The 143,859-nt window shown below is 33.0% G+C and overlaps 1 long non-coding RNA gene and 1 pseudogene across 2 annotated transcripts; one reads left to right on the top strand and one right to left on the bottom strand.

Moving 5' to 3' along the window:
* Positions 1–18,327: 18,327 nt before the first annotated feature.
* LOC143242776 (uncharacterized) lies at positions 18,328–22,056 on the top strand. The gene is made up of 2 exons (XR_013023227.1): positions 18,328–18,608; positions 21,576–22,056. It is a non-coding gene; the product is annotated as an uncharacterized LOC143242776 (long non-coding RNA).
* Positions 22,057–69,716: 47,660 nt separating this feature from the next.
* LOC143242283 (WASH complex subunit 5-like) lies at positions 69,717–141,719 on the bottom strand (annotated as a pseudogene). The gene is made up of 24 exons (XR_013022577.1): positions 141,686–141,719; positions 139,702–139,976; positions 138,424–138,530; positions 138,009–138,093; positions 129,754–129,854; positions 127,926–128,045; positions 126,214–126,286; positions 125,598–125,750; positions 122,866–122,979; positions 121,189–121,366; positions 119,305–119,427; positions 109,269–109,398; positions 108,887–109,021; positions 101,901–102,150; positions 99,510–99,585; positions 98,897–99,148; positions 96,756–96,938; positions 94,437–94,616; positions 93,980–94,107; positions 90,303–90,393; positions 89,032–89,206; positions 87,759–87,838; positions 83,933–84,036; positions 69,717–70,712 (listed from the first exon to the last, which is right to left on the bottom strand). The product of XR_013022577.1 is annotated as a WASH complex subunit 5-like (transcript).
* Positions 141,720–143,859: the final 2,140 nt, after the last annotated feature.

The following is a 143,859-nucleotide window of genomic DNA, read 5'->3' as shown; positions in this document are numbered from 1 at the left end:
GTAACATTTACACGTTTCCACCTTTTCATTTGTACATTGAGTAACATTTACATGTTTCCACCCTTTTCCATTTGTACATTGAGTAACATTTATACTTTCTCCAATATTTCACTTTTAGTCGATATTAGCTGAGTAGCAAGCTACCACTTTTACTTCTTAACTATCCTCATAGATACAATAATCCTTAGTATATATATATATGTGTTCTTTATTCATTTCTAATGGCAACAAAATTAATCATATGTATTTTGCTCGTGGTTATACTTAATAACACAACACTTTCTATAACAGTTAGCCACAAACAACACAATCATAGTGACCACAATAATATATTTATTTTCAAAGATACCTCATACAGTGAACGATAAAGTTAACATCACTATCTCACAACTAAGTGGATATCACTAACTGTATATCAAATTGTATAAAATCACTTTCTGTCTTTACTTCATTCATCAGATTTTATGGCTACTCTTTCTTCTTTTCAGGTTCTTATCTGGTGGAAGAAATGAAACACTGATTCATGACTATTGACAGAACACAATCCTTCCATTTCATAGACTGTTCAAACGGCTGAACACGATAATCAGGTATAATAGAATTATCATGAGTGGGTTGACAACTGACAAAGCTCTCAAGGTTCACACACATCACACCAGTTTAGCACGATAATCTGGTATAATAGAATTATCATAAGTGAGTTGTCTTTACAACTGACAAAGCTCTCAAGGTTCACACACATCATCAGTTTAGCACGATAATCAGGTATAATAGAATTATCATGAGTGAGTTGTCTTTACAACTGACAAAGCTCTCAAGTTCACACATCACACCAGTTTAGCACGATAATCAGGTATAATAGAATTATCGTGAGTGAGTTGTCTTTACAACTGACAAAGCTCTCAAGGTTCACACACATCACACCAGTTTAGCACGATAATCAGGTATAATAGAATTATCATGAGTGAGTTGTCTTTACAACTGACAAAGCTCTCAAGGTTCACACACATCACTTTCAAAGAGAGTTTAATGTAAGTTTGGTTTATGTCACGACAGCTGTAAATTAAATGTGAGAAGTCATATTATCTCTTTCCACTCTAAGTTGTGTATATATGTCGTACACCACTCTGTGTGTCTTTTATCTTCACAGCATAACATTTCCCTTTAAAAGGTGCTTTGAAACGATAGGTATCGGTGCATCATGTTTAGGTATCCTTGATGGCCAACTCCACAACATAAACGTCTGCTACTCAGAGTCTTTCATCTTCTATTTTAGTGGCTTTATTTTTTTTTCTAATAATCATATTGTTCTAGGTGAGGTGAAACCTAAACATGGTTAACCTAACAGTATTTCCTATTACGATCTTGTTCGTTATCGATGCGATAAATCACAACAACTCCTAAGTATTTGGATTTCTCGTCACGAGCTGAAGATGTAGTAACAAACTCGCACACCCACTATCTTATGCACAGTTTCACTCTTTACACGCATTTTGACTCATTGCCAAACACACTTCCACTGGGTTGTCTTCCATAACAATAGCATTTTCTTTACTACTATAGTGTCGTCTCTGTTCCCTGTTGGCTAAGTCTTGTCTAGAGTGTCAATTCATAACGTTTCTCTCGTCATCTCCAGTTAACTTTCTCTTAACGTTTGGTTCTCAAACGTTTTGTCATCATCAATTTACTAATTCTCGTTCTAGTTATAAATGTCTTCTCAACTGTTCACATCTTGATTCCCGACATTCAATGGTTTTTTCTCTAATCCCAATAATTTTGCCAAATAAAGTTCATTTTATAATTAGCTAACCTCATCATTGGTTAAACTAGTTGGAATTTTGTCATCAGTTTACAAGAAACCGGCCTACGTCCTATTTAGATGGGTTATTGTCATCTAATTCAACCACTTCAGAGGTCTTTGAATAAAACAACCTTATATTGCTGCCTAGTCCTGTTCGAGTTGATTACTAAATCTTTTGATAACTTAGATTGTATAAATTAGAATAATGAAACCTAACACAAACAGAACTACATTATCCTTATTAAAATATGACAGAATGTAACCTTGAAAAGAGTTTTGTTTGATTAAGTGTTGTCTGTAAAGACTGACAAAATGAATTGAATGACTACTCATGACTAATTCTTGCCATTTTTTTCTTATGACGCAGTTAAAATTGACTTGTAGAAGTGGTAAGCACTAATATTTAATCTACTTATAATTAGCGTGTTGAAGATTTTTTATTATGTAGGAATGAGGAAAACGAATATTTGAGAAGTTACCTTTGAAAATATGTAAACAACTAAATAAACAGGCAGATAATAAAATGAGGAACTCTCCTTTCTATTGTGATAAACATGAGTTACTTTTATCAACCCCTTATAATTTCATTTTATGACAAGTTTCTATATTAATTGTAATTATATTATTTAAACTACATCTTATCTCTGCTACCAGTTGTTAATTAATTAACCTTAGAACTTTCGTTCAAAAGAAGTGGGCGCCAGAAAGAAAAGAATATAAAATCTAGTTTGGCTCAAACAAACAGAACAGTTTACAAGTGTGTTCATTAGGATAAACTCGTGTCCTCCTCTTACTGAAAAAAATAAATGTTTTCAAAAATTGTTTTCTCGAAAAATTTAAATCGACTGGTGGATTTTTCCTTTCTTTTAATTTTTAATACTGAACATTGAATAATCTCTTTTACTTCACATAACTGTCCACGTAATCTGTATTTTTAGACTAACATTTATCTATTTCACAAGTTCAGCTGTTAAACCTGTTTAAACTGCATGACCGTCAGTGGTTCCAAGGTTCGCTCCAATTTACCACTAGTCCTCCCATCTCCAAGAAAACACGCTCTACTTTTATGGTGATGATAAACCCACTTGAAATAAAATTTATTCTAAGGACGACTGGTATCAAAACTTTAATAATTGTTAACATGGAGATGATCTAAGCATTGCTATCTACGTTATTTCAGTTAAAGTTTTAATACCCATGCTAGCCGTTTCTGGAATACTCTACCTTTTTGTGGACTGTTACTTGAGAGAGGACGAGGTCTCGCTAATTGGTTGTGAGAGGAGTGGATGATTAGCTGTCTTTCCTTTCGGGTCGGCTCGCGCAGATTTCCTCGGATCTCTTTAAGCAGTAATCAACAAATATCATCAATAAAACTTGGTAAATCTCGAAAGATTAGTTACACTACTTTCAATATCACTATGTGATATTCCAATAGAGTATTAAAGTGACTGTGTGTAATGATAAGGCATGACTAGTGTTAACCTTCTGAACCATGTTTGTTGTGTATTCAATAAGTGGCCCTGATGGTTCTATGATTAGGGGTGCTCGAAGCGTAGTCTGCGGATTACGGGTTCAAATCCACGTCATATCTAGCATATTCGCTCTTTTAGTCGTGGGGTGTAAAAATGTGATAGTCAATCCCACTAATCGTTGGTAAAAAACGAGCATCTTATAAGCAAACTTAATAATTATGTAAGGTGGTATGACTAATAAAGCCTTCGATTTTCTACTTTTTATCCAACTATAGATCTTTCAGGAAATTTTATCTATAATGATTAAATTTAGAAATTTGAAAAGGATAAGGGAAGATTTCATATTCGAGTGTAAATTATGGTATGTTTAAAATTATTTTACTTTTATACTATTCAACATCTACATCAGAAATTCAAGGATAGGCGCCAATAGCCATACTAAAGAATTTTATGTATTATTTAGCAAAATAATGTGTCCAACTACAAGCTTAGGAAAGTCACTGTGCAGTTTTGTCTATTAATAAATATATAAGTGCACAATGACTTTCCGAACACACTGTATATAACAAATAAACAAATAGTCAGGTTGTTCATCAACTTACCACATGCGTCGCCCCCAATGGCTAGCAGTATGTCTTCGGACTTACAACACTAAAACCGTGGTGGGCAAAGCACAGATAGTCATTGTGTAACTTCGTGCTTATTTCAAAACAACAACAACACGTGCGCCGAGTTATACTGTTTCAGTATATTGCAGCTCTGGTTATTAATCTCAGAGAATATGTACGATTTATATTTATGTATATTAAAATACACACTTACTGTCATATCCTTTTATTTAGATATTGTCTTAGAGCCAGTTTTTGTTTAACTTTCTATAATTTTTTTAAATTGTCTTTGATAAGTTGACTTTGAGTTGGTTTTAAAATGGTTTAGCATTATAAAAACAATTCTGTTGACATTCCAGTTTATTGTAGCATTTTATTGTTTTATTGTTAATGAGAGCAGATGGCGTTAGAAAGGTGGTGAGAAACGTGGAGAATAGGAGGGTTATTATTGTTTGAAGGGAAGTCACCTTCCATAAAACGTTAGGTAACTCTCCTCTGGGGTTCTTTCTCTTTTCTGTCTCTTGCCCGCTACAACCTGCTTGAGACTCACTGGACCAATTTCTCACGAAAAACTTGTCTAATGAGATTTGTTTTTGCCTAGCACTCTCCCCATGTCTCACCACACCATGTATGCCACTTCTCTTCCTAAATTTTTCAAACCACCCTACTAGCCTTAAAGGCATCACTTGTATCAGCACTCGTTCCAGGGGTGTTTTTCAAGAGATCAGCATGCAGTTGCTTTGCTTTCTCACAAATGATGGTCTCATAAATGCTATCACCAGCTAACCCAAATCAAAAACAGTTTTTCTACCTCTTCTACTGTTTGTTTCGTAAGCACTGTCACTCCTTTGCAACATCAACTCCTTTGATAACCTCTTTATTTTTCAGTATGGTGCAGACTGTATACTTCACCATACCAAACTGTGTAACAAGGTCAGACACACGAACATCACTCTCATACTTCGCTATGAGATCTTTTTTCACCTCTATTGTGGCTCTAACAACTTTGCTTTTTGATTTGCTGCTTTCATTATCCATCTTTGACCCGCTGGTGGCTTATTTAATCAGAATATTTTAAAAAAAAAGAAAAACAAGAACGTTCACAGCAGATTTTAGCGGGTGTGGAATGAGCGACAGATGCGGCTAAAATGTTTTGGGTGAGCTTGGTGTGGGCCGAAAAGGGTCAAAGAGTCGTTCGGGTCATTTCATGGGTTCGGGCCACGACAGCTTGGTTCGGGAACCGAGTTTATGTTCGACAACCGAGACATTTTTTTTTCAAACAATATGTTCGAAAACCGAATTGTTCGAGAACCGAGGTACCACTGTATTTATATAGGAGACCAGACATTACAGTAAAAGTCGGACTTTGAGAAGAACAAAATTTTATAGCAAAAAATTTCTCACCTTACATTGCACGGGCATTGAATTTGTAGGTGTAAAGTTTGTATAAATATTTTCACTGTATATTCACATAAGATCATTCTATAAACCTGAATTAAATTCTTGAAATATGAAACAAAAGTCAGACAACTAGTAAATCACTTTATTTAGCAATTAGGGCTAGCAAATACTGGGCTGTTTTAGATAGCGTCGTACTGAAAAATTAAGAAAAGTAACCATTTTCTGAGACAAAAAATATTATTTTTCACAATAATTAATGTAGTGGAAAACTGTTTTGCTTGTGTTAAGTAAACTTTATTTTTTATATTAAGTATGATACCGTTCATTTAAAAATTTACCGTGTTTAAACAGAATTGGAATATTGTTAACTCTATTATTGATGTTAAAAAAAAATAATAAGAAATTTTGTAATTTTGGTACTACTGATTTATCTGATTTGAATTATTTTTTTGTTAATGTTGCTAAATCTACTTGCTCCAATCCTAAATTTTGTTCTCAGGGCATGCCTCCTGCTCCTTCTTCTTCTTGTTACCTATATCCTGTTACTGTATCTGAAACTATGAATAATATTTTCTCCTTATCAAATTCAGCTTCTAATGGTGTAGATGGTGTTTCGGTTAAGATTTTGAAAGCTAATGCTAATCTTTTTGCACCAATTTTGACTTTTTAATTAATTTATCTTTTACTCAAGGGAAGTTTCCTAATGCTTTAAAGTTATCATTGGTCATTCCTATTTATAAATCTGGTAATATTTCTGATTTTACGAATTATAGACCTATTTCCTTATTAATACATTTCTCTAAACTATTTGAAAAATCTATGAAGATTAGAATTTTATCATTTCTTGATAGACATTCAGTTTTGTCTCCTTCTCAATTTGGCTTTCGGCCTGGGCTTGGAACGGAGGTTGCTGTTGCTAAACTTGTGGGAAGTATTACAGAAGCTTTGGATTCTGATCTTCATCCAATTGCTGTTTTTCTTGACTTAGCCAAAGCTTTTGATTCTGTTAATCATAAAATATTGTTAAATAAATTATCTTATTATGGTTTTAGAGGCATTGTTTTGATTGGTTTTTTTTCTTACTTTCACAATAGAAAGCAATCAGTTTGTATCCATAATAATTATAGTGATTGGCTTACAATTAATGTTGGAGTACCACAAGGTTCTGTTCTGGGCCCTTTATTATTTCTCATTTATATAAATGATATTCTTTACCAACAGTTTTTTGAGATATCCAAGCCTATGCCGATGATATTGCTGTTGTTTATAGTAAGCCAAATCTAATTAATGAAGCCATTATTTCTAGTGATCTTAATAAAATTAAAAATTGGCTTTTCTGTAATGACTTATCCTTAAATATATCTAAATCTTTTCTTCTTCAGTTTAACCTTTATGGTGTCATTCCAGCTTTTCCTTCTATTTTTATCATTCTAGTGATTGTTATACTTACCCTAATTGTAAGTGTCCCAAATTGACTCAAGTTTCCTCTGTTAAATATTTAGGAATTATTTTAGATCGAAAATTAAATTGGCAATTTCATATTAATTCTTTAGTTAATAAATTAAAATATAGTTCTATGCTAATTTTTGAACTTAGTCATTGTGCTCCTTATCATATTTTGTTAAGTGTATATTATGCTCTCTTTCAATCTTTCTTACAATATTGTATTTCAATTTGGGGTGGCACATATAAGACTTTTTTAATTCCTATTCACAAGTTGCAAAAAAGTGTTTTCTCTCTTATTTTTACTCATAGGCTTGATACCGATTTCAGTAAATTTAACTCCCTCTTTCATATGATAAACTTTATTTATATTTTTTAGCTTTATCTACATTGCATGTTTCTTTTAATAGGCCTTTTAAAGTCACTTCATATTTTACACGACTTCAATCTTTTTTTTCCATTAATGTACCCACACCACGTAAAACAGTTACACTTCATCAATATCTTTATTTGGCACCTCGTATTCATAATTTTATTCCTTATAGTATAAGATCTTCTATTAATCGTGTTAATCAAAAGAAATACTTAAAACAATGGATCTTAAATACTGATGATAATATTCTGGGAACTTTACATTGATTTTGTAAGTTTTGATTTTACATTTTATGTGTTTAACCATCACAGGACGAGTTAACTCTTTGTTGATGGTTTTATAATGATATTTGATTTTTGTGTCTAATTTATTGCTTAATAAATTTATTATTATTATTATTATTATTATTATTTATTTTGAACTCCTTTCCTTAAAACTATATTTATAAATTACATCAATAAAGATACAATCAAACCTTCAGATTTATTCCCAGGAAAAGTCCCGTTCTTGATACAAGGAAAGTATTTTAAAATTCTGTTCTTTGATAAATAAAGGTTTGTCGTGCGTATCATAGTTACTTTTATAATTGTCTGAATTTAGGATACCAAGGTGGGAATTTTCAATATATTTTGGTGTAGTGTCATTTAGTAGATAGTGACACAATGTATTTATTATTCTGGTCACATACATACAAATATACACGCCATGTCCTTTAGAGAATAGTGAGATTGGAAAATATAATGTAATTCTTTGTATTGGATTTGCTAAAATATATATCTTTAACATTACATAATGTTTCAATGGTTAATAGATAGCCTATACCATGTTATTGTATTATTAATTAACTTTGCTTTTAGTTCGTGGTTTTAGTAAATTTAGGATAATTATATCTATATAACCCACAACAGTAACTTAATAACTGTGATAGTTTACCCGGTGTCGTCTCAGGTATCTTTGAAATGTTTCGTTACGTTGGATGATAATGAATTAATAGGTATTAATAAGGATTTTAAATGTGCTTTTGTTGTAAAGAATAACCACCATTTTGATCAAGTAATTATTTTAGTTGAGAATAACATTGTTATTGTCGGACGATGTAACATAAATATTTTATTTAACGACAGTTCTTTAAAATATTTCTTCAGGGCTTAAACGGTAAGGACGAACATTAGGGATAAAATCATAAGTAGAAAAGGCAGAGTTCTTTATTTTCGTCATAAAAATGTTACTCAATCGATAAAGAGTTATTTTATCTTTCATAAGAAGGTCCTTCAGGTGTCTGTATTGTGATTTGAAAGTGTAAACTAAATTAGGTACGTAGAGTCTACGTGATGGAAGAGAGAACTGAAGACCTTTAGCTAGCACTGATTTACACTAATTATTTATGTTATAATTACATAGGTTAACAACCTGGTCGTCAGAATGAAACAAGGAATGAATGTTGTTAGTCAGTCAATTAAGCTTCAAATTTTGGACATGTTCACACTGAACAATTTTTCTTCATTCCATTGGTTCCACTTGTTTAGTACATCGGTGTAATCAACAGTAGTATCAACAATTCTGGCCCGGCATGGCCAGGTGGGTCAAGGCGTGCGACTCATAATACTGAGGATTGCGGGTTCGTATCCCCGTCGCACCAAACATGCTCGCCTTTACAACCGTGGGGGCATTGTAATGTTACGATCAATCCTACTATTCGTTGGTAAAAGAGTAGTCCAAGAGTTGGTGGTGGGTGGTGATGACTAGCTGCTTTCCCTCTAGTCTTACACTACTAATTTAGGGACGGCTAGTGCAGATAACCCTCGACTAGCTTTGCGCGAAATTAAAAAACAAACAAATCAACAATTCCAAGGTTAGTAGAGTACACATTGAACATTTTTTCTCACTAAGTTGTCTGTTCTGTTGATATTTTGTTCGAAATGCTTGATCCAAAGTTTGCTGCACCAAACATGTTCACCCTTTATGACGTGTGTGGTGGGAGGGGGGAATATTGTTGCGGTTAATCTCAGTGTTCGTTTCTAAACGAGTGGTTAGTGGATGGTGATTACTAGGTACCTCTATTTTTTCACTGCTAAATTACGGACGACTGGCGTTGATAGTCCTCGTGTAGCTTTGAGCGAAAGTTAAAACAAATCAAGTCTCTTTATACCCGTGGTTCTTAACCTTGTTGGAGGTACTGAAACCCGGAAGTTTCGTACTTGCATTCACTGAACCCTTCATAATTGGAAAAATAAAATATGATTTTTTTTTCAAATTCAAAACATAAGTAGATATTTTATTGGTGCACAAAATGAACCATGCATCAGTTGCATACAATATCACTGTGTTCAAAGAACAAAACCAACAAAATATGAATTTCAAATAAAAACAAAAACATAACTCAATATGTACTGCAAATCAATGTGACTTTTGCTGTTGCCTTTCAGAGACAAGTTCAGAAATGCGAGGCTTCACTTTGGCAAGTGCCACTCTCATATCATTTTCACAACAAAGTCTGTTCCTTTTCTTCGATTTTATGTCTACCATCCTCGAAAATATTGCTCACAAAGATACGTTGTAACAAACGGTATGAGTATCTCAAGGGCTTTTTTAGCAATAATAGGGTAAGCTATGATTTGGTGACACCAAAACTTTGAGAGCGTTGTTGTTCTGAAAAGTTGCTGTTGAGCCTGGCTCTGCTGAAGTTCAATGATTTCGTTGAGGTATTCATCATTGACATCTATTTTCACAACACTAAACGTGAACGGCTGTCTCTCCCATGCTGGATATGACTCTCTGGTGTGGAAATATCCATCAAGAGACTTTGCGAGCTCATCTAAGTGCATGGCAATTGCTTGCTTCAGTTCCCTGAGTACAGAAATGTCTCCGATTTCAGACACATCTTCGATCTTACTTACACAGTCGTCCAGTAGGGGAAAGTTTGCGAAGTTATCATTTTCTGTTCGTCGTTTCCATAACGGTAGCTTTTTCCAAAAAGCCTTCAGGTTTTCTTCTGCTTCGATGATGTTGACTCCACCGCCCTGCATTTGTTGATTGAGGACATTGAAGATATCGGCCATGTACGTCAAAATGAAAATGAACTCAGATCTTTTGAAGCAATCTGCATGACAATATTGGTGCTCTCGCAAAAACAGGGCTAATTCCACACGCATGGCAAAAACACGATTCAGCACCTTTCCCCCGGATAACCACCAAACGGTAGAATGGAACAGAAGTACATAGTTAGTATGAAGGGATTGAAAGATTAGGAAAAACATCACAAATGACACACAATTACTACAATCACAAGTCGACTGCTAAGCGCAAAAAGTTCCCTGCAGCACAGATATTAAGGACGAGTGATGTGACGTGACCAGCTGCAACCAATGATGGCCAAGTGGAGCATGACGTCACGAATCATACGAGTGGGTGAACGGAACAAACACACACACAGTGTATGTGTCTTGACCTCCACCGAACCCCTGAGACTGGCTTACCGAACCCCTGGGGTTCAATTAAACCCATGTTAAGAATCACTGCTTTTGACAAATCTGAAAATCTAACGATTTTTGGACATTTCGATTTGGCTCTTTGAAGTGGAGAAACTTTGGAATGATGTGTCGAAGTTATAGATATAGTTCTAGTTATAGAATATAGATGTTAGAGAGTTTATGTATTCTGACTGTAAGTACTTTTGTTGATTGATTTGGTGTTTTATGGCACAAAGCAGCTAGGTTATCTGCGTCCAGAAGTACTTTTGTAATATCTGGAGGCAAGTTTAATGAACCAGTCTTGTAGAGGGTGTGGTTCTGTTAGTGATTTGAGCTAGATTGGTGGTGTGTGTCTTTGTAGTCTCTATATGAATTTAATAGATTTGTTCTGTAGCCTTGAGTATATGTGGCTGGCCATGTTACAAGTAGAGGCGTTGCCGAATTCGAACAGAGGTCTGATGTAAACTTTATAAATCGTTAGAATGGTTTTGGATGAGTAACCTGTTTTCGGTCCACTGATGCATTTCAGGAAATTGATTCTGATGCTGGTTTTACTGATAATATTATGGAAGTGTTGCTTTCGTGATACGTTCTGGGAGAATGTGAGGCCTAAACATTTGATTGTACTGGGAAAGTTGATTTTGGTACTGTTGAGGTGTGGGTTGGTGTTCTTCAATGTTTTCCTGTATTTATTTACTTTCTGATGGAACACTGTAGCTTGGGGTTTAGGGAGACGCCCCACTTGTCACACCATAGTGATATAGTGTTGAGCGTCGTTTGCACTCTGGCTGCAGCAGGGTGTGGGTTACTTGAGCTGTTCATTATGGCTATATCGTCAGCATACTGTGATGTTAATGCGTAGTTGAGGGGGAGAATGGTATATCGTTGATATAAATGTTGTACAGGACTGTACTAAGTACTGAACCTTGGGACAGTTGAATTAATAAGGTTGGAACTTGATTCGTGAATTCTGACCTTAGCTCTACGATTCGTGATAAAACTAGATATCCATCAGAAAATCTGGGGTGGTAAACCTACGGTGTGTGTTTTAAACCTGAGGCTGTTGTGCCAGAATGAATCAGGCTTTCTGAATGTCGAGGAAAGTGGCTGCTGTGGATTGTTTGCGAATCAAACTGCGGTAAACGGATTCAGTAAGTCTAACAAGGTAGTCTATTGTTTGCCTGGTTGTTCTACCAGCGTTTTGGTTGTTACTTATTATTTTATTGGATTTCAAGTAGCAATTAATTCTGTTGATTATTACTTTTCCCATCAGTTTACCGAGGACGTTGATTAGACTGATTGGTCTATAATTACTGGAGTTAATAAGGTCGTTAACTGTTTTCTGTACTGTCTTAATAATAGCTGCCTTCCAGGCTCTGTAGTAGTATCCTGATAAGAATGAGAGATAATAATACCTTCCTTGATACTTCCTCTTTAAATATCACTCATTCATGAGACTCAGTTTCAGATGTATCACCACTCTCTGGTTTCAAACGTGGCTTATGGACTAACTGCACATGTAGGTTCCTTCCTTTTCATTTCCATATATCATTTTTTCTTTGTGGTATACCAGAGAACGTTATAACTGGTAGGTACTCTCCATCCTACAAAATGCTGTTGGTTACGTCATTGAAGAACTAGTTTTAAAAAGGTATTGAACCAATAAAATAATATTAGTTGGTTAAGAAACCCCTGTCATATCTTTTTCAAAAGGTTGATTCCCAGATGGTCTGGTGTAGAAAGGAGACAGACTAGTCTAGATGTACTGTGTTGGCTAGGATATCACACATTACCATGGGAAAGGTGGACCAACCATGACATCTACAATAAAGGATATTATCCTCTTTTAAACACCCAGTTTAATGAAACATACTTTCAAAATGGGCGAAGACTGTATCTGGTTATAAGCTTTCTCCCACATGTGTCTTCTTCTAAGTTGTGATGTCACACTCCATAGAGATGAATTTGGACACTTTCCGAAGGGTGCTCATCTTGGTAAATTATGCACTGTTTCCTCAACCAAGTCAATGTGAGTTCAGGTAAGATATCGTAATAATTTCTTACACTGATATCTCGACTCACACTTCTGGTACTTCTTTTCTTGGAAACAGTTGCGACAGAGGAATTAGTCTCGCTTGTGTTGGTGGAGTGTTGTCAAATGTCATAACCTTCTTGAAACATGGGATAGGTGGGAGTTTCAAGACTAGTCGCGGGAAAAAAAATATTTTTGTGAATGTAGAGTATCACTGAACGATATAGTCATCATATGAGAAGAGGTATCTATCGGAATAATACTTAAGATGTACGAAAGTGTTAAGTTTTCATCAATAAATCATCAACCTAGAACAGCCTTTTGTTTAAAACTCATAGACAATATAGATAGATGTAAGTCAATGCTAAAAATTGACGTTACTAAAACTATTCAAAATTTATGTATAAACTTGTATACTGGTCCTTCTGTTTGTAAGTTCCAAAGTAGAATTATTTGGCTTTAACATTTACCATCATTACCTATCTGTATGCTTTGTAACGGCAGATCATAGATTAGTGATGACGAGAAACCCACTTGTTGAGAAATTTATATGCAAAAACGGCTCGTTTGGGTTGAGAAAATATTTTACATAGAAGAGCGAACATCGTTTCGACCTTCTATGTAAAATATTTTCTCAACCCAAACGAGCCGTTTTTGCATATAAAGATCATAGATTAATGATACATTTAAATGATATCACAGTAATATTTGATTTCATGTACTTTTTGGTTTAAAATATTCTAACAAACAAGCTTTTAAATCTTCACAATACTTCATCAAAGCTACACTTCAACATTATTTGATTTCACTAACATTATGGCATTGTTATATCTTTATTAACCCTATATTACAACAGCATGGCCAGATGAATAGGGCGCTCAAGTACCAATTTGAGAGTAGCGGTTTCGAATCCCTGTCACACCAAATATGTTTATCTTTTGGGGCGTTGTAAAGTGACGGTCATACTCACTATTCGTTAGTAAAAGAGTAGCCAAAGAGTTGGCAGTGGGTGGTGATGACCAGTTACCTTTTTTCTAGCATTACATTGCTAAATTAGGAACGGCTAGCGAAAATAGCCTTATATTGGTTGGCCGAAATTCAAAACAAATAAACTTGCTTAACAGTATTTCATGTGTGTAGACAATTTACGTCATTTTAAAACTTAAAGGAAATCGACCTGTTTCTTAGGGTTTTTTTTGTTAACGTTTATCAAATTTATTATTATCAGGTCTAGATTGTTTGTTGTTTGGCTTTTCGTTTTTGTAAATTTCGCCAAAAGCTACACCAGGATTAACCACGCTAGCCGTCCATAATTTACAGAGGGAAGACAGACAGCCATCACCACCCAAGGCCAAATCGTGGGATACAATTAGTGTACCAACGTATACTGGGATTAACAGAAATTATAACGTCCCACGGCCGAAAGAGAGTGTAGTTTTGATGTGATAGGGGGATTAGAGCCCGTGATACTCAGGTTTTAAAAAGTCAAGTAACCTAACCACCTGGCTATTCGACTTCGATTCTAGATTTAATTGTTTATCCATACAACGCTTGTATTCTAATGTTACGCCGCATGTACATTTGTATTTTATAGACCATATATTAGTAAAGTTTTTAATGTATGATTTTATATAAATATTCACATTTCTCATTAAATAAATTCCACCTACAGGCTGCTAAATATGCTTACAGTTTCTGAGATAATGTATTGATGATATATGTGTAATTAATTTATTAAAATGATTCAACACTTACAAGTTATAACAAAAGTTCTATCTTCATATTGGTGAACTACTAATTCTGTTTGACAATAAAATAGTAAAAACATTAGGACCAACACTAACTTACCAGTAGTTCACATATGAACAAAAGTTTATATATTAAGGGTGTATTTCACATGCTACCCTATATATGTAATCATAACTGTGGGCTAGGATGGAGTATTGTTTTAGTTGGGCTTGGTTGGGTTTGTATCAAAAAATGTTTCTTGTTCTTGTAGCTTTTGTGGTTTTAATATTTGTGATGTTCTTCGAAAGACAGTGGTACATCTTCAAATGTACATGTCTAAAATTCATGGTTCGATTCCTCTCGATAGACGCAGGAGATAGCCCAATATTTATTATGATTTCATTCTCCAAAAGAAAACACTTTAAATACGTTACGAATATGTTTGTAACTACGTCAGTCACAACCACTGTCCTACAGTTGTTTGTATGGGTTGTAGTTTAACTAGAGGGTCAGGACTTGACTGTACGTAGCACGTGCATAACAGGAATATGATGGTGTTACTCACGTGCAGCAGCCACATTATTCTACATGGAGACACCAACAAAGATAACCAAAGGTCGACCCTGTATTTTTTCAACCAACTAGTATTATTATACGATTCAGTTCTAAGTATTTAATTGAAAACAGGGTCATCGTTATTTCACTAATTTGTTATTAGGTCAAAGATGGCAGAATAAACAAAGCCGGCCAGGTGCATGACCTTTATAACGGTCTGGTACACGTTACTCTGACACCTACATACAAACTCAAGACAGTCATAACGGTTTCTTTTTCTTACAGCAAAGCCACATCGGGCTATCTGCCGAGCCCACCGAGGGGAATTGAACCACTGATTTTTGCATTGTAAATCCGGAGACTTACTGCTGTACTAGCGGGGGGCCCATTCATAACGGTCTCACACTAGCCATTGTCACCTATAAAAATAGTCAAATTAGTCACAGAGACGAATATAACAGTATCAGTTACACCGACGAATATAACAGTTTCTCAACTGTAACTCTGACACCCAAAATGTTTCACACCAGTTATACTGACATAAATAATATAATCAACCTAGATGCACTGATTCTTATTATAGTCTCACACACACAAACAGGATATTTTGTTGTCATATTACTATTAATTATAGTGAGTAAAAAATGTCCAAAATACTATATGAAATTAGTTTGTGAAAAAGAAATGTTACATTCTAAGATAAACTGTTCGTAACATTAAGTATTCGGAAGTATCTAGTATAGTTTATTAGTCACGCCTAAGCCTTATTCTAATTAAACTATATTAAATGACGTATTTCAATGCTCGCTGGAGTATCCCTCCCTTGGATGGAAATGATGTAAATTCATGGTTAATGAAAGGAGTCCTTAGGAGATAAAAAGTTGCTTTTCTTATATGCAATTTTAAAAGCAACGCCCATAAAAACTGCAAAATACAAAATGTGAAACCGTAAAATTCTGTATATCTCCGTATGCACCCATTAAATATACATGCCAAATTTGGTGAAAATCCATCATTAAAGGGAGAAGTAGTGGTAAAAAATATCACCCAAAAATTGCAAAACCAAAACTTTGCACATATCCTCCACACCAGTTTTGGTGAGGATTCATATCCACCTTGCAAAGTAGTGACATGGTCATACAACACTTTTATATTTATACAGATTCTATTTTGACTCGTAAACAATTACAGCTCTTCAATAGACATTGTTGAAAGATTTTTATGCGTAGTAAACAAAGTCGTTTTGTAGAACAAACAACATGTTACCTTTAAAAAAAACCAGCATAATGTTAATGTGTGTTTGTGTTGTTTTTAATTGCAAAGCATGAAAATCAAACGAAAGATTTTAATGTTGGAAGTCTATAAACTTACCACTGGACCCATCTAGGAACACACATATTACGTTTCTGTGGGTTACATTTGGTGGAAGCCCCCATAAATTCCAGTTTTTCTAGCAAGTTTATTCTTTGTTGGTTCATGACCTACTGTTGTTAAGAAAACAAAATAATAATTATGTTTTCTAGGGTAACATTTAACTCTTTCTGCATCAAATCTTCTCTCGCCTCTTTACCTCGGAGATTTTCTTTGTTCCCAATGTTGTGTTTTTATAAAGACTTGTATTTCTCATCTTATTTCTTTAGATAGGGCGTTTGATATGAAAATAAGCGGGACTTCCTTGTCTCTGAACACTTCCTATCTTCTGTTATTGTTGTTTTTGCGTTGACACCAGAAGTTGCCAAACCTAGTCAAACTACAACATCAATGGAAACTATCCAATTTGAGGTAACTTAATGCAATTCCTAGTATTATTAACATGATTTGAATAAGGGCAAGTGAGGTATTAGTTCTAAAACTTCCACATTGCCGTTAAAGTCTAAAAACTTACAATAATTAATCCACGTACAATCATTTTGACGAAACTACAGATTACTAAATGTATGAACAAAGATGTCATTACCAGAATGACAATTTTCTTTGTGATAAAAAACATTCTAAAACCACTGGACAGTTCAGTTGCAGTACCAATTTTCAATCGCCAAATTAGAGACCTTGTCCTCACGTCTGTAAGATAGCTATAATTATTCTTTATTACCTTTGTTCTTACAATGCATATAATACACTTCAAAACTATTATTGTTTTCAGGTTTCAATTGTTCCACGCTGGAAAATATTTACTTTCCACGGGCTAAGATTTATGTAAATTAAAAACTTGTGTAGAAAAAGAAAAATCAAAAGACAGTAAAATATTTATTTTTAAACATCAGCATTACAAATTGCACTATTTATTTTCACAGGCAGATGCTGATGATGGGAATAAAAGTTTTGTATCTGTCATCCAATCATCTTCTCTGAAGGATATAAAAGAAACTGATAAACGTTCAAGCTCGTTTTCAGGCCTCAGATGTTAAAACACATCATACTAACAGTAAAAAAACGAGACCATTTTTATCTTAAGGGGGCAGGAACTTGATGAAAATACGAGAAATGACGTTTTCAGCTTAAGGAGAAAGAAAATACAAGAGTTTGATGAAGAAAGAACTATTCTGTTTTGTAGCTTGAAAGGAGAGAGGATTTTGATTAAAAAAGAGCAGGCCTGTTTTTCGGCTTAAGAGGGAAAAAAGAGAATTATCATCAATAAAGAACAACTCCATTTCTTGGCTTAAGAGACAAAAAATGATTTCCATGAAAAAAAGCAAGTTTGTCTTCCGTCCTCAGAGGTAAAAACATTATATTGACGGTAAAGAGTGAAAACATCTTTCGACTTAAGAAGTAAAAAAAAAGGGATTTAGATGAAAAAAGAGCAAATTCATTTTCCAGCCTCATTACACTTCTTGTGTGACCATATTTCTAGAATTGGAGAAGTGTTGTCAGATCTGAGATAATGTATCATCTTAATAACAGAGACAGTTGTTGATGTTTATTCCTTTAAATATGTTTATAAATTCACCTTCTCCACGAAATCTGTAATATTCTTTAAGTGTTTCTCAAGTTAAAATTACATTTAAATGCGTTCTAAGTCCTTTCACGAGTTGTATATTTCTTTGTTTTTAAAATTATATTAATAATTACACCCGTAATTAATAAAAGTAAGAGCTACACGGTCTGATAATGGCGAAATTTTACTTTTGTTCATAGTAATTAGGTTTTTAGATTGTGTGAAATGTATATAAATTTGTATAGATCTGCGCCAAAAATTATTTAATGTAACGTTAATACGGTCGAACAATAAAATCTTCATTGTAGTATAATATGGACAAGTATGAGGACTTGTTCACAAACATTGTATTGTTGTTATGCATGTTATCTATTAATATGTATACACACATATATGATACAATTTTCTCAAATAAATTTTGATATCAATGCTACACCTGGTGTCCAAATGAAGCATAATTATTATGTGCTGTATCTTAAGACAGCCGGTATGGGTATTAAAACAAAGTAGAGAACGTTTTGACCTTCTTAAGTTATCTTCATGTTAGTATGAGATACATTGTTACTTAAAGTGGATTTCTCGTCATCATGAATTATTAACAGCTATCACTACTTTCTGATTATTTTCGTTGTGCAAAGCTACAGAATTTTACCTGGAGTAAGGTACCTTAACTTGCACAAACACAATGAGATGAGTGTTACTTGTTGAATTTCTCTCCAAGATGCACGTGATATATCTGTGAAAATCATTCTTTACAAGTGATAGTCTAGACGGAACGCCATTAAAAAGGGCAAGTTACTGTAATCAACGTTACTCTTATAACGCACTCACTGCAACCAATGCAGGGACTACTATTTATTTTACTTTATATCTTTGTACTAACGGGACAAGAAACAGGAATTCTTGGATCCCTCGTACTAAACATGCACTCGGCCCATTTAAAATAAATTAATTCAACGTCTTTGAACTTCAAGATCCTTTGTGTCACTGAAACAGTATTTAAATAGACACGAACGAAGCTATTTTATAAAATAAAAATAATTCACCAACCACACTTAAAAGTTGTTCATAAAATTATTAAAAACGTAGAGAAGGTTTTTAAATTAATGTAACAATCTACTATCAAATTTTAAATTGATAAGTATTATTATAATCGTTTGTTTATGTAGAGGAAAGCCACATCAGGCTGCTTGCTGTGTGCCCATGGTGAAATCGAACCCGATATTAATAGGTAATATGAGACTTCATACTTTTCACTTTAACTAAAGTATGAGCTTAAAATTAAAGTGTTTTCAAATATTTCTTGTTTTTCAGTATTATTGCTTGCTTTTGACTCATACCTAAGCCTACATCAGTCTGTAAACCACTTTCTTACAGAGTAAAGACGAATCTGAAAATCTTTATCATGTTAACTGTATATAATGATCCTAGAATTGTATTTAATGTATGTAATGATCCTAGAATTAATGTATCAAATGTTATATCTTTAAGTGTAAATCAAATACTCTGTGTCATCATCAAAATTTAACATACCTGCTAACCTCAGTGTTAAATGATCTTGTGATAAATTTGAAATAGATCATTTTTACCTTTAATTGTTATTACAATACACTATTGTACTTGGCAGAAGAAGAGTTATAACTACCAGTATCAAGAACTGTCTTCTTTAATATGTATCATCTAAACATGATTTTGTTTCAAATTTTTACCTAAGAAAGGTTTTTAAGAAGCTGATTTGAACATTTTATTCTTTTGTTAGTTAAGATGTTTTTTGTAATTCATTCAGTATAAAAGTTTCATTAATGAGTTAAAATAATTCTGAGTATTTACAGAAGTTTTGTGAAGAACTTAATCTAGCTGGGTTATAAGTTGATGAGGATCTCCTGAAGTTTCAAACTTTTTTTAGGATGTTAGTAAGTTTAGTATTCATAACAAATAGTTGTGAACAACATACATCTAAATTTAAAAACTTGTAACATTAACTGGGTAACATCTTATAATTTAGCTACTAGACTCAATGGTATTTTTCCAACTCAAATCTTTCACTTACAGTAACAAACTTTTGCAATACTGGTACCTGAAAAAACAAAACAGTGTTTGAAGCTAGAAGATTGATACCACATCTAATGATTATAACAGTACAGTTTTATTTAATATAACTTAATTTCTCTTGGAAAACAGACAATTTGATGACCTTTGTAACTGCTTCATTTCACTTCTCTGTCAAAGTTCTGAACTTAGACAAGTAAGCACATTATGATACTACATTAATCAGTGGACAAACAATGATATGTGGACAATGATATAGATTTATATGTATTAAGAGTATTAACTTAATTAGGAACTGAATAAGTTTAATGAAGTTGTATATAACATGTAAGAATATGAAAGAATCAGTAAAAGAAATGCTATTGGAATTATTGTTTTAAACATCTTTGCTTTAACAATAAAGCCTCGAGTTAGTGCCCATGTGCTCCATTCACCTAAAAATAAATAAATCTTGTAACGACAGGTAGTATTAGTCGAATCTCCAACAGCTAAGCAGAACTAACCTTTCTGCCTAGTGAAGCCGCTCACTCCGATTCCATTACAAGTATTTTCAAGTCTGAGATGTTTAGTGAAAAGAATACCTGCAATACCTGTAAGTCCAAGCAGTCATTTCCACTATGTGGGATCAACATTACCCTCTCCACGTTAGATGATAAATATATTTTTTGTTTATTTCTGGAATTTATCACGGTTTAGAGCAAACTGCTACTTTTCCACAAAGCTTTCCATTTTATGGATTTTCAGTATTTGCTAATAAAGACACCAATCATAGGTTGCGGATGCAGGTGGGTGAGTGGAGTGTTAAAAGAGGACGTTTTCTTCCACCCCTATCTTTCCTCTGTGATCACCAACGGTTCCAAGATTCTGGTCACAATATTAAAAGATGTATAAATTAATCCAATTATTAACATTGGTGTGTATAGTGTTCTGATTTATTTCACTAACTGATAAGTAATGTTTAAAATATCATACAACATACGTACTTACCCCTCTCAAGACCGACACCATTTCTAGGACTGTCTTGGTAACATTCAATGTTACAAAAGAAGACTATTGTACAAAGTTTGTAGATAATCTGTGTGAAGCTATTCAAGAGGTGGAAATTTTTCATTTCAAAATTCTACACAATGAATTTTGAAAGTTTGTAGGATCAAATTAAAATTAATGTAATATGTTTAGAACCATTCAGTCTTAAGTTACTATTTTCATCCTTTGATATTCTTGTTAGTGTTAGTTTGAACATTTCCTAACTGGTAGATAAAGTAACGTGTAACTTGGTCTAAATATTTCCTTACTATTAACGTAACTTCCTAAACTATTCTTTTAACAAACTGGTCCTCAAGTTAGAAAGCCTGGATAATACAAAACAAAGAAAACTTGTATATCTGTGTATTTCTTAGCAAGATGAAAATAATAGAAATGTAGTTTGACCTGATATTCAGCCTGACTGATATCACAATATTCATTTAAATTCTCCTTTTGTTTTATTTGAGTTTTCAAATTGTATAACACAGAATGTAAAACTAGTTCTGAAGTTTTGTGTAACAACTTGTGAGATTCTCAGGATTCTTTTAAAAGATAAACTGGATAATCTGTCCATGGATGACTGAGTTAACTATAGCTAACTATAGGATGATTGAGTTAACTATAGTAAAAAGATAACACTTAACAATATTGACATCTCTCTTTCTTTCTTGTTTGTCTGTAGGACACTCAGGTGAAAACCCCTTCCACTTCTTTCTCTGCTCATGAACATCTGAAACTGTCTGTGGTCTGTCATCTTGTGGATCAACTATATTCAAGCCTTAGAACAGTGGAAACAACCTTATTGTAAGGTCAAACGACAGTAATATATATACATAAAAGTTATAAGCTGGTAACTTTTATATAAAAAAGTAGAATAAATGTTGTAAAATGCAACAAAAAAATAAAGAATGTGCATTATATAACTTTCTATAGATAATAACATCATATGTTTTATGTGTCAGAAAACAGTGTATCTTGGAATGTTTTTAATGTATTACTCCCCCCCTGGAAACACATCACTCATATTTTGTCTTCATATTTGATTACTTAATGTTCTGGTGATCTTTATTTTTTTGTTGTTTACCTTTAATTGTATGACAGAGTTAAGTATTGCTGGTATTGATTAAAATAAATTGGGTTACTATAGTGCTTCAAACAGTAAATTTTCATCTTTATTTATGAAACACTTGTATGATACATCATTTGTTAATACAAAAGATTCATAACACAAAATATACCAGAAAGTAATTGATCTCTTCAGTCTGGTTTCATATAAGATGAGTCATTCAGATGACTGTGTCTCCCTCTGGATTATTTATGGAGAAGGTTAGACTACAATAATAGTAAGTGTATAAAACGTTTTTATATTCTGTACTTCTGATTACACTTTCCAGTTTGTTTGAGGTGATGTCATTTGCTATAAATATTGTTAGTTTTGTGAGGTGTACAGAAACTTGTTTGAACAAATAAAGGACTGCAATATTGTATGCTAGAATGAACAAACACTAGAACATTGTTCAAAATGTATATAAACAAACATAATGTTACAAATTAACTTGAGAGTCCATTGTCACTAAATAATTTAAAACAACAATTATTAGTACACATATTGTTTTTATATTATTTATAAAAAAGCTGATTGCTTCTTTTTATTGTTCATTCTTTGTTTGGCCTTGTTTTATTTAGACTGAATATCCTTACAATAATTGGGTAATGAAGTTTGTCACATTGACATGTAATTTGTTTTGTAAACATCAATGATTTATGTTGATTTAAATGTTTGACAAAACAGTAGTTAACAAAGGAAGTTTAAAACAATAAAGTGTTGAAATTACATCTTCAGATAATACCACATGTCTACTGACTGATATAGGTATCATGATAGTCATGTCAGTTTATATAAATTACATCTTCAGATACCACATGTCTACTGACTGATATAGGTATCATGACAGTCAGTCATGTGTCAGACTGATTATATAAATTACATCTTCAGACACCACATGTCTACTGACTGATATAGGTATCATGATAGTCATGTCAGTTTATATAAATTACATCTTCAGATACCACATGTCTACTGACTGATATAGGTATCATGATAGTCATGTCAGTTTATATAAATTACATCTTCAGATACCACATGTCTACTGACTGATATAGGTATCATGACAGTCATGTCAGTTTATATAAATTACATCTTCAGATAATACCACATGTCTACTAACTGATATAGGTATCATGATAGTCATGTCAGTTTATATAAATTACATCTTCAGACACCACATGTCTACTGACTGATATAGGTATCATGATAGTCATGTCAGTTTATATAAATTACATCTTCAGATACCACATGTCTACTGACTGATATAGGTATCATGATAGTCATGTCAGTTTATATAAATTACATCTTCAGATAATACCACATGTCTACTGACTGATATAGGTATCATGATAGTCATGTCAGTTTATATAAATTACATCTTCAGATACCACATGTCTACTGACTGATATAGGTATCATGATAGTCATGTCAGTTTATATAAATTACATCTTCAGATACCACATGTCTACTGACTGATATAGGTATCATGACAGTCATGTCAGTTTATATAAATTACATCTTCAGATAATACCACATGTCTACTAACTGATATAGGTATCATGATAGTCATGTCAGTTTATATAAATTACATCTTCAGATACCACATGTCTACTGACTGATATAGGTATCATGACAGTCATGTCAGTTTATATAAATTACATCTTCAGATACCACATGTCTACTGACTGATATAGGTATCATGATAGTCATGTCAGTTTATATAAATTACATCTTCAGATAATACCACATGTCTACTGACTGATATAGGTATCATGATAGTCATGTCAGTTTATATAAATTACATCTTCAGATACCACATGTCTACTGACTGACATAGGTATCATGATAGTCATGTCAGTTTATATAAATTACATCTTCAGATAATACCACATGTCTACTGACTGATATAGGTATCATGACAGTCATGTCAGTTTATATAAATTACATCTTCAGATACCACATGTCTACTGACTGATATAGGTATCATATTGTCATGTCAGTTTATATAAATTACATCTTCAGATACCACATGTCTACTGACTGACATAGGTATCATGACAGTCATGTCAGTTTCTATAACTCAACAATAAAAATTTACTTATCACACAGTTTGTTGTTAAGGCTTTTTTTTTAAGTGCATTTGTATCAGGTCATCTCATAAGTAATGCCTGAAAAGTTAATGCAGAAAGTGCATCATCATTTCTCTCTCTGTAGAATGCTTTAATGACTAAGATATGTAGTATATACAAGTTATCAGAAAATATGTACATGAGTGTATTCTCAATATGTAGTGGGGAGCACTTGCTCTAATCTGGAAAATGAGAAACTTGTTTTTTTATTCATTCAGCATATCTAAATGATTGGTTGGTTTGGTGTTTTATGGCACAAAGCAGCTAGATTATCTGTGCTACACATCCAGTAAAAAGTTTAAAATTTAAGTAAAATTATTAAAATTTGTAAAAGGAAATTAAGGTAAAATGAAACAAAGTTTAATTTTTGAACAAAAATATAAATAACATTAAATACAAATTTTACATCTAGTTTACAGCAGTGAGAGGAAATACAAGTTGTAAAGGACTTTCTGTAGTGTGACTGTAATTATCATAACTCACCAGGAAGACTATCATGTAAGTACAAAAACCACAGTTAGTCACCTGAAGTTGGCCTTTCCAGTCCTGGTGTCGAGTTATTTGACTTTACGGCCATTTTCTAATTTCAAATCAAACCAGATGGACTTTGATTCTTAAAAGCAAATCACATTAAAAAAGGTCTAATGTATAAATTAAAAAACCTAAATAGCATTAAGAATACTAATGGCCTTTAAAAAACTAAAAACATTTCCAAGGTGGACAGTGTCACCATCACCAATAACACTGTCTGACGTTATGGACAGAACATGTTTAGAATAGTGCTGTCATTGAGTCATAATGGCAGCAAGACAGTAACATGTGGCTTACTGTGACCTGAGTATTACACATACAACACAATGTATGGCTGTACTCTGCAATTAAGATAACCTGCTTTGATGGTGGGAGGTGGACGTGGTGATGTAAATATCAGAATGAGGACACTGGTTGGTATCATAATTCCATCTCTGTGAGTGGAGATACGCCTCACTGCAGAAACTCCTTGATAGAAGAATCCAGCAAGAATCCTTGACTCAAGAATGATCTTTAAATCCCTCTCTACAATAACTCCTTATGATGAATTCAAAGTAGCATGAGGTGTAACCTCAACAGGTATATCTCCAGTTGCCTTTGAATGCAACAGGAGTTCACTGTATTGAGATGTGGATGTTTCCACCAATATGTCAAGAGACTGATGCTTTACTGTCTTTGGAGAGCTAGCAAGTCCCTCTAGTCCTTTCTGAATGAAAAAGGGAGATTTTTGCCCTAAAATTTTGTCTGAAAGAGAATGTAGTATAAGAAAATGAGGTACAAAAGGTGTTACAGATATTGAAGATTGCTGCTCAGAATCTTCAAGATATGGTTGTTTACCTATGGACTGTTTTTCACTATTTTATTGAAGTTTTTATGTGGAGGATCTATAATAATAAAAAAAGGACTATCTCGGTGCCCACTGTCCTCACGCACCATAAAGCCCTACAAGGGGATGCACTACTATGATAAACAAGCACACCGCAGCATCGCCAGGGTTTTGTGGGCACTATACCCAAACACCACCATCAGATACAATGTCCACAACACCTATTGAGAACATCCAACACTGGTACTTGGTTGACCCTAGCCCAAGTGGACATGCCAATTGATCCAAGGGGGGCCACCCCAAGGCTGCCCATCTACAGGAATTGAAGAACAAAGTGGTGTGTTAGGGTTGGATCCCTCAACTACCAAGGATCCTCTCCTCACCTTCACGGGTCATTATGCATCCCAAACATGTGGGTGGATGTTTATACCCCAGAGGAGATAAACTGAAAGAACATTCCCTGGGAGGTTCCCTCACCATGTACAGGAGTTAAACTGAAGGTATATCTATATCAATTTATATTCAATTCATAATCTTACACCACTCTGTCCCCCTATCCAAAACATTTCTTGGGATCCTCACATCAATATTACACTTAATTCCACTAATTATTGCTGTGGTGCTTCTGTAATTTATATAGAAATTATATAGTTTTGCCCAGCGTTATGGCTAGTTCTCTATAATTGAGTGTTGTAAAATACAAGTTTTACATTGCAGTATTGTGACCTTCCAGGCAGTAAACAGTGTGGAAAGAAATCAGTAAATTTTCAATTAATCTTGTCTTAAGAAACTTCCAATAGGATAACATCAATCTGATTATAATTCTTTCTTAACAGGTGTTATTTCTTCAGAAATCTATGAACAATGGGTAAACTCGAAGAGGAAATGACCATGTTGTTTAACTTTATAGAATTATTGTTTCAGTTACATTTAGATTGAGATTAACAAATACAAGAAATATATTTATCACTTTATTACTTACCATAATAGTATAATTTAAGCAAGTTTTTTATTACTATATAGTACATATAAATATTTTCTTAGCATAAATGGTTATTTTTTGTTTGAAATTAAGTTTTTATACAACTGGGGGTATATTTTTGAAAAGATATTTTCATTAATCTTAGAGATGGATGATATGGAAAACCTTTGAAAATAAACAGAAAGAGAAAAGCACAAATCTCTGAGAAACAGTGTTCCAGAGAACATAAAATGTGGTGTAGCAGATACAGAGATTTCCCCAACACCCCTCTAATACAAAAAGAGACTCTCTCCTGTTGAACAAGGTTTAAACATAAAACATTCTGCTTTGTTAAATTATATGTTTGATCTGCATAATTAACATAAGTTTAATTTGTTACATTAATTGTTCTTCACCTTCCTATAATTATTATCCCTTTCACTGCATGTTGAGTGGAATATGGAGTTTGTTTCAGTGGACTAGTAGTTTGTAGAATACAATCACATTTCAGTTATAATACATTAATACTATTTACAGATAAGATTTTAAACTTATTTTTCTTAAAACATAGAAATATAAATAAAGAAGTAAAGCATACAATTATATCTTCTAGTTACAACTTGTGTACCAGTTTGCTGGTACCAACCTTCTTCAAGCCTTTAGAAATACACTAAACAGCTGCCTGGATAATACAGTCAATCACTGCTGCCACGCAGCCATCTACTGATGGTTTACAGATGATGGCAGGATCAATTTCTGTGAGAGCATTGAAAGAGGGCCAGTGTGCTTAATCCAGCTTTCACTGTGGCACGCTGGGTCGCATGGCATCGATCATGACCAGTCTCTCTCAAAACGATAGGAAAATGATCAATGCCTCGTGGGTTGTCAATCCTCCATGAAAAGTGAGAGAATAGTAACTGGGAGCAAACTGAGAGATCAGTAGAAGAAAAGGACTGACTAGGTGCATGAAAATAAGTAGAAGAACCAGTATTGAAAAGAGAGGTTGTGATCAGAGAGCATACACTCTACGGAGTGACCCCTCCCATCAATATCAGTACCTTCCCAGAGGGGATGATGTCCATTAAAGTTCCCCAGGTTAAAAAGGTAGATGGCAACTATTCAAGGAGAGCACCAAGGTCTGATTGATCATAAATCTCTAAAGCCTCAAAGGTGTGTCCAATGGCATAAACAAAGTGGGCACATGCTGATCAACCAACAGTGCTACCAGCAGTATAAGGAGTAACCTCAATGGGTATATCCTCCAGTCACCTTCAAATGCTTGAGTAATTCACTGTATTTAGGAGTGGAAGTTTCCATGAATATGTCACCAGAGCAAAGCTTTTGAACTGACCTTGGTGAGGCAGGAAGTTCTTCTACTCCCTTCCAAATAAAAAAGGAGAGTTTGCCCTAAAAGTTTGTCTCAAAGAGAATGTAGTATAAGAAAATGAGGTACAGGCGTTAGTTACAGAGGATGAAGGTTGTTGCTCAGAATCTTCGAAACCTGGCCATATACCTATGGACTGTTTTCTTCACAATTTTAATTAAATTTTTTATTTGGGGATCCGTAATAAAGAATTTTCAGTGCCCACTGACCCTACCCACCATGATGCCCTACAAGGGAACACACTACACTAACAAACAAAGAATACACAAGAAGCACAATACCCAAACACCAGCATCGGACACAATGTCCAAAACACCTATTGAGAACATCCAACACTGGTTCTCGGTAGACCCTAATCCAAGTGAACCAGCTGATTGATCTTGGTGGGGGCCACCCATATACAGGAATTCAATGCCAAAGTGGTGTGTCAAGGTTGGAACCCTCAACCACCAGGATCCTCTCCTCCCATTCACGGGTCACCACACACGTCAAATACATGGGTGGATGTTTAGATACCAGAGGAGATAAACCAAAATAACAGAATCTTCTCTGGGTAATCCTCTCACACCAAGGGGCAGACAGAATGATGGAAGGTTTTTTCATCAAGTTGTGTAGATGTGTTGGAGTGAATTAACGTGAGCTTATCTTCACTTTTCACTATAAGTTTGTGCTTCTCTCTGATACAGACTGGATGAGCACAGTAGTATGAACTATTATTTATTGTTGAATAAAAGTTGTATTTGATTTGTATGGGTGTTTTGTGAGGAAGAAAACAGATTTATAAGATGAACAAATAGATATTTCTGGTATTTTATCTCTTGGACAAGGTTTTCTTTCCAAAAGTTTCATGGTCTCTCTTTTTTAAAACATGACATACTCTCCTCATGCAACAATCCTCTACCAACAGGAGTGTGACATACTCTCCTCATGCAACAATCCTCTACCAACAGGAGTGTGACATTACTCAATCCTCTATGCAACTGTGACTTACTCTCCAACTACCTCTTCCAACAGGAGTGTGACATACCTCAATCAACAATCCTCACCAACAGGGTGTGACATACTCTCCTCATGCAATCCTCTACCAACAGGAGCGTGACATACTCTCCTCATGGAGGAGTGTGACATACTCTCCTCGTGCAACATCCTCTACCAACAGGAGTGTGACATACTCTCCTCATGCAACTACCTCTACCAACAGGAGTGTGACATACTCTCCTCATGCAACAATCCTCTACCAACAGGAGTGTGACTTACTCTCCTCATGCAACTACCTCTTCCAACAGGAGTGTGACATACTCTCCTCAATCAACAATCCTCTACCAACAGGAGTGTGACATACTCTCCTCATGCAACAATCCTCTACCAACAGGAGCGTGACATACTCTCCTCATGCAACTACCTCTACCAACAGGAGTGTGACATACTCTCCTCGTGCAACATTCCTCTACCAACAGGAGCATGACTTACTCTCCTCATGCAACTACCTCTACCTGATGTATAGTCTAACCTCACTTGGAGATTAGATGCCAGAAACAAAAACACTAAATGGGAAAGAAGGATGTAAAGTGTGAAAAGTATCAATCAGTAATACATTTTATTGGTAAGTAAATTATATGTTCCAATATGATTCATCACCTTTACTAAAAGCTACAATCCTACACATTGACTTGGTGAAGGGAGTGGTGCTACATTACTAAGATTATCCCTTTTCAAAATACATCTAATAAAAGCCCATGGAGTTTATCAACATCTCTGTTTAGTAAACACACTAGAGGGAGACTGGACCACATCGGAATCAGTTTTACTCTTCACTCTTGATGAAAATCATCACTGAATGGACAACAAAGAGGAACATATGATAAACAGCAGAAAGTTAGTGTCTGAGACTTTTAAAAGATGGGGCAGGTCCACTCAAAGCTGTGTTAACATTTCCATCCTAAAACCATTGGAACTGTGAATAATATATCTAGTTCACAAAAGAAGGTCACTGACCAACTGTTGCTTGACCTGCCATTGATATAGTGTGGTTGAGGCATGTCAGACCATAACTGAGAGATGAACTATAGCTTCATACTATCTGAAGCAATGTTGATACTTCTAGTCCGAGAAGAATGATGTCCTCAACCATCAGATTAAGATGCACACCTAATATAACATGATGAGGAAGCTCCAGACTACAATCAGAAAATCCACTCAATTCTCAGAACCACTGGGATTCAATTGTTTCACCATTGGAAAACCAGAGCTCCTCAACCAGTGTGTGAAATTAACTCTACCTAATGCCAGTTATACCACAAATGGCTCATTTGTCTTGCATTATTTCTACCATACATACTAAGGTTTATAATACACAACACCAAGATGGTATGTTCTACAGGACTGCTTGTAGATTCAACTTTGTGAAGTACTGCACCATAATTATATTCATCCCAACTATACACTCATGGACTAGTATGAACAAAACAGAAAAGGATCACTGTCCATTTTAACCAATATTTTCTGTATATTTTACAAACTTTGTGCATTTAAAAACATGCAACTGAAAAATCTGTAGAATAAGTTTCTTTCCTACATTAAATCTAATTATTTCTAAACAAATACATCATTTAATTTCATTAGACACTAACATAATAACCCTCCATACCTTGACGTTTTTAAGATACTAATAATTTTCCTTTATTAATACTGCTGCTTAGGATGCCTGCATCTTTTGCAATATTGCTATAGAATACACTTTACTTAGTTCTGAAGTTAAACTATTCATCACAGATGGTTCTCATTTTGTTGACGTCCAAAATAAGCAAAAATGCTTCAGTGCAGACACTAACGTTTGAAAACAGTCATCTTGTTTACAAACATTAAACCATGAATTTAGGTTTACAGTTTATCACTTCTTTTGTAAATATAATATTGTAAATGTTGTTACTTTCAGATGAATTACCTTTCCAGAAATTAGGACAGTGTTTGAAACCACTTGATCATAACTTATATAAGATACTCAGTGTTTTATAGGCTCTCTAGTTAATTTTTTACTAAATTTACTAGTAATGTAGTTATAAGCAACTTAAACCATGAAAGTAATATAAATTTATTACTAGTGCTAGTATACGTCTAGTTGTAACCTTACAACATCTTGAATCTATCTCTGTTCTGAGTAACATTTTCTCAAAGTATGGATCTTGTTGTTGCTGTTTTGAATTAAGCACAAACCCACACAATGGGCTACCTGTGCTCTGCCCACCACGGGTATCGAAACCCGTTTTTTAGTGTTGTAAGTCTGCAGACATACTGTTGAGTCACTGGGGGGGTAAGTGTGAATCTATAACTTTTAACATAATTCGAAATATTCATATGTTTGAAAATGTTTAACGTAAGTTCTCCAGTGATGTGTTTTTGAGTGAGTAATGAACATTATAATCAGTGATGTCGAGAAACCCACTTGTTGAGAAATTTATATGCAAAACGGCTCGTTTGGGTTGAGAAAATATTTTACATAGAAGAGCGAACAACGTTTCGTTTTGCATATAAAGTAATGAACATAATCCATTCTGATATAGCACTGTTTTTCCATAACAGATACATACATCTACAATATGCACTTAACAATCATGACACATAAAAAATATTTGTGTGTGTGTGTGTGACTGGCAATTCCATATACATACATCTTAATAACAGGTTAGTTGTGATCATTGAAAAACAACAAATAAGTTGTTGGCACAGTGTTTAACGCACAGTACAGACTTCATAATTTATAATTATAGGTGCAGTGTTAGTACAAGTTTATGAAACTTATAAACTACAGCATCAAATAAACTGATAAAGTTCTGTGAGGTTTAATTCAATCTTATAAAAGACTGAGATAGGTCTAACAAATATCTGTTGATATAACATGAAATCCTGTTTATCATTAACAACTGATATGGTAACTGTAAGATTCCCTACGTAGACAAAACTTCCCATCACTTATTAATACATATCTTGAAACATATGAAAGTTTCCAACAGAACTGTAATTAATATTCTAACTACACTTAACTTTCCTATATATTCTACAATGAAACGTCATCATCACAACCCATTTCTTCAAACAAATTTTTAGTACTAATGGATGTAATGATCACAAACTGTTGTTAAAATAAAGTTTGCATACTATAAATGAAAGTTCAAGTCTAAAGAGATATTCAGATTAATCCCCCCTTGCATTTCCTTCTTTCTATTTTGAAAGATTGATGACACTGTTTATTGTGCATTTACATTAACATTCATAACACTGTTTATTGTGTGCTTACATTGACATTCATAACACTGTTTATTGTGTGCTTACATTAACATTCATAACACTATTTATTGTGCATTTGCACTGATATTCATAACACTGTTTATTGTGCATTTACACTGACATTCATAACACTGTTTATTGTGCATTTACACTGATATTCATAACACTGTTTATTGTGCATTTACACTGATATTCATAACACTGTTTATTGTGCGTTTACATTGATATTCATGACACTATTTATTGTGCATTTACACTGATATTCATAACATTGTTTATTGTGCATTTACACTGATATTCATAACTGTTTATTGTGCGTTTACATTGATATTCATAACACTGTTTATTGTGTGTTTACATTGATATTCATAACACTGTTTATTGTGTGTTTACATTGATATTCATAACACTGTTTATTGTGCATTTACATTAATATTCATAACACTGTTTATTGTTGTTTACATTGATATTCATAACACTGTTTATTGTGCATTTACATTGATATTCATAACACTGTTTATTGTGCATTTACATTAATATTCATAACACTGTTTATTGTGCATTTACATTAATATTCATAACACTGTTTATTGTGCATTAACATTAATATTCATAACACCGTTTATTATATGCTTACATTGATATTTATAACACTGAAGATGAAATATGTGTAATTCAAAACATTCATTACAGATGTTTACATATGTTGCCATGGCTCTACTGTTTAGTATATGTTTTGTTAATATGTTCTGATATGTTCTGACAAAAAGTAATTTTATGTAAGATGAAAATGAGCAAAAATTCAACAGGCATCATCATGTTAAGTCACAATGAAGGCTTCCTAATTACATAAACCAACAAGTTCCAAATTCTCAGCTCATACTAACCCCTCAACTTGAGTGTCTTGCACCACATGTACTGATAATATCAGGTCATCCTTTAAGTAATATACTAGAGACAAATTATCAGCTCATACTAACCCATCAACTTGAGTGTCTTGCACTACATGTACTGATAATATCAGGTCATCCTTTAAGTAATATACTAGAGACAAATTCTCAGCTCATACTAACCCATCAACTTGAGTGTCTTGCACTACATGTACTGATAATATCAGGTCATCCTTTAAGTAATATACTAGACAAATTATCAGCTCATACTAACCCCTAAACTTGAGTGTCTTGCACCACATGTACTGATAATATCAGGTCATCCTTTAAGTAATATACTAGACAAATTATCAGCTCATACTAACCCCTTTGAGTGTCTTGCACCACATGTACTGATAATATCAGGTCATCCTTTAAGTAATATACTAAGAGACAAATTATCAGCTCATACTAACCCCTAAACTTGAGTGTCTTGCACTACATGTACTGATAATATCAGGTCATCCTTTAAGTAATATACTAGAGACAAATTATCAGCTCATACTAACCCCTCAACTTGAGTGTCTTGCACTACATGTACTGGTAATATCAGGTCATCCTTTAAGTAATATACTAAAGACAAATTATCAGCTCATACTAACCCCTAAACTTGAGTGTCTTGCACTACATGTACTGATAATATCAGGTCATCCTTTAAGTAATATACTAGAGACAAATTATCAGCTCATACTAACCCCTAAACTTGAGTGTCTTGCACCACATGTACTGATAATATCAGGTCATCCTTTAAGTAATATACTAGAGACAAATTATCAGCTCATACTAACCCCTAAACTTGAGTGTCTTGCACTACATGTACTGATAATATCAGGTCATCCTTTAAGTAATATACTAGAGACAAATTATCAGCTCATACTAACCCCTTGCACTACATGTACTGATAATATCAGGTCATCCTTTAAGAACTTGAGTGTCTTGCACTACATGTACTGATAATATCAGGTCATCCTTTAAGTAATATACTAAGAGACAAATTATCAGCTCATACTAACCCCTCAACTTGAGTGTCTTGCACTACATGTACTGATAATATCAGGTCATCCTTTAAGTAATATACAAGACAAATTATCAGCTCATACTAACCCCTCAACTTGAGTGTCTTGCACCACATGTACTGATAATATCAGGTCATCCTTTAAGTAATATACTAGAGGTCATCCTTTAAGTAATATACTAGAGACAAGTTATCAGCTCATACTAACCCCTAAACTTGAGTGTCTTGCACTACATGCTGATAATATCAGGTCATCTTTAAGTAATATACTAGAGACAAATTATCAGCTCATACTAACCCCTCAACTTGAGTGTCTTGCACTACATGTACTGATAATATCAGGTCATCCTTTAAGTAATATACTAAACTTGAGACAAATTATCAGCTCATACTAACCCCTAAACTTGAGTGTCTTGCACTACATGTACTGATAATTTAAGTAATATACTAGAGACAAATTATCAGCTCATACTAACCCCTCAACTTGAGTGTCTTGCACTACATGTACTGATAATATCAGGTCATCCTTTAAGTAATATACTAAGAGACAAATTATCAGCTCATACTAACCCTTCAACTTGAGTGTCTTGCACTACATGTACTGATAATATCAGGTCATCCTTTAAGTAATATACTAGAGACAAGATCAGCTCATACTAACCCCTTTGTGTCTTGCATGTACTGAGCATCAAGTACTAAGAGACAAATTATTAGCTCATACTAACCCCTCAACTTGAGTGTCTTGCACTACATGTACTGATAATATCAGGTCATCATTTAAGTAACATCTGATTTTATGTTCAGAAAAAGAGAAAGAATTTTAAATGCTTTTAACATTACTTAATGTATGTTCCATTATTATTAATTACTTCCTCCCAACGATTCACAAGCTTCTGAATGTCACGTCTATAAAATTCTTGGGGTTTGGAGGAAAAGATTATAGAGAGGGTAATTTTAACATATTCATGTGTTCCAAACTCTTTTCCATCAAGATAGTTCTGCAAACTTCAAAACAGATGATAATCAGATGGAACAAGATCTGGTGAATAAGGAGGATGTGGAAGTTTCTCTCAGTCTGCCTATTCAATTTATACAGACGTGATCCTTGCTGTATGGGGCCATGCATTATTCTATTGTAACACTTTACCTATGACCAAAACAGGCCGTGCATTATTCTATTGTAACACTATACCTATGACCAAAACAGGCCATGCATTATTCTATTGTAACACTATACCTATGACCAAAACAGGCCGTGCATTATTTTATTGTAACACTATGCCTATGACCAAAACAGGCTGTGCATTATTCTATTGTAACACTATACCTATGACCAAAACAGGCCGTGCATTATTCTATTGTAACACTATACCTATGACCAAAACAGGCCATGCATTATTCTATTGTAACACTATACCTATGACCAAAACAGGCCGTGCATTATTTTATTGTAACACTATACCTATGACCAAAACAACATTATTCTATTGTACACTATACCTATGACCAAAACAGGCCGTGCATTATTTTATTGTAACACTATACCTATGACCAAAACAGGCTGTGCATTATTCTATTGTAACACTATACCTATGACCAAAACAGGCCGTGCATTATTCTATTGTAACACTATACCTATGACCAAAACAGGCCATGCATTATTCTATTGTAACACTATACCTATGACCAAAACAGGCCGTGCATTATTTTATTGTAACACTATACCTATGACCAAAACAGGCCATGCATTATTCTATTGTAACACTATACCTATGACCAAAACAGGCCGTGCATTATTTTATTGTAACACTATACCTATGACCAAAACAGGCTGTGCATTATTCTATTGTAACACTATACCTATGAACAAAACAGGCCGTGCATTATTCTATTGTAACACTATACCTATGACCAAAGCAGGCCTCTTTTTTTTTCAGTGCAACATTCAAATGCTCTAATTGTTGACAATATAAGTCTGATGTAATCTATACATTGAGTGGCAACAACTCAAAGTGGATCACTCCAACAACATCCCACCAAAAGCTTAACAAGACTTTCCCGAGGTGAAGGTACATTATAGGCTGTGCTTTAGCCAGTTTACCTGCACTCAGCTATTGTCTGCTGCACTTAACATTTTTATAATATATCCAAAAAAAAAGCAAGTTATGTTCATGGAGAGAAGTGCAAATGTCCACTCTTGCTCTAAGGTTGGCTACTGTCAAATAATGGGGAACCTATTTTCCATATTTTGACATCTTTCCAAGATGTTGCAGATGATGGTGAACTATCAAATGGTTTGAATTAAACTTCTGTTCTAGTTCTTCAACTGTTACAGCACAATCTTCATCAGTTGCTGCCCACAGTAAGTCATCATTAAACTCAACAGGATGACTTGAACGTGGAGCATCACTTAATTCACCTGATCTGATCTTCTAAAACCACCGACATTTTCTTTCATTGGGAGACTCCACACCATAAACACCTTGAATGTTTTGTGAAGTTTCTACTGCACTATTGCCTTTTTAAAACTCATGAAACATTATATGCTTAATGTGCTCCTCAGACACATCCATCTTCATAAAGGTTTATTTGATTAATGCTCTGAAAAGTGTAGCTGAGTTACCGTATTTTCCGGTTAATAAGCCGAGGCCATTTTTAAGAAGTGACAAGTTTCTTCAAAATGATTTCTTAGTCTCGTTTCAGCGTCAGCATGCATGTTGTGTGTGATCATTGGCGTTCTGTAGTAAAGCAGAACGTGTCGTATTGAGACAGAGATGGAATCAATATGTCATTCGTTATTGGCTTCACTCACTGTAATTAGGTAACCAATGAAATTCCAGAATTTTTACTCAGTAATTAAAATCACTAACCCAGGGTATAAATACCAGGGGTATGTAGTGGGAGTTTATCATTGTACCGTCAAAAGCCAAAGATGTCTACACCTGCAAAAAAAAAAAATGCGTTATGATGCTGCTTTTAACTGAAAGTTGTAGAGCTAGCCTTAAAAACCTCAAATATGAATGCCGCTCGCCATTATTATTTCTATGAATACATGTCATTCGTAATGTATAGACCTTTTTCTATTAATAAATAAAGTTTATTCAACTGAAATAACTCTGCCGTAACTGTGAGATCAAAGGTATGATTTTGGGGCCGATTTTGGTCTTCGGTATTTTTTGGTCCAAAGCTGGTGATCAGCCAATAAGCCGACCCCCAAAAATCAGGTCCAAAATTTAGGGCCAGAAATTCGGCTTATTAGGCGGAAAATACGGTGAAACAAAAGGAGAATTTAAATGAATATTGTGAAATCTGTCAGGCTGTATATCAGGTCAAACTACATTTCTATTATTTTCATCTTGCTAAGAAACACAGATATACAAGTTTTCTTTGTTTTGTATTATCCAGGATCCCTTATAGAGATAAGATATATATATGTATACATATATAACAGAGAATTTTAATTACAAAAATTTAAATGTTTATCATTAACTGTATTTTTATATAAATCACCTTACTATTAATAAGGACAGTCTTTGAAATCACTTGATCATAACTCACATGAACTACTCAAAATAATTCTCTAGCCTATTTAATTCATTTTCTTACAAAAGTTACTAGCAGTGTAGTTACAGGTAAATTAAACAATGAAAATAATATAATACAAGATGTTAAGTAGTTTAACTGATTATAAGTTTCCAACTAAGTTAAACATCCAATGTATAATAATACAAAGTGTTGAGTAGTTTAACGTATTATAAGTTTACAACTAACTTAATTGGGGTCAATCTCTATACAGATGATCCGCACTTAAACACAAATTACACACTTTCATTTGATGGTCATGTTTTACCTTAAGCATTACAACCTTTCCCAGGGGATCAATAACCTTCACGACATAAGATGTTCACACTGAACAATTTGTCTTCATTCCATTGGTTCCACTTGTTTAATACATCGGTGTAATCAACACTGGTATCAACAATTCTGGCTCGGCATGGCCAGGTGGGTCAAGGCGTGCGACTCATAATACTGAGGATTGCGGGTTCGCATCCCCGTCGCACCAAACATGCTCACCCTTTCAGCCGTGGAGGCGTTATAATGTGACGGTCACTCCCACTATTCGTTGATAAAAGAGTTGGCGTGGTGATGACTAGCTACCTTCCCTCTAGTCTTACCCTACTAAATTAGGGACGGCTAGCGCAGATAGCCCTCGAATAGCTTTGCGCGAAATTCAAAAACAAACAAAATTTTTCTCATGAGTAACGACCATTGTAAATGTTAGGTATGAGTAAATTGTTGTAGAACTGTAAGACAATTACAAGAAAGGCCGCAGGCCTAATAGCTCTCTGCAGCAACTTGTAGTTATATCTGTACGGAGGGCGTTTATTTCTACTAGTAATAATAGTGTTATTGTTTGTTCTCTTTTATAATTTGAGGTATATATTGGAAGAATTAACACATTTTAATCAAGGTTTACAAAAACGCATTTTGCTCACCAAATAAGTACAAAAGAATTATTGTTTTTTTTTTTAATTCCAACCAACGTTTTGCCTTTGCAGCTCTATGTTTAATATTAGAATATTCTCTAAATTATAAAAGAATTGTATATATTAACTCTGATGAAGCCACAAAGGACAAACGTTTGTTGAAATAAAAATATTCTTGATTTATCTTGAGTGTAAAGGTCTTTTCTCTATACTTTTAACAATAATGACAATGTCAACATATGTGTTTCTCGGTTAATAATATCACCATAATGAGAAACAAAAATGTTAAGTTGTAAATGAGATATTTTATTTCATATTCCTTTTAGATTGTTCGTTCACAATGTTTATCTCAAACTTTACACCTAATAATTTTTGCATCGTTAACTTTCGTCACGTGAACCATAATATAGATTGAATGATCACATAATGAATTAAAAAATAAATTTTAATATCATCTTTCAGATCAACAAAAAAACATGCGCTTGAAAATGGAAAATCACAGCTACGAGTTGTGTCTTAAAAATTTAATTGGTGGTAAAGCGTCCTACAGTGCAACAGCAGTAAATGTCTTCGAAATTAAAATGCTAGATTCATGGATATTGTTCCTTTCAGTGTGGCCCTCCATGGCCAAGTGAATTAAGGAGTTCGACTCGTAATCGAAGTGTCGCAGGTTCGAATCCACGTCGCACCAAGCATAATCGCCCTTTCAGCCGTGGGAGCGTCATACGGTAAATTCCGTTATCGTTGGTAAAAGCCAGCCCAAGAGTTGGCGGTGGGTGGTGATAACTAGCTACCTTCTCTCAAGTCTTACACTGCTAAATTAGGAACGGCTAGCACACATAGCCCTCGTGTATCTTTGCGCGAAATTCTAAAAACAAACTTTTTGGTGAACACAGCACATACCCCAATGTGGCCTAATTATTAGAAAACACACTCTTACCACGAAACTTGTATTCAGTCCTACTTAATTTCTAATGTTACACATGTATGTCATAAACCACTGAGCCAAAAAAACCAGCAATGATAATCTGAATCAAATTTGAATTGATAAACTAATCAAATTGATACTGGATAAACCGACTGCCCCCTCAGTGGCTCAGCGGTATTTTTGCGGATTTACAACGCTAAAAACCGGAGTTCGATACCCATGATGGGAAGAGTATGGCAAGCCCAGTGTGTAGCTTTTTGCTTAATTCAAAATAGCAACAAATCATAAACCTAAATTGAAAAAAAATCGAATAAAAAAACTTAAACTGCAAAATGAACTCGAATTTTAATTGGAGAGGATTACTTTCTGCACGTGTTATTTACCCGATAAAACCAAATCCTCAGGTCAGACTGAGCCATTTATTTGTGTCCGGTACCCATTATATTGTCCACCTTTCTTTTAACCTACGTTCTCATTGACCTTCACAATTAATCTGTTCTGCCGTATTAAACCTCTTAAAGGAACGGTATTCTAACAAAAATCTGTTTGGCTTCCATTGTTGTAAGTTCATAATTCCTTAATCAGGCTGCTATATCTGGATAGTGACTGTTGATTGTATTTGTAGATGTGGTGACACTAAAAGAATCGAGCAGAAAGCGGTGCCTTTGAACCTATCTAAGGAATTATAAAATGACCTTGTTGAGAGAATGACCAGCCGCTTACCTTTCCACATCATAAATCAATATATAATTAAAATTTGACCACATTAAGCCTAAAATCTGCTTCCTTAGATGTCGACATGATTAAAGAGTCTTAGAGGAAGTTTGCTAATTACAAACAGGAAGAAGGCCTATTATGTTTTCCAATAAATGAATATTCAGCTACTTTCGTTTTGACTAAATTCAAATAGCTCTGAATCTGGTAAAAGTTTCTGATTCAGTAATGTCATTCCAGATTGTTTTTATTACTATTTGCTGTCTTTGGTATCTTAAATTAATTAACTTATTATTAATGTCGATATTACTTATAAACATTTAAAGAACAAGATGAAATATTATGTGGAGAAAAAAGAAAATATTTTGTTAAGAATTAAGCACAAAGCTACTCAATGGGCTATCTGTGCTCTGCCCACCACGGGTATCGAAACCCGGTTTTTAGTGTGTAAGTCCGCAGACATACCACTGGGGGGCAAAAGAAAACATAATAATAATGTAACTGGTTGCACTATAGTTTTAAAGAATCCTTGTCTTATTAATCTAATATAACACATGGAGAGACACTATAAAGCAGAATTTGAAAATCTGGTAAGAAGACGCGAAGCTTCAACTGTGAAAAGATCACTCCTGCAAGGACCCGGCATGGCCAGGTGAGTTAAGATGTAATCCGAGGGTCGCAGGTTCGAATTCCAGTCGCACCAAACATGCTCGCCTTTTCAGCCGTGGAGGCGTTATAATGTGACGGTCAATCCCACTATTCGTTGGTAAAAGAGTAGCCCAAGAGTTGGCGGTGGGTGATGATGACTAGCTGCCTTCCCTCTACTCTTACACTGTTAAATTAGGAACGGATAGCGCAGATAGCCCTCGACTAGCTTTATGCGAAATTCAAAACACTACTGCAATATGAGAAGACTCAAGACCACAGCGACACCAAGCGTAGAAAAACTATTCACGAGTTGTTTTTTTCAACGATAAATATTGCAATGGACATAAAAAGGTTTCATAATGCTATGTTAGAGTTGGTGACTCTAAATTTGAGACCTTTTCCTACAGTAGAGGAGAGTGTGTTTTCAAAGTGATCGATCCAATTAAAAATGTTCTTGACACAATAGTAGATTTATATGATAAAAAGCTATAGAAATTGTAAAGCAAATAAGTGAAGAGCTGCAAAACAGATGTTTTCATTGAACATTAACATCTCATCTTGACTGGATAGGTCTGTGCTAGTCATTAATGTCTAAGTCATTGATAGCGACTTTCTTCAAATAAAAACGTTAGCTGTTACAAACTTATATACATTCTGGTAAAAAAAAACATCATTGAAATAGTTATAAATATCGAAATATAACTTGAGTGTATTCTATTACTACTGATAATGTTAGAAATATAGTTAAAGTTGTGGAATTAATTCCGATGAAGGAAATGAGACTGTTAGTGATGAAAGTGATATAAGTGAACTATATTAAACTAGACAGTGTTATTTCTGTTAAATGTGCTGCTTACACTTTCCAACTTGCAGTAAAAGAACTGTGTGCAATTACTGTTTCTCAGGCGTAAAAGCTGCGAACTCCAGCTATAAAGAATATTTCAAAGACAAAGAAATATCATATGCTTATTGTGGACGGGAGATGCGATGGTGCTCAACATGTGATGTGATCTCACGTTTAGTGGAACTTGGTGCTCAACATGTGATGTGGTCTCCCATTTAGTAAAACTTGGTGCTCAACATGTGATGTGATCTCACGTTTAGTGGAACTTCCACCGTTTATTGAAATAATTGAAAACATTCTCTTCAATCCTGAAATAAATTACAATAAATTAAACTCGTATTAGAACCGGCTAAAAAGCTACAGTACAGTTACAAGAAGAAAATTTAACTCCTGGAGACTTCTATAAAGTGTGGCTTGTTTGTAAAAGTGAAATATCCATAATCAAACGTCTGCTGACTCACAACATCACAGAATTAATGAAAGTTAGGAAAAACTTCTTAAAATGAAGTAATACTGGCATCGTTATATCTAGATCATAGATTTAGTGTTTTGATATGTGAAGCAGAACAGGAACAAGCCGTAAATCATTTGATCAAACTTAACGTCATATTGTGTGCAATGAATCCTAAACTTGAACTTCAAGTAACTTGGAAATGTGAAGAGCAGATGGCATCCAGTACATCAGTTGGAAAAGATGTTTAGATTGGCTGTAAAAGCAATGAAAACTCGAGTACTCTAAAAATGGCATTACTAAAGAGTTTAAATAAAATATGAAAATTAAATAAAACAGTATGGGAAAGAATGAGTGGTTTTCTGTTAAATATGTTGATTTTATTAATACTTGTCTTAAATGTGTATAAAAAGATTGTAACTGAACAGAAGCAAAAATGATAATGAATAGGAGGAGACAAACTCGGTGCTTCATCCTTCAGAAAGAGAAAAGAAACAGGAGAGTAGAAGGAAAAATAGATAAAGTTACTAAGTGTGGAATTTATAAAGGTTAACTATAAAACTTATACATGGAGATGAAAAGATATCTTCTTTCAAAAAAGGTGTGAATGTAATGTATAATAAGGTCACAAGTTACAAAAAGAGTGCACAATGGTGCAGTAGAAAGTAATAACCATTTTAAAAAATATGAAAAACTGGAATTAAAATCAAAACTGAATTGAACTGGAAAATTGAAATCGAAGAAAACAACTTGAATCGAAGCTGAAATCGAACAAACATAACAGCTCAACTTTTCTTGATTTTTATAGAAAACCATAAAATAAACAGAGTTTAAAAGGTTATTTCATACAAACATACATGATTTTAAATTATGTTTTCAATGTTTTAATTTAGGTGTTAGCTGGAGGGAACATAAAGTTAAGTTTCAGTAAACTACACTAAGATATATTTAGGCACATCGATATACATACAGTTAAACAATTAGTTCATTAATTTACAGTGAAGTATTCATTTGAATAGAAATGAATTAGAATTCAGAGAAGTCATACACTAGGTGATTGTAGATATTCAGTGTTTGTAGTTTGTTATGTTGACCTTCAGACCAGTGTATAAATTCTGTTTAAAGTGAAAACTATACGGTATAATATAGTAGCCCAAGAACATGGGTGGGTGATGATGACTAGTTGACTTCCTACAGTCTTATACTGATAACTTAGGGTTTATTTATTTGTTTTGGAATTTCGCACATAGCTACTCGAGGGCTACCTGTGCTAGCCGTCCCTGATTTAGCAGTGTAAGACTAGAGGGAAGGCAGCTAGTCATCACCACCCACCGCCAACTCTTTTACCAACGAATAGTGGGATTGACCGTCACATTATACACCCCCACGGCTGGTTAACTTAGGGACCACTAGCTTTGCGCGAAATTCAGAAACAAACAAGCCAAATATTTGAACGTAATGCGTATTCTATTATAGGTCTAATGTATGTTTTGTAGATTTTATTATATTATCAGGTGCCTTTATTTTTACCTGAAAAACTTCTTGCATCATTTGATCTTTTCCAGATTCCAGTCAGGATATTGTTAGTATGCTGTATCCACGTTTATTTGGTGACCTAAGTTAATCCTAAAAATTTAGCCGAAGTAGCAGTCTGTAAAATGATCCTTTCGTGTATATTTTAAGTGTATTTAATCTGGTGAATAATATTACTTGGGTTTTCGGAATATTTATTTTTATTCTATATTTCTGGCAGTATTCTTCTAAATTATTCAAGACTGGCTGGAGGTTTGTTGCTGCTATTGAAGGAGTGGAGGCAGTTTTCCATTGTCAGCAAATTGTGATGCAAAACCTAAGTTTAGGTCCGACTGTTCCATAATACTGACATACATGATACATAAGATAGGGCTAACTATCCCTTCCTGTAAGACTCCTGTCTCAGGTGAAAAGGACCCTGAGTGGGCCCCATTCACATCTACTTTACACGTTTTATTGTCCCAGAAATTTAAATAGCCAGCGAATCCTGGGGTAAATCCATTTACGTTAACCGGAACGTAATCCGTTATGCCACACCGTGTCGAATTCTTTCTCAATGTAGAGAAAGCAAGCTACAGTGCATTCGTTTTTTGTTAAAGCTGTCTGCAATTGTTTCAGTTAATCTGATTAGGTTGTTTGTCTGTATTTTCTAAATCCGTTTTGAATTTCAGGTAATTTTGAATTTATTTCTAAGTATATAGATAGTCGGTTACTAATTATTCTTTATAATATTTTTCCTATGCAGCCAGTTAGACTAATCAGGCGGTAACTGTTTGGTTTATTTGCTGGCTTTCCTTCTTTCTGGAACATTAAAATTACTGCTGCCTTCCCAGAAACAGTGATGCTGAAAATGATAAGTTGAATAGAGCTGTTAGGTGTTCATATAATTTCTCAAGTACCATTGATGTCGAGAAAAACCACTTGTAGAGAAATATATATGTAAAAACGGCTCGTTTGGGTTGAGAAAATATTTTACATAGAAGAGCGAACAACGTTTCGACCATCTTCGGTCATCGTCAAGTTCACAAAGAAAGAGGTAACTGACCACATGTTTGGAAGGGGTTGTGTGACTGAGTGTCGGAATGCAGAGGGTGGTGTTATATGTTTGAATATATAATTTTAAATTAGTCTGCAGTTATTGTTGCAAGGTTGGAATAGCATTTCTCAAAGTTACACGAGGGTTATCTCCGCTAGCCGTTCCTAATTTAGCAGTAAAAAAGCTGCCAACTCTTCAGCTAGTCATGAATAGTGGGATTGATCGTCACTTGGCTGAAAGAACAAGCATGTCTGGTGGGATATGGATTCGAACCCGTCACCCTCAAATTGGGAGTCAAGCGACTACTCATCTGGCCCTACAGGACTAATATAGTGTTAATTAAGTTATACCAATAATATAGTGTAAGTGAAAGATATTTAAATGTTGATGTATGTTGCCTTGTTTCTTAATTCAACTAAGTTTAAGGACTATCTCCATCTTGAAAACTCCTTCATGTGAACACATCTTCACAATCCATGTGCATGATTATTTTTCATGACCATCACATACTTTCCCAAATGTGACAAAGTCTAAGTTACAACTTAATTACAAATAATGTTACTACTGTACCACTGGAACCTTATATTCAAGATGTTGATTTGGTTATTATAACATTCTGAACGCTGTGTATACTACTAAACATATAAAATGTGATCGTGTTAAATCATCATACACGAACAATTTTAATATTTCAGTAAATATAGAAATGTTTTCTTGATCAGTTTCTGTTAAATAATAATTTAGTATTGAATGAATCAGGTAGGATCGAACATGTTATGAAGATTTAAAAACTTGTTTGTTAGAATCTTTCAGACAAGCCTATCTAATAATAGTAGCACTCTAAAAGATACGATAAAATGTAAATTAGTTAGTACTTTGTATTTTCAGTACATACTCGTATTGAAATTAACAAATGTAAAGGCATTCCTCATGTTGGTCAAGAACCAATGCAATAAAAATATGTCAAACTGTATGTTCACTGTTTAAATAATTCAGACTTTAGTTCTTGTTTTTATAATTTTATTTATACAACATACCAACAGTTTTGATAAAATTTTGTTGCAAAAAACATATACATGATTTAAATTATTCGTATCAATAAATAATCTGAACATGTGAACATAGTCTCTTTGAATCTCTTCTGAATAACATGTTTCAACAATATCCTTACCATAATTGATGTTTTGGACTACATAGAATCAGATATTACTGTTATTTCATTTAAATGTGTCATTATATCTGCGATCTGCCTTTACAGGTTAAACACTCTGATAAGTTATGAGGGTAAGTATTTTGTATAAAGAAAACCAAATAATTCTACATTTGAACTTACAAACAGAAGGACCAATAAATACGTTTATCTATAGTTATTTATATATACACTAGAATACACACATAAAATTTGAATACAGTTTTGGTAATGTCAATTTTCAGCTTTGCTTTTCATCTGTAGTGTCTATATTTCTTTAAAAAAAGTTATTGTACGTTGATTGTGAATTTATGAAAACTTAATATTTCTTATACACCCTAAATATATTTCCGATAGATACCACTTCTCATAAGATGGCTTTACTGTTCAGTTTCTGCCTACACTAGTTCCACCTACCCAAGATTTCAACAGGAACGTGACTACTTCTACTGTCGCAGCCGCTTCCCAGAAAAGAAGTACCAGAAGTGTGAGTCGATATCTTACCTAAACTCACACTGACTTGGTTGAGGAAACAGTGATGAGCACCCTTCGGAAAGTGTCCAAATGCATCTCTATTGGGTGCAACATCCCAACCCAGAGGAAAACACATGTGGGACAACGCTCATAACCAGATAAAGTCTTCGCCCACGTTGACAGTACGTTTCACTAAACTGGGTGTCAAAAGAGGATGGCATCCTTAGTTGTAGATATGATGGTTGGTCCACCTTTCCCATGGCCTAGCCAAAACAGTGCATCTAGACCAGTCTGTCTCCTTTCTATACCAGACCACCTTGGAATCAACCTTTTGAAAAGATATGACAGGGTGTCTTAACCAACTAATACTATTTGGTTGGTCCAGTACTTTTCTAAAACCAGTTTTACCACAAACTAACCAGCAGGAGATTGTACAGTTATAACATTCTCTAGTGTAGTATAGTATAGGAAAAATGATATATAGAAATGAAAAGTAAATAAGCTACATGTACAGTTAATCCAAAAGCCACGTTTGAAACCGGAGAGTGGTGATAGTGGAATGATAATTTGACACCGAGTCTGATGAATGAGTGATATTTAAGGGGAAGTACTAAGAGGGGGTATTTTGTGAAGGATAAGGACTGGAAATTAAGTTTGAGCTGGCCATAAATGTGTTATCAAAAGGACAGATGCAGGTGTGGACTGAGTGACGTATAAAACCTTGAGAAGGAAACATATATAAGTAACTTGGTCTAACTAAATAGAATTAATTTACTATCTAAGCAAAACGATGTGGTATTGGAGACCAAAAAAGTTATGACTGTTCTTTCTGAGATGGGTGGTAAATGTGTACAGAGGTTGAGTATTTCACTGATTAGATAACTATCAGAACACTTGGGTATTGAAAGAACACACTGTACAAAGGATCTTATAGGTATTGAGTAATGGATACCAGGTTCCATTGATTCTGTTATACTCAGTAACAGATGTGAAAGTGAGTGTGACTCAAAGGTATAAGGACTTCAATTACAGCTATTACCTCTAGTAAAGAAATTACTTCACTAGTAGACAGATTAAGACTGCATCAATCTAAACGAAAAGAAAGAAAATTCAGACCGATTGAGAAATGTGTTGAAAAATATCCCAGGTGAAAAGTGTATGAACAGTAACACGAAATTTAAGATTCGTGTTTAAATGGAGTGAATTTTGAAACTGCAATTACTTAATAACTGTACAAAATAAACAGTAATAAACAGCATGAAAAACGTTAAAGTAAAAACAAGAAGGAAAAATTTTAACACATCATAAAACTATTGTGTCAAATGTAGAGATGAAGATCGAAACCCCCATTTTATTATTTCCAACTGGTTAGTTCAGAAGACATCTGGTTTTGGAAAAAGTTAACATTTTCTTACATGAAAATGTGTTTCCATTAGACACTTACCATTTCACACAGAGATTATATCTTCTGTGAACATATGTCTTGAGTATCTGCGTGACACTAGTTTTTTAGGAAACTTCAATCTGAACTCACGTGATTCTTATTAATGAATAATGATGTTATTGTTTAATAGCTCCCTCTATACTGCTCAACTCATGAAATTTCATTATTAAAGAGAAAATGGACTTCTACGTTAATAAATAGAAAAAAAAATGTAATTCGAGAAACAAAGCAAATCTCTGTTATTAAAAACGAGTAAATCTACAAAACAAATTTTAAATACCACAGAGAGAACGAGAAAATAGGAAGTTAGTTTTTCTAAGATTGTTGGAAGACGCATGCTGAACTATGAGAAATCTCATGAGCCAAGATGGCAATTGTTTAAAGACAAAAACTCTAAGGTAAACGAACAGAGAAGACATCTTAACTGTGTTAAAAGGTTTATCTTGTTTCAGAAGGAGCTGTAGCAGCCAATGAATATACCAGTCGGCCGAGAAACTTCATTCATACCATCTCCTGCAGGCTGGTTCTTTGGAGATCTGGTATGGAAAGGAGGTGGACCAGTTTAGATGTATTGTGTTGGCTAGGATGCCCCCCACCCAATCATGAGAAAGAGGGTGGACCACTTTAGATGTAATGTTTTAGCTCGGATGTTTCCCACCCTATCATAGTAAAAGAGGTGAACCCGTTTAGATGTATCGCGTTGAGAAGAATGCTCCCCACCCAATCATGGGAAAGAAGGTGGACTAATTTATATATATTGTGTTTACTAAGATGCTCCCCACTCTACCATGGGAAAGAAGGTGGACTAATTTATATGTATTGTGTTTACTAAGATGCTCCCCACTCTACCATGGGAAAGAAAGTGGACTAATTTATATGTATTGTGTTTACTAAGATGCTCCCCACTCTACCATGGGAAAGAAGGTGGACTACTTTATATGAATTGTAATATATATGCAAAAACGGCTCGTTTGGGTTGAGAAAATATTTTACATAGAAGAGCGAACAACGTTTCGACCTTCTTCTGTCATCGTCAGGTTCATGAAGAAAGAGGTAACTGACAGAAAGCTGACCACATCTTTGAAAGGGGTTGTGTAACTGGGTGTCGGAATGTAGTGGGCGGTGTTAGATGTTTGAATATATAATATAATTTTATTTTATTACATTTAATATAGGTATAAAGGCGTTCCTTTATATTGGTTTATTTTGGGTTTACGTTGTTGTATAAGTAAGGCTTCTTTAATTTTGCGTTTGTTTATGTTTGTTTCTTTATTTAGTATTTGTGTGTTTTCTATGGTTATGTTGTGTTTATTTGACTTGCAGTGTTCGAAAACGAGTGAAGGTGACTTTTTATGTTCTTTTAATCTGATTTCCATTTTTCTAATTGCTTCTCCAATATAGAAGTCGTGGCAGTTATCACATTGTATTTTATAAATAACGTTTTTGTGGTGTTTGTCAATGTAGTTTTTACATAGTATAGACAGGAAGAACGCAATGAACAGGAAGAAAGCAATCAAATATCATTTCTTAACCTCAAAATTACAAGAACCGACACACAATTCCAAACAGAAATCTACCGAAAAATCAACCATACTGGACTATACATTCCTTGGGACTCAGCACATGAAACAAAATAAAAACTCAACATACTAAAAAACCAAATAAACTCAGCCAAAAACCGATGATCACCAGATAAAATTAACGATGAATCAGACAAAATAAAACAATATTTCATAAACATCAATAAGTTTCCTCCACAAACCGTAGAAAACATTATACGCAAACACCTAGACAGAAAGCAAAATCAACCAACTAAAGTAAACACATCTCAAGAATCAAAAAATCACGAAACCATATACTGCTGTATACCATATATTCCTGACATCAGCAAACAAATAACCAACATTTGGCAAAAACTAGTAACAAAATACGACATTCTAGTTAATACCAAATTTATTCAAAACAACGCACAAAACTGAGGTCTATACTATGTAAAACTACACTGACAAACACCACACCAACATTATTTATAAAATACAATGTGATAACTGCCACGACTTCTATATTGAGAAACAAGTAGAAAAATGGAAACCAGATTCAAAGAACATAAAAGTCACCTTCACACGTTTTCGAACACTGCAAGTCAAATAAACACAACATAACGATAGAAAACACTCAAATACTAAATAAAGAAACAAACATAAACAAACGCAAAATTAAAAAAGCCTTACTTATACAACAACTAAAACTCAAAATAAACGAATATAAAGGAACGCCTTTATACCTATATTAATATAATAAAATAAATAAAATTATATATTCAAACATCTAACACCGCCCTCTACATTCCAACTTTCAGTTACACAATTCCTTTGAAACATGTGGTCAGCTTCCGGTCAGTTACCTCTTTCTTTGTGAACCTGACGATGACCGAAGAAGGTCGAAACGTTGTTCGCTCTTTTATGTAAAATATCTTCTCAACCCAAACGAGCCGTTTTTGCATATATATTTCTCTACAAGTGGGTTTCTCGACAACACTGATTATATGTATTGTGTTTACTGAGATGCTCCCCACTCTACCATGAGAAGGAAGGTGTTCTAATTTATATGTATTGTGTTTACTATGATGTTCCCCACTCTACCATGGGAAGGAAGGTGGACTAATTTATATGTATTGTGTTTACTAAGATACTCCCCACTCTACCGTGGGAAAGAAGGTGGACTAATTTATATGTATTGTGTTTACTATGATGCTCTCCACCCTATCATGGGAAGGAAGGTGGACTAATTTATATGTAATGCGATTACTATGATGCTCCCCACTCTGTCATGGGAAAGAAGGTGGACTAATTTATATGTATTGTGTTTACTAAGATACTCCCCACTCTACCATGGGAAAGAAGGTGGACTAATTTATATGTATTGTGTTTACTATGATGCTCTCCACTCTACCATGGGAAGGAAGGTGGACTAATTTATATGTATTGTGTTTACTATGATGCTCCCCACTCTACCATGGGAAAGAAGGTGGACTAATTTATATGTATTGTGTTTACTAAGATGCTCCCCACTCTACCATGGGAAGGAAGGTGGACTAATTTATATGTATTGTGTTTACTATGATGTTCCCCACTCTACCATGGGAAGGAAGGTGGACTAATTTATATGTATTGTGTTTACTAAGATACTCCCCACTCTACCATGGGAAAGAAGGTGGACTAATTTATATGTATTGTGTTTACTATGATGCTCTCCACCCTATCATGGGAAAGAAGGTGGACTAATTTATATGTATTGCGATTACTATGATGCTCCCCACTCTGTCATGGGAAAGAAGGTGGACTAATTTATATGTATTGTGTTTACTAAGATGCTCCCCACTCTACCATGGGAAAGAAGGTGGACTAATTTATATGTATTGTGTTTACTAAGATGCTCCCCACTCTACCATGGGAAAGAAGGTGGACTAATTTATATGTATTGTGTTTACTATGATGTTCCCCACTCTACCATGGGAAAGAAGGTGGACTAATTTATATGTATTGTGTTTACTAAGATGCTCCCCACTCTACCATGGGAAAGAAGGTGGACTAATTTATATGTATTGTGTTTACTAAGATACTCTCCACTCTACCATGGGAAAGAAGGTGGACTAATTTATATCTATTGTGTTTATTAAGATGCTCCCCACTCTACCATGGGAAAGAAGGTGGACTAATTTATATATATTGTGTTTACTAAGATGCTCCCCACTCTACCATGGGAAAGAAGGTGGACTAATTTATATGTATTGTGTTTACTAAGATGTTCCCCACTCTACCATGGGAAAAAAAGATGGACAACTTTATATGTACTGTATCTGCTAAGATGTCCCTCCCCCCAACATGGGAAAGAAGGTGGATCAGCCCGGATATCTACAGTTTAAAATGTCATTTTACACCCAGCGTCGTGACCCGTACTTTCAAGATAGGAAAAATAGTGTACCTAATTATTTACACGTTATCCCACAAGTGCGTTCCTCCAAGAAGAGAAGTCACACTCCGAGGGCATCTTAGCAGATACAGTACATATAAAGTTGTCCATCTTTTTTTCCACTCTACCATGGGAAAGAAGGTGGACTAATTTATATGTATTGTGTTTACTAAGATGTTCCCCACTCTACCATGGGAAAAAAAGATGGACAACTTTATATGTACTGTATCTGCTAAGATGTCCCTCCCCCCAACATGGGAAAGAAGGTGGATCAGCCCGGATATCTACAGTTTAAAATGTCATTTTACACCCAGCGTCGTGACCCGTACTTTCAAGATAGGAAAAATAGTGTACCTAATTATTTACACGTTATCCCACAAGTGCGTTCCTCCAAGAAGAGAAGTCACACTCCGAGGGCATCTTGTGGACACTTTCCGAGGACTGCTCATCTAGGTTCCTCCACCAAGTCAATATGAGCTTCTCAATGTGATTCCTGTTATTTTTAGGTAAGATATCGAGTCAAAGTTGATGTTTTCTTACAGTGAAAATATATTTCCCATTGATACTTTACTCTCCTCACACTTCTGGTACTTCTTTTCTGTCAACTTTGAAGACTGTGTTCTACAGTAAATAGGAAGCCAGCTTCCAGCTTTGATAGTAGAGTATGTTTCAGTGAAGCGTTGTGCTTGTTTATTTACATGCTACAACGCAGACGAACCATTGTTGAAACGTGCGGTAGATGAGATTTTCAAGGCTAGTGGAACCAAAAATATTTTCGCATATTGAAGGCTGCACTGAACAATAATAGCTGTTATGTGAGAACAAAAAGATATTTTATCCAAAATAGTATGAAACTAGATATTTTAGACTATGTACAATAATCTGGTATAATCTTCTATGAGTATATAGTTTTAAATATTTTTCAAAATGATGCCTAACAAAACATTTTGCGAATCTTATTACATTGTCCTTCCAAAATAAAGTTTGTGTCTGCCAATCAAACATTTCTAATACTCTGAATTCAACCAATTAATGTGGCAGACAAACAGAAATATCTTTTCTCCTTCGTTTCTTCTTATAGTTTCCATTAACACTTGAACCAGTAATTTCAAGTTATCTCAGATAATTATGCTGCAGTATATTCGGTAGAATTCTGTAAATCAAAACAAACCATTAACTATGAATACAACTATGTAAACAAAACTCAACCTTTTACATGACAAATAATAATGTAATAATATCTGAAATCAATATTTAAATAAAATCACGACTATTAACTTTATATCGAGTACAAAATATCTGAATAAAAATATTAGTCAATAATTTGTTGAAAAATATATTGTGAAATAAACATTTTTCCAAGTATAACATTAAATAAAATTAAATTATATGATGTGTGTCTTATTTCTGTAGTAAAGCCATATCTGGCTATCTGTTAACTGATAATAATTTAAACCATGATTTTTACGTTGTAACTCTGTACAATAAGTGCTGTACCATATGGGGAATGAATTATATTAAAATATATAAAGCATAGTATTTGTTATATAATGGTAACGAAATGCTAGGATTAAATGTGTTCAAATTATCTGTATGTAACTGGAACCTAAAGTTGGTAAACATCTCAGATAGAATACGAAACAGAATTTTTCAAACAATCCGTTTTAAAGTTATCTTTATCTCTTTGTGTATAGTGTTTCAACAAATGACTTTAATGTCCTTTAACATAAAATTAATTGTTCATTAGATAAAATTCTATATTAATTGGAATTATTGGTATATTTTGTTGTTATTAATCAAACTTTTTAAACCTATATTCCTTATACCAGGGGTGTGCAACAGGCGGCCCGCGGGCCACAACCCGGCCCGCCAAGCCATTTAGTGTGGCCCTAGTTGTTGTAATCTAACCATGTGGCCTGATCTGTAATCCAACGCAAATGGAATATTTTTAAAAGCATCGATCCTACGGGATTCCCAGGCTTCGACTCGACAAACTTCTAAAATTATCTTTGCTAGAGAGGAGCAGGCCGAATTCGATTGGTCGGCCTCCTTAGGGCATGAATAGGTGACGTGCACTAGCACTATTGTCTACGACTCAACGTTATGTCCTGAACCTCGCCTTCGCCCGCTGGCGACAATTTTCCCTAACCTCTGCTGTCCGTCATTCATTATTGGTGAAAATTTTTTATTACCTTTTACAGTTACTACAAGAGATTGAAGGTAAATTGATTATTATTTAGCATATTGTTGTGACTTTACTGAATTTATTAAAATTTTTGCTTTCAGATGCATCTGATTCTATGTACAGTGTGACCTCGTTATTCGCGGGGGTTACGTTCTTTACCCTCCCGCGAATAGCGAAAAACCGCGAATATTGGACGCAGTTTTAAAACGTATATGTATGCGATTATATACTATATGAAATGCTTCCCAAACACTAATGATACTTATACTCATTGATGCAGTAATAATGTAGCAATATTGCATACTGTTATGTATTTCACTAAATTGTACCGTGCGTTACCGGGCTGTGCTTTGCCGTTTGCGTTGTTGGGGAAGCTGAGGCAGTCAGCCAATAGCAGTCCAATCTTGTTTGGTGAAGACGACAATTGATAAAACGGCTTGATTGAGTAAATACAACAGAAATCTCCTCGAAAAGCCCTTTCAGTCTCTGTGACCTACAAAAACGCAGTTCGCGCATAACCCGCGAATATGCGGGGCCGCGAATGGCGAACCGCGAATAGGCGAGGTCACACTGTATTTTGCTATTCTCAATTAATTTAAGTACCGGAAGGCTATGATCGGGATGCCAATTTAGAAACATGTGTTTCTGTCCATAAGAGGTTCCATGTGTAAATAAATTCTATGTTTTTTTCTACTTTGCTATTTTCGTGAGAATAATTTTTGTTTTGATTTCAGGGCTAGTAAAATGTCAGCAGTTAAGAAACGAAAAATTGATGATGAGGGAAGGTTATTCAACAGTGAATGGTGCACAAAATATCTTGTTGTCCCACATAATCAAGGTGTTGTCTGCCTCGTCTGTCAAACTACAATTGCAGTCATGAAAGAGTACAATATTAAGCGACATTACGCAACTAAGCACTCCTCCCAGTTTGATGAAATTGTTGGTCAGGCACGAAAGGACAAAATTGAACATTTAAAAACATCCGTTGAAAAGCAACAAGGTGTTTTTACCACTTTCAAGAAAAATTCAGAACTGGTGACAAAACTGAGTTTTAAGCTTTGTGAATGTATGGCAGAAAAGGGAAAGCCTTTCAGTGATGGAGAATTTATTAAAATTGTTTAACAATATTCCCAGAATATGCATGTCCAGAGAAAAATATTTGGTGGAGCAAACTAGCCTTTCCCGCTTTATTGTCTCACGCAGGACAAAAGATCTTTCAGAGGACATCAAAGAAACTTTGAAAGAGAGATTGAATTCGTGTGAAGCTTTCAGTCTGGCTTTGGATGAAAGCACTGATATCAATGACACATCCCAACTTGTCATTTTCATCAGAGCTGTTACTGCAGGCTTTGATGTTTTCGAAGAGTTTTTAGATATGGCAAGCCTTTCCTCCACAACCACAGGACAGGATATTTGTGAACAAGTGCTTAAGGTTGTAGAAAAGTTTGAACTGAATCCTTATAAATTATGTGGTGTTACAACAGATGGTGCTCCTTCCATGACAGGTAGGACAAATGGATTCACCAAGAAATTTCTAACTGCAATTGGAGCACAAGACGTAGTTGTAAGCCATTGCATTATTCACCAAGAGAGCTTGTGCACCAAAGTTCTGGATTTTGCAGAAGTCATGAAAATGTCGTCCAATGCGTAAATTATATTCGAACACGAGGATTAAATCATCGACAATTTAAAACTTTTTTAGATGAGCTGGACAGTGAGTATTCAGATGTTTTGTACTTCTCTGCTGTACGTTGGCTTAGTAGAGCTGCTACTTTGAAGAGATTCTGGAATCTGCGAGAGGAGATTAAGTTCTTCATGGAGAGCAAACGTCAGAATGTGGACTTCTTGAGCAATGAGAACTGGCTGAATGACTTAGCATTCCTCACAGACATTACACAGCATCTGTCTGATTTAAACTTAAAACTACAAGGAAAAAGTCAACTTGTGAATAAGTTGTTTGAGCATATTTGTGCTTTTGAGAAGAAATTGGAACTTTTCCAGGTTCAGTTGAGAAGAGCCATATTGACCCATTTTACATGTCTTGCAACCAGGAAACTGGAATTTCCTAATCTGGATTGCACCAAATATGGAACCAGTGTACAAAAGCTGCGTGATGAGTTTGCAAACAGATTTCCAGATTTCAGACAAACTGAAATTAGATTGAAATTGTTCGCTCAACCTTTTGATTTGGCAGTGGAAGACAGTCCTGATGATTGCCAAATGGAACTCATTGAACTGCAGGCTGACATGGACACTAAAAGGAAATTCTCTGAAAACAGTTTGCTACACTTTTACAAACTCTGTGTACGTGAAAAGTTTCCCAATTTGTCCCGTCATGCACAAAGAATTGCCTCCCTTTTTGGTAGCACCTACTGCTGTGAGCAATTTTTCTCCAAAATGAAGCTCATCAAAACCAAATGTAGAAGTCAGCTGACTGATGAACATTTGACCAGTCAGTTAAGAGTGGCAACCACTTCTGTCAAAGCTGATATTGACAAGCTCTGCAAGGACTCTAAATTTCAAGTGTCGCACTAAAATGATCACTCATGCAAAAATATAAAATATTATTGCTTGCATTTTGAGAAGTTTTTTTAATTTATTGTGCATGTACACGAATAAGCTTGTTTTTTAAGTGGCCCCGCTTGATTGATGAAGCTGGTTATATGGCCCACCGACGAAAAATGTTGCACACCCCTGCCTTATACCAACAACTACAAGAAGTAATGACTGAGTATTTCAGTCATGTTAAGAACCACTCAACAATAACATACCGTTACGTCACATGTTGATGTGTGAATCAGTGTTATTAATTCATAACACGTTGGTGTAGCTTTTCATTCTCAACATAAACAGGAGACAGATGAACGGACACCACGGTTCACAGTATGTTGTATAAAACGTAGTAAATAACGTTCTCTGTCCAATCTGGATTGGATTTCCTTTTTTCTTTGTGACTTAACACTCAATGGATGTCACAAAATTATAAATTACAAAGTATTTCTGAGTAAAACTGTTCATACAGACTTAGAATTATTTCTTGCTTACAGTTTAATATTTAATATAAACGTGTGCACTCTACATCTGAAAGTTACTCACAAGTCGTGGTCGTTGTTCAGGTCAAATTCTGTAATATCATAAAAGGTAAGATAAAAAAGATTGCAGAAAGTAAACCACTAAGAAAATTGTACGAAAAACAAGACATGAGTAATTAGTATGTGAAGAAATGATAATTAGTTAACAACTACAATCATAGGATTTGGAGTCAAAAATCAATAGGTAGGTTGTCTACTGGAGAAACTCGTTCACATTTAAACAAACATGAAAGTCTGGATTGGTTTTAATTCTTGACATACACTGAATGAATGATTCATAATTATAAAGTCTAAAGTATTTATGAATAAAACTGTTAGTATACATTTATAATTATGTTTTACTTAAAGTTTAAAATATGATATGTGGGTGTGCACTCAACATGTGAAAGGTGCTTACAAGTTGGTGTTGGATAAAAAAAAACAGTTAAGTTAAAAATAGGATAAAAAATACAGATGAATATGGTGATAAATAACCGCTTTTTATAACTCACAAATTATGTTTTAGTTCCAGATTAGGTTTAACCCCATATCATACAGAAGGGGATTCTTCTGACTAAAGACATCCAAATTTATCTTTGTTCAAGGCTTGTCCATATAATCACCCAAGAAAACTGCATGGCCTGATGTACTGAGAAAGCCGAACGCCATCTAGTAGTAAGAACTAATAAAATACGGGATTGTTCATGAAAACACACAGAAATGTTCGGTGACACATGGTTTTCGTTTATACGCTAACATAGTGAAAAAACAGGACACGAACGATAAAATATAAATATTCTTTGTAGGGATGATACTGATCTGGAATTTATACTTAAAGAAACCATCTACATCAAACAACTTTAACCAACACCAAATATCATGTGGTCTTCATTAAAATCGTTCCATTTAATATATGAAGATTTTTTTTTTTTTTTTAGTAATTAACTTTCGATATATTTTAGTTTTGATTAAATAATTGTTATTTCAGCAATGTATTTTAGTTATTTAGGTAGAAATAATGTATTATTTTTGTTTTGCTTTAAATAGTGAATGTGGAATATGTAAGATATTTTACGCTACATATTAACAATTGCAGCATTATATAACATTCAGGATATATATTTTAGGTAAATCCAATATAAAAAATTAATTAAGTTATATTTTCTAATCTCACTATTACATAAACGACATGACGTGCATATCTGTGTCTATTTGACTGAAATAATAAATACAGTGTGTCACTATTCATGAAATGTCTCTATAAAGAAAAATCTATAAAAAATTCTCACTTTAACATTCTAAATTCGGATAATTTTAAAAGTAACTATGATACGAACAACAAGCGTTTGTTTTTCCATAGAAATGAATATTAAGTACTCTTCGTATAACAAGAGCCCTACTTTCACTAGGACTACACCTGAAGATTTGATTATATCTTTTTTTATTGATATAATTTATAGATACAGTTTTAAGAAATGGAGTTTAAAACTTATTTTTTCAATAAACGGTACCACATTTAACAGATAATAAAATATAGTGTATATTAGAACAGTCCGAAAACCTTTCCCATGCAGTACGTGTCGTAAAAAGATTCTCTCTTTATAGAAAATGTTCAATTTTTCTAAACTTTTCAACACGACGTTATTGAAAACAGACCAGTATTTGCTAACATTAATTACTAGGCTTCTCACTGGTTGTGGAGTAAAGTGAATGTTACTTACTAATTGTCTAACTTTTGTTTCTTATTTTAAGAATTTAATTCAGATGTATAAAATGTTTCCATGGGAATATACAATTAAAATATTTATAGAAAACGTTATACCTACAAATTGTGCTGGACAAAGTACCCATGAACAGCAGTGTGAGAAACTTTCTTCCATAAGATTTTGTTTTTTTTTCGCACAGTTCGGTTCTCATTTTAATATCTTGTCTCCTTAGTTACTATACGTGGCCGCTCTTTCAGCCGTTGAGGTGTCATTATGTGACCTTCAATAACACTATTCGTAAGTAAAGGAGTAGCCCAAGATTAGGCAGTGGTTGGTGATGACCAGTTCAGATGTTACACTGAGTTAGTTTGTCGGTAAATAATTTGACTTAAGTTTAAGTAATGATAATTTCCCACTGTTGTTCTTTTAGCTAGTTCAGGAGGCTTAAGAATTATAGCCAGATAGTTGTGATTATACATACATTGACATATTAGAGAAATGATTAATAAATATTCTGTCAGACAGTTTTCAAACTCCCCCGCTGGTACAGCGGAAAGTCTAGGATTTACAACGCTAAATTCATGGATTCTATTCCCCTCAGCGGGCTCAGCAGACAGCCCGATGTGGCTTTGCTGTAAGAAAACACACACACAAACTTACGAACTGTGTAAGATTTTTTGTTTGTTTGTTTTGGAATTTCGCACAAAGCTACTCGAGGGCTATCTGTGCTAGCCGTCCCTAATTTAGCAGTGTAAGACTAGAGGGAAGGCAGCTAGTCATCACCACCCACCGCCAACACTTGGGCTACTCTTTTACCAACGAATAGTGGGATTAACCGTCACATTATAACGCCCCCACGGCTGGGAGGGCGAGCATGTTTGGCGCGACCCCGCGACCCTCAGATTACGAAGCACACGCCTTAACGCGCTAGGCCATGCCATTCCTAACTGTGTAAGATACAGAAATAATAGTAACTGGACGGACCGTAAGGTTTAATATCCAGCACTGTCAAGGACTTGGAAGCGATGTGAAAATAACAGATTTATGGCCAGTAAGAACCACACCCACATTTTTCTGTTTTCCCCGTTCATATAAAATCAGACTTGAAATACTTACTTGGAGGACTACAACAAGGCGTTAGTTACCATGTACTCCCTCTCTTGGTGAGTATCGTCATGAGGACTGATGCAGAAGATAAGTGATTCCGAGTAAACGGAAAAGAAGCGCAGTAGCTTTGATGACTTTCCTATAAAAACAGTTATTTATTCTCTTCTGACATTTATTTTCCTTTGGAAAGCTGTTTACATTTCTTTCCAATAAAATCCCTAATACGTTTCGTGGACTTTTATTTTTAGTGATTCTACGACTAATTTTTATTTTATAGATTTTGAAAACTCCGGTAAATCCTTTAAGCTCTATCTATTTATTTTAATATTTAATCTTGTATAACAGTCACAGCCTGATATAAATTTTATTGTAATGAGTTAATGTGTTTTTTAAGAATACACAGTTCTATAAATCACTCAACATCTGGGAATTCTGATGTATAGAAGTACATTAAAAGGTTAAGCTATTGATTAAAAGAAAACAAAACAAACCTGAAACTGTTTACAGTTTTATCATCAATGTTCAGGTGTGAAATATGTTGAGAAGTGGTAATTGAAGTAATCAATAAAAATCTAAACAATTTCAAACAGGACAAACACCAGAACATTTTTGAATTTCTATGTTACTACTTTTAAAAGATAGAATTACTTATAAAGTAAAAAATACAACAAATACTTCACTAAATATACTGATATTTTCCCATAGTTTTCTAGATACTCATATGCTTATTTTTCTTCAAATTTTAAAATAGTTTTTACCATCGCTGAGCTTGTTATTAAATCAGACAACCACTAATATCTACCTGACATGCGCAGTTTCTGTGGAATTGTCCATACGTAGCTTCGTCATCAACATTCGTACAACGTTGACTGAGAAGACAGTGTTACCCTAAAAAAATAACAATCAACATTTCTATTTAAATTCTCGTCCGTCTACATCTATGTACATACATATATATATGTGTATATATAAATACAGTTATCATAGTAAATTAAGCGAGAATATGTATGAGAACCTACGTAAATTATTTATATATACATCAACTTGTAGTGATTTGAGTCGAGGAACCTAATGGTGATCCATCTTTGTATATGATGAGTTATACACCAGCAAATAGTACAAAATAGTAGACCAAGACTTGGTGGTTGGTAGCGATGACTACTTGACTTCCATCTGGTCTTTCTGCTACATTATGGCCGACTAGCGCAAATAGCCCTCGTGTAGCAGTGACAAAAGACTAATTGTAAGATTGTGTGATACTCTAGACTCTAGAGTAAGGGTGTTACATGAGTTTTGGTTTTCTATGTTTGTATAGTAAGTGTTCTGCTAAGAACAATTTAACAATAACAAACCGTTATGTCACATTCTGATACATAGTGTTATTAATTCATAACAAGTTAGTGTAGAATATCCTGTTTGTTGTTAACATTATTCATACCTGTTCTACTGATATTTAAAAAAGTTAATGTTGTACTTTGACTTCATCCATAGCTCTTCACACTCAACATGAGAAGTGAAGCCGTTATAAACAGGAGACAGATGAACTGACGGACAGACACCACGGTTCACAGTTTGTATAAAACAAGTAGTACATAATGTTCTCTGTCCAATCACATTCAGATATTGTCCACAGCTGTTTCAAAGTCAGTCTTCACTGATTGGTGTTGATATCGAATTCTGTAACATCATAAAAGGGTGAGATAAAAAGTCTGTAAAAAAGTAAACCTCTAAGAAAATTGTACGAAAAACGAGGCTTGAGTATTTACTATGTCAAGAAATGAGAATTAGATAATAAGATACAATTAAGATAAGAATTAGATACAATAATAGGATTTGGGATAAGAAGTTAAAAAACAATAGGTAAATTGTATACTGGGGAATCTCGTCAGACTTTGGTTTCTCATATCTTTGTGACTTACACTAAATAAATATTAGAAAATTATAAAGTCCAAAGAAAATCTGAGTAAAATTATTCGTACAGATTTATAATTGTTATTTAATGTTGTATGTTGTTCAGATATACCAGTGAAGTAGTCAACTGGGCATGTATGATGTTCAGTTTTACAAGGTAATTTAGTGAACCAGGTATCTGTTTTGTTCAGTTGTACAGGGTAATTTAGTGACCCAGGTATCTGTTTTGTTCAGTTGTACAGGGTAATTTAGTGAACCAGGTATCTATGTTGTTCAGTTGTACAGGGTAATTTAGTGAACCAGGCATGCATGTTGTTGAGCGGTATCAGTAAATAAATCAACACGATATGTATGTTTTACAGATGTACCAGGGGCGGAGACCTTCTCGTGGTTTATGACGCTTCCATACACGACACTGCAGATAGCAGTTTGCCCTTGTTTTGACAGTAAAATAAGCATGTTTTGTTTCATCAATGGTTGAATAGCTTTCCTTGTCTGTTTCTGTATTTAATTAATTCAAACACTAAATATTAAAAATGTGTTGGTAAAAGAGTAACATACGAGTACTTACCATGAAGAACTCGAGAGGACTGTATCGATACGACTCGTGTATCTGTATGAAATTTGGCAAACTTTCAGTGTACATAATATATATTTGTGCTGACATTTAGTGATTCAATAAAGAGGTGCACTGAGTAGTACATGTTGTCTTCATTTGTTTGGTAAACATGTTACCTGCAAAGTAAAACTTACTTTGTATGTAATACTATTAAACAACATAACAAATTAACAATGACAGAATGGACAGACAAATATTACGACTGTGGTTTTGAAGCGTGTGTCGCGGACACCTGTGAACATCGATCAAGCAAGCTGCTTTTGGCTGTGATCTGTCCAGCAGTGTCTTGTAAGTACAAACAATGCATTCCCGATGCTTAGTCACAGGGTTGAGTGCCCCAAGTAAAAATTTCAGTCTGCCCGCGAGGGCAGTTCAGTGTCTAAATTAGGCTTTTCTGCTAGCTATGGGTTAACTAAAATTGGGGGAAGACCTTATCGTGGTTTATGTTGTTTCTATACACGACACTGCAGATAGCAGTTTACCCTTGTTTTGACAGTAAAATAACCACGTTCTATTACACCAATGGTTGAATAACTTTCCGTATCTGTTACTCCCGTATACGTTTATACCCTCGTCCCTAAGACATGTGTCCGACAACGGCCACTTGCAAACTCTCTCTTTCTTAACCTGAGGATGACCTAGGAAGGTCGAATCGTTTTTCTCTCCTCAATAAAAGTGTCAGTACCCATAGCAGCCATTGTGATACACAATACATGTGTTAGTACCCATACCAGACATTCACATATACAAGTGTTAGTACCCATACCAGACATTCTGATACACAATACATGTGTTAATACCCATACCAGCCATTCTGATACACAATACATGTGTTAGTACCCATACCAGCCATTCTGATACACAATACATGTGTTAGTACCCATACCAGCCATTCTGATAAACATTTTTATCTGGAGTAGGTTTCTCATCATCAAGATTTTTTTACTTTAAATACTGAATCTGCAAAATATTGAAAACTTTGTCTCTGTTCCCTTCTGTTGTATGAATCTATTTCTTCATCTTCAATATAGTTATAATATTAATCATCAACCTTGAAATTTGCTTTCGTTCAGAAACATTGTTCGAAACGTGAATCCAAAGTTTCTCCACTTTAAAGAACCAAACCGAAATGTTCAAAAGTCGTTAGATTATCAGATTTGTCTGAAGAGACTATTGCTTTGTTTTACATTGGGCTGAAGCTACACGAGGGCTATCTTCGCTAGTCGTCCGAAATTTAGCAGTGAAAGAATAGAGGTACCTAGTCATCACCATCCACTAACCACTCTTTCACAAACGAATAGTGAGACTGACCCTAACAATGTTCTCCCTCCCCCCACACATATCATAAAGGGTGAGCATGTTTTGTGGAGTTGGATCAAGAATTTCAAACAAAGCATCAACAGAACATAAATTTCACTGAAAAAGTTCAAAGTGTTCTGTACTAACCATAGAATCGTTGATACCAGTGTTGATTACACCGATGTACTAAACAAGTGGAACTAATAGAACGAAGACAAATTGTTGAGCGTGAACATGTCCAAAATTTGAGGATGAATTGACTGACTAACAACATTCATTCCTAGCTTCATCCTGACGACCAGATTGTTAACCTGTGTAATTATAACATAAATAATCAGTGTAAATCAGTGCTAGCTAAAGGTCTTCAGTTCTCTCTTCCACCACGTAGACTCTACGTACCTAATTTAGTTTACACTTTCAAATCACAATACAGACACCTGAAGGACCTTCTTATGAAGGATAAAATAACTCTTTATCGATTGAGTAACATTTTTATGACGAAAATAAAGAACTTTGCCTTTTCTACTTCTTATGATTTTATCCCTAATGTTCGTCCTTACCGTTTAAGCTCTGAAGAAATATTTTAAAAGAACTGTCGTTAAATAAAAATATTTATGTTACATCGTCCGACAATAACATTATTATTCTTAACTAAAATAATTACTTGATTAAAATGGTGGTTATTCTTTACAACAAAAGCACATTTAAAATCCTTATTAATACCTATTAATTCATTATCATCCAACGTAACGAAACATTTCAAAGATACCTGAGAGAACTTAGAAAGAAAAATGTCGTAGACATTTGACTGATAATGAGACGACACCAAGTAAACCATCACAGTGTATTAAGTCGCTATTGTGGGTTATATAGATATAATTATCCTAAATTTACTAAAATCACGAACTAAAAGCACAGCTAATTAATAATACAGCAACATGGTACAGGCTATCTATTAACCATTGCAGAATTATCGACCCCCAGGGGCTCAGCGGTATGTCTGCGGACTTACTCGCTAAAATCCGGGTTTCGATATCCGTGGTGGGCAGAGCACAGATAGCCCATTGTGTAGCTTTGTGCTTAATTCAAAACAAAACAAAAAGCAGCATTATCTTATACTGAAAAAATATATTTTAGTAAATCCAATATAAAGTATTAATTACGTTATATTTTCTAATTTAACTATTATCTAAAGGACATGGCGTGCATATTTGTATCTATGTAACCGAAACAACAAATACATTGTTTCACTATCTACTAAATGGCACCACACAAAACAATCTATAAAAATTCCCACTTTGGTATTCTAAATTCGGACAATTATAAAAATAACTACGATACGTACGACAAACCTATATTTATCAAAGAACAGAATTTTAAAGTACTGTCCTCATAACAAGAACCCGACTTTCACTAGAACTAAATCTGAAGGTTTTATTATATCTTTATTGATGTAATATCTAAATATAGTTTTAAGGAAAGGAATTAAAAACTGTTAATTTTTAAATAAACGATAACACACTTAATAGACGAAAAATAATGTTTGCTTCGCACAATGAGAACAGTTTTCCACTGCATTAATTACTGTAAAAATATTTTTATCTTAAAAAATGACCAATTTTTCGAAATTTTTCAGTACGACATTGTCGAAAACAGCCCAGTACTTGTTAAGCCTAATTGCTGAGCCTCACAGGTTGCTGAGTAAAGTGAATGTTACTTGTCTGACTTTTGCTTCTTATTTCAAGAAGTTGATTGAGATTTTTAGAATCATCTTATGTAAATATACAATAAAAGTATTCATACAAAACCTTAAACCAACAAATTGTACTGGTCGAAATATCCGTGGAATGTGAGGTTGGTAATGTTTTGCTATAAAATTTTGTTATTTCTTCTCAAAGTCGGCTTTTATTTTAATGTCTGGTCTCCATAGTTACTATATGCAAATACTCAGTAATTTTGTGGTTTAACTTTATTGTTGCCTTTCTTCACAGTTTGTATTGGTTTCAAGTGTAACTATACTCTTGAATCAATTGTTGTTATGAAATGACGTACGCCAAAGAGAAGGAAATGATACAAAAATAAAACTGATAAGTAAGCGGTAGCAATGGGAAAACTCAGAAGATATTCAAAGTTGAGTGATGAAAACGAAATTTTATCCTTTAAATCTAATAAAGAAATTGTTCCTAGATTATAAATAAAAGGTTTTTTTCGCGATCACGTGTATAATGATTTGTCGGTGTAGATCTTAAATGTGACAACTTTTTTTATCGTCTGTAGATTTATTCTGTACATACGACTTTAACCTTTTATATATATTTATTTATATTCACTATATGCGTGTATTATATAAAATATAAAAATAGAGAGAACCACAAATATTTTAAGATTATATTAAAGTAAACAAATAGATTCTGCTAAGAAACAAGCATTTAAAGTTTAAAGATATACACGTTTACTAACAGTGATAAAAACAAAGTGTAAGATTGGGTGATACTCGTGGTTTTTTAACACTCCTACGAAAAAAATATTTACATCCACTAAAGTGATTTTGGGGCCTATCAGGCCCCATATATTTTTCCAATAGAAACACAGTGATTTAGCAACATTCATTACAAACAACTTGTCAGAGCGTTTAGTACGAGAAATATTCCATTATATAACAAAACTAGCTTCAGTCGTTGTATCAACTTCCTTACTGAACATTGTAAACAGTGTCTGCTGGCTATTTATTGATGATTTTAACACAGTTAACTTGTTTTATCTTTAATTATGATTTAGGTGGATAATCAGACGATACGTTTTTGTGATTTTTTTCACAGTGTTGTTTCAAGTTACTGGCTTTGTAATGACTGAGTAACACGTTGCAGGTAATATATAAAGATTTACCTCCTTTAACGGTGAATGTAAAATATTCCGCCCACTCTAGCTTAAAATTTCTGTTTTCATCTACACACAAATAAGAAATTTGTTTGCTCTTTTGTATTTCGCACAAAGTTACTCGAGGGCTATCAGTGCTAGCCGTCCCTAATTTAGTAGTGTAAGATTAGAGGGAAGGCTGCTAGTCATCGCGGGTTCGCATCCTCGTTGCGCCAAACATGCTCACCCTTTCAGCCATGGGGGCGTTATAATGTTACGATCAATCCCACTATTCGTTGGTAAAAAGAGTAGCCCAAGAGTTGGCGGTGAGTGATGACGACTAGCTGCCTTCCCTCTGGTCTTACACTACAAAATTAGGGACGGCTAGCACAGATAGTCCTCGGGTAGCTTTGTGCGAAATTCTAAAACAAACAAACATCATTACAATTTATGATAATGGTTGTTGCAAATAAATGATTTATTTATATAAATTTTACAAACTCACAAATAATTTAGTCTCTCTTTGGTTCAGAATTGAATATTGTATCGATGATCCAGGTCCACGATTAGCGAATTAATTCTGACTTGATGTTGTTATATCTTGCTCAAGTTAACTTGCCCTTTATTCTTAGCTGTCCTTGCACCACTTACAAGGCAACTTTTACCGACGAAGATATTTAATGTCCTCTAAGAAATACTAACGTCATAAGTTAATTCACTTATGTTAAATGGATTGTAATGTTCGAAATCTATAAATATTCCTGGTACAATTCTGTGATTTTACGACGTTGATCCCATTACAACTTACGAAACTTATAGTGTACTGACTCTAGCGACCAAACAACATACTATTTTTTCCCGCGTTTTTGCGATAGCTTTTATAGCTCATAGTTTCTAGAAAGTTCGGTAGACAACAATTGTTGATTTATGCTCCACCAATCAACATACTATTTTTCCCGCGTTTTGCGATAGCTTTTTATAGCTCATAGTTTCTAGAAAGTTCGGTAGACAACAATACTGTCAATCACTGATTATTACACACGTCATACATTGTTGATTCTTATGCTCGAAAATCTTCTAAATATTTAGAAACAGTTGGGACATGCGCAATACACATTTACAAATGTACGTTACGTTTATTAAACTTAAATAAATGTATAATATAAATCCGTAACGTGATGGATAAATTTTAATGTCAGAGAAAAGGAGAGCTGGTGAGTAAAAGTGGCTCACAGAACTGTTATTGCAGTGGTTCTCAACCTTTTTGTATGTTTCAAGAAATCATTCTCTTCTTTAACGTCGATTCTTGACTGTGTTTCGAACTCTTTGGCTGACATGTTGTAGATAACTAGTTTTTCTTCGTGGTCAATGTGGAGCCCAAGACGTTACCAAAGATGTGGGAAATGGCTTGTGTCCATAAAAACTTTAAACACAATACAATAATACTACGAAATACTTGACAACTATAGTTACCTAATAAACGGTAAGATTAATCTTTCACTGAATATCAAAATCAATACTCATGAATAAACTAACTTTCATTTAAACAAAACTATTTCTTAAATAAATTTGTCCCGACGAAAGTTTCGAAATTATTCAACTGAAACTTAGGTTTAACGTTGAAAATATGCCTCTTTTTAGAGTAAATTGGTAGACATCACGAAAAACCATGAGGTTTTAAAAGTCTCGTTGTAAAAAAGGGTTTCATATGCTCAATAATTACAATGGTCAACACATTCAACAAACATTGATATTTTTTGTTACAGAATTCATTTGACTGACGTACAATAACGTTCTCCATTTTTAAACTGTTTTGACCACTTTTGTATTTACATGTTTTAACTCTCTCTTGTAGTATTTATCTATTATTTACAAATGAAAATGTTCTAAATGTCTGTTCATAGATCCTACACAGTCTCCTGTATATATATGTTTCTACTTAACAAACAAATCAACTAACTACTCACAGGACCAATGGTTAACAATTTTGTTGGAAGAAAGTCTTCTTTTATGAGCTAGAAACATCAAACAAGACCAGCACCAATGAAAATAGGTATAACAGATGAAAGATAAAGACCACTATCGACACATAGTTGTGCTGCGTATTGACACTGCTAGAACCCTGGTTTTGATACCTGTGGTGAGCAGAACACACATATAGATCTTTATGCTTAAATATAAAACAAAAGATAAAAGTGAAACGCAATTGAATCCATTCTTGGAAATTTTGCTTCAGTTCATATTAAACAGTCAACGTACCAACAAAGTTTTGAATTCCTCAAAATCTATTATAAATAGGTAACCAGGAACAGGGCTCATAAACCGTGGAAGATAACGATATTTACTTTCTGATCTTATATTTCTCAGACAGTTCATAATCTAGAACTCTCAACTATTTTACATCAACATAGAATGAGGAATAGCAGGATAACATTTACGTAACTTTCAAAATAATGTAATTACATTTTTTTAAAGTAAATGTTTCTGTGAAAAAAACCTAAAATTTGTGTCAGAAAGAATTTACCTAAAATAGTTATTGTTTATTTAAATACAAGGGTTTTATTTCCATAGTGTGCTTCGACTTTGGAAGCAGTATTTTTAACATAAGAAAACAGAGTACCTGCTAACATTTCATGGCTTTAAAGTTTCACTTAACTAAAACTAGAATCTCCAATCATCTCTTAAATAACACTTTGACTTTATATTTGTATTTGATATGGCTGTTTAGTAGGCATTTAAATGTGCTATGCTGATAAAAAGAAAATAATGTGTACATTCGATACGACAGAAAAGTAATTTCTAACGCTAAGAATAACTAAGAAATAATTTAAATAAACGTACCCACTAAACTGTGGTGTTTCCATGTAAGATCGTTACTATTACTATTTGTAAAGCGATACTGTAGATCAAATGAAAAGAAATAATCTGTGTAAGTTTCAATGTGTATTATTGTACTTATTTTAAATTATACTTTCACAATCTAAAACTGAATCATCTATTAAAACATACCTTTTCAGTACGTCACTATATTACTGAAAAAAGACAAGGGTTCGATTCCCCTGGGTGGGCTCAGCAGATAGCCGATGTGGCTTTACTATAAGAAACACACACACACACGTGTGTTTTTTCAAAAGAATCTTTATTTGAGCTACAGATACAAAAAAGACATTACACCAACATAGAATGAGGAATAGCAGAATTACGTAACTGTTTCTTTATTTAAATTTTACATAATTTTGTTTTTAAACGTTTATTCAATTAGTGATTTTAATATCAAAATAAATTTTCCACACAAAGCTATGAACTTCAAGGAAGTAGTCATGGAAATTGTACTGTTCTCAAATAACATGAGCAAAAACTATTAATTTGGTTAATATTAGTACACATAAAGTTGAAAGTAGTAACTACTAAGTCTAATTCAAATTAAAAATATACTTCTTATGTTTTCCAAAATTTCAATCTCTTTATGATACGATGAACTGCATTTTAAATTGTAGTCATGTTTGGCCTTGGTTGTTCTTCTCGGATGATGCGTTCGTTGTCTATGAAGTGACCATTGGGTAGTGAGATTTTCAGTTGATTTATTGCGCCACTCAGAAGAGCACGTGATGGTGTATCCTAGTTTTGACACAGATTGAAACAGAAGGCAATTATATATTGTCTTTACAAACTTATACTTTTTTAAAACACGTGGACACCTTCCATCCAAGATGTTTAAAGTGTTTGTCAGCCTTTGGTTTCACTTTTGGTAAAGTTTCCATCAAACTTTTCTTTGAGCCGTGAATCGTCATTAAATATCCACGATCAGTAAATTCCGTCTGAAACACTAATGTTTTATCAATGCAGCTGATGAAATCATCCTCACGCTCTTTTTGATCTTGAAGAAGCTTTGGTGATAAAAGAACTTCTGCTGGTTCAGTTTCATAACATGTAATTCCTTGTATGAATGTATTAATACTCTGATCGTCTTCAGGAATAATGAAATGTCTTTATATAATGAATAAAGAAAGGGAATATGGTCCCACATCCTTGAAACTGATATTTCTTATCTTCAGGAAGATACCAATGTTGTTCACGTGCTGGAGTGGTAAGTGAACTGCCTAGTTTACATTTGGAGAGCGTTTCAACTGGAATCCTGTGTCTGATTCCACCAATACTCAAACGTATAGTCTTTATTCCTTCAGGAAACATGGAAAAATATCAAGCTCTACTTATTTTACCTGAGATTTTTATTTCTCAAAATCTCATTATTTTACTTGCTATCGTTCATTAACTTGTCATGTAGTAACTATATTTCATAAATGTGTACATATTTTCATATCTAAGCATTACTTTTTAATTATTGCTACGTAATACATTGTTTTATCAATAAACGACAATAACTATCATTGAATAACTTTTCTTTCCACGTTTCCTCATTTCGTAACCAATCAACAAAATACTTGACAGAGTGACGTACGATGGCTTGAGGAGTGAGTTGGAACCTTCATCTTCTATTTAAATAAACGTCACTATACGTGTGCATCTGTTCATTAAACGTTTCCACATTTATTGATAAAAGAGCACCAAACTTGACATAGTGATTCAGTAAGACATGGGCTTCTCTTTTACCAACGAACAGCGAGATTGACCGTAACCTTATAACGCCCCCACGGCTAAATGGGCATGTTTGGTGCGACGGGGATTCGATACCGCGACCCTCAGATTACGAGTCGAAATGCCTAAACCGACCTGGCCATGCAAGGTCACCAAGACTTAAGATAATTTTAATTAGGTTGGTGAAGAATCCCAGTGGTGGTGATACTATATTAACGATAAAATGAGTAAATGAATAACGTTAATACGTAATATTAATAGTAATTCAGTGGCATGGTGATTTGACGAGCTGTGAAGTGTGATAGATACAAATACAATTAATTGGATACTTTATCATGATAGTAGTTTCATACTTTTGACTCAGAAGTTCCAAACTTATAAAAAGCAATTGTGCAAAGTCAAGTAACAAAATCTTTCATTATAACACCCATTTAATGTTGTGGAATTGTTTGGTATCCTAATAACTTTAAGTTTCAAGCAAAGTAGTTTAACTGTATAGTACTGATAATAGTGTCTCACAAATAATCAGTTAATATTAGATTCACACAAAACAATTTATGGAATAAATATACCCTCCAAGACCAACATATATTGTCTATAATATTTACAGAGCCATTTTTCTATAGTTTTATAATTTGAATTTTGTTAGTTTAGTACTTGTAATTAAACCATGAATTATGATGTTCTTGCTTCATGCCTGAGGTCTAACAAATAGCTTAATATTTAGTATTAAATATTTATACTGTTGATGTTCATCATTTTAATATTTTTGTATCATTGTGCATAAAACTTAATTATTGTATTAGTTTTTGTAATATTAGTTGGAAGAGTTCCAGAAGTGAATAAAAATTTAATTTGTAAGAAGAGTATGGTATAAAGTATACATTATTTGATTAGAATAACCATTATAATTTAAGTTTATCAGTGTCTTATTTTGATACCTATGATATTTATATGTATCAAAAGCTTGTTTATGTACTTCAGGGGAACTGTATGGGTTTAAATGGGGAAACCTTGATAGTTATGCAAGTTATACCATTTTCTTTCACTAACGATACATAAGTAAAGGCAGAAATGGAATATCAGTAATCATAGAAATGACGCATGTGTTAGTTTGTTATAACTTGAAAACAAATTAAATAAAAAATGCTGCATTGACTGAAAATGTGGGATGTGTTTTCCTTCCTTAGTGGGCCATACTTTTTCAGAGCACATGATCTGCCATTGCTCTTTTTGGTCTTCATACCCAGGGGCAATTGGATGAATTGGGTCTGTCCTTGGATAACATTACAGAATCCATTGGTCAGCCCATCCCACCGTGGCTCATTACAGTCCCCAAATGTGACCTTTCTTTAAGTCATCTGAAAAAGGCAGATACTCCCAATTGGAATTACCGTCTTTTGTTTACTGAACATCTTTAGAACAATCTTTCTATTCCAATTTATACAGATGTCTTTTAACACTTTTATAACTTTACCTTTTGGTACTGGCCATAATGACACATAACCCGGAACCAGGACTGGAAAGACCAACTTCAGGTAACGGGTAGTGGTTCTTGTACTTACCTGTTGGTCTTCCTTTTGGGTTATGATCATCAGCATTATGCTACAGAAAGTCCTTTACAACTTTGTAGACTGGATGTCAACATTGGTTTTATGCCATTTTATGTTTTTAATTGCTGTTTTGGTTTTACCTTCATTTCCTTTTATGTATTTTACTTCATTTACTTTATGTTTACCTTTTTACTAGACATTTGGCTAATTATTATTACGATTTTGCTACGTGTCTTTTAAAACTTTTATTTTACTTTACCTTTTGATAATGGCTCTTATGACACATAACTCGGAACCAGGACTGGAAAGGCCAACTGCAGGTGACTGATCGTGGTTCTTGTACTTACCAGTTAGTCTTCCTGGTGGGTTATGATCATTACTATTATACTAAAGAAAGTCCTTTACAACTTCTTTTACTCTGCTTTCTCTCTTAACATTGTAAACTAGGTGTCAAGACTTGTTTTATGTTTTTTCTATTTTTCAATGCTGTTTTGTTTTACCTTCATTTCCTTTTATGCATTTTACTACATTTAATTTATTTTTACCTGTTTACCGGACATTTGGCACAGATAGTCTAGCTGCTTTGTGCCATAAAACATGAAATCAACCAACGAACCAACCAACCATCTTGGACCACCTGATTGGACTTGAAACATTGACGATCACAGAAGACTTCAACAATGAGAGAACACCTTGTTTCTGTCTTCTTTGATCTTGAGCTCCCTCTTGGTGATGTTGTTCTTCCCATGGTCCTTAAGGCAAAATTCTTGGGGTTTATTTTTCACCGTAAGCTTTCTTTCATTCATCACATCAAACAGCTATGTATCAAGTGTGTGAGGGCACTAAACATCTTTCGTGTCTTCTCTACCACCTCTAAGCGAGTGGATCAATATTCTGTGCTCAAGGTGCTTGCATTTGATCCAAATTGGACAGTGAGTTTATGATTCTGCCAGGACCTCACCTTTGAAGATGCTGTACCCCATTCACCATCTGGGGCTTTGGCTCTGCATGGGGGTTTTCTCACTTATTCAGTCCAAGGCTTGTACACCAAATCCTACGAACCTGTTCTTAACCTCCACCATTTGCTCTTTCTGAATAGATGGTCTGTCATTTTTCCTTTAGGCTTTTGTATGCAGGGACAGTTGGTTGAATTGGGCATGTCATTGGATGATATTGCTATCTCCACTGATCAGCATTATCCCACCATGGCTTATTACCATCCACACCTGTGACCTTTCTTTGAGCCATCTGAGGATGGTAGATACTCCTGATTAGAAGGTACTGTCTTCTATTTGCTGACCATGTTTTGAACCATTCTTCTATTTCTATTTACACAAATGGTTCAAAAATTAGGCAACTCTGTGGACTGTGCCAGAGTTTGTTGTGACTCGGTGTTTGCTTTGTTATTTGCTGCCAAGTTGCATGCCATTTACCTTGCCCTGGATGACATAGTACAATAGTACAATGATTGTACTATTTGCAGTGATTCTAGCTCTGGAATCACATTAAATTCCATCCTGTTCTTGTCAATATTAAACAGCAACAACTGGCCCATCTTCTTCATCTTCCACTAACATACAGTTTTGTTTGGATAACTGGCCATGACAGTACTTGTGGGAATGAGCTCATTGACACCTCAGCCAAGTCCACGTGCTTTGGTGCTGTCACAGCTGTGCCTGTTCCATATATGGACTAAAAGGTCTTGTATTCAAGACTTGGCTTCCTACCAGTTGTCTTAGAATAAACCTTCTTTGGCCATCTTGTTTCCATAAGGATTGGAAGGAGGAAGTTGCATGCAAATCTCATAGACAGACTTACAAACAACATAGTGTGTGTAGATATGAGTATCTTTGTGGAATACATTTTAAGAAAATATTAACTAGTTTATTGTATCTGAACACCAGATAATTAGTACTTGCATTAACATTTACACATTCACACTTGTTATGTTAAAATAAGCTTTGAGATTTGAAGCTGGGTTCCAATTGTTGTTAGAACTTTATATTAAATCATTTAACAACCATCATAATAGATGTTCAGCTTGAAAACAACCTCAAAGTGACATTTTTAGTGTTAAACAACTTACATTATTGATACATTTACATTATTCTGAAATTTAGGACTGTGTTTGTAAGGAAGCATATGAATTTTTCAGCACATTTTTGTATAAAACTGAGTTAAAATACAAAGATCTGATACTTAAGATTAAAAATATGTTTTTGATATCTTATCAAACAAATAGTAGCAACGTAGCTTCTCCTAATTAATAGGTTTTATTGTTTTAAAACTCATGTATACCTACTTAAAGTTCACCTAAATATGACAACTTTAGTTTGCTACTTTCACATTAATTTCTTCATACATTAACTTTATTACTTGCCTCCAATAGACTTTTGCGATATTATTTTGTAATTTTTGACCAAATTATATTGAATAGAAGTCCATAATTGTGTTAATATACATTTTGATACCTTTCATCCCTTAAATTCTCGGCTAATTTAGGATTTCTAGTTATTACCATAACTATTTGAAAACGCTACAAGCAGGTGTGAAGTTTTTGTTTATTTTGAATTTTGCGCAAAGCTACACGAGGGTTATGTGTCCTTAATTTAATAGTGTTAGAGTAGACGGAAGACAGATAGTAATCACTACCTTGGGCTACTCTTACCAGCGAATAATGGGATTGACTGCCTCATTATAATGGCTGAAAGGGCAAACGTTTGGTGTGACGGGGATTTGAGCCCAAGACCCTCGGATTATGAGTCGAGTGCCTTAACCACATGGCCATGCCCGAGCATTGTAAAAAGTTGGATTTATACTAGTGAACATATCCAAAGGTACTATCACATTTATGATAAGATAAGAGGTAAGATGCAGTGTTAAGTTTGAGGTAACTAGATACAGTTCAAATACACGAAAACTTATTGAGGAGGACTCCAGAAACTGGATTTAACTAGTCTGTGTAAAAATGGATCTTTAAAACTTTAAAATTGATTTTGAGATAAGGAATCTCACAGTATTACTGAAAAAAATGTTACAGGAGGAAATAGAAAGTGTAACAAACAAAACAAATGTTGGACGTATCGCTTTTCATTTATTTTTATGATAATTTATGGTAATTTGTTTCACTAATTCGTCACCTAACAATCAGTATTAGAGACATGACAGAGGTTTGGTGAATTCAACATGAAACTTTTTGAAAAGTCTTACAATGACCTAAGTCTTTTACTATCAGTTAAAGTAAGTAATTGCGTGTTTTAATGTACAAGGTAACAGTAGTAAAACTGTATTAAGTTTACTAACAGTAGAGTTAGTACTGTATTTACTTGGGAGTGCTAATGCCAAATTATATCTTATCAGACGAAACATGACTTACAACATGTTTGACTGAACATCAATAAACTGTGAATCTTGAAAACATCAAAATCACTTTTCAAAAAAAAACTACAGCACAGTTCTTATGTCTCAAAATGAGCCAACTGTCATAGAAAATGTTCTTACATAAAATTATTACAATAAATATCTATTTTAACTAAAAAACTTACGGAACACCCATTTCCACCACGGTGTTAACGAACTGGTTCCCTACCACAATTATAGCTAACTGTAAAGAGAATTCAAACAAACACCCTCCTGTTCTACACTAGAAGGAAATGTAGAAAAACACTTTCAAAATTACTGTCATATCACTTTATAAAATATCTCAGAAAGGACACAAGACTGAAAAGTACAATAAGGTATAAGTTAGTGAGCGAGAACACTAATAACTTGTCCAGGACCAAATGGTCCAAAAAAATAATGTTTCAAACCTAAAACGTTAAAGAATGTGTGTGACTGACATGAAAAACTTTGATTGATTCTTCATAGTTTAACTTTCTCATGACAGGCTCAATCCCAGGAACTGACCTAACAATTATTCTGTGCTTGTTATAGTATTACAATGTGTTCATAATTATTCTGTGCTTATTATAGTATTACAATGTATTCATAATTATTCTGTGCTTGTTATAGTATTACAATGTATTCATAATTATTCTGTGCTTGTTATAGTATTACAATGTGTTCATAATTATTCTGTGCTTGTGAAAGTATTACAATGTGTTCATAATTATTCTGTGCTTGTTATAGTATTACAATGTATTCATAATTATTCTGTGCTTGTTATAGTACTACAATGTATTCATAATTATTCTGTGCTTGTTATAGTATTACAATGTATTCATAATTATTCTGTGCTTGTTATAGTATTACAATGTATTCATAATTATTCTGTGCTTGTTATAGTATTACAATGTGTTCATAATTATTCTGTGCTTGTAATTATTCTGTGCTTGTTCTGTGCTTGTTATAGTATTACAACAATGTGTTCATAATTATTCTGTGCTTGTTATAGTACTATAATGTATTCATAATTATTCTGTGCTTGTTATAGTATTACAATGTATTCATAATTATTCTGTGCTTGTTATAGTATTACAATGTGTTCATAATTATTCTGTGCTTGTTATAGTACTACAATGTATTCATAATTATTCTGTGCTTGTTATAGTATTACAATGTATTCATAATTATTCTGTGCTTGTTATAGTATTACAATGTATTCATAATTATTCTGTGCTTGTTATAGTATTACAATGTATTCATAATTATTCTGTACTTGTTATAGTACTACAATGTGTTCATAATTATTCTGTGCTTGTTATAGTATTACAATGTATTCATAATTATTCTGTGCTTGTTATAGTATTACAATGTATTCATAATTATTCTGTGCTTGTTATAGTATTACAATGTATTCATATCATTTTGACAGGCTTTAAGTAAACACAAGTTTTTTGCACACCAAAGATAATATTTTTAATGGAGTATTTTTACTAAAAATTTATCTATGAATACTTACATATGTATAAATATATAAATAGAGAATTTCTGCATACTAGTCTGAGTGTTCATTTCCATGTTTAGATTAAAAATACTTTTTCTTTAGTCTCAAAAATCACAAACTTTTTTGTGTAATATCTGAACCTGAAGCCTTGTTACTGGTGTAACCCCTGAAGCCTGTAAAGAAATAGGACTTCAAATTGTGATATTAAACTACTTATATTTATACTAAATAGTTTTATGATCATAATAGTATGTGAATGTACATACATTGTTAAATTTTATTGTTTTATTGCCTTTATAACCCCTGACTAATTACTATTCATGCCTTAATAAGTGGTAAATCATGTGACAAATATGCAGCTCTTGTTATGCTTTTGAATTCCATTATGCACGAGCTACTCATGGACATTTTTTAAAATATTATTAGTATTTTGTTTGTTTGTGTGTTTTTGGTATTTTTTAAAATTTGGTTTACAGTATTATTTCAGTTCTTGGCATCACAATACGACCTTTTTTATGTTTATTTTTGTTTAGAATTTCGTGCATAGCTATACAAGGGCTATCTGCACTAGCTGTTCCTAATTTAGCAGTGCAAGACAAGAGGGAAGGCAGCTAGTTATCACCATCCACTGCCAACTCTTGGGCTACTCTTTTACCAACGAATAGTGAGATTGACCATCACGTTATGACGTTCCAATAGCTGAAAGGGCAAGCATGTTTTTTGTGACAGGGATTCAAACTCGCAACCCTCAGATTACGAGTCGAACGCTTTAATCCACCTGGCCATACCAGGCCTATTATTATTAGTAGTAACAGTGTTACTTATTTTACTTAATTTAACCTAACTAAACTAAAGATATTCTTATTTTACACATTGCATTTCCCATGGCAATCAAGGTTGAATTGAAAGTAAAATATGGAATTATATTTACAGGAAACATTGCAATACGATAAATCACTTGACAGATAAAAACCATGGCTTTCTATTGGTTTTTAAGTAATACTGAACTGAGTGGCTCAAACACTTATTGGTAATTTCTAATAAAGAGGACTTCACAGGTGAGTGTGGCAAGATGGATTTGATTTCATGTCTTTGGAATCAAGTAATATCAAAGACTATGAAAAATTATAGTATGCCTAAGCGAAATTATATCATAATAAGTAATTTACATTAAATTTCATTTTTTACTTCTTGGAGAGGTGGTAAATAAATTAAAGAAGAAAAGGCTTTGAGAGAAAATGTTGAAATTCTTACACAAGAAAATTCTAGTTTTTCTATTTTAAATATTGCCTTCTGAAAGTAAAATATTTAAACTTGTATTCTATTAAAATATGGATTATGAGCTATGTCTGTTTATGAGTATATCATAAAAATAAAATAGTTTAATCAACTTTTAAATGTAACTCACTAAAACCTTGAGTTACATGCACAGAAAAAGATGTCTATGGAGAAAGGGTTAATAATGCTATTTTTTCCAAGAGGAAGTGTACTTTGAATAAAAATCAAGATTTCATGTTTTGTTACCATGACTACAGGTCCCAAATACCAGTGTAAATACAGGACTTCTTATAGTTATTTGGTTGATTACTATTATGTTATTGAACAAAACATTGATCATCACAATTATTATAACTGACCTGGACTTTGGGCCTTCTACCTTTACTGGATGAATTTGATGACATGGTGTGATCATCACAATTATTATAACTGACACGGACTCTGGGCCTGCTACCTTTACTGGATGAATCTGATGACATGGTGTGATCATCAAAATCATTGTAACTCACCTGGACTCTGGGCCTGCTACCTTTACTGGATGAATTTATTGAAATGGTGTGATTATCACAATTATTATAACTGACCTGGACTCTGGGCCTGCTACCTTTACTGGTTGAATTTGATGACATGGTGTGATCATCACAATTATTATAACTGATCTGGACTCTGGGCCTGATACCTTTACTGGATGAATTTTATGGCATGGTGTGATCATCACAATTATTATAACTGACCTGGACTCTGGGCCTGCTACCTTTACTGGATGAATTTCATGACATGGTGTGATCATCACAATACTATAACTGACCTGGATTCTGGGCCTGCTACCTTAACTGGATGAATTTGATGACATGGTGTGGCCATCACAATTACTATAACTGACATGGACTCTGGGCCTTCTACCTTTACTGGATGAATTTTATGACATGGTGTGATCATCACAATTATTATAACTGACCTGGACTCTGGGCCTGCTACCTTTACTGGATGAATTTGATGACATGGTGTGATCATCACAATTACTATAACTGACCTGGACTCTGGGCCTGCTACCTTTACTGGATGAATCTGATGAAATGGTGTGATCATCACAATTATTATAACTAACCTGGACTCTGGGCCTGCTACCTTTACTGGATGTATCTGATGACATGGTGTGACCATCACAATTATTATAACTGACCTGGACTCTGGGCCTGCTACCTTTACTGGATGAATTTGATGACATGGTGTGATCATCACAATTATTATAACTGACATGGACTATGGGCCTGGTACTTTTGCTGGATGAATTTGATGACATGGTGTGATCATCACAATTACTATAACTGACCTGGACTCTGGGCCTGCTACCTTTACTGGATGAATCTGATGACATGGTGTGGCCATCAGAATTATTATAACTGACCTGGACTCTGGGCCTGCTACCTTTACTGGATGAATTTGATGACATGGTGTGATCATCACAATTATTATAACTGATCTGGACTCTGGGCCTGCTACCTTTACTGGATGTATCTGATGACATGGTGTGGCCATTACAATTATTATAACTGACCTGGACTCTGGGCCTGCTACCTTTACTGGATGTATCTGATGACATGGTGTGATCATCACAATTATTATAACTGACCTGGACTCTGGGCCTGCTACCTTTACTGGATGAATTTGATGACATGGTGTGATCATCACAATTATTATAACTGACCTGGACTCTGGGCCTGCTACCTTTACTGGATGAATTTGATGACATGGTGTGATCATCACAATTATTATAACTGACCTGGACTCTGGGCCTGCTACCTTTACTGGATGAATCTGATGACATGGTGTGGCCATCAGAATTATTATAACTGATCTGGACTCTGGGCCTGCTACCTTTACTGGATGAATCTGATGACATGGTGTGGCCATCAGAATTATTATAACTGACCTGGACTCTGGGCCTACTATCTTTACTGGATAAATTTTATGGCATGGTGTGATCATCACAATTACACTCTGTAACAAAACTAAGCTTCTCTGTGCTTAGTTTCACATAGAGATAATTTTTAATTTTCTAAGATGTTTTATGCTATATTATGTATAATCAGTAGAAAATCAAACTCTTTAATCTGTCAAGTGACATTGTTTTCTGTATGGAGAGTTGTCTATTTCATCATTAATTTCAAATTTATTGTTGTCGGAATCACACCAACAAGCTTAATAAATTTTTTTAAGGTTCTTATGACAGTTAGAAACCCAGAAAAATTATGATAGTTATATATGTGTTTTCATTTTGCATGTTATTAGGTGTAATATTTAATTCAAAAAAAAGATGTAATGTAGTAGTACCATAAATATAAAAAGTAGGTTTAAGTTTCACTGACAGTCAACAAAAAACGTGGTCCAAGTAACAATTATTATTTTTCATATGTATTCTTTATTATAAAAATAACTAAAATGTAAAAATTAAAAAGTTATGAGGTTAGGTCAGGTAAGATAATGAAAAATAGATAATAATAATAATAATAAAACTACATATGAATAGATACATTCTATTAAACGTTTTAACTATTTAGGATAAATAACTGTGGTTTCCTGTTACATTTTGCAGTTATTCTAGAAAGTAAAAATCTGAAAATTTAGATTTCTTATGGTGATGAAAGTTAGGTCAAACCATCCCAGTCTCTATTGAGGTAACATAAAAAAATATGACATTTGACAAAAACAAGTTTGATATTTATGAGTTACACAAATTGAATTTGAAAATGTTTCATATGAAGAAAGGTAATTTTAATCTTAACATGAAAATCACTTTCCATTCAGATCAGTCAACTTGTATCTCTTATAAAATTAATGATGTCTTTTGGGCTTATCACTATTGTATCTCTTATAAAATTAATGATGTCTTTTGGGCTTATCACTATTGTATCTCTTATAAAATTAATGATGTCTTTTGGACTTATCACTATTGTATCTCTTATAAAACTAATGATGTCTTTTGGGCTTATCACTATTGTATCTCTTATGAAATTAATGATGTCTTTTGGGCTTATCACTATTGTATGTCTTATAAAATTAATGATGTCTTTTGGGCTTATCACTATTGTATGTCTTATAAAATTAATGATGTCTTTTGGGCTTATCACTATTGTATGTCTCATAAAATTAATGATGTCTTTTGGGCTTATCACTATTGTATCTCTTATAAAATTAATGATGTCTTTTGGGCTTATCACTATTGTATCTCTTATAAAATTAATGATGTCTTTTGGGCTTATCACTATTGTATCTCTTATAAAATTAATGATGTCTTTTGGACTTATCACTATTGCATCTCTTATAAAATTTACAACAGCTAAAAATTAATATTTTATATTAATTCTCTCCTGGCCAGAAAAAGTCTCACCATTACACCTGGAATGTTGCCTTGTCACAATAGAAACATTTAACGAAACTAAGAAATAATTTATGGTATCTAGTTTCAACTTAACAGATGCAAATCATTTGCTTTTTCAACATATTTTTCTTTAAGTCATGAAATGCTCAAAATTTTGTTGTAAAAATACATCACAGAATTTTAATTTTGTGTCTCCTGCTGTTGATAAGTTACATTTCCACTTTATATATTAAGTCAGTTTCACTGTGGTTGATATTATATTCAATTTACTTGGGTTACTGAGGTATTTCACCCCTTCCAACTCACATGATAAAAATATTATCAGGCCAGGTAATATTTTTACAGAGACTAGTTTATAGTTAACATACACAGAATTTATTTTCAAGAGTATATTATTTTATTTATGTGTATAGTTTAAATACGGTAAACTTACATTCAATACATTATTATTTAAGTCACTTTAATGTTTTATGTCATCTACTGTCCTTGCTAAACCTAATTGAGTTTACCTGATGTCTTGTCATAAAATGAAATACCTGTAGTTTTGGAACAAAAACAATTTACCATGAAAACATTTTCAGGAATATCCAAAGAAACTGTAAAAACTTTCAGATCTGTAGTTTGTTCCTCTAAACTTTCCCATCAGGTTCCACTGTTTATCTTTAAAGGAACATGGTCATTATCTCTTAGACAACCTTTCTCATTCTATATTGATGTCAATTGTTTATAATCTGCTCTGTACAGTTGTACTGAAGCCTTTCCTAAACTTTTTAAGTAGTTATTAAAATTGCATGCTGTGAGATCATAAAAGGGTGGGTCCAAGATCACACACTAGTAAAATCAGTGAAAACAAATGGATAATACTATTCACAATGGATGACACTTTCTTATTAAATACAAACCAATACTCTGGGATGATCAGGAGAGTTCTAAAACGTTTAATGAAGTGCAATGTTTACAGACAAGACACTTTGGAGCTACATAAAAATACAAGTTTGAAATATTTGTCATCTGTCTTTGCAAATTACAATAAATAAACATTACAAAATTATCATGCACCAATATGAATATTTTTGAATTAGAAATTAGTGAAATATGAGTTAGAATTATGTTGTTTCCTTAAAATTTGAAATTTAGATAAATACTTGAAAACTGAAAGTTCCTCACCTGTTGTGATAGTGTTCATGTTATATTTTGGTATGTCATATAGTTTTTCTGTGGGAGCTATTAACTCATTGAACAAGTAGGAATCTACTTTCAAAAACAGTTTATAAGTGAAATGTGTATGTAAATCCAAAACCATGTATCTTACTGTACTTAAGAGTGTCATTTAACACATCATATTTAAAACATTATTTGTAATGCATGTACACTGACAATAGGCAATGTTTTGTACCTTTAGATTCTACTTATACAACTGAATGAAAAAGTATTAAAACTGTTTGCTTGACTCGTCAATCATCTATTATTTCATCAAGCTACAAAATGCAATAAAAAATGAGAAACCCAATTATTCACTGTTTATAAGAGAAACAGGAACATTTCTCAGCTTAATTGTATAACATCAGTTCATCACTTATAATTTTAATAAATTACAACATAAGAAAACATACAAATATTGATTCATGATCTATACAACTGAAATTACCTTGTGTTTAATTCAAACTTACATCATTCAACTTCATAAAAATCAGAAACACTTACTCGTTCATGGTCTGAAGAGCACTTGCCAAATGTTTGGAGTCAAACTTACAAGTTGTGTTTAATTCAAACTTAATTTGCCTTCTCAACAACTGCATCTGTCCAACCTGGAGAACAGAATAAAAGTTGCAAATGGAGAAAAATCTAAACCAAAATTATGTTGTTATGAAACGAATAACATTTGTAATTAAAATAGCTGGCAAACATGAAATAAGCTTAATAAACGCATTTATAAAATTTTCATGACAACCAAACAGCAGTATTTTTTTTGTTTGTTGTTAAGCTTAAAAACTGTGCAAAAGGTTATCTGTAATGTGCCCACCATGAGTAGAAAGCAACATACATCTACTACACTGTAACAAAATGTTCTTCTTTTAGAGACAACCACCATAAGTTCATGCTAAATCTAAAACACATGGATTTGTTTTCTAATCTAAAATACAACTCATTTAAAGATAACTTTTCACTCTAATACTTCCCCTTTTTTTGAATATCTTGCAACATATTCAAGATACAACTTTGATCAGTTTCTTCAAAATATCTTGCAACATATTCAAGATACAACTTTGATCAGTTTCTTCAGAATATCTTGCAACATATTCAACATACAATTTTGATCAGTTTCTTCAGAATATCTTGCAACATATTCAAGATACAACTTTGATCAGTTTCTTCAGAATATCTTGCAACATATTCAACATACAATTTTGATCAGTTTCTTCAGAATATCTTGCAACATATTCAACATACAATTTTGATCAGTTTCTTCAGAATATCTTCTAACATATTCAAGATACAACTTTGATCAGTTTTATTCACTAGGTTAACACTGACATTTTGTGGTCCAGATTTTATAACAGAAGCACACAAAAACATGATTCAAAATTGGTAATGTTATTTCATTTACTCTACAGATTTTTAGTCAAACTCTAGCTTATTTTCTCCTGTGTATTTAGAATTGTGCTACAAACAGTTCAAACTTTGTTTATTTTTGTACCAAGTAAATAACAACAGTATACGAAGGTGAGAACCATAAATTTCACTATCACTGGAATAGTTATGCTAACCCATGTATTCTCAAGACTGCTGGTAAGGGTATTAAAACTTTTATTAAAATAAAGTAGAGAACAACGTTTCAACCTTATTTTAATAAACGTTTTAATACCCATACCAGCAGTCTTGAGATACATTTTTACTTCAAGTGGGTTTCTCATCACCACTATGCTAACCCACTTCAGTTATTATAGTGTAAGCCTTACTCTTTTCACAAACTTCTATAATAATAATAATAATAATAACAATTTAACTGGTTAATTGTGCACAATAAGTATTATAATGTAAACCTTGCTCTTTCCACAAAGTTCTATAATAATAATAACAATTTAACTGGTTTATTGTACACAATAAGTATTATAATGCAAGCCGTGCTCTTTTCACAAAATTCTATAATAAAAATAATTTAACTGGTTAATTGTGCACAATAAGTATTATAATGTAAGCCTTACTCTTTTCAAAAACATCTATAATAATAAAAATAATTTAACTGGTTAATTTTGCACAATAAGTATTATAATGTAAGCCTTACTCTTTTCACAAACTTCTATAATAATAATAATAGTAATAACAATTTAACTGGTTTATTGTGCACAATAAGTATTATAATGCAAGCCTTACTCTTTTCACAAACTTCTATAATAATAATAACAATTTACCTGGTTTATTGTACACAATAAGTATTATAATGCAAGCCGTGCTCTTTTCACAAACTTCTATAATAATAATAACAATTTAACTGGTTAATTGTGCACAATAAGTTTTATAATGTAAGCCTTATTCTTTTCACAAACTTCTATAATACTAATAACAATTTAACTGGTTTATTGTGCACAATAAGTATTATGATGTAAGCCTTACTCTTTTCACAAATTTCTATAATAATAATAACAATTTAACTGGTTTATTGTGCACAATAAGTATTATAATGTAAGCCGTGCTCTTTTCACAAAATTCTATAATAAAAATAATTTAACTACTTAATTGTGCACAATAAGTATTATAGTGTAAGCCTTACTCTTTTCACAAACTTCTGTAATAATAATAATAACAATTTAACTGGTTTATTGTGCACAATAAGTTTTATAATGTTAGCCTTACTCTTTCCACAAACTTCAATAACAATAATAACAATTTAACTGGTTTATTGTGCACAATAAGTATTATAATGTAAGCCGTGCTCTTTCCACAAAGTTCTATAATAATAATAATAATAATAATAATAATAATAATAACAATTTAACTGGTTTATTGTGCACAATAAGTATTATAATGTAAGCCGTGCTCTTTCCACAAAGTTCTATAATAATAATAATAATAATAATAATTTAACTGGTTTATTGTACACAATAAGTATTATAGTGTAAGTCTTACTCTTTTCACAAACTTCAATAACAATAATAACAATTTAACTGGTTTATTGTGCACAATAAGTATTATAATGTAAGCCGTGCTCTTTCCACAAAGTTCTATAATAATAATAATAATAATAATAATTTAACTGGTTTATTGTACACAATAAGTATTATAGTGTAAGCCTTACTCTTTCCACAAACTTCAATAACAATAATAACAATTTAACTGGTTTATTGTGCACAATAAGTATTATAATGTAAGCCGTGCTCTTTCCACAAAGTTCTATAATAATAATAATAATAACAATTTAACTGGTTTATTGTACACAATAAGTATTATAGTGTAAGCCTTACTCTTTTCACAAACTTCTGTAATAATAATAATAACAATTTAACTGGTTAATTGTGCACAATAAGTATTATAATGTAAACCTTGCTCTTTTCACAAACGTCTATAATAATAATAATAACAATTTAACTGGTTAATTGTGCACAATAAGTATTATAATGTAAGCCTTACTCTTTCCACAAACTTCTAATAATAATAATAACAATTTAACTGGTTTATTGTGCACAATAAGTATTATAATGTAAGCCTTACTCTTTCCACAAACTTCTATAATAATAATAATAATAACAATTTAACTGGTTTATTGTACACAATAAGTATTATAATGTAAGCCTTACTCTTTTCACAAACTTCTGTAATAATAATAAAAATTTAACTGGTTAATTGTGCACAATAAGTATTATAATGTAAGCCTTACTCTTTTCACAAACTTCGATAATAATAATAATAATAATAATACTTTAACTGGTTTATTGTGCGCAATAAATATTATAATGTAAGCCTTACTCTTTTCACAAACTTCTATAATAATAATAATAATAATAATAATTTAACTGGTTTATTGTGCACAATAAGTTTTATAATGTTAGTCTTACTCTTTCCACAAACTTCTATAACAATAATAACAATTTAACTGGTTTTCTGTGGTATAAAAGCCTTAAAATACTTCCCTATACTTAATATTTCAAACTAGAGACAAAGCTCTGTCCTGAAAACAAAGTGTCATTATATGTCTTTTGGTAAAATAAAACAGCAGGTAATCATTAAACTGAATGAGCACACAGACAGTTCAATCTGGAACTGTAGAAATAATGTCAATTGTATTTCCAACTTTACTGGAAGAAACTGTGTACAAAATGGTGTTCATCTGGAAAATAAAAATACTTTTGTCTGTTACAAGTTTACACATGCATTTAGGAAAGTTGTAGAGCTTGTCTAAAGTTTTAACATCCTTGTAAACTGATACTGTAATGTACAGTAACATTAAATGTTTATAACTCTGACATCATACTCAATATTATGTTGGTGCATGAAACTCTGATAGAAATAAATTCATACTTTGAACACTTACCTTCTGAATACTTTCTAAAAACAGAGTGAGTGATTTTGTAGCTTTTGTCATGGCCTGACCATACACTCTTGCCGGCTGACCTTCAATATAAAAAATTTTCTTCAGCAAAATAGACATACATATATGTACATACACCTTCCATATGAAATACAAAATACAGTTATAAAATGTTACTGGAGCAGGCTGTATGATCATGAATCACAGTGAAACTATGTAGTTGTGCAGTGTAGTTCTTTTATCTGGTAACTCTGCTAGAGACTAACTAACATGGACCCTGGTAGTTCTAGTATAAACTAACTAACATGGACTCTGGTAGTTGTACTATAAACTAACTAGTTACACTAGTAATTGCTTGATCTTAAATAAAAAGTAAATTACAATAGCTGATGCTGGTCTCATCAGCTCACTTCCATTATGAAACAAAAGTAATGTTATTTGAAACTGTAATATAATTCCACAGATTTACTTAATGTATATAATCTCATAAAGGTAATATGAATTTAAAGATTTGTTTTGTATGTGAAATATCTTTAAATATTGATCACAGGTTTATTAAAGCTGTGGGGTGTAATGAAATTATCTAGGGGCTGATTTTGGTGTGTAATGATTTTGAGGTGTAATTATCTAAGGGCTGATTTTGGGACAGAATAAATATGATTAAATCTAAACAAATTAAGGAAAGTGCTTAGTGTGTCATTAGCACGTTTCTTTTTTAATAAACTAAGTACAGAACTTATGAACAGAAATATCCATCTTTAATGGAATCATAGAGATAATATTAATTTATAATCAGAGCAAGTTATTTATCCAGAGAAAATATAACAAATGAATGTGGTACAGAGTATAGTTTATTAAATATAGTTTTATTAACTTATAAAATGCATTATTTCATCAGGAGTATTAATCACAGTATCTCACAAGCTTAGATAACTTAGTTGTAGATTTGCCACAAGTTCATATATTAATATGCAAAACAACTTCTATTAGAGAAGTATAATAGTAAAACTAGATAATGCATGCCGTTACTTTATCTTAAAAACAAAATATAAGTTTTAGGCTATCATCGACACAAATGTGGCAGTTAACAAGAATACTCAGGACTTAAGTAAATCTTAAAAATGAATCAACAAAAATTTAGTTACAACTAAAAGAGTCCAACATACCATCCAGTTTGTGAAAAACAATGAGTATAAAGAATCATTCAAGAAATTTATACAAATTTGATGAAGTAACAAAACTACTGACACTCAATGTAGTATGACTGAAGACTTACTGACAAGACAGTGACCTCCTTTAATGCAGCTGTGAAGAGTGTTCAGAGTGTCCATCCATGTCTTGTCCTTTAATACTGACTTCTCTATAGCAGCAACTATGGTTTGAAGTTCAGTGACAATCATAAAGGACAAAAGTTTGTCAAGTCCAGTCAATCCTGGAGTTCCAACACTCCTCTGGAAATGTTAACATTTGTTATTTATTTTGCTGTTATAAAAACTTTTAACTGAAAGTAGCCGAAATATACAGATCAGAATTTAAATAAATTTAATAACTTACAAAGACAATCCTTTTCACAAAAGTAGCTAAAAATACTAAATATCTTAAATAAATACAGAACTAAAACTTTTACTGATAAAAATAGATGTACAAGTTAAGTAACCTCTATGACAATAATACTTTAAAATCAATAAAATATGGAATATTATATGTGGTGTTTTTTGCAAAGCTATACAAGAATTAGCTGTATGGTTTTCTCTAGCTTAAAAAATAAGAAATAGAAGGAAGTCAACCTACCCACCATTAACTTTGTGGCTACTCGTGTATGACTGAATAGTGGGATATAAAAACCATTCTCATACACAAACACCAAAGTACACTACAGTGCATGTTTTGTGGAATGACAGCACAAACTGTCAACCCTTGTATTTAAAGCAAGGGTATGGGCATGCCAAGCACCATTTATAGAAAGATAAATATTACAAAGCTCACCATTCAGAAAATAATATTGTTTTTCTGTTACTGATTTCTTAGATAAGCATGGAACTTGTTAGCAACTCTTTATATAACATTCTCCCAAGAATTTGAAAGTAACCAAAAAAAGCCAATTTCTTGATATAGAACTCTTATTGAAAATTAAAGACAGTAGCAGAAAGATACCAAAAATAAAAACTTGTTACAAATAAGGTAATAAAATCAACTACCAAACATCAATACATACAAGTTTAGGTTAATGAGGTTATAGGAACAGGAACTACAGTACTTCCTGGTTGTGTTTAGGTATTTATATTTCCCTCTGTTGTTCTTTTTATTCAATACCTTATTTCTACTATTTAAAAATAATTGAAACAAATTATCTTATTCCACACATTTATTGCACACAATACAGTGTATACTCCCTCAAAATAATGAATAATGTATGTATATATAGAAATAATAAATAAAAACTTAATTTTCTAATACTGTTAGAAGTTCAACACACATGCATATTAATATTATAAGATATATGCTAAAACTTTTATTCACCCTACCTTAAGTTTCATCAGAACTTACCTGTATGAGAGAAAATATTCTCATGTTGATGATTTCACTGTGGGTTTTGGAATCATACCAACCACTCATCTGATCAATGTATACAGTAGTTCTGAAACAATTAAAATAATTACTGGTAATGTTCAAGTTCTTCAAATGTACAATAATTAGTTAGTAAATAACTAAGTCAGTGAAGCTTCAAAATACATTATATTGCTCACAGTTAACCAAACAAGGAATTATTGTTTCCTTTAGACAACCTTAAATTAACCCTATATATATACAAGTAAGGTCGGAGTGCAAATGTCAAGACCTTTTACAGTACGCCATTCAACTGGTTTTGTAGTCGTGTGTCATACTAGCTAAGCCTCACTATAATTTGTGGACAAATTACTTTTAGTAGATTTAAATAATTCATCTTATAAAAACAAAATATGATCAAATAACTACACTAGTATTCAAAGAATCACTAACTTACCTGGCTTTCTAACTAATCTACATGCAAGTTACTAAAACAAAATTTATTTCTATTCAGAGAAACAACTTAATCAATAGACTTAATATTTCCCTTATAAATCCAGGTTTTCCCTTCAATACAACTGTGAGAGTTTCTAGCTTTTCAACCACTAAAGATGCTGTATGGTAGGTGTAATACAATATGCTCTGACCAATTTAAGATGAGGACAGAAGGCAATGTCACACATAAGAAAGGATATTTAACAATTTTCTTTCAGTTTAAGGAAATAAAACATATATATAATATTACATTACAAACTACAATTGATACATCTATGATAATAATAAAAATAATAAAATAGCCCGTCTCTGTGTGTGAGAGTGACCACTCCAACAGGAAAGAACTGAAAGATCTGGAACTTCTCACACATACTAAGGGAATCTGTACGCCTAGGTATTATTTTTTAGATTAGAATTAAAAAACCTTTTTGCCATATAACTCCCTATGCTTCCTGAAGGTCTATACAAAGTATTATATTTTTTCCTATTTCTTGTTTACTGAATGAACAATATGTGGATGTTTTCTACCAAATAATGTTGAAACAGAAAAGGTAAAAAAATTTGCCAAAAATAAACAAAATTCAATAAGATATGGGGCTAAATATTTCTTAGCCAGTTAAAGGCAACATGAAGAGAAAGAAAGGCATCATGACCTCCCAGGTCACATGGAACAGACCATCAGGATACAAGAAAAGGTTTAAATAAATGTTTGGGAAATTGACTTCAAAACAAAATGGTTAAAGAATTTTGGTAAAACACAAGAGATTTGAAAATTTTAAATTTTCTTTGCAGTTACACAATTTAAGGACAAAACAACCTGCTTTATCAAATTGGACAAACACTTGCTAAATAGTCTGTTTTATAAAATTGGACAAACACTTGTAAAATAGTCTGCTTTATCAAATTGGACAAACACTTGTAAAATAGTCTGTTTTATAAAATAGGACAAACACTTGTAAAATAGTCTGTTTTATAAAATAGGACAAACACTTAAAATAGTCTGTTTTATAAAATAGGACAAATACTTGCTAAATAGTCTGTTTTATAAAATAGGACAAATACTTAAAATAGTCTGTTTTATAAAATTTGAATGTACAATTTTGCATTTGTTTTTATAAGTTCAGGAACTGGTACTGGCAACCAATAATGAAAGAATAAAATGTTGAAGGTAAAACCACGAAGAAGTTAACTTACTGCCAACTAATGATGTCTATCACTGCAATGATAAATAATTTACAGAAAACTGATAAAATGTGATGTGAAATTACTGCAGTGATAAAGTACTAAGATGAAAATAAATAATTCTTAACTTACAGGAAAGAGTTTTATTATACATTAGTTGGCTCTATCTTCTACCTAAAGTACATTCAAAATACAAACACACACACTGCAGAATTATAAAATATGTATCTAATAACTTGAGTGAAGCTGGGTATTTTGGTGTTCAATAACAAAATTGTTTAATTTAAGTTTGAAAATATACATATTGAAACATATTGATGCATGCCCTTTGTCCTGTCTGTAGTGAAATGGTTAATGAAATCTAAAGTTGGGTTTTGGCCAACATAACATAAAAGGTTCTTTCATTCACCTCTACTAAGAAAAGAAAAAGTTGACAAATCAAATTCATTGTTTTGAAAATCCAAATCAATGGCCAAAGTCCCACCCTCCAACTGTACAATGTCAAGAGAGAAGTGAGATACCAAACATTAGGAATAAGTTTAACTCCCTGACTAAATTACAACGTCAACAGAAAAGTGAGATACCCAATATCTGAAAAATGTTTGACTCTCTGACAAAATTGCAACATTAAATAAGAAGTGTGATAACCAATATCTGGAATACATTTGACTCCCTGACTAAATTACAATATCATCAACAGAGAAGTGATATACCCAATATCTAGAATAAGTTTGACTCCTGACTAAATTACGATGTCAACAAAGAAATTATGTACCCAATATCTGGAATAAGTTTGACTCTCTGACCAAATTACAATGTCAACAGAGAACTGAGGTACCCAATATCTGGAATAAATTTGACTCCCTGATTAAATACTACCTGCTGTGAAATTCTGGAGTACAAAGAGAAATAAAAGATTGAAATATCAATTGAAGCTTCAAAATTATGTCAATGATGTGACTGAGGAATCTCAGAAGAGGTATACTGAAGTTTCACAGCCATAGCTACTGGGTCAAACAAGAAATGTCAAGTTCTGAAAGGAATATGCAAACATTTAAATTCTTGTTTCAATGAAATTAAATAAAAACATTCATTACAGTATCGTGATATGCAGTGTGAGTTAACCAAAACATTCATTACAGTATCGTGATATGCAGTGTGAGTTAACCAAAACATTCATTACAGTATCGTGATATGCAGTGTGAGTTAACCAAAACATTCATTACAGTATCGTGATATGCAGTGTGAGTTAACCAAAACATTCATTACAGTATCGTGATATGCAGTGTGAGTTGACCAAAACATTCATTACAGTATCGTGATATGCAGTGTGAGTTGACCAAAACATTCATTACAGTATCGTGATATGCAGTGTGAGTTGACCAAAACATTCATTACAGTATCGTGATATGCAGTGTGAGTTGACCAAAACATTCATTACAGTATCGTGATATGCAGTGTGAGTTAACCAAAACATTCATTACAGTATCGTGATATGCAGTGTGAGTTAACCAAAACATTCATTACAGTATCGCGGATATGCAGTGTGAGTTAACCAAAACATTCATTACAGTATCGTGATATGCAGTGTGAGTTAACCAAAACATTCATTACAGTATCGTGATATGCAGTGTGAGTTAACCAAAACATTCATTACAGTATCGTGATATGCAGTGTGAGTTAACCAAAACATTCATTACAGTATCGTGATATGCAGTGTGAGTTAACCAAAACATTCATTACAGTATCGTGATATGCAGTGTGAGTTAACCAAAACATTCATTACAGTATCGTGATATGCAATGTGAGTTAACCAACTCTTATTTTACTTTTATATAATGCTAAACTAACTAAATCTTTATAAATTTTTTATAAAAGTACTGTAGAATATTTGCAGTTTATGTAAGGTTATATAAAAGCTAAATCTGTTTTACTTTTGCTTAACATTAACTAAGGCTGGAAATATTGTGCAACTTCAAACTAAATGCATGAAAACTTACTTTGGATCTGTTATTCTTAACAATTCTCTTGCTAGTCTACCAATGAAGTTAACAGATGAATTATCCAAAGCAGGGAATTTAGGTATGGGAATATTTTTGGACTGGTATACACTTTGCCAATCTTGAACCTATTAAAAGATGTTAATTGTTGTAACAATAATAAAACAATGTATCATTCTGTTATCATTTAAGAAAAATACAAATTTTAATATTTAAGTTCATAAAATAATTACTAATAATTAATAATTACTGTATTGAAACACATTTTATGAGCTTATACTAGATTTCTTTAAATTTATCATCATAGCAAGAGGAAGTTTGATTAGTTGAATATTTACTGAAAGGCTACATATTACATGTATAACTGTATTTAAATGTGTTTGAGCTTCACATAAATTATGAACTACACATGTAAAGCACATTCAAAAAATTAAAATAATTATTGCAACAATTTCACCTTGTGTCTCAAGAAAGCATTGCATTCCTGTTCTACATTGTAGTTGATAATTCTGGAAACCTCTTCTTGCCATATCTTTAAACCATAGATGCTGACATAGTCCTGAATGTATTCAAATGAACGACGAAACCCATCCATAACTTGGCCCAGTGCTTCTAATTTAGGGACAAGGTCACTAGACTAAAGAATTCAATAATTCTTAGGAAATCATATGTGGTTCTGTATACCAAATTACTGATGAAGTTTATTAAAGTGCCACCAATATTGTAAAAAGAATATAATGAATAGAATTATACTTCAATGTTAGATGTAGGTTTAATGTTAATTTTAATTAGAAATGGATACATACATAGCAAGTTCTAGAATAATTATCATTGGTATGGGTTCAAAGTGCAGCACTTAAATAAAACTGTAAGTCATATTCTGACAGAATATGTGATCATGAGTAGAAAGGTGGATGGTTTTTACATAACAATAAATGTCATGACTGAATGTTTAACAGTCAACCCTAAATGACATCACAAGAATAGAAAGGTGGATGGTCTTTACATAACAATAAATGAAAAATGAATTTTTAACAGTCAATAGATAGTGCAGTTATGGTGCTATGCAAATACTCTTTAAGAAAGTTTATTACACAAGTATGGACAATAAAGTGGTTATTGGAAAAACAAAAGTATGATACATTGAGTCTCCAGAAATACTAAAACACTTCCTACCATACTGTATGACAAATAAAGGAACTGGATTGTATAAATTAAATTTTCTATGTGTTACAGAACTTGTTTTATTATGACAACTTTTCTGATAAAATCATTCCTGATATGTTAAAACAGAGGGACATGTGATAGCTAACATTCTTTGCTTACTGGACATTTGGGACTAATATGACACTTGATAATAATGTATCTGACCAACACTGCTGGACTCTTGGGACCATTATAACATCAAAGAGAAACAATTAAACAAATCGTGGATGAAAACAGATCAGACAAAAAAAATCTGAAGATTTATCTGTAAATAAGCTAAGTCCATGACCAATATCACAGTCTGGAGAGAGATGCTAAACAATACATTTATCTGTGAGTAAGCTAAGGCCATGACTAATATCACAGTCTGGAGAGAAATGCTAAGAAATACATTTATCTGTGAGTAAACTAAGGCCATGACCAATATCACAGTTTGGATAGAGATGCTAACCAATACATTTATCTGTGAGTAAACTAAGTCCATGACCAATATCACAGTCTGGAGAGAGATGCTAAGCAATACATTTATCTGTGAGTAAGCTAAGGCCATGACCAATAACACACAGTCTGGAGAGTTGCTAAGCAATACATTTATCTGTGAGTAAGCTAAGGCCATGACCAATAACACACAGTCTGGAGAGAGTTGCTAAGCAATATATTTATCTGTGAGTAAGCTAAGGCCATGACCAATAACACACAGCCTGGAGAGAGTTGCTAAGCAATACATTAATTTTTTTTTGACAGGAAGTTTAGTTCATTTAACTTAATATTTAGTTATTCATGACTGCAAATATTAAACTTACTGCACTTAAATTTTTATCCCATATACTTGTGCACTAATAACTATAAAAAAAACACTAATAATTTTCCACAACAGAACTCTGAATTCAGTGAGATACATTATTCTTTCACAAAGTTAACAAGTTTTTCATGTCATGTTTCAGTATTATCAATTTGTTGACAAATGGCCAACAAAATACTTCCTTGCCATCAAATACCATCCTGTGGTGATTTTCATCACTGGCTTTCAGCCAAGCATGATTTACAGATATGTTTCTTATCAGAGAAGCTAACTTGCTGTGATTTGTAACAAAGGTTTCTTATTTAATATGTGAAATAATTTTGTTTTCAGTCTCAGACTTTTCATCTCAAAATATTGTGTTATTAGACTTGCATCAGTTTTGTAAGTAATCAGCAGTGTGTTGAACAAAGTGGGAAAATCTTGTACATGACAACTGGAGAAATGTAAAAAGTACATTTAAAGATAGGAGAAGAAAATTACTTATTACAGGATTGTTTTAGAGATAGTGAATGATGAATTTCTTGGAAAAAAAAAAGGAAATACATAAATATTTTTTGAATGTCAAGCCCTTTGATCTAAATATATTATCGGTTATAAAGTTACTAAACTTTATTGGCTGAAGTTAGAAAATTGACAGATTACTTTAAGTAAAAAAGTGTTCAGTGTTTTCAATGATAATTAAGTTTACAACAAATGATCTATAATTAAACTAGTATAATCATTTTTCTACAGTGATCTTTCTTTCTCAAGTATTTACACATATCTCACCTTTGTTTTGGGATTAAACACTAACCCTCGGTGAAGTGCAAAAGCCACTTGTTTAACTAATTCCTTACGTATTCCATCTTCCAATAACTGTTTAGGATCTAGTTGAATTATTCCGACCAACGTTCGTTTCATCATCAGTATCCCCTCAGTGAACACAGATATGGAGTGAGTTAAACAAGCTACCTGTCAAGAACATGAACAAAAGTATAACATACTAAATGCTGTGATATAATGAAACAACTGGACAATATTACAGGTAGCTGGACTGAAGAGATCAGAATAAGCGTTTTTGTGTAGCATAAGAAATAGAAATTAGATGTTTGTGGGTGGTATTCTAGAAACTTTAAATAGTTTGTGTAATTTTGATAATACTAATGAATGTTCACAAACAGGCTTTTAGAATGTAAAAAAAGGCATGTTAAAGGATATGTGAATGGAGGCCTGGCTTGCAGTCCAAAAGATATGCTCTGAAACTGAACATAAGGTTTATTCAAACAGTATTCTGCTAAAAAGCTGTTATCCAAGGTGCACGTCTAATTAATCAACAATATTTATTTATTCACGTGGCTGACGGAGTTGTCCAAGGTGCACGTCTAATTAATCAACAATATTTATTTATTCACGCGTGGCTGGCGTAGTTGTCCAAGGTGCACGTCTAATTAATCAACAATATTTATTTATTCACGTGGCTGGCGTAGTTGTCCAAGGTGCACGTCTAATTAATCAACAATATTTATTTATTCACGTGGCTGGCGTAGTTGTCCAAGGTGCACATCTAATTAATCAACAATATTTATTTATTCACGTGGCTGACGTAGTTGTCCAAGGTGCACGTCTAATTAATCAACAATATTTATTTATTCACGTGGCTGACGGAGTTGTCCAAGGTGCACGTCTAATTAATCAACAATATTTATTTATTCACGTGGCTGGCGGTTGTCCAAGGTGCACGTCTAATTAATCAACAATATTTATTTATTCCGCGTGGCTGGCGTGGTTGTCCAAGGTGCACATCTAATTAATCAACAATATTTATTTATTCACGTGGATGGCGTGGTTGTACAAGGTGCACATCTAATTAATCAACAATATTTATTTATTCACGTTGGCTGGCGTGGTTGTCCAAGGTGCCGTCTAATTAATCAACAATATTTATTTATTCACGCATTGGCTGGCGTAGTTGTCCAAGGTGCACGTCTAATTAATCAACAATATTTATTTATTCACGTGGCTGACATAGTTGTCCAAGGTGCATGTCTAATTAATCAACAATATTTATTTATTCCGCGAGGCTGGCGGGTTGTCCAAGGTGCGTCTAATTAATCAACAATATTTATTTATTGACGTGGCTGGCGGGAGATGTCCAAGGTGCACGTCTAATTAATCAACAATATTTATTTATTGACGTGGCTGACGGAGATGTCCAAGGTGCACGTCTAATTAATCAACAATATTTATTTATTGACGTGGCTGACGGAGTTGTCCAAGGTGCATGTATAATTAATCAACAATATTTATTTATTGACGTGGCTGACGTAGTTGTACAAGGTGCACATCTAATTAATCAACAATATTTATTTATTCACGTGGATGACGTAGTTGTCCAAGGTGCACGTCTAATTAATCAACAATATTTATTTATTCACGTAGCTGGCGCGGTTGTCCAAGGTGCACGTTTAATCAATCAACAATATTTATTCCGCGGCTGACATAGTTGTCCAAGGTGTGTGTTTAATTAATCAACAATATTTATTTATTGGCGTGGCTGACGGAGTTGTCTAAGGTGCATATAATTAATCAACAATATTTATTTATTGACGTGGCTGACGTAGTTGTACAAGGTGCACATCTAATTAATCAACAATATTTATTTATTCACGTGGATGATGTAGTTGTCCAAGGTGCACGTCTAATTAATCAACAATATTTATTTATTCACGTAGCTGGCGCAGTTGTCCAAGGTGCACATTTAATTAATCAACAATATTTATTCACGTGGCTGACATAGTTGTCCAAGGTGTGTGTTTAATTAATCAACAATATTAAGTGGATGATGGTAACATAACAGAATTCTGATATATGAAATAAAGAGTATGTTAAAAGTAACTATAAGGATATAAAGGTAATAGTATGTGACACACCTCAAAACGTTCCTCTGGCTGTGCATAAGTCTTCAATTGATCTTTCATGAAACGAGTTGGGACTTCTTTGATCTGACTGGTCTGAAGTTGTATGATCTGAGCTAGAAGGCCAAACATGGTTTCTGGGATGATGTGTAAAACTTTCTGTACATAAGCCACTAGTTCCCCAGAATAATACTGAGATACAGACATGAGGTCAGGACTGACAGCTTGATTAATACGTAGTAAAGGAAGGTCTAGAGCTGAAGCAAGCTGTGAAACATGTTAGTATCAGGTATTCATTCACTTATATTAATTACAAACAAACTAATACATGAACTAGTGACTAAATGTAGCAAATAAAATAATCCTTTGTGATAAGATAGACATAAATAAATGTCTTATACTGACTGAAAATCATGTCAATCCATTTATTCACAATAATCTTACAACAGTAGAAAATCTGTTTAAAATTTACAGAAAACAATGGAATCTTATCTAAAATGTACGTTATAAAATGTAGGTTATAATCCAATTATCCAGTAAAATTTTCACTTTTAGCTGAATAGAGTCTTCATCAAGAAAAATATTTGCAGGCAATAACATCCTTTTCAAACAAACACACACAACTTACCTTCAGAAAGGTTGCTCTGAGTTTAATCACCAATGAAGGGTCTTTCTTGACACCTTGTTGCATGTAGGGTGTGTAACTGGAGAAAATGTTTAGTTGCAAAGAATCATCAACATAACACAGGAAATTTATACAAAGTTAAAAGGAAAACAAATATCTAGTGACATGCAGTAAATGTAATGAAAATATTTCACCCTTAATGTTGTAAAGTAGGTGAAGGAAGAAGATTCAGTTTGATTACACATTCACCCTTAATGTTGTAAAGTAGGTGAAGGAAGAAGATTCAGTTTGATTACACATTCACCCTTAATGTTATAAAGTAGGTGAAGGAAGAAGATTCAATTTGATTACACATTCACCCTTCATGTTGTAAAGTAGGAGGAGGAAGAAGATTCAGTTTGATTACACATTCACCCTTCATGTTGTAAAGTAGGTGGAGGAAGAAGATTCAGTTTGATTACACATTCACCCTTAATGTTATAAAGTAGGTGGAGGAAGAAGATTCAGTTTGATTACACATTCACCCTTAATGTTATAAAGTAGGTGAAGGAAGAAGATTCAGTTTGATTACACATTCACCCTTAATGTTGTAAAGTAGGTTACAGCAGGTTAACATGTACACTACATGGCCAAAAGAATGTGGACACCTAACAATCACACCAATAAGTGCTTGTTGAACATTTCATTCCAAAACAATGAGCATTAATATGGAGTTGGTACCCACTATGCAGCTATAACAGCCTCCACTCCTCTGATAAGGCTTTTCACTAGATTTTGGAACATGTCTGCAGGGATTTGCTCCTATTTAGCCACAAGAGCATTCATTAGTGAGGTTGGACACTGAGGTCGGGTCAAAAGGCAGCATTCCAACTCATTCAGCAAACCACGTCTTTATGGACCTCGCTTTGTGCACAGGAGTATTGTCATGTTCAAATAAAAAAGGCCTTCCCAAAACTGTTGTCACAAAGTTGGAAGCACACAATTCTCTAGAATGCCATTGTATGCTGTAGCATTAAGATTTCCCTTCAATGGAACTAAAGAGCCTAGCCCAACTCATGAAAAACAGCCCTAGACCATTATTCCTCCTCCATAAAATTTTACAATTGGCACAATGCATTCAGGCAGGTAGTGTTCTCCTAGCATCCAATAAACTCAGATTTGTCCATCAGACTTCCAGATAGTGAAACACTATTCATCACTCCAGAGAATGCATTTACACTGCTCCAGAGTCCAATGGTAGTGTACTTCACACCACTCCAGCTGGCGCTTGGCATAGCACATGGTGATCTTAGGCTTATGTGTGACTGCTCGGTTACAGAAACCCATTTCATGAAGCTCCTGATGAACAGTTCTTGTGCTGATGTTGCTTCCAGAGACAGTTTAAAACTCGGTAGTGAGCGTTGCAACTGTGGACAGATGATTTTTTACGTGCTAAGTGCTTAAGTATTCTGAGGTCCCGTCCTGTGAGCTTGTGTGACCCACCACTTTGTGAGCTGTTGTCCCACCTAGACATTTCCACTTTACAATAATAGCACTTATTGTTGACTGGAGCAGCTTTAGCAGGGCAGAAATTTGATAAACTGACTTGTTGGAAAGGTGGCATCCTATGACAGTGCCATGTTGAAAGTCACCAAGCTCTTCAATACGACCCATTCTACTACCAATGTTTTTCTTTAGAGATTGCATGGCTGTATGCTTGGGTTTATGCACCTGTTAGCAATGGGTGTGGCTCAAATAGGTGAACTCTCTAATTAGAAGAGGTGTACACATACTTTCGGCCATGCAGTGTACCTATTAGTATCTTTCCAATTTATAATAAATTTAACAAAGTAATGTTTTTTTACATCAGCAAAGATTCTGTAATTTTATTACTACTGTAAAAATATGGGGGAATAAATTCACAGAACAATTGTAATTGTGTTTTCAGTTTGTTACATGTTTTGTGACGAAACTTCATATACAAGCGAGTCATGTTCTACCGAAGTTGATTAAAACAAAAGGTAGTTAAAAATGTCTTTAACAATATTCAAAACATGCTGGAATAATCAGTTAGTTGAATCTGATCAATCAATAACAAATCCGATGATTAACCGATTAGTAATTTCACTTTATCCAGCTGCATCTAACGTACAAAAATATTAAATGGAAATAACTTGTAAAACAAGTTTATTAAAACAAAAGGTAGTTCAAAAATGTCTTTAACAACATTCAAAACATGCTGGAATAATCAGTTAGTTGAATCTAACCAATCAATAACAAATCCGATGATTAACCGATTAGTAATTTCACTTTATCCAGCTGTATCTAACGTACAAAAATATTAAATGGAAATAAGTTGTAAAACAAAAATATTTACAGTAATTTCTTTTCCTGATAATTGTAAAGTAGGCTTACCTATCAATGAGTTCCCAGGCATAAGACAAATCAGCTACAATATGTAAAGTGATTAACACTTCTTCCTTAATGTTAATAGTACGAAGCATGTGATGGATAAAACTACGCGTGACCGTTAAAAATTGTTTAATTTGTATGTTACTCTCCAGAAAACTGGTAGAGAAAAATAATGTAGCAATCATGCTTGAATGTTGATGTTGTGAACTTGATGGTTTAAGTGCAGCAATTAAGTTAAACTGTTCATCCAGATCTTACTGGAAGATAACCCAATAGAATTGTCATACCAACTGAATCAGAGATTTGTCCATTTATTACTGCCATGTCAGCAAAACATAATACAACAGGCACAATAGTGCCATTATCTTCAAAAAGCAAAAATGGAATCATTTATAGGAAGTTATCAGTTTCAAGATTTTGTGAAACTAAGAACATAGTACAGTATAAAGTTGCAGTGATCAAGTTATGAAGCTGACACAAGATGATTTATCTAGTGATTCTTATATTACACATAACATTTATACAACCAACAGTAAATATAAGAATAATGGTATAATGCTCAGTATGGTACCACTATAATATAATCCATATAGATAGGTTCTGTTTTTTGACTTAAAAGTTATAAAACTGATATGAAATGATTCATTATTTTTAACTTTCAAAATTATGATATTTACATGAGGTTATTTCAAGGTGTTACAGTAGTGAATAGTTTTTTTCGACGTAATGACATGATATTTTAATGAGGTTATTTCAAGGTGTTACAGTAGTGAATAATTCTTTTGTACTTAATGATATGATATTTACATGAGGTTATTTCAGTGTGTTACAGTAGTGAATAATTGTTTTGGACTTAATGATATGATATTTACATGAGGTTATTTCAAGGTGTTACAGTAGTGAATAGTTCTTTTGGACTTAATGATATGATATTTTAATGAAGTTATTTCAACGTGTTACAGTAGTGAATAGTGTTTTTGGACTTAATGACATGATATTTTAATGAGGTTATTTCAACGTGTTACAATAGTGAATAATTCTTTTGGACTTAATGATATGATGTTTTAATGAGGTTATTTCAAGGTGTTACAGTATTGAATGGTTCTTTTGGACTTAATGATATGATATTTACATGAGGTTATTTCAAGGTGTTACAGTAGTGAATATTTCTTTTGGACTTAATGATATGATATTTACGTGAGGTTATTTTAAGGTGTTACAGTCGTGATTAATTCTTTTGGACTTAATGACATGATATTTTAATGAGGTTATTTCAATGTGTTACAGAAGTGAATAATTGTTTTGGACTTAATGACATGATGTTTTAATGAGGTTATTTCAAGGTGTTACAGTAGTGAATAATTCTTTTGGACTTAATGATATGATATTTACATGAGGTTATTTCAGTGTATTACAGTTGTGAATAATTCTTTTGGACTTAATGACATGATGTTTTAAAGAGGTTATTTCAAGGTGTTACAGTAGTGAATAATTCTTTTGGACTTAATTATATGATGTTTTAAAGAGGTTATTTAAAGGTGTTACAGTAGTGAATAATTCTTTTGGACTTAATGACATGATATTTTAATGAGGTTATTTCAAGGTGTTACAGTAGTGAATAATTCTTTTGGACTTAATGACATGATGTTTTAATGAGATTATTTCAGTGTGTTACAGTCGTGAATAATTCTTTTGGACTTAATGATATGATGTTTTAATGAGGTTATTTGAAGGTGTTACAGGAGTGAATAATTCTTTTGGACTTAATGACATGATATTTTAATGAAGTTATTTCAAGGTGTTACAGTAGTGAATAATTCTTTTTTGGACTTAATGACATGATATTTTAATGAGGTTATTTCAAGGTGTTACAGTAGTGAATAATTATTTTGGACTTAATGATATGACATTTTAATGAGGTTATTTTAAGGTGTTACAGTCGTGAATAATTCTTTTGGACTTAATGATATGATATTTTAATGAGATTATTTCAATGTGTTACAGAAGTGAATAATTCTTTTGGACTTAATGACATGATGTTTTAATGAGGTTATTTCAAGGTGTTACAGTAGTGAATAATTCTTTTGGACTTAATGATATGATATTTACATGAGGTTATTTCAGTGTGTTACAGTTGTGAATAATTCTTTTGGACTTAATGATATGATGTTTTAAAGAGGTTAGTTCAAGGTGTTACAGTAGTGAATAATTCTTTTGGACTTAATGATATGATGTTTTAAAGAGGTTATTTCAAGGTGTTACAGTAGTGAATAATTCTTTTGGACTTAATGACATGATATTTTAATGAGGTTATTTCAAGGTGTTACAGTCGTGAATAATTCTTTTGGACTTAATGACATGATGTTTTAATGAGATTATTTCAGTGTGTTACAGTCGTGAATAATTCTTTTGGACTTAATGATATGATGTTTTAATGAGGTTATTTCAAGGTGTTACAGGAGTGAATAATTCTTTTGGACTTAATGACATGATATTTTAATGAAGTTATTTCAAGGTGTTACAGTAGTGAATAATTCTTTTGGACTTAATGACATGATATTTTAATGAGGTTATTTCAAGGTGTTACAGTAGTGAATAATTATTTTGGACTTAATGATATGATATTTACATGAGGTTATTTCAGTGTGTTACAGTAGTGAATAATTGTTTTGGACTTAATGATATGATATTTACATGAGGTTATTTCAAGGTGTTACAGTAGTGAATAGTTTTTTTTTTTAATGACATGATATTTTAATGAGGTTATTTCAAGGTGTTACAGTAGTGAATAATTCTTTTGTACTTAATGATATGATATTTACATGAGGTTATTTCAGTGTGTTACAGTAGTGAATAATTGTTTTGGACTTAATGATATGATATTTACATGAGGTTATTTCAAGGTGTTACAGTAGTGAATAGTTCTTTTGGACTTAATGATATGATATTTTAATGAAGTTATTTCAACGTGTTACAGTAGTGAATAGTGTTTTTGGACTTAATGACATGATATTTTAATGAGGTTATTTCAACGTGTTACAATAGTGAATAATTCTTTTGGACTTAATGATATGATGTTTTAATGAGGTTATTTCAAGGTGTTACAGTATTGAATGGTTCTTTTGGACTTAATGATATGATATTTACATGAGGTTATTTCAAGGTGTTACAGTAGTGAATATTTCTTTTGGACTTAATGATATGATATTTACGTGAGGTTATTTTAAGGTGTTACAGTCGTGATTAATTCTTTTGGACTTAATGACATGATATTTTAATGAGGTTATTTCAATGTGTTACAGAAGTGAATAATTGTTTTGGACTTAATGACATGATGTTTTAATGAGGTTATTTCAAGGTGTTACAGTAGTGAATAATTCTTTTGGACTTAATGATATGATATTTACATGAGGTTATTTCAGTGTATTACAGTTGTGAATAATTCTTTTGGACTTAATGACATGATGTTTTAAAGAGGTTATTTCAAGGTGTTACAGTAGTGAATAATTCTTTTGGACTTAATTATATGATGTTTTAAAGAGGTTATTTAAAGGTGTTACAGTAGTGAATAATTCTTTTGGACTTAATGACATGATATTTTAATGAGGTTATTTCAAGGTGTTACAGTAGTGAATAATTCTTTTGGACTTAATGACATGATGTTTTAATGAGATTATTTCAGGTGTTACAGTAGTGAATAATTCTTTTGGACTTAATGATATGATGTTTTAATGAGGTTATTTGAAGGTGTTACAGGAGTGAATAATTCTTTTGGACTTAATGACATGATATTTTAATGAAGTTATTTCAAGGTGTTACAGTAGTGAATAATTCTTTTGGACTTAATGACATGATATTTTAATGAGGTTATTTCAAGGTGTTACAGTAGTGAATAATTATTTTGGACTTAATGATATGACATTTTAATGAGGTTATTTTAAGGTGTTACAGTCGTGAATAATTCTTTTGGACTTAATGATATGATATTTTAATGAGATTATTTCAATGTGTTACAGAAGTGAATAATTCTTTTGGACTTAATGACATGATGTTTTAATGAGGTTATTTCAAGGTGTTACAGTAGTGAATAATTCTTTTGGACTTAATGATATGATATTTACATGAGGTTATTTCAGTGTGTTACAGTTGTGAATAATTCTTTTGGACTTAATGATATGATGTTTTAAAGAGGTTAGTTCAAGGTGTTACAGTAGTGAATAATTCTTTTGGACTTAATGATATGATGTTTTAAAGAGGTTATTTCAAGGTGTTACAGTAGTGAATAATTCTTTTGGACTTAATGACATGATATTTTAATGAGGTTATTTCAAGGTGTTACAGTCGTGAATAATTCTTTTGGACTTAATGACATGATGTTTTAATGAGATTATTTCAGTGTGTTACAGTCGTGAATAATTCTTTTGGACTTAATGATATGATGTTTTAATGAGGTTATTTCAAGGTGTTACAGGAGTGAATAATTCTTTTGGACTTAATGACATGATATTTTAATGAAGTTATTTCAAGGTGTTACAGTAGTGAATAATTCTTTTGGACTTAATGACATGATATTTTAATGAGGTTATTTCAAGGTGTTACAGTAGTGAATAATTATTTTGGACTTAATGATATGACATTTTAATGAGGTTATTTCAAGGTGTTACAGTAATTGATAACTTCTTTTTTTTTGCATGAAAAGTTAACACTAAAGTAAAATCACCCATTATTTAGCAAATCATTTCCATAAAAGAGCCACATGATTGTGAAAAAATTAATTCAGACTTAATCAATTTTTGAGAACATTATGCTTTAGTATTAGATGAAATTACCTGGAAATTAGTGTGCATACACATATATTGTGAAGTATTTCCTTAATGGCTGAGACTTTCACAGATTTACCTAATCTTTTTAGTAAAGTAACATGATCATTATATCACCTCTGTATAGTTTGAACTAACTAGAACAAACTAAACCATCGTAGCCTACATTTGGAATGTTTACATTTGTACATACAACCATGATGTAATATTAAAAATGCTTAAATTATAGTAAGTTTACAGAAACATTTCCAGGCATTTAGACCAATTACACCATACTGAACTATTATATAAATAACTCCACACCTTATGGATCTTACATAAACTGAACATTCCTTAGCTTTAAATTAAATACACTTTCAGGTGGGTATGGAAGACGGAAGGGGTACAACTGACACATCATTAATGTTTTTTAACCCTTATAAAGTAGAAACACCCAAGTAAATTGTAAAAAACTTAACAAAATTTACCAAATAGTACCTAGTAGTACTTAGTTGAAGTTTTAAATGACATATAATTTACATTATGAAAATTTCCAAAATTTTGTTGAGAGAAAGTGTTCAGAAAAACAATCAAAACACTTCCTCTCTTTATTAGTTTTTTATTGTTGATTAAATCGTTCCATTCGACATGTATGGATTTAATTTCATGAAATCGTTCCATTCGACATGTATGGATTTAATTTCATAAAATCGTTCCATTCGACATGTATGGATTTAATTTCATAAAATCGTTCCATTCGACATGTATGGATTTAATTTCATGAAATCTTTCCATTCGACATGTATGGATTTAATTTCATGAAATCTTTCCATTCGACATGTATGGATTTAATTTCATGAAATCTTTCCATTCCACATGTATAGATTTAATTTCAACTTGAATGGAAATAACTAATATATTTTTCTTGCAACTTTATTTTGATCATTGTAGCAAACATAAAATACACCATATAATGTGACAACAATTTATGAGTGACCAATATTATAACATGTTACATGTGGGTCAGACCAGGCTTGGTAATATGTTTTTAAATAAATATAATTTCTTTTCAATAAATAATGTTTCTTTACTTTTGTAAATGTGATAATCTTAACAATAACATTCAATAAATAATGATTTGAGTCTAATGTCAGCCATCAGAATATCCTGATGTACTCTCAACTTAACTAGGTTTACGTGATGTTTTGTCCTACTTTAATCTGAATCATTTTCAAAACTGAAATAAAGTTTAAAGAAACACTAAACAATTCCCAGCTTTGTAAGTTGTTCAAAACTTGTATAAACCCACTAAAGACCATTCTTCTTATTATATCACTTTAATGACATTATAAAGACACAAGGTAATAATCTGTATTTAAAACAGTGACATTACAATGACACAAGGTAATAATCTGTATTTAAAACAGTGACATTACAATGACACAAGGTAATAATCTGTATTTAAAACAGTGACATTACAATGACACAAGGTAATAATCTGTATTTAAAACAATGACTATAATGACACAAGGTAATAATCTGTATTTAAAACAGTGACATTACAATGACACAAGGTAATAATCTGTATTTAAAACAATGACATTATAATGACACAAGGTAATAATCTGTATTTAAAACAATGACATTATAATGACACAAGGTAATAATCTGTATTTAAAACAATGACATTATAATGACACAAGGTAATAATCTGTATTTAAAACAATGACATTATAATGACACAAGGTAATAATCTGTATTTAAAACAGTGCCTGTAGCCATTTTCAAAACTGAGTTTCATTAGCAGTTTCTCAAATGTAAAGCCAAAAAATATTGTGAATGAGATATTTTACAAATAAAATGTGAGAAATATAAGGAAAACCACAAGGGAAGTAAATCTTACTCTAAAAAAAAAAATATAAAACTCTACTTTAGGGAAAGGTAGTTTATAAGGACACTTCTCATCTGTGCAAAAATTGAAAAAATTTTTTTTACCTTTTTCATTGTTTTATTTAATCATACTAGAGTCTTAAAAAGTGACAAAATATAAATTTTAAAACACTAAATCTGGAATTATTATTTCTACACTCCACACATCTTAAACTACATATGATTAAGACACTTTTCTCGAGTTCCTAATGATTCTCAAATTCACCTTTTTGATATAATAAACAAGTTGAAATTTCCAACCTAAACTACTTAAAGTACTCACTTCCTCCAGAGCTTGAATCAACTGAACCATCTTCCGACCCGTAGCAGTAGTATCTTCATAAGTCAGTGATTCTACTTGTTTGGCCATTTCACTGAACCAGTGTTGAAGATTTTCTAAAAATTAGATATTTAAAGTTGCCACAAACTAATTTTCTAAGAAGAGCAATAAGTGTAACATAATGATAAAACTAGCACAAATCTTGAAATATTTACGATAATGCAAATGAGAGTAAATGAAATTCATCTAATCATCCAAATAAACTAAATCTTATGTATATTATGATTTTAATCGTAACTGGTACATTAAAATGTTCGTGTGAATAAAACAAGAGACTTCCAGTGAACTGACATTTATTCTCACCGTTCTTTTCAACTCTAGTAAGTGGTTTGGTGCCCGAGAAAACGTCAGCTAACTCACTCAGTCTTTCTGTTCCTTCTTTCTTACAATGACTCCATTTGTCCTGTTTGTCAGCTAGCAACTGTTTGAACATCTGAAAAACAATTTAGCAAAATAGAATTGTTTTATTTTGTGGTCCTATCCATAAATAATAGGAGACATTCATGGAAACCTGTTCTATAATACCAGTCAATACATACATAATATTTTTCCAACACCAAGGTATGGGGAGAAGCAACTGGTTAGCTAAAAATTGTAGGAAAAACATTACTCAATACACAGAAAAATAACAAACCATAAAATACTCAACACAAAAGAAAAAGGTTTTGTTTCTTCAAAATTAACACCAGAATTCCACTATCTCTCCGTTATTAATAAGTCATAGATCTCTAAAATACCAACTTGACAGGTGTAAAATGCTAATTATTTTACCCCAACAGATAATACATTGATAAAACTCTTTACGACATAACCTCGAGAGGGTATTTTTATATGTAGTTCATACAGTTCCTAATAACTTCACCTCGACAGGATGTGTAGTCCACACAATTGCTAATAACTTCACCTCAACAGGATATGTAGTCCATACAAGTCCCAATAACTTTACCATGATAGGATTTTTAGTTCATACAGTTTCTAATAACTTCACCTTCACAGGATCTATAGTCCACATAATTCCTAATAACTTAACTTTGATAGGAGATATAGTTCATACAAGTCCCAGTAACTTCACCTTTATAGGATATATATAGTCCCTAAATGTCCAAATAACTTTACCTTTTAGGATATGTATATATATATATATACACAGTCCATACAATTTTTAACAATTTCATCTGAACTAGTAACAAACTGTCCACAACTAAGATGATAATATAATCATGACAGACTACATGACAGACTGCTGTCATGATTATATTATTGGGTTGAGGAATAATTCGTGAGCGTTTTTCAAGTTAAAAAATATATTCATAAATGAAATGCTTTCATAAAATATTTCATGTCATTTGGTAGATAATTTTTTGCTCTAATAGATGGTGTGTTTGATTTTCATATGTCTTTAATTTTTGCTTTCATTTTCAGCTCATTAAATGGAATGTCAAGTGGACAAAATCGAGCATTTTCGACACCATCTGCTTTTCGCATTTAATTTCTTGCAATTTCGTTTAAAACAATGCATACTATATACCTAGGTATTACATGAAATAAAGTATCATAATAAATGTTTTGGGTGTAATGTGTTCATGCATTGAAGTATTGTATAGTCTTGCATGTAATGCTTGAATGAAATTATTTAAAAACGCTCACGAATTATTCCTCAACCTAATATTTTAATGAATAAACAGTCATACCAAATTATTCTTATTTATAATTTTAAAGAACCATTTGACTCCTAAGTACCTATACCAAACAAATTATCACTCTGTAACACTCAAGTGACCAATCATTCCTGACGATTTTAACAGTAGGTTCTACACTGTCCCCAATCCCATAGTAGTAAGTCTCAGATGATGTTAGGGTAAACACATGTAATGCTACTGAACATCTTATGATTCATATCAAAGTGATGAAATGCAGTTACAAATCACGTATAAGTTCACACAACAATTCTTTACTACTGTATACTAGAAATGGCCTTTCAGTACTCCTAGGGAGTTAGTGTGTTAAACCTTATCCTCATGACAATAACATGTTTTTACTTCAGTGAACATTCTGTAAACAGCTTTTGTATCAACAGAAAAATATCAGGCCTCAAAACTAGAATCAGCTGTCAATACAATGTTATGAGCATGTGTAGAAAATATAAGACATTCTGTTATAAAACTTTTCTTAGAGGCACACTTTATTCCTGAGTAAGGTGTGCAACATACATATCATTAAACTGTTCCTTAGAGGTACACTTTATTCCTGAGTAAGGTGTGCAACAGACATATCATTAAACTGTTCCTTAGAGGTACACTTTATTACTGAGTAAGGTGTGTAACGCATACACATCATTAAATTGTTCCTTAAAGGTACACTTTATTCCTGAGTAACATGTAAATTTATACACATTATTAAATTGTTCCTTAAAGGTACAGTTTATTCCTGAGTAACATGTGTAACATACACATTATTAAATTGTTCTTTAAAGGTACACTTTATTCCTGAGTAACATGTGTAATATACACATTATTAAATTGTTCCTTAAAGGTACACTTTATTCCTGAGTAACATGTATAATATACACATTATTAAATTGTTCCTTAAAGGTACACGTTATTTCTGAGTAACATGTGTAACATACACATTATACAACTTTTCCTTAGAGGTACACTTTGTTCCTGAGTAACATGTGTAACATACACATTATACAACTTTTCCTTAAAGGTACATTTTATTCCCGAGTAGCATGTGTAATGTACACATTATTAAATTGTTCTTTAGAGGTACACTTTATTCCTGAGTAATGTGTCTTATGATTGCATATGTTTGACTTAACTCTTAACAAAATGCCTACTTACTGTGGTCTTGGTTGTAGCAAAACTGAGAAAACCTCTCCAGAATTATCTTTTTGTCAGTTCATCTTGGAATAATCCAGATAAATCATGTTATGATTTGCAAAGCTAAGACTTGTGAACTTACCACGTAAAATGCCATGAACATGTTAAGATAATTTTGAAGAACATTTTGTTTTGATCCCAAATATGAGATCTCACCACATTTATATAAAAAAAAAAAGGATATTTTTGTCTTCTGAGGCATTTATGTCCATTATATATATGCAAAAACGGCTTGTTTGGGTTAAGAAAATATTTTACGTAGAAGAGAGAACAACGTTTCAACCTTCTTCGGTCATCGTCAGGTCATCTCAGTATATTTGAACTTACCTGTTACCATTATGTTTGAACTAGCACATCGTACACCACTATTAACAGTACATGCTCACACAATCGTTAAGAAACAAAGAAATTTAAACCAACGAATTATCAATAGAAGAAATGACATCTATTTTATTCAACAATGTAGAAAGGAACAACTAACCCCTAATTTTGTAAAGGTAAAACTTTCAAAAAATTTTAATAAATATACAAACATTATCCAAAATTTACAGAAAAAACTACTTAAAGCCATGTTGAACATGAAATACAAAGAACTACATGACTTACAAAAACAAAAAATGAACCTAGACCATCAACTGGCATGCTGCATTAAACCAGAGATTTACGGACTTATAGAACAAAACATAAACCAAATCAATACTAAGAATGACAGAGACAAAAAGATCTGCCACAAGAAAAAACTAAGATGCAAACAACAGAAAAGACTCCACGACAAACCGTTGACTAACCTCATAATTAACAGATCCGACCGACAATTAAACACAGACGAAATACATCTACTGAACAAAGGACTCAACTTCGCAATAGCACCTAGGTACATTCCAACCATAGAAATCAAAACATGTTTAGAAGATCTAGCCAGGAGACTTGTGATACTTTCTACAGAAAACAAAAACAAGGAAACAACCAAAATCAACCAACAGAAAGAAGACAACTTAGATAATTTTATTGACATCCAACAGCCAAACTTCCCAGGTAAAATTAAAAAATTTATATTTTTCAGAAACACCTAAAAACAACATCTTAAACGATTTTTTCAAAGAATTTTCTCACAAAACCATCAACATAATTTCACAAAACAGAAAACTAAAAAACAATCTTACAAAAAGAGACATTAATTCCATTAAAAACCTAAAACAAGACAAAAACATAAAAGTTCTAAAAGCAGATAAAGGTAACTCTATAGTCATAATGAACATGAATGAATACATCCAAAAAATGAATAACATCTTATCAGACACGAACAAATTTAAACCAATACACACAAATCCAACAAAGACACACGAGACGCAACTGAACAAATTACTACTACAAATGAAAAAAGCCAACACAATTTCACAAACACTTTATTCCTACCTACGTAAAACCAACTCACGCACACCACAAATATACGGCATCCCCAAACCTCATAAACCAGATTGTCCATTACGACCAATAATGTCCACATATGAATCGTTTAATTACAATCTTGGTAAATACATAGCATGGGCATTCTCCAAATATGTAACTTCAGCCAGCTCATTCATCAAAGACTCTTTTAATTTCAAGTCTAATCTAAATCAACTTAATCATACAGCATTAATGGCCAGTTTCGATGTTACATCCCTCTTTACAGAAGTTCCAACCACTGAAGCCTGCAAAATAGCCTTAGAACTCTATATCCAAGACCATAACCCATCTATAGACATTCCCAACAACCAATTAGCAACCCTCATAGAATTCACCACAATAAAGACAAACTTCATGCTCAACAACCACAACTATATACAAACAAATGGCCCAAGCATGGGCAACCCAGTATCACCAATTCTAGCCAATACTTTTATGACACAAGTTGAAACACAAACAATTAACACAACATTACATCCACCACTATACTGGTACAGATATGTAGATGACACGGTTGCGGGATTCAAATCTACAGAACACATACTTAATTTCTTCAATCACATTAACTCTATACATCCCAACATTAACTTCACATGTGAACAGGAAGAAAGCAATCAAATATCATTTCTTAACCTCAAAATTACAAGAACCGACACACAATTCAAAACAGAAATCCACCGAAAAATCACCCATACTGGACTATACATTCCTTGGGACTCAGCACATGAAACAAAAACTCAACATACTAAGAAACCAAATAAACACAGCCATAAAACTATGCTTACCAGACAAAATTAACGATGAATTAGATAAAATAAAACAATACTTCATCAACATCAATAAGTTTCCTCCACAAACCGTAGAAAACATTATACGCACACACCTAGACAGAAAGCAAAATCAACCAACAAAAGTAAGTATACCTCACGAATCAAAAAACCACAAAACCATATACTGCTGTATACCATATATTCCTGACATCAGCAAACAAATAACCAACATTTGGCAAAAATTAATAACAAAATATGATATTCCAGTTAATACCAATTTATTCAAAAACCAGGCACAAAACTGAGGTCTATACTGTGTAAAAACTACACTGACAAACACCACACCAACATTATTTATAAAATACAATGTGATAACTGCCACGACTTCTATATTGGAGAAACAAGTAGAAAAATGGAAACCAGATTCAAAGAACATAAAAGTCACCTTCACACGTTTTCGAACACTGCAAATCAAATAAACACAACATAACCATAAAAAACACTCAAATACTAAATTAAGAAACAAACATAAACAAAAACAAAATTAAAGAAGCCTTACTTATACAACAACTTAAACCCAAAATAAACCAATATAAAGGAAAGCCTTTATACCTATATTAATATAATAAAATAAATAAAATTATATATTCAAACATCTAACACCGCCCTCTACATTCCGACACTCTGTTACACAACCCCTTCCAAACATGTGGTCAGCTTCCGGTCAGTTACCTGTGAACCTGACGATGACCAAAGAAGGTCGAAACGTTATTCGCTCTTCTATGTAAAATATTTTCTCAACCAAAACGAGCCGTTTTTGCATATATATATATTTCTCTACAAGTGGGTTTTCTCGACATCACTGATTATTTAGGTCCATTGTTTCTCACAACCAACCACGACAAAAAAACTAAAAAGTATAGGGTAAAGAAATATAAAACATCAAAAGACAGAGGTGAGTTGTCACAAATTATTTATACAAAAATATTGAACACTTGTAAATCAATATTATATTCATATATAATTACCAGTGAATTTGTATCTGTTGGAATAAACAACACAGAGGTGAGTTGTCACAAACTATTTATACAAAAATATTGAACACTTGTAAATCAATATTATATTAATATATAGTTACCAGTGAATTTGTATCTGTTGGAATAAACAACACTTTATAACCTATTCAACTTTATGTGACATAACTGTCAAACTAAATCAAAGAAAAATATCATGTGGATTAGATACGAATCATTAGACCCATTACACTAATCATAACATACTTATGTCTACAGATAGCTTTTCAATAAGCATAATATGATGGCTACTTCAAATTAGTTTTATTAGCAACAATGGTTAAATTATGTTTGTGAAGGTAATAGTTATAGAAGAAACAATACAACAATGAATTATGGACCTCCTTATATTAGTTCAGTTTTGTAACATTTTTTATGAGAAGTAAATTTGAAGCATCATACATTGTGTTGTAAGTTCACAAGAGAAATACCACTGTGGACTACAAAGGGACAGCAAGACGTACTGTACAACAATCTGTATCAATAAAATCTCAAAACTGAGTATCTTTTTCTGACATGTTTTTTTAAATGTTAATGGTTATCAAAATGTAATTCATAATCCACAAATGTTATAAATGTTTTTACATAAAATGATGAGTTTACCCACACAGAAAACTTCACTACCATAGCTAGCATTTAAAATAATTCATGAAGAATGTTATAGAATCCTTCATATACGCCATCTGATGCTGGATGCTTTCCTGATAGTTTTTACTACACAAGAAGGGACTGGCTTTCTGTTTCCTTCTCCTAATTTACCACATATCTATATGCAGCCAAACATACAAATCTCAACTCATGATTTGCTCATAATTATTACTATCACTAATGCTGTTCTTGTTGTCATCATAAACAATTCTAAAAAAACAGGGGGGTACTGAATCGTTCAGGTAATGTAATACATCCATCACAGTCTAAACAGAGGGCACAGAATCGTTCAGGTAACGTAATACATCCATCACAGTCCAAACAGAGGGCACTGAATCGTTCAGGTAATGTAATACCTCCATCACAGTCCAAACAGAGGGCACTGAATTGTTCAGGTAACGTAATACCTCCATCACAGTCCAAACACAGGGCACTGAATCGTTCAGGTAATGTAATACCTCCATCACAGTACAAATTCAGTACCTGAATCATTCAGGTAATGTAATACACTCATCACAGTACAAACAAAGGGCACTGAATCATTCATGTAATGTAATACACCTGCCACAGTCCAAACAGAGGGTACTGAATCATTGATGTAATGTAATACACCCATCACAGTACAAACAATGGGTACTAAATCATTGATGTAATGTAATACACCCATCACAGTACAAACAGAGGGTACTGAATCATTGATGTAATGTAATACACCCATCACAGTCCAAACAGAGGGTACTGAATCATTCATGTAATGTAATACACCCATCACAGTACAAACAATGGGTACTAAATCATTGATGTAATGTAATACACCCATCACAGTACAAACAGAGGGTACTGAATCATTGATGTAATGTAATACGCCCATCACAGTCCAAACAGAGGGCACTGATCATTGATGTAATGTAACACACCCATCACAGTACAAACAGAGGGTACTGAATCATTGATGTAATGTAATACACCCATTACAGTACAAACAAAGGGTACTGAATCATTGATGTAATGTAACACACCCATCACAGTACAAACAGAGGGTACTGAATCATTGATGTAATGTAACACACCCATCACAGTACAAACAGAGGGTACTGAATCATTGATGTAATGTAATACACCCATTACAGTACAAACAGAGGGTACTGAATCATTGATGTAATGTAACACACCCATCACAGTACAAACAAAGGGTACTGAATCATTGATGTAATGTAACACACCCATCACAGTCCAAACAGAGGGTACTGAATCATTGATGTAATGTAATACACCCATCACAGTCCAAACAGAGGGTACTGAATCATTGATGTAATGTAATACACCCATTACAGTACAAACAGAGGGTACTGAATCATTGATGTAATGTAACACACCCATCACAGTACAAACAAAGGGTACTGAATCATTGATGTAATGTAACACACCCATCACAGAACAAACAAAGGGTACTGAATCATTGATGTAATGTAACACACCCATCACAGTACAAACAGAGGGTACTGAATCATTGATGTAATGTAATACACCCATCACAGTCCAAACAGAGGGCACTGATCATTGATGTAATGTAACACACCCATCACAGTACAAACAGAGGGTACTGAATCATTGATGTAATGTAACACACCCATCACAGAACAAACAAAGGGTACTGAATCATTGATGTAATGTAACACACCCATCACAGTACAAACAAAGGGTACTGAATCATTGATGTAATGTAACACACCCATCACAGTACAAACAGAGGGTACTGAATCATTGATGTAATGTAACACACCCATCACAGTACAAACAGAGGGTACTGAATCATTGATGTAATGTAATACACCCATCACAGTACAAACAGAGGGTACTAAATCATTGATGTAATGTAATACACCCATCACAGTACAAACAGAGGGTACTAAATCATTGATGTAATGTAACACACCCATCACAGTACAAACAGAGGGTACTGAATCATTGATGTAATGTAATACACCCATTACAGTACAAACAAAGGGTACTGAATCATTGATGTAATGTAACACACCCATCACAGTACAAACAGAGGGTACTGAATCATTGATGTAATGTAATACACCCATTACAGTACAAACAGAGGGTACTGAATCATTGATGTAATGTAATACACCCATTACAGTACAAACAGAGGGTACTGAATCATTGATGTAATTTAACACACCCATTACAGTACAAACAAAGGGTACTGAATCATTGATGTAATGTAACACACTCATCACAGTACAAACAAAGGGTACTGAATCATTGATGTAATGTAACACACCCATCACAGTACAAACAAAGGGTACTGAATCATTGATGTAATGTAACACACCCATCACAGTACAAACAAAGGGTACTGAATCATTGATGTAATGTAACACACCCATCACAGTACAAACAGAGGGTACTGAATCATTGATGTAATGTAATACACCCATCACAGTACAAACAGAGGGTACTAAATCATTGATGTAATGTAACACACCCATCACAGTACAAACAGAGGGTACTGAATCATTGATGTAATGTAACACACCCATCACAGTACAAACAGAGGGTACTGAATCATTGATGTAATGTAACACACCCATCACAGTACAAACAGAGGGTACTGAATCATTGATGTAATGTAACACACCCATTACAGTACAAACAAAGGGTACTGAATCATTGATGTAATGTAACACACCCATCACAGTACAAACAAAGGGTACTGAATCATTGATGTAATGTAACACACCCATCACAGTACAAACAAAGGGTACTGAATCATTGATGTAATGTAACACACCCATCACAGAACAAACAAAGGGTACTGAATCATTGATGTAATGTAACACACCCATCACAGAACAAACAAAGGGTACTGAATCATTGATGTAATGTAACACACCCATCATGATCCAGTTCTGGGTAATGAATTGTTTGTGTAATGTTCTACACCCATCATGATTCAGTTCTGTAAGTTTTCCTCTGACCTTTGGACACTCTTTGCAAGTACACTACTCAGGGATTCCTAGATGGTCAGATAGTATGCCATTCAAATCAAGGTCATTGTTGTTACCATTCTCTGTTTGGACAATTTTGGTCAGAACAGATAGTTCTCCACCTGTCAACTCTGGTTTAAAACTGCACACTTTGATAATTATACTGTAAAAGTCCAACTGACACAAATAAATGCATTATTACCTGTATATCACCTGATTCGTGCCATTTTTTTTATTATCAAGGTGATGTCAATATCAAGTTATAACAGCTGCTTGGCATATCACCTTTCACTAGCATCAAGCAATAATGTCCCAAAGTTCACAACATGTGTGGTAATTTTGAATGTTTGCATCTAAACTGTGTGAAAGATAGAATATTTTAATCCCCCCATTCTTGGTGGGTAATTTTTTATAGTATATATTTTGAGTGTAGGTCTAAAAAAAGAGGGTATACATGTTGCTTGCAAAGGGTTAAATACGACATCAGTGATACATAAAAAAGATTACAAACTTCTCACCTCTTTGATCTTGAGTTCAAACTGTGCTGTATACAGTAGAAGCTGAAACACTTGAAGTGGGTTGTATCGACTATCTGCTATCACCTGATCTCTTAACTTGTCGACACTTGTTGGCCTCAGCACCTTGAAAAATGTAATAATTCTTTCTAAAGTTTTGTAAAGAAACAATGGGTTTTGAATAATTTTCTAATAACAGATATTTTATTAAAATTACAAAACAGATTATGTAATATAGAGAATGAATATATTACATTAAAACAATTTTAGAGCCTTAGAACATTGTTATACAGTCCACGTTACTACAACAGCTCATGCATTATATACTGAATCATGCAGCATATATGCCACTGCAAAAGTCTTCATCACAAATTTGTTATGTCCAAAGGACACCATTTATTCTGACATGTTTTCTATAATCCATCTAATGTACGAGCATGACAGTTTTACAATACCCATTTGAACATCCCAATTCAACATAAATTTGCAAATGCTGCACCTGGAAACCTCATCCTATGCCTTTGTATCGAGTAGCATGAATATCTTAAAGTAACAACTTAATGGACACATTGTGAAAGCAGCTTGTGTACACATAATTTGCATAATTTATCCAGGTGACAATTTTTATAGGTTACAGTTGTCTGGGACACACTGACAACTTTTGCCAGATCTGTGTGTTCTTTGATTCTTATCTGTTAAAAGACAGAATATTTTGTCCACTTTAATTTGTTCAAAACTTAATGTGTGCCCCCATTCTGATGGTCTTGGTGTCTTAAATTGATTCAGATTCCTTTGTTGTCCAATACCATTAAGTATAAGGAATATCTCTATGTTGGAAATTATGTATCCATGACTTGAGTGTAAGAATATTTTGCTTCACAATGCTATACACCCTTCCCAAAAGTGAAATATCTTTGATAGTACTACAATACCTACACATCACCAAGTAATTTCAAAATATAACTCAGATATCTGCCATTCCATTGAGGGCTGAATACACCATATTAAAACAAGTTTGGATATGTAAAACAAAACTGTTTTAATATGATGTATTCAACCCTCGGTATTACAAACAAACAAAATGTATTTATTTATATTTACATTTTATGAAAAATATAAAACAGTTATACAGAGGCTACCCAATGCACAGTATTATGATTGTAACATCTGATATTCAGTTGTCAACATTTACTGATTTTGCCAAAGGTTCAACTTAATGCAAGTTGAAACTTCATATAAAGGTAAGTATAAAATTTATGAGCTGAAATCCACAATTAATTAATGTTTAAGACTAGATAATTTGAGTTGTCATTAGAATGTTCAAAACTACATGAACATACGATGAACACAACACAAATTTAATAATATATTTATTATGTTTTTAAATATACACAAATTCAGCATATTCGTGAAATAAATGCATTCCAGAATTTTGATAAATATCTAATCACTTCTGTCATTGTGTTGTCCTTCATTAAATGATATATTCAGCCTGTTTAATAGTGAGTGACTAAGAAAAATTTCACAAATAAAAAAGTTTGATTCTAAAGCAACTGAGGTACACTAGTCCACAATCATTACAAACTTGATCAAAGTAAATGTAGGTGTTTCCAGCTCTCAGTGATGTAAAGTTTTCTACAATTATCAAACAAATTATTTAGCACAAAAACAACTTCTTGACAGTAATGTTATCACATTTAAAAAAACAATTCTTCCATGTAACACACAAGTTTACTTGTGAAAATTTATCTTATATAAAACTTTCAGATGACTATGCTATCACATTGTAACTTAAGAACCAATATCTCACCATTCTAATGATAAAATTACACCAAGAATGTTGAACTTTTCTCTATTTTTAAATTAACAGTACCAGAAAAACCTTACTTGGAGACAATGATGCAGTATGGAGAATCATCCACCTCAAAGTGACATTACATTCTCGAACTACGTTCATCAATTTAGGGACATTATCTAGAACCACTTCTTCCACTAGAGTACCCTCCGTTAAGAGCTGATGAACTTGTGGAATTAATTTGTTGATCCTTGTTTGATGTTTAACTGCCTATTACAAATATATATGAAAAAATGTTTGTACAAACAACGGGTACACCATAATTGTTTAACACAAACTGAAGTATACTAAGAGACATTTCTATTAACGTTAATAAAATAATGAAAATGTATCTTTATTAGCTCAATAATTCACTATTACAGTTTCAAAACTCAAATGATGATATCTGTTTCACATTTTATGTGTAAAGAAAACAATTATGTGTACACTTTATCTCATCTTCTGTGATATTACAACACCATGCTACAAAATATCTGTTCTCTATCCATTACAGAAAACTGTGAATTGTAAAGTTGTAAGTAAAATAATATAAAGGTCTGAAAGCTGGGATAATTTTTATAAATCTCTAAATGTTTAGTTATTAAATCAGATCTTTTATTATCACACATCTTTTTAGAAACTAAGCATGTTTTATATGACACATATTCTTCAAATAATACAACTATACTTATGTTTTTATATGCCATATAAAGCGTAGGTATATGGCAGGAGTAATTATGACTCTCTTAAGGTAGCCAAATGCCTCATCATCTAATTCGTGAAGCACATGACTGGATTAACGAGATTCCCACTGTCCCTATCTACTATCTAGTGAAACCAGAGCCAAGGGAACGGGCTTGGAGAAATGCTACAGTCCTCAAATAATAAAACTACACTATGTTTTTATATGCTACAGTCTTCAAGTAATACAACCATACTTACGTTTTTATATGCTACAGTCTTCACATAACTGAACTGTAACTTGTTTTTGTGTTAGAATCTTCACATAATTGAACTGTAACTTGTTTTTGTGTTAGAATCTTCACAGAATTGAACTGTAACTTGTTTTTGTGTTAGAATCTTCACATAATTGAACTGTAATGTGTTTTCATGTGTTAGAATCTTCACATAATTGAACTGTAATGTGTTTTCGTGTGTTAGAATCTTCACATAATTGAACTGTAATGTGTTTTCGTGTGTTAGAATCTTCACATAATTGAACTGTAATGTGTTTTCGTGTGTTAGAATCTTCACATAATTGAACTGTAATGTGTTTTCGTGTGTTAGAATCTTCACATAATTGAACTGTAATGTGTTTTCATGTGTTAGAATCTTCACATAATTGAACTGTAATGTGTTTTCATGTGTTAGAATCTTCACATAATTGAACTGTAATGTGTTTTCATGTGTTAGAATCTTCACATAATTGAACTGTAATGTGTTTTCATGTGTTAGAATCTTCACATAATTGAACTGTAATGTGTTTTCATGTGTTAGAATCTTCACATAATTGAACTGTAATGTGTTTTCATGTGTTAGAATCTTCACATAATTGAACTGTAACTTGTTTTTGTGTTAGTCTTCACAAAATTGAACTGTAATTTGTTTTTATACACAATAATGTTTATCAAACTATATTTGAAGTGTCTGGAGTTCCTAGGCAGAAATGACCAGAACAAAGCCAGTTACTGTGGTTCAACACTCATCCTTACACCAAAACTTAATGATACCTGCTCCTTAATGTTTGTTGGATCTAATGTATTGGTAAGTGCTTGTTTAGCAGCTTTGTACGGATCCCAAGCTTCCAACAGATTTACTGTCATTCCCATGTACACGCTGATTACCTGAAATACACAAAAGTATCTTAATCAATAAGTGTACAACATATTTGTTCTTTACATACAGATAGTGACTACATTCACATACATTCTAAAATTAACTGAAATATATTCAGAACTTTTATTGTTACTCAACTCAACATACTAATTGAAAAACAGATAGTTAAGCCATGAAAATTAAAATAGTAAATAACTGAAATAGGTTTAACAACTTTATAATAACTGTCAAATATTGTTCTGACAATTATATGATCTCAGGCCATTGGTCATGATTGCATATTATTGCCAAAGGCCACAACTTCTATTATAACAACTCTACAAAATACAGAGGTCATTTTAGATCACATGCTCAACATTGTAGATGGACATCTCATGTTCAACATTATCGATGGAATCTCATGTACAACACTGGAAAACTTGAAAGGTTTATGATCAAACAGAGTTCCAACCTTTTCAGACTACTTTTCTTTTGACTAGTTTTATATAAATATGTAGCTGACAGTTTACTTTGTATACATTACCAGCACATATTCTCAACTTCACTGCACTGGTTGTTTGGGACAGAAAGTTTTTCTTCCCTCTGCTTTACACAAGACTGACTTGGACTGGGAGTTTTGAGCCTGCTGCACTTTGACTGTTAAGTTTTAACTTCCATGCAGAGTACTGGAGGTTAATAGTGGCTGAATAGAAGTTCTAGGCTTTGTTGCTATCTCACCCACAAAGATGACCAAGTTTTTCCTTTCCATACAGAGTACTGGAGACTGAGACTGGCTTGGACAGAAGTTCTGGGGTCTGTTGCTGTCTCACCCACAAAGATGACCAAGTTTGTCCTTTCCATACAGAGTACTGGAGACTGAGACTGGCTTGGACAGAAGTTCTGGGGTCTGTTGCTATTTCACCCACAAAGATGGCCAAGTTTTTCCTTTCCATTTCTTGACATACTCATCAGCAAACAAGCAAGACAAATCACCACAAGTGTATGCAGAAAACATACCTGCTCTTTCAGTCCTATCATCCAACCTCAATAAAATGTGGTATAACCCAATGCCTAAACAAGAGAGCAAAAAACATTTGCAATAAGACATCCGTCAAAGCAGAACGCCAAAATGATCTCAGAGTTTTAAACAGAATGGTTACACCTCCTCCTTCATCAAATACTCCTTGAAGACCACAACAGAAAGAAAAGATCAGAAAGTCACCACCACAACCACCATTTACCTACCGCACCTACAACAATTCAGTGAAAAACTCAAACATATAGCCAAAATTTCAACATAGAAGTCTGGTGGAAATCCTACAATACATTAAGGTCCATTCTGGTAAAAAACAAACAGTGACCTACCAAAGTGACCTACCTACTCAAACATGTCACCTATGAAATTCCATGTTCCTGCAATGATACATACATTGGAGAAATGGAAAGAAAACTCACAACAAGTATAAAAGAACATAAAGATAGTACAAGACTCATGAAAACACAAAATTCAAAGCACTCCACGTCAATTGGACATACAATAAACTGGGAAAAAGTAGAATTTCCAACACAGACAAATTCTGGAAGACAATAAAAATCAAAGAATGATTTTATATCAACACTATTAAATTTCACTAAACAGAAATTCCAGATTAGAGGTGAATAGCCTGTGGCCACCATTGGTTGAATCTACAGGAAATCTCTCCTCAGAAATGGTAATAATCCAACCAATCATAATATGCTCTCCAAACCCCACCAGGAAACTATAAAGGACAGACAACATCTTACACACACATTGACCTGAAGATGAAATTCAAAGACTAGAAATATCATCCTCTACACTTATCTCCCCAACAAGCAGCTGCCGTTCTTTCAACAGTTTTAACATGAACTGCATTATCACATACATAACGTGATTAGAAGTAAATTGGATATGGAATATAAACTGATGAGATAAATACACACACACACACATCAACTAAAACATATATATGGTCATCAGTATAACCTGGATATGGGATGTATATAATATTTTTTATATAATATACACATACACACACTGATCAGCTACAACATACAGATGGTCATCAGTATAACCTGGATATGGTATGTATATTATATACACACACACACACACACACACTGATCAGTTGAAACATATAATGGTCATCAGTATAACCTGGATAAGGTATGCATATTATATGTATAGACACACACAGACACTGATCAGCTAAAACATACATATGGCCATCAGTATAACCTGGATATGGACTGATCAACTAAAACATATATATGGTCATCAGTATAACCTGGATATGGGATGTATATAATATTTTTTATATAATATACACATACACACACTGATCAGCTGAAACTTATAATGGTCATCAGTATAACCTGGATAAGGTATGCATATTATATGTATAGACACACACAGACACTGATCAGCTAAAACATACAGATGGCCATCAGTATAACCTGGATATGGACTGATCAGCTAAAACATTATAGATGTTTATCATCCATATATCCAGGTTATATATATATATATATATATAGTTGAAAATCATAAGAGAAACATCTTATATTACATCTCTTGAGAGATTACATAAATACAATTCTCTCAGTATCAATACATCCTCAAACTCACCCAGTTGTCAGGAAAATACCTATCAACGATCTCTCTCATTTTGGATGTCTGATTATGAAGAATCTCGGGTGAGAAGTACAGAGAAATGTACAACATGGAAGCCTGGTTAGCTAAGGCAGTACTATGATGTTCAGGGAAGGGAAAAGCTGCAATCTACAACAAGTAAATAACAATATTTAAATATTATTGAAGCACAGATAATCCTCGTGTAGCTTTTGTATGAAGTTAAAAAAACAAACAAAAAAATAATTCAACATGTCATCTTTTATCGGCAAAACTCCTGGTAAATAATAACTATCAAATCCATGTAGTAATCCACATATGTATCTGTGTGTGTATATGTCCTGGTAAATAATAACTATCAAATCCATGTAGTAATCCACATATGTATCTGTTTTAAAAAATGTATATATGACTGTACAGTTTAGATTAATAATTCACATAAAAACAAAAATATTAGGCACATAAAATTCAGTAAATTTCACTTACACTTTTATATTTTGTGGTTTGTAAACTTACATTAGTATATAATAAATTATATAACAGCACTGAAATTATTGCACATGTAGATAGAAGAAACACTTTTAATGCTTAAACTGATATTAAAATAGCATACCTGATTGTACAGGTCATCTGAACGAAGTCTTCCAACAATTAAGTTGATATACATGGACTTCAGGGGTACACGTCTGACAAAAACAGAAAACATTGTAGCCATAGATAAGTATCTTAGAGAATAGATGGTTATAAGTATAACCATGTCAGTTCATGTAAGATGATGAAAATAAATACATTAAACACAGAAATAATTAGGGTTAAGTAAAAAAAGCATGTCTCTACTCTTCATGAGAAATAAATTAATATTTTAATTACCCAATGGATAGCCTCACAAATTATAACATCAGTGTGCAGAGGTACAGATAGAAAACGTCTGATATTTCATTGCTAGTAGTATGAACATTACAAGTACCACACATTATCAACTGCTGAAAAGCTATTAAAGATGAACTGTGTCTGAAACATTATATGAATCGTGTGATAATATCAAGGATAAAGTATGATGTGCCAACACACCAATGTGTGAACCATCAAGGACGAACTGATGTGCCACCACACCACTGTGTGAACCATCAAAGACGAATTGATGTATTATTAAATTAGTGTTTGAACCATCAAGGACAAACTGATGTGCCACCACACCAGTGTGCGAACCATCAACGACGAACTAATGTGCCAACTAATGTGCCACCACACCAGTGTGCGAACCATCAACGAACTAATGTGCCACCACACCAGTAATGTGCCACCACACCAGTGTGCCACCACACCAGTGTGCGAACCATCAACGACGAACTAATGTGCCACCACACCAGTGTGCAAACCATCAAGGACGAACTGATGTGCTTTTAAATTAGTGTGTGAACTATGAAAGATAAAATGATGTGCTACCAGACAAGTGTGAAACTATCATGGATGAACTGAATGGTGGTTTGTTATCATAAGAAAACTGAAGTTCTTTTTTGTATGTTACTGTACTGATAGGAACTAAGTCAGACTACAAGCTACGTATAAAATCAATTATTAATATCAAGTAATTTTAGGAAGAAATGTTAGCATTTACCTTTTATGTAAAAAAGATTTTAGTTTTCTATAAACATAATACCTGCCTAACTAAGTTCTTTAAAAGATACAGAATCTTTAGTGTGAAGAAATAAGGTTATCTCCTGAGGTTACTTCAACAAGTCAGATATTTGGACAAAGTCCACTGTTGGAAAGACTGTGGTTACTTCAACAAGTCACATATTTGGATAAAGCCCATTGTGTGAAAGACTGGGGTTACTTCAACAAGTCACATATTTGGACAAAGTCTACTGTTGGAAAGACTGGGGTTACTTCAACAAGTCACATATTTGGACAAAGTCTACTGTTGGAAAGACTGGGGTTACTTCAACTAGTGAGATATTTGGATAGAGTCCATTGTGTGAAAGACTGGGGTTACTTCAACAAGTCACATATTTGGATAAAGTCTTCTGTTGAAAAACTGGGGTTACTTCAGAAAGTCAGGTATTTGGATAAAGTCCACTGTGTGAAAGACTGAGATTACTTCAACAAGCCAGATATTTAGATAAAGCCTGCTTTGTGAAATACTTAGGATACTTCAACATGTCAGATATTCGAATACGTTCAACTAGCTGGTTATGTATTTCAAACCTACATCACAACCTAAAGCAATAAATTAAAAACCATGAGTTAAGACTAGTTAAAAAAGACTAGTTCAGAAAAATGGTGGTTACTGAAAACATTCATTGTCCAAAAGTATGAACTGACCTAAAGTATTCTTCAGGATAATTTGGAGGTTTTTTGGCACCAAGAGCTCCACTATATCCAGTTGTTCACAGAAGTTTACAGACATCATCAATGTTGGACTCAAAACTTGATCTCTGAGCACTATAATAACAGACATATGAACAAAACACTAGATATGATATGATAAACAAAGATTTTAAAGACATCAAGAGATCAAATAATCATAAAATAGTATATATATTTAAAAGCAACATAACATATGAAAGTGATAATCATGCAGGCGTACGTGCGCATTTGACCCAAGATTTACACCTATACTTTTAGTAACATTCTCTACCAATAAGACTAATGCCATGCCAAGCTCCTATGATTTTCATTTCATCATCTCATAATTCGTTTAAAAATCTTTTTCACAGAAACCTCAGGCACACAGATGTGAACAACCAAGACAACAACAGTGAGATTCACTTACTTACACGTGCACAGATATGAACAACCAAGACAACAACAGCGAGATTCACTTACTTACACGTGCACAGATATGAACAACCAAGACAACAACAGCGAGATTCACTTACTTACACGTGCACAGATATGAACAACCAAGACAACAACAGCGAGATTCACTTACTTACACATGCACAGATATGAACAACCAAGACAACAACAGCGAGATTCACTTACTTACACGTGCACAGATATGAACAACCAAGACAACAACAGCGAGATTCACTTACTTACACGAACAGATATGAACAACCAAGACAACAACAGCGAGATTCACTTACTTACACGTGCACAGATATGAACAACCAAGACAACAACAGCGAGATTCACTTACTTACACGTGCACAGATACGAACAACCAAGACAACAACAGCGAGATTCACTTACTTACACGCTTACATCTGAACAACCAAGCACAGATACTTACTTAACAACCAAGACAACAAAAGCGAGATTCACTTACTTACACATGCACAGATACTGAACAACCAAGACAACAACAGCGAGATTCACTTACTTACACGCATGCACAGATACGAACAACCAAGACAACAACAGAGAGAATCACTTACTTACACGTGCACAGATACCAACAACCAAGACAACAACAGAGAGAATCACTTACTTACACGTACACAGATACGAACAACCAAGACAACAACAGTGAGAATCACTTACTTACATGTACACAGATATGAACAATCATGACACAACAATAAAAATCATTCTTATATTTCTAATAAGCCACCAAGATGACTTGAACTTCATTAGCTCGATTTTGTTGAGTTTCAAAGAAAATGGTTAAGATATTTTTCTCACTGGTTTGAATACTAACTGCTTGGGTGTCAGCAACTTTTAAAGTTAAAAGTTTGTGTTTAGAGTTATCTGTAGGACTTCAGAATTACAAGCATGTTAATGAATACTCAACATGGATATGCATTACTTGATACTTCTCAGTATGAAAATGAAGGTACAGAAAATAATAAAAATCAAATAAACAAAGAAACACAGCATCACCGATTTCTAAAATTAACAGTTCACATGAAATAGTATGTCAATGTTAGTTGTTAACTGACAATATAAACTAGTGGTACCTGTATCTGTAGTAGGACACCAACAGTTCACATGAAATAGCATGCCAATTTTAGTTGTTAACTGACAATATAAACTAGTGGTACCTGTATCTATAGTAGGACACCAACAGTTCACATGAAATAGCATGTCAATGTTAGTTGTTAACTGACAATATAAACTAGTGGTACCTGTATCTATAGTAGGACACCAACAGTTCACATGAAATAGCATGCCAATGTTGTTAACTGACGATATAAACTAGTGGTACCTGTATCTGTAGTAGGACACCAACATACGTTCCCTCGCTGACCCCTCTATCTTCTGATCAACTACCAACAGCATCACTCCACACAGATAGAGAGCTTCACACTAGAAAACACTATTCTTAGAAGTTGTCCCACCAATACTTATCACATAAAGCCACATTAATAAACATATTTTATTTATAAGTGACGTTCTTTAATATTTCTGAACTTTTATGGTATCAAAATATATATTACTTCTTTATTTTGTAACTGTTCTTAAAGGTTAATGATAATTTACCATAACTTCATCTGCTGGAAATACGTGTACTGTTTATAACCAAATTTTTTTAACAGTAGTTATAGACATTTAATATGTATGTACTTTAGGGTAATTATGACCTTAATTTGTACTTTAAGGTGCAAAATCATTCATCTCAGTTGTTGTTTTAATACTACTGATATACGGTTTTTTAAAAACTGTTTTCTAAATTTTTTTTTTAATTACAATGCTACTTCTATTTTCCACATATGTCCATTTCTGACCATGTGTTGACAACTGATTTCTCTTTAGGAATATGTACTTCATCATAATTATTGACCATGTGTGGATAGCTGAGTTTCAACCCCAAGGATTTGTGTGACATAATTAACAGCCATAATAAGTTCACATTAGAAACAAGCAATGTCAGATAAAATATTATATCAAAACCAAAGATGATAACACATTAACACTCTACTTTTGTACTGGTGACAGTTATGATGAGATTAGTGACCACATTTTGGCCAAAGATCATCTGGACAAAAAATGTGCAGCAGACTGAAGTTTTGAGTAAGTTTAATATGGAAAGTTGAGGCAGCACTGTAGTTGAAACAGAAGATTTAATTTTGATAAAAGATAAGACAGGTTTAATATTCTAACTCAGAGGTAGTAACTAATAATTTAGTTTCATATTTCTATAATAAAAAATTACATAACCACCATGGACAAACCTTTACTGTGTTAAATATTTAATATCAAAAATACTTTCAAAGATATAATTAATGATGAAAGTAACATTATTTTATAGACAATATTATTATCCTATGTTATTTTCATAATAAAAGTTTTATTACACTATTTTCAGCAAATGAGTTCCAGGAACATCTGCTTCGTAGCAAATGCTTTCATTTCAAAATTTTTATTTGCTAATAACAAAAAATCACCTGGAAATGAATACATTTAACTGGACACGATATGAAAATATAATGCCTGTTAAATGACCAAAGAAGGTAACATAATAACCTTAGTACCAACAGTAACATATGCTTAATTAACAGCAAGATTCCAACGTTAAATCATGAAAAAGTAAACAATTCTTTTATAACTACAAAACAGATATTAGTAAGATGACAGGATGTTTAATAAGTTTAAGGCAACTGCCAAGAAGTAAACGAGATGTTACAACACACATTCAAGAAAGAGTTTAGAAGAGAAGAAAGCATAACCGTTAAAGGAAGTTCAAACTCTAGAAAGATGGGTGCTTATGCTATGATAATACATGCAGACCATCTAGGAAATTCAACTGTATCATATGTGTGAAATTCAGAGAATCATCAAAAGAAGAAGTGTCAGAGTCATATGCACGTGGTGCAGTCATGGTTTTTGTTCCACTTGAAATAATGGTGACATCCTACTGCACACTATAAACACTGAGATCATCCTATACAAGAAGTGTACAGCTGTGAATTACCTAGCTGAGACCCACCCTAAAAGTGTCCATTTATCTGAACTAGAGAACATTCATCACCCATGAAAGTTATATTACCATTTGATTTAGTGGTGTAAAACTTTTACTACATTCAGATTTTGATAAGATTTCTTGATGAACTGTTAAAGGATAACCATGTATATTAAATATACAAGTATTATGGTAAATAAGCATATTTTCCTTATGTTATTCTTTGACTTTGAATGATTTCTTTAGTTTATACATAAACTACATTGAGTTGGTGACTTCTGTACTCGTAACAGTTTATCCTGGTACTTAAACATTATTTGTAGCATGTTGTCTTACATATTCACTGGTGCATGTTACACAAGTATCTCAGCAACTGTTAAAGCTTCTCAATGCAGAGAGGTAAAAGTGTGTAGGTCATGATTTTTTTTTAACTAAACTACTTTAATATCAAAAGTATACAAATAAACTTGGCATAAAAATGCAGGTAATAAGTCAAATTTTAATATTACACAAGCTTCGAGTTCTAGTTTAAAAATAAGAAAATATTTAAAAAAATAATTAATGTCATCCTAGTGTGAGAAATAAATCACTTGCTCTATAGCAGTGGCCCCCAACCAGGGGTGCTCGCACCCCCTGCAGGTGCAAGATAACATTTGTTTGGGCCACCTTCACCTTTATTCTTAAATAAGTAATTACTGTGAAGGGTGCGAGAACATATAAAAATTTTTTAGGGGTGTGGGGCATAAAAGTGGTTGGGAACCACTGTTCCATAGACATGCATTATTCTCTACGTTATTTACTATCTTCTCATGAAGTTTGAAATTTAATGTAAATTACTCATTATAATATTGTTATTAGTCAGGCAAAGTACAAGTTTTATAGCCTTTAACTGTGCTTGGTTAAAAACCCACAATCAACTCCTCTTGTCATGTCCACTTGTCACACCCCCCTCTTGTACAAACTGCCAGCACTTCTCTCTGGTGTCTAATACTTATTATTTATAACCATTAGAAAGCCAATATTTTAATAAATCAAATGTCCTATTACATTGTTTCCTGTACAGAGGATTATCTGTTTCACTCCTATTTCATTACACTTAAATTAAAATGAATTTTTAACAATGCTTATTGTACAGTCTGAAAGTCAGAAAAAATTATGACAGTTATTGGATACTGTCTGCAACATTTATGTTTTACTATTCTGTGTTGTTAGATGCAATAGTTCATTAAATAAAAAATTATTTAGTGTAGTATTATATCGAGAGTTGCAAAGAAAACAGAAGATCCATTTAAGTAATATATTTCTTATTTGTCCTGAGTATTTCTTTCTTCTTAATATGAAAGTAACTACAATTTACAAATTAGAAATATATTTTGTTAAGCAAGGTTAGATTAATTAATATGAAGAAAAATAATAATAATTTTTCACAAGATACAATTGTAAGTAACCCATGTCTTAACATAATTCAAGAGAACTATATAAGGAACACATCTGTGAAATAATTAACAACTTGTGTAATGGGATTATTAGATAGACACAGTTCAAAAGGTAATAAAGCAGTAAAATAAGTAGAAAGACATGTATACTGTTATATAATTTAAGTTATTTAGGATAAACAAATGTAGTTTTATGGTACAATTTGAAACATTCGAGAAAGAAATATGGGTAATTTTAATTTATGTTACACATTTTTTCAGTGTTTAAGAATTTGGTCAAACTGACCAATCTTTTATGTATATATTCATGATGCAAGAAACACACATAGGTCCAATAAGTCTTTATACAAAATGATAAAAGCACCATAACCCAAACACTTTCAAAAGATGGATCTTTCTTCTTCGTGAGTTAACTGGCAATCTTGTATACAGTTATGATAGAAATAACATGTGAAACAAAGGTTTCATGATTGCACATATGATACCTGATAATTTTCAGATGAAGAAAAGTATTTTTAATGCGAATACAAAACAATCACTTTACACTTGAATCAGTCAACATATTTATTCCATATATTCGTAGAGAATGTTTAGTAAAAACTCTGCTTTTATTTGTCTATAAAAGACTTGAAGTGCTTACTGATGGCTTGCAAAAATTTGTGAAGATAAACTAAACAAATTAAAAATTATAGTGTGGAAACTCTATAGGTCAATTTGAGGTGATGATTCAGGTCAAATTAATTAAGCCCATAGTGAGAGTAAAGAACAATATATCACTAATAGAAGTTGGTTTAATTCACAAATCTAATTGTATTTTGATCAATATACACAGTAACAGATATATTGCAAGTACAATTATGTATTAAAGTGTAATGAACTGAAACAAAATAGGATAAATTTTGAAAATAGACAATGTTTACATTAAAACACTTATTTTATGGCACAGATGTATTTATTGAGCAATGTTAATTAAACTTATGTTTAGGTTTTTCTTTCTAAAAAGACAATATGAAAAAATCTTATCTTTAAATTATCTTCAATGTTTGTTTATGAGATTGACTGCTTATGTAGCATCATTTAAACACATAACATTATCAGAATGTTTTTCCTTCATTAGTTACTATGCAGTCTGACTGCTTAAGTAACATCACTCAAATGTGTTGTAACATAAGTTACTTGGCTCAGAAAATTAAAGTCCATATTGAGTAGAGAACAAATCTGAACAAAGTTGTTTATGTCTAATAAAGGTAAAGTTAAACAAATATATATTAGTTGAGTGCAAAGTACTAACAATGTATTTTTAATGCAAGTGTATGTAAACACACACACACACACATATATTACCAAAAGTACTGGCTGATAATGTTTTCGTCTCCAACTGTATTTACAATTGAATCTCATGATGTTCTCTTGTGTAACATTTACAATAGCTAAGATCACTGAATACAACATTGGTGGTATAAGATATTTCATCCCATTTATTGTGTCAATGTGGAATGTTCTGGGCATCAAAACAATCTCACACAGAACAAGAAATGTATCACATAAGATTTCAATGACACTGAAGATGTTAAGTAGCACATCACTGAATTCAGGAGATTCATGTTGATGGACTTTACAGGCACTTAAGTCAAGGTGCCAGTACTTATGGGGTATAAAATAATAAAGTTTCACAGTTTCATGGATTACTTGTAATATTGAAAGAGGCTGTTACATTGTGACATTTTGGAAAACACTGTAATAATGACACTATAGGGAAGGAAGAACCACAACTTCTTCAGGCTGACAATGTGATACTGCACAGTAGTTTAGACAAACAATACTCAAAATATGTCTTCATCAATTCTGAGCTTTGTTCTATATCTAACTAAACTTGTCATAATTTCTAGAAATAAAGTTTGAAATCTTCCTATTTGTAGTCTGGTCTATTCTATCACATATCTCAAGGTGAAATAATAATTTTCTCAAAAGGATACAATTCTTTAGTAATATTGTTTACACATAAATAACTTAAACTAAGGGAGAAAGCAGTGAATATTAGAACCAGTTTCTTTCTGAATGGTATATAATAAATTTTTGTTACCAGTTTTTGTATGGCAAGTACTTGAACACCACTGATGTTAACTTTAAGTGTCCGAACGTGTGTTGTCAGGTTACATCAACCACAACAACTAAAGATTACAACAGAATGTTTTGAGCCATTAGTTATCCAATAATAAGCAACATTCAATGATGAAAATTAAAAAATTGTTGGCCAGTCTTAGCAATGCATTTTGTTTTGATGAGTTAGCTAAACTTCTCAGAAACAGATAACTTATTGTCACCTTGTACTAGTAAAAACTTCCAAATTTGTTTTCTAATCAAGTAAGCTGTAAGTCTAATCCAAAAGGTGAAAACAGAATGAAAATAAAAAAATTGTTTAATTCTGATTATGTGTAATAACTGTGAAAAGTATCAGTTATTATACACTAACAACTTCTGTTGATTGTAATCAATGAGATAATTAATTAATGTTTGGGTGAAACAAGTACAAATTTACCATTTAGCAGATAACTATGGTCTGATACTAAACACCTGGAGAAACCAACTTATTAATTTAATAATATAAAAACTCATAACCTTAAAAGTTTAAGTTGTTTGATTGCTCTGCCTGAGTCTTGATGGCTAAGAAGGTGGAAGAAGTGCTTAATACCTGTAAAACCTAGAGTATCAACAGTATTGAAAAGAGAAATGTTGCGATCAGAGAGCATACGTTTTACAGAGCAACCCCTCCTATCAAAATTAGCACTTCCCCAGAAGGGATGATGTACATCAAAGTCCCCAAGGATGGAAAAGGGAGACAGCAACTGTTCTATGAGAGCATTAAGGTCTGATTGATCATATGTCTCTCCAGGTGACAGGAAGAGAGAACAAACAGTGATAGTATGACCAAAGGAAACACAGATGGCTATGTCCTCCAAGGGTGTGTTGAGTGGTAAAGACAGGCTGGGCACATGCTGATCAACCAACAGTGCAACCCCACCATGCACTCATCCATCATACAGCCTGTCATTTCTGAACAAAGAAAACCTCCAAAAGGTGACTGTGACGACAGGTTTCAGAAATGTTTCCTGTAAGGAAAGACAAACAGGATGGTAGGAGGCAATCAGGGTTTGGATGTCATCTAGATTAGAAAGTAAACCTTGACAGTTCCATTGTATCAGGATGGCCATTTTTATTTCTGTGTGGGAAATTGAGTGGAAAATCCTTGTGTTTATGACCATGTCTTTTTTTCTTACTTTCCTTATTCGAGGGAGGTCTATTGACCTCCATGGATCCTGGCCTGGGTCAATTGGGCAGGTCTTTGCTGTTGGAAAAGGATTCCAGTGACTGTGGACGTGAATGAACGATTGTTTTGCATCCTGGGGTGGGAGAAGATGTATCTGAGGAAACGCCTGTACCTGGAACCAAAAGGATGTGGATCTTGAGGTTTGGTTGAATGTATATGAGGAACAGAGATAGATGTTGAAGTTGATTCATCAACTTTCATAACCATGGAGGCTTTTCATTTGTTTCAAGAACAATTATTTAGGAGGCACAAAGAGATCTGTCTGCACTCCCGTAAAAGTTGTGAAATGAAGTGCAGCAGCCAGACATCTGAGATGAAGTGGTGGACAGCAATTTTTGAGCCTCAGGATAAGTAATGATATGAATCGTTTTCAAACACTGCACCTCTTTTTCTTCCAACCATTTAGGGCAAGAACAAAAGTAGGATGGGTGAGAGCCATTGCAAATGATGCAACGAGGGTCAGTTTCACACCCACAGGCATCATGGTCCTTGCCACTGCAAGAAGCACACATCAAGGAACCATGACATGATGTCTTCAAGTGACCGAACTGTTAACACTGAAAGCACTGGAGAATGTTTGGAATGTATGGCTGTACTCTGTAATTAAGATAACCTGCCTTGATGATAGTAGGTGTGCATGGCGACGTAAATGAAGACATTGGTGGGCACCGTAATTTCATTTTTGCGAGTGGATGTATGCCTCACTGTGGAAACTCCTTGGGTGGAGAAACCAGCAAGAATCTCAGACTCTGGGAAGTTCTTTAAACTCCTCTCAACAATAACTCTTTGTGATAAATTCAAAGTAGCATGAGGTGTAACCTCAATAGGTACATCCCCAATTGCCTTTGAATGCAAGAGGAGATCACTGTGTTGAGATGTGGATGTTTCCACCAGTATGTCACTAGATTGAAGCTTCTTTACTGACTTTAGAGAACCGGCAAGACCCTCTAGTCCCTTCTGAATGAAAAAGGGAGACATTTGCCCTAATAGCTTGTCTGAAAGTGAATGCAATATAAAAAAAATGAGGTAGAACAAGTGCTACAGATGGTGAGGATTGCTGCTCAGAATCTTCAAGATGTGGCCGTTTTATAGACTGTTTTTTCACCATTTTATTAAGATTTTTAATTGGAGTATCCATAATAAAGAGAGGGAAATTTCGGTGCTCACCCACCATGGAGCCCTATGAGGGTACGCACTACAATGTCAAACAAGGACACTGCAGCAATCCCAGGGTTTTGTGAGCACTATACCCAAATACCAGCATCAGATATAATGTCCACAACATCTGTTGAGAACATCCAACACTGGTGCTTGATTGACCCTAGCCAGAGAGGACCAGCTGACTGACCCAAGGGGCCACCCCAAGGCAGCCCATCTACAGGAATTCAAGACCAAAGTGATGTGTTAGGGTAGGACCCCTCAACCACCAGGATCCTCTACTCCTCTTAACAGCAAACACATGGGTAGATGTTTAGATCCCAGAGGAGGTAAACAGAACCTTCCCTGGGAGGTCCCCTCACCACATACAGGAATCCACACTGAGAGGTCAACAGATATACGAAACAGTGTAGACCATGCCAAGATTACAGAAGTACATTTATTTCACCAATTACTATAACTAAACCTATGATTATTGTATTTCAGAAAATAAGAAATTTCCATTATTAGCTTAATTAAATAGCACAAATACTTCTAATGATGCTACATATGTAACCATACAAGTTTGTTTCTTCTTATGCACTTAGCTACACAATATATATGAATTTTGTTTCCTCTAAAATAAATTTGTATCTTACCAGCAATTGTTTCCCATCTTCTATTAGAAGAACAGATTCAATAGTTTGTTGTATATACACTCCTTCATCAAGTTCTTCAAGATACCTAAATGAAGATTATAATGTTTTGTGGCAGTCAGGTTTAGTAATTACTTACTACACATGATACTGTCCATACTATTTATAAAAAGGACTTTTTGAATAAAAACTACACCCATCATCCTACAATAAAGTCCTGTGCAAGGTAACAAGAACATCTATAAATTTTATATTCACCGTTTCTTTGGATAAATAATCAGAAGTTTTAGCCTTCTGCATCACAACTAAACATCAGACAAATATATTTCACATTTCAGTGCACACACTTGAAGATCTCCGAAACGAAATTTTTCTAGGAATCATCATATTGAAATAACCCACTCATGATATTAGTTACCTGTTCAAATCCAGCATATATTTGTGGACACTCTCAAATGCCAAATAAAATCTTGTCAATATCTCGATGTAGTTTTCCCTGAATTCCTCATCTCGATCTTGTAATTGCTGAAATGAAAGTTAAAATAAGATGTTGATTTAAAATAACACACTTTTTATAAATATTATTTTATCTTTCACAGATGCCAATGCTCAGTTTTGGGTATTATCCACAACTAAATTGTAACAAGGAGTCTTGTTGTACTGTATGGAAAATGTTACACTATAATCTCACGGAGTTAACAACACAGTCAATAACAAAGGTAATCACTGTCAATTTGAATAGAATACTTTTACCTCAATCAGTTAAATATTGTACTTGTAGTCACGGGCTCAGATGTAAAATCAACAAAAGTGTAACACTTAGAGTCTACTACGTGAAGTTCTGTAAACCTCAGCAGACATTTATTAGAACGGCTAATTGAAGAAGTTACTTTTATTAACTGAATTTTTTAAAACTGATGGTAGGCTAAATCCATCTAAATACAATTTAGCAAAAACAAATTCTGCTCTAACTGGAAAAATTGTAAGAGCAAAGTTAAAGAAATTCAGAACAAGATAAAACTAATTTAACCTTGTAAGTTGAGTAACAGTGAATTTTCATCATTTTGTAGCCAATTACTGTTTCTCAGTCTTGCCTGTCATGGTATTATGTTTATCTCAACTTTAAGGGTAATGTTCTAAAATTATAAGAAAAGTTTTCTCCCATTCTTTACAACAGTACGAAGTAAAAGGCTTTCAGCTTGATACAAATCACCATAATATGATAAAAGTTTAGTTATTTCTGTTAAAAGAAATTACAGTTTAATTTTTATTTTATTATTTACTTCAATTATATTTTTTACTGTATGATAGGTAATGGTTTTCATGGAACAAGATGAAGTAGGCTTAGGTACACATGTATCAAATATAACAAAACTAGCTTTATTATTCAATTTTCCCATTTCAATTCTTTCAATTAAATCTTCATTAATGGTTAAGAAAAACTTTTTTTTTTTCCTTGATAAATATGACAAGCATACAGAATAATGTGATTACTGTAGTAATTTGTTTTATTCTGTATTCTACAAGAAATTACTGTGCTGGCAAATCAGTTACAAAATTAATAACATGCAAACAGTTAACACCAGTACCATGTTGCAGTAAACTAAAAATGAATTATATAGAAATTTATTTTGAAATATAAATTATAAAATGCAATTTTTGAATATTTTCATATTGTCAAAAGATGTTTACTTACAGGATTAGTTTCTATTTTGTTATCATACACATCTGCCATTTGGAAATAACTAAAATCACAAAGAACATCTGTATATTTCAGTTGGTCTGACTTATTCTCCAATCTGAAGACAGCTGGAACCACGTCGGCTAGTCGAAGAAGTTCAGCAATGACTGCATTACCCCTGGACACCAGTCGTAGCAAGTTTTGTCCACAAGCATTATTATCAGCTAGAAAATCTACCATTTTGACCACGATTTCACCAAAAAACCTTTAGCGTGATCATGAAGTTTCCACTGTGTATTAATAAAAATGACAGTTTTAACATAATAAAACAAAAGTTTTAAATTATGTTTCACATTTTATACACAGAAGGTAGATAGTAATGTCATGGTCACAATAATTTGTTGATAGCTATGTTTTCAATTTTAGCTATTCTTAGCAAGTTTCAACATTAAGTGGTATACCTCTGTTTAAGTAAACACAGTTGATGATTTATATGAAATAAGTATGCTGAACTATATACTTGTTATAATTAAGTTTAACTTATTATATGAAGGATTTGAAATTGTTGATGTTTGGAATGTAATAAATTCTAAATTACCGATTGCGGTTTACATTCTCTTGTGCTTTAAAAAGATTATACATTTGTAGCAGTCATGGAATCTTTCCAGCCATTATATTACTAAGTGACTGAAGGTACATTTGTACCAGTTACAGAAATTTTCCAGCTACACCAGTACTGACTGATTAAAATACATTCAAATGAGCTTTAGAAACTTTCCATCTGTGATAATGATTAACTAAATTACAGATCTAAGTTCTAAAGGCAAGACATCAAAATCTAAATGGTATTAGTTTCATGGAAAGAAAAAAACTGATTATGAGAACAAAATAATTTGAAGATTTTACTGCTTTATATAATAATTACATATATAATTATTCTACAAATAGCAAGGAATGCATTTATATTTCAAAACATACTCTGCCTGTTACTAATGGAATGACACATCCTCTCTTAATCAACGTTGGTTACAATGCCAAACTACAAAACATTTGATAATTACTAAGTAATTCAATATCAAATTTGTTAGTTGTTTATGTTATTAAATAATGATATGAACATTAATGTTTAAATTTCTCTAGTATAATGTTTTGATTCTCCTTATAGAGATAAAATTATTTATATAGTCTGGTAACATAACCAATCGGCTCAAAATTGTATTATTCCAACACTGAGAGAAAACAGTGAATATACACTGAAAACAAAACAAAGTCCCGAGGTAAATAATGCCTCAAATGTTAAATTAGGACAAAGCCTAAGTCTAACTGTTAGACTAGTGGTGAAGGTACAGAAACCCACAATTAGTACTTATTCTACTTCTAGTCTTACAGTTACATTGATATTAGTATCATTCTATGGGTATAAAAAAATGAACACCATACCACTAACTTATATCATAAAATATTGTAAAATGGTCAATGAAAATGCAAAACGACATTAGGTTTAGGTTGTTGTTTTTGTTTGCTTTGATGTAATATTTTATGACAGATCCTATATTAACTTAATTACTAATAGTTATAGATGGACTAAACTGTATGGTGTGCACTCTCAGTCTCTATAGCAGCATATGACATTTAAGTTTTAAACAAAACTATGAGGTACGAGAGCCTAATAGTAGTATCAGTAAATCACTAACATTAAATATACAACAATAACTACAAGTGTAACATTATGTTAATAACACTACCACTAATACTAAAGGTAAAACTGTAAAATTAATGTTAATGTCAGTTTGGAACCTCGAGTGAAAACAAACAAAACCACCTTTGGATAACGAAATAACAGTTTGATTAACTTTTGTTTCCTGTCTTCATATATTACAATTTATACAAAATTTCAACCACAGTTTAACTTTATGCATAACCGAACAGTAAGCGTCTCCGAGAAAGTGTAATATATACGAAACAAATTACCGTCAAAAATATAAAATAATATTCCTACCACAAGTCACATCGAGCATTTCTAATTAAAGGGTGTTGTTATTCATATGACATTCGTTACCTGGATTTTAAACTATAAATACGAAATCCATCACTATTAATTAATAAAATATGCTGGTATTATTATTTGGAGTAATCTTTTAAAACATTTTATTATTAAAATAGACAATTAAATGTGGATCTGAATAAGACTAAATGAAAGAAATCCAGAAATTAGAGCTTCTGCAATAGAACTGGGACAATTATTTATTCATTTATATAAGAAATTTTAAAATTATATTTAAAATGTTGATATATACAATATTTTGTTGTTGAATAATGCCATGGCCTGGCAAGGCCAAGCGCGTAAGGCGTGCAACTCATAATCCGAGGGTCGCGGGTTCGCGCCCGCTTAGCGCTAAACATGCTCGCCCTCCCAGCCGTGGGGTGTATAATGTGACGGTCAATCCCACTATTCGTTGGTAAAAGAGTAGCCCAAGAGTTGGTGATGACTAGCTGCCTTCCCTCTAGTCTTACACTGCTAAATTAGGGACGGCTAGCACAGGTAGCCCTCCCTATCTCGAGTAGCTTTGTGCGAAATTCCAAAACAAACAAACAAACATTGAATAATTCCTCCCGATGAGACTGCGTTAAGTCAACGAATGTAAAATGCTAAAAATCAAGGGTTTGACTCCCCTCGGTGGACACAACTGATAGCCTGAATAGTTTCGCTGCGAAATGCACACGTCGTTGTGTGATATTCGTTTGAATGAAAAATGTAATTAATCATTAATGAATGATGTTTGTTTGAAGGAAAGCAAAAAGGTACACAATGAACTATTTGCGCTCTGCCTACCACGGGATTTGAAACTCGGTTTCTAGCTTTTTTATGTCCGCAAACATATCGAGGTGCTACTGAGGGGAATCATTAATGACTGAAATATTGCCCAAACTGGTACGTGTACTGTAAATATATTATTTCGTTTAATTTTCACAACGCTTCTGTGCTAAATAAAAATTTTAATATAAATTAAAAGAACAAGTCAGATATAGGGTTTTCAGTTGAAACAAATCAAATAAAAATTTCAAGAAAAATTGTTGAAGAGTTATTGTATCTTAATACGAACATTTTAAACATTCCTTATTTATTTTATTTGGAATAGGGGTAATTATATGTATAGATTGTGATTAGGTTAATTCAGTAAGAGCTGATTTCCTTTCTTTTGGCCCCCCAGTGGCTCAGCAGTATGTCTGTGGACTTACAACGCTAGAAACCGGGTTTCGATACCCGTGATATGCAGAGCACAGATAGCCCACTGAGTAGCTTTGTGCTAATTTCAAAACAACAACACCATTCGTTATATTTTGCTTCCCAGTGGTTCAGCAGTATGTTTGCAAACTTACAATACTAAAAGCCGGGTTTCGATATCCGTGGGAGTTAGTTAAAAAAGGCCTCAGCTAGTACAGCAGTATGTTTTCAGATTTACAACGCAAAAATCACGGATTCGATTCCCCTTAGTGGGCTCAGCAGATAGCCTGATGTGGTTTTGTTCTAAGAAAACACATGCACACACAAACCCTTTCTTTTTTATGCGTAAAGTTTTAAAATAATACTGTTATAGTGATTATGCATAAGGGTAAATTTATGAAAAATTTAGCCAGAATTTAATATATTTAGTGTTTGTTTGATTGATATTTTATTAAATACTTTTCTGAATAAAAATATCTAAGATTTCTAAGAACCTATGATCGAAAATAAAGATAACTGTATAAGAGTATGTTTAACACATTAAATGTATTTTACAACTACTGCCAACAACTACTTTCGCTAAGACTATTGACTCCGATACATTTGAGACGAATATTTTTCTTCATTGGAATTTACGAAGATTTATTTTTTTCCATTAAATTACCCTTGTCATCTGCTATTTCTCAACAGAAAATGCGGCTATTGACAATATCAGGTATTTATAATCGAAGTAACTCTTTTATTAAAATAGTATAACACTTTAGTCTCAAACCGTCCTCAGTCGAGAAGATAAAACATGATATTCATCTCCAATGAGTAATTTTATTATATCTCTAACAAATTCTTATGCTCGACTCTCACGCTATTTTGCAAAGTAACCTCATTTTTCTAAAGTCTAAACAAACTCTGTATTTATCCGTTTGATGAGCTCTGGTACTGGGCGACAT

This window comes from Tachypleus tridentatus, unplaced genomic scaffold (genome assembly GCF_004210375.1).
Source record: "Tachypleus tridentatus isolate NWPU-2018 unplaced genomic scaffold, ASM421037v1 Hic_cluster_2, whole genome shotgun sequence".
NCBI lineage: Eukaryota > Metazoa > Arthropoda > Merostomata > Xiphosura > Limulidae > Tachypleus > Tachypleus tridentatus.
This window is presented reverse-complemented; position numbering and strand designations above follow the sequence as displayed.